Source organism: Hippopotamus amphibius, chromosome 14 (assembly GCF_030028045.1).
Source record: "Hippopotamus amphibius kiboko isolate mHipAmp2 chromosome 14, mHipAmp2.hap2, whole genome shotgun sequence".
Classification (NCBI taxonomy): domain Eukaryota; kingdom Metazoa; phylum Chordata; class Mammalia; order Artiodactyla; family Hippopotamidae; genus Hippopotamus; species Hippopotamus amphibius.
In genome coordinates, this window is record NC_080199.1 from 75,846,005 (window position 1) to 75,990,183 (window position 144,179).

The following is a 144,179-nucleotide window of genomic DNA, read 5'->3' on the forward strand; positions in this document are numbered from 1 at the left end:
TGCAGGGGCGAGGATGCAGATCCGAGGCTGGGGGGCTGGTGGCTGGGATCTGAGCGCTGAGCCCATGCTAGCTCGGCGGGGTAAGTTGTCAGTGGATACGCTCCCAGTCAAAACGTGAGATGTATGGGTGAGCCGTGAACAGAGAAACATTATCCCGTTGAAAGCTTGGATTACCAAACAAGAAAGAGGACCGAAAAGCAAACGAAGACTGCAACTGAAGAAGGCAAAGGGGGACTCAAGAGTCAGAAGGTTCTGAAACGGGAAGTGCTTGCCAAGAGAACAAGGAAGTCGAACTTCTGAGGGGTTCACTCCCCAAACAGAAAACCGGATGGATATTTAATCAAATAAACCACAGAGTTATCAAGGTTCCCACATTTACATTAATCTGTTAATGGTGGCAATAGACAACTCACTCATGCGATTATAGTCATAAAGACCAAATATATTCTCAGACGTCAACATAGCACAATCCAGCTTCTAATTGTTTTTGTTTGGAAATCCATGTTTACAGGATTTTCAATATTTTAGTATCTTGGCGGGAGCTCTGAACCGGTTAGGGTGACCCCGTAACTTCTGGTTTATCTCGAAGCGCAAAGTGCTTGCCTTTCCTCCTGACCACCGGCTGCAGTGCTCCGTCCCGTTGAAAACACAGTTACGTGTCAGCAGCGCTGGCCTCCTGCATCCCTCCTCGGCCATGCTCCTGCTGCTGAGGTGTGGATTTGACTGCAGAGCTGGCTGTTGCTTTTAAATTCCCTATCTTTAATTGGTCGTCTCGTGTTACTTGGCTAATTGAGGTATACAGAAGTAACTAGCGTTCTTTTTATAGCAAGTCCTTTGAATGGTTATCAAAACGCAGTCACATAATACAGAGGCTTAGAAGTACACTTAGGGGGCGGGGCATCGTTCAGCCTTTAGGGTTATCATTTCCTTTTTCGTTCAGAAATATGTTACTGCCCTTATCAGATCCATTAGGATTGGGAACTAAGAAGCGAATTCACTCCACCAGTTTGGGCTGAAGTAATCACGTGTGTAGGGACTCCCAGGTTTTTTCTGATCCCGGCCTGCAAGGAAGTGACAGGCTCGTTGTGTAAGGCGAGGATTTCAGAAGCCACAGGGCAGACACCAGGCCATTTCTTCTGGGGGGATTTGTGGGCATCATTTCTGCATGTGAATCAGCCCATAAGAGTGGGCTTATGAAACATAATTCCAGAAGGATAAAGACTTACATAAAGGCAAGACCTTAACGCATTTAGAAATAGGAAAAGATCTCTTGTTAATCTCTGTGTAAAAAAGAAGTCCTTCAACCAGACAGAGAGCTCTAATTGGAAAGATTGATACATCTTACTACATTAACATTAAGAACTTCCGTTCATCAGCCGACCAACAAGAAAGTGCAGAAATAGTCTGCAAACTGGGAGAATATACTTACAAACACATGTAGCTGACAAAGAAAGTAGTATCTGGGTTACTCCTATAAAAACAAACAGAAAAAGACAAACAACCGATGGAAAAATTGTCCCGACACATGAAAACAGGTATTTCACAGGGAGCAGAAGCACAAATGGTGAGTAAACATAGAAAAAGTAGCTCAACGTCATTAGTAATTAAGGAAATGCAAATAGAGACTACAATGACATACCACAGGAAACCCGCTAAATTGGCTAAAACTAAATCTTATAATCACAAGTCTCAAAGATCAGTAGAAACTTACACACTGCTGGCGGGATGATAAATATACACAACTGCTTGGACACAATTTGATACCACCTTGCTAGCTGAATGTTCACATTCCCCAGTAACTCAGCAATTCTACTAGTAGGTACCCTACAGCTGCTTCTGCACATGCGTATAAGGAGACATCCATGAGGACATTCACAGCAAGATGCAAACGGTATTTCTATCTTCTTTCCTGCAAGCATTGAATAGATGCAAAGTCTGCCTCTCTGGATGAAGTCACCTAGAATTTTAGTTATATGAATAACTCCTTCAGGAAGTGCTTAAAAATGAACAAAGAAGATTTTCTTAGAACTACTCATTCCTTTTTTATTCTGGATAATTTTAACCTATCATCACATTGGCAAGTCACCTCTAATAAAACATAAACTGAAAATAGATTTTTCCCTCATTCTCTAGACTATTTAAATCTTGTTCTTCTTTGCTATTGTCTAGTTCCAAAAGGAGCCGCTTAGTGTGAAATTTGTGGGATGGATGCTACTCAGAGTTTAATGTCATTATGTAGTAACCCAGTGAAAATCCATCAGGAAAAATGTAGATATTTCTAGAAGATGCTAAAAACTGTTTGAAAAATGAAGAAGCCATAGACATCATGTCTCTAAAAATGGAACATTCAATCATAGAGTTGGAGATTGAATAAATGAATGGATGATTGAATGAATGGTTGATTCAAAATGCATCACTAATGAATTGGAAATAATCAACTATGTCACTTGCTCCTAAAAGCATTCCTCTAAGGAACTATTAGCATCATATGGCAGACTTTTAAAGAATGATACCCAAGCCCGGGTACGTTGAATCAGAATCTCTAGGAGAGGGGCTTAGAGGCTAGTATTTCTTAAAAGCCCCCTGGGTGAGTCTAAACTGTAACAGGTTGTGAACCACAGAGCAATAGCCTTGTATGACCTAAAAAGTGAGATCCAAAGACAACTTCACCTGGACAGTTGTTATAATTCAGAATCTTTAACCCCACCAGGAGCTGCTGAATCCGTCTTCAGTTTAGCAAAGCCCCTAGATGACGTGTAACAGTACGAAAGTTTGAGAAGCTCTGGGGAGTTGGAATTGCCTTCCATCCGCATACCATTCTGCTACATCTTGGATCGGGAGGTTGGAGACAGGTCTTTCTCTTTAAGATTCTTGTTTCCACTTTAACCTGAAAATTAGTGTGTGTGTGGGGGGGGGGGGGCGTGGGTGAAATGGGTGAAAGTGGTCAGAAGGTACAAACTTCCAGTTATAAAGTAAATAAGTCCTGGGACTTCCCTGGAGATCCAGTGGTTGACTCCATGCTTCCACTGCAGGGGGCACGGATTTGATCCCTGGTTGGGAAACAAAGATCCGGCATGCCGTGACATGGCCACAAAAAATCAATCATCAATCAATCAATCAATCAATCCATCTTGGGATGTACTATAGCGACTATAATTAATAATACTGTATTGTATACCTGCAAGTTGCTAACAGAGTAGATCTTAAAAGTTCTCATACATGAGGAGCCCCACATAGCTGAGGGTTACACTCTGTTTCAACTTCGAAATGAATGGAACTGTGTGTTCCCTGACAGAAATATCCTTCCTAGGCCACAAGCCCAAGGTCAAACAGGAAGCAAATCTTCTTTTGGTGGTTATTTGGTGTCACAGTGGGAAGGGCCGCTCCTACCCCCACCCCTTGGTCCCCAGACCATTGCAGTCTGGTTATGGGAGCGGTGGCACCAAACGCTGGCCTCTGGTTTGGGTACTAGGCAAGTGCCCACCTTGCAGGGTGTTGCCTCCCAGCTGTCACCATATCTGTCTTCTGCAGGCCACTCTATTAAGCAATCTTTTCCTAGGGAATGCAGCATGTGATAAAGCCAGTGAATTCCGTGGTCAAGATCCCACTGGCAAACGACACCCTCTGAAAATGCATCTCCTGTTGGGGGGAGACGCTGAGTTGCAACACCGTGGTGAAGATAAGACATTCTCTAAGTCAAGAATGCTGGTGCTGGCAGAAGTCGGGGGGCAGGGAAGGCAAATCCGTGATTGGAGCAAAGGTCTGTCTCTCTGAGGCTGGTTCTGGCCCCTCCCTGACGGAAGGAGTCTCCGGGTGGTCCCCTTGGGGCACGATGCCATTTCAGAGTCTCTGTGTTGGTCAGCCGCCGCAGGCCGATTGGACGCTCGCCCCTCACGAGCCAGGCCAGCCTTGGTGACAGAGAGTGTGCTACTGGCCTGTGCACAGCTTCCACCCCCACCTCATGTGTCCTTCGCTCACGGACTGTGGAGCAGGGGCCACCTGACATGAGGTTTCCAGACCTGCAGAGCTTGGTCTCAATGTATCATCCACACTTTACAACGATGCTGCGGGGCATGTCCTGGGCGTGAGGGGCAGTTTACATCACGGAGTCCTTTGTGACCCAGGGTCAAATGCCCAGTCTCTGTGGGGCTCTCAAACTGTCCAGGGGCTGCTTTTCAACTGAAAAACTAGTTATCAGCAGTTGCCTTTACGTGGGTCTTACGGGGCCTTGCCAGGGACCCCCACAGCCTCAGATTCTCCCACGCCACTGCGTGTGCTGCTTGTAAGGCAGCCTGCATTTGTGTCAGAACCTTCCACGCCCTTTGCCCACTCAAAACTGGTAGCCTTGTAAGATACCCAGTAATTAGGTCAGAGAGGCACGCAGACAAATATGGTGTAGGCTGCCTCTAAACTCACTGAGTGTTGTGTCTCCTATGCGGTATGGGGGTGAGCTGCAGCAGCTGTCTCTCCCTTGTAGAAGGAGACATACCAGCAGGCCTCAGACCCCTGGGCCCCCAGAACCGTCGGTGGTGTCACAGCCCCGGGACTTAATCTCCCAACTCCTTCAAGTTGCCTGTTTCGCCAGTGCCCCTAAGGCGCGTCCTGCCGCCTGCTCCCCGAATCCAATTAGCATAATGCCATCCGTGTAACGGACCCGTGTCATGGTCTGTAGACTATCAAGACAAACAAGCTCCCTCCAGATGATATCATGGCAGCAGGATTTGATCTAGCTCTGAGGCAGGACAGTTAAGATACAGTGCTGTCCTTGACACACGGAGGCACACTACTTTTATTTATTTATTTGTTTTTGCTGCTAGTGAACGCATTTTCCAGGTAATTAGGTGCATACAAGGTGCCAACCCACAGCAGCCCTGCTGAGAGAAAGCCAGGGTAATCAACATGCTGACCAGTCCCCAAGCTCCTGCTGGTGCCTCCAAGTGCCCAGTCCAGCTGAAAGCCAGTCCTACAGGTCAGCCCGTGGGACATGAGGCAGAGCGGAGAAGGTGGAGATTGGCTCAGAGGTGCAGATGGAAACCAGTCACCACGCTGGAATGTGACATAGCGCACACCTGGTGAACGAATGAATGATTGGCTCCTGCTCCAGTGATAAGGGAGGGGTCCTTTCTCCGGAATAGAATTCAGGAGTCACGTCACCGGGCAGGGAGATCTCTGGATCAAACGGACTAAAGTTAGACTGCCAGGACGGGGTGTACATTCTGACTAGTTAACATGCAGTGGAGTCAGATCACGTACACCAGTGGGTGCAGGACCTGAGATTTTGAAAATTTTAGCGTCCTCTGGTGATTCAGCACTGTTTCAACAGTCTCCTCAATGAGGTTGAATTTTATCACAACTTAATTCCTCCCACTTTCAGCTCAAGTTGGGGCACCTTCTTCTGTTTGGAGATTATTGGGAGGTACCGGGGTATTAAAAAGATATTGGCACTCTATGGGTGAACCTTGAGGACATGATGCTAAGTGACGTAAGCCAGTCACAAAAAAGACAAATACTGCCTGATTGCAATGAGATGAGGTGCCTAGGGTAGTCAGATCCATAGAGACAGAAAGTAGACTGGTGGTTGCCATGGGTTAGGGGGAGGGAAGAGGGAAATTATTATTTAATGGGCGCAGAGTTTCGGTTTTGCAGGATGAAACGAGCTCTGGAGATGGAGAGAGGTAAGAGCTGCACAAGAATATGAATGTACTTAATGCCACTGACCTGTACACTTAAGAATGGTTAAGATGTTGAATTGTATGTTATGTGTCTTTTACCACAGTTTTAAACATTGGGGGAGAAAAGACATTGGCACCTGCTGTAAAAAAGCATACTTTAGAGATGCCTCAACGGATTAAAATCCCAGTGTGACCACTTACTAGCTGTGTGGCCTTGGACAAGTTGCTTAACCACTCAGAGCCTCAATTTCCTTACTTCTAAACTGGCATCAATAACACCTGTCTCCCTGGGTTACTGAGAGAATCAGGGAGATGATATGCAGTAGCATTTCCAGCAGAAGCCCTCTATAGACACTGATTCCCTTTGTCCTTTGAAGCAAAGACACAGGAAAGGAACTGTCTTAGGACAGGTGGGCAGCTTGTTCAGGCCCATCCTGCCCCATGAGGCACAGGGACACATATAGACCCTTTACGTGCTGGCCACCCTCGCCTACAGGGATTACACGTTTTCACAAGCTGCTCCTTCAGGCTGGAATGCAGTTCCTTCCTCCTTTCTGTTCTGGCCACACCCATCCTTAAGCCCACATAAAACTTGATCATCCTTCAGATCTCAGCTTAGACACCCTTTCCTTTGAGAGCCTTTTCTCCCCTGGTCAGGGAATCCCTCCTGTCACACTGTGCTAACGCCATGAGTTGTCTGTTCAGCTACTCAAGATCATAAACACCACAAGAAAAGGGAGTGTGTCTGTCTTCTTCCCAGTTGTAAGCCCAGAGCCAAGCAGACCTCAGGGAAATGGGAAAGGATATAGGAAAACAGTGGGAAGACATGGGGGCCTTAAGAACAAGGAATCACCACTTCCAAAACAAGACATTTTGGAAAATTTATAGAAGGCAGAAAGTGGATAGAAAGTGGACCATAGTGGAACACAAGGATAACCCCAGGCCACCACGGAAGGAGTGGCAGAGCCCTGGAGAAATTCCAGGACTTGGAGTCAGCAAGTGGGGAGAGAAGGAGTGATGACTTGAAGGGCCCGCTGTGCACTGGCTCCGTCAGTTAGTCCCTCCGCCTCCAAGAAATATCCGGAACAGCACCCCTTGCTGGAGCTGCAGCCCTGGGGGTCCTGACTCTGATAACATAAAGCTGTGTCTGAGGAGATGCCACGGGGAAGGTGTGGGGGCAGCAGGTTGAGGCAGAGCAGGAGCTGAGCCTCCGGACCCCCACACGGAGCCCCCAGCAAGGGGCTCCTCTCTCCGAGGGGCTCCTTGTTTGTTCCAGCAATTCTGAGCCTGCCTGTGAAGAGGATGCACCCTGACTTCTTTACACAGACTTCTTACCCGCCCCCCCCCACCCCCCCCATTCTGGTGGGAGTGGAGGGTGGGAGTGGGATGGGGGAGAGGCCGTTCAGGTAAATGGGTGAATACATACTTGCAAAGGAAACACATGTCAGTTGCCTGTAAAAATCAATGTATCCATCATTTCCAAGCCAAGCCTTGTCAATCAAAGATGGTAAGACATTTAAAAGCAACTAATGCTGTGAAAGACCAATTTGAACAAGTAGAACACATCTTTTCAGAGAGTGGGAGACATGAAACAAACTTAAAAAAGAACTTTCTAATCTAAGCTCCAAAAGATGGACTATTTATCTATTGAAAAAAAGAATAGGAACAGATGGCCATGGAAAAAGAGCCCTGAGAAAATTCAAAATTCTCAAAAATTAAAAACATGATTGCTAAAATGAAAACTCAAAAGTAGAAGGTCTGAATGGAGTAAAATATCAAACAGTGATCCAGAAGATAGGGACAGAGAGATATCCCAAAACATGGAGCAAAAATGAGGGAAAGTTAAGAAACATAGAGGATTCAATATCTATTTAATAGGAGTTTCAGAAGGAGAGATTAGTAAGTGAAAGGAAAGTGTTTAAGGAAATAACTGAAGATAATTTCCCTGAACTGAAGAAAAACTCAAGTGTTCAGATGGAAAAAGTCAACCAGTACCAGAGACAAGGAATTAAACACACACACACACACACACACACACACACTCTTAGGTGTGTTCTGATCAAGGCTCAGAATGCCAAGTTTAAAAAGAAAACCCCTAAATTTTGCAGAGAGGAAAGAAAAGAAGTTTCTCATAGGAAATAAGGAATAAATTAGAATCAGAAATATCTAAAGTGACATCATTTGTGAAAACACAGGGGAGCAATGACCCCCAAACTTAAAACTATATCCAATCAAACAAGCAAATGTGAGGATAAAATTAAAACGTTAAGCCTTCACAGAGTTTACCTCTACATATTCCCTTTCTGAAAAAACTAATCAAGGATGTGCTCCTCCCAAACTGAGAAGGAATCCAAGAAAGAGGGTGGTATGAATCTCAGAAGCCTGGGAACCAGCCCAGGAAATCATTGAAAAGAACCACTGGGGGTCATATATGTAACAGGCCTGGAAATCTGTCAGTTCAGATTAAAACAGGAAGTGAAAAGACTCCAGGAAGACATCTTTAAGAAGCAAGTAGATTTCATTACACACATTGAATATTTAGGAACCTGGAAATTCTTTTTTTTTAATTTTTTTTTTTATTTTATAAATTTATTTATTTTATTGGCTATGTTGGGTCTTTTTTGCTGTGCGCAGGTTTTCTTTTTAGTTGCCGTGAGTGGGGGCTACTCTTCGTTGTGGTGCACAGGCTCTAGGCGTGTGGGCTTCAGTAGTTGCAGCACATGGGCTCAATAGTTGTGGTGCACAGGCTTAGTTGCTCCGCGGCACGTGGGATCTTCCCGGAGCAGGGCTTGAACCCGTGTCCCCTGCATTAGCAGGGGGATTCTCAACCACTGCGCCACCTAGGAAGCCCGGAATCTGGAAATTCTTAATGATAAAGTGAAAATCTTCCAATAATACTTAGAAACACACACACACACACACACACACACACACACACACACACACACGTGAAAGGAAACTAGAAACTGGGGAAAACAAATGCTGTACAAGATAGTCATGACCCGAACAGGAAGCTAACTAAAATGTGATTTTGAGCTATACCGAGAATTTAGAAAAGTCTTTAACAATGACACAGGTGTCATGAGACTGTACTTTTCCTTTTCTTTCTTCTTTTTTTTAATAAATAATTTATTTATTGGCTGCATTGGGTCTTCATTGCTGCGCTGAGGCTTTTCTCCAGTAGCGAGCGGGGCCTACTGTTCCCTGCAATGCACCGGCTTCTCTTGTTGCGGAGCACGGGCTCTAGGTACATGGGCTTCAGTAGTTGTGGCTCGCAGGCTCCGTAGTTGTGGTGCACGGGCTCAGTTGCTCCTTGGCATGTGGGATCCTCCCAGACCAGGGATTAAACCTGTGTCCGCTGCATTGGCAGGCAGATTCTTAACCACTGTGCCAACTATTTTCCTTTTCTATGGGTTCAATCACATTACTTGCTTTGCAGTGAACCTCTATACAAAGCCCAAAGACTTAATTAGAGTTATAGGACAGAATGAAGATGTAAGAGCGACGGCAAACTTGGACAGAAATAGGGAAGGGGAGAGAAGGAGAAAGGCCTGCAGATCCATCATGACCTCATCTCACAGGGTGGCCGCACCTGGCAGAGCTCAGGAGCTCTCCGAGGGAAACCCCATCCCCCTGCGGAGTGGAATCTAGAGAAGGGAGAGGGAAAGGAGGGGAGGAGGTTGTGCGCGCCAGCCCCTGGCTTCAGCAGTGACTGTGGCTTTGGTCTTCAGTCTCAGGTAGGATTTTTGGCCTCATCATCATAGCAGCCAGATTCTCAGCCACCACTGCCTGTTCTGAGACCCACAGCCCAGGTCCCACTAGGCTCTTACCCCTTCTTTTCTCTTTCTTGCCTTCATAAGTAATTGTCTCATTTGTGAGCCATTTTCTTTTTTATTTTCTCTGTGTATATTTCATTTGGCATTACTTGATGTTTGCAGAGGATGAAATGCACCTTGTGTACCATCTTGACTGGAAAGCCATTGTCCTACTATTATAATTTTTAAAATGATATCTTAAAACATGGAAAATGCATTCATCTCTCCTTGCAGGGCCTATTCTGCAATATGCTGACATTGTGTAGTTATTACTTTTTATGCGCACACATAACCAGAACTTATCTTTTAGATCAACACAGTATCCTTTTTCTGAACTCGGAAACATAGTTATTCCACGAGGGAAACTGAGGCACGGGAAAGGAAACCTTTGCTGTTCAGGTGGCTCACCTGCCCTCTACCTGTGCCCCACCCCTCCTGCCCCCAACCCTGCCTGCAGGGAGGAGCATATGCAAACATCTCAGTGTTCAGGGAGGTCCTGCGGTGAGTAACAGCCAGCACATTTCTCCTGACAGGTCCTGACAGGTCAGCCAGCACATTTCTCCTGACAGGTCACCCTAAGTCACTCTGCTTCTACCCTTCTCTCCAGTCTCAGTGGAGATGAACGGCTGGCCCTCCTCTCTTTCCTCCTCTGCTCCCCTCTCCTCTGGGGCAGAGTCCTTTGTGTAGCAGGAGATCATTATTTAGTCACCCTCCAGCCATATCTTTCCCTGGATGACTCAGGACCCTTCCTTAACGGTCTGTCCTAGGTCTTATCGTTCGGGGCAGTTAGTCATCTGGTGGCGTTTCTTTGATACCCTCCCTGAGCGTTTTTCCTCTCTAAGCGCCGAGGTCAGAATGGGTTGGATACTCTTCTGGTAAGCATTTCCAGGAGGGCTGAGACCATAATCCTTTTCGTAATTCTAAGGATTAAAACATAAAACACAGCGAAGCAAACCACTGACAACTGTGCCCTCACAAATAGAAAAGCAAATACATGCAGTTGGGAGGTTGCGCTCCCTCCTTTTAAATATCATCATTACGTTTCTTGCTCTGGGCCCGCTTGTTACCTGCTAGGCTCTTTTCCTCCCCAGTGTCCACTCTCTCCTGTGTACTCAGACCCCCAGTTATTGGTTGGACACATGACCATTCAGACTAGAGATTCTTTCCTAGGCTCCCTCCTAGCTTGATGGGACTCTGAGACCAAGTCCTGACCCGCGGAATGTTAATGGACGTGTTGGATGCAACTACCGACAAATGTTTTGAAAGGGTAAGGCAGGCCCTGTTGCCCCCTTTTTGCTTCTTGCTGCCTGGGAAAGGAGATCAGGTGGTAGGGATCAAATACCTCCAGGGGCCAGGCAGCAGCTCTCTGTGGAGGGAGAGCAGTGCAACAAAAGCCCCCATCCAGATACTCGCGGACCGATTAGAGCAGCCCTGGGCTGCCTACCTTCTGGCTTATTTAGTGTGTGAGAGAAATTAACTTCCATTTTCCTAAACTGCTGGTGTGTACGTGTGTGTGTGTGTGTGTGCATGTGTTGCGGTGGGGAGAGGGTATTTATTTATTTCATGCAGCTAAACCCGATTCCGTGGCCCTTAGAATGTGTTTATATATGTTTTGTTGTGTTTTGTTTTGTTTTACTTGCAGAGGATGGTACAGAGAATATGCAGCTGTTGTGTGTTTCTCTCCTCTGTGTATGAATAGCTCAAGTGTACCAAATGCTTACTCTATGCAGGTATTTGGTATGGCTTATTTCATTTAATCCTGACATAAACCTCGAATGCTATTCTTATTTTCACTTTAAATGAGAGTCCACTGACACCCAGAGGTTAAATAACCACGCTTAAGGTCACACAGTTGGTAAACAGCAGATGCGAGATTTGCATCCGGCAGCCTGGCCCCAGAGCCCAGACTCCTGGTATTCCATATGAATGTTGATTCTGTTCCCCAAGGACCTACGGAAAAGGTGTTCATAAGAGCTACCATTCATTGAGTCCCTGCTCCATGCAGGCACTGTGCTGGGACAGAAAGCAAATTCTAGAAAGGCTGGACGGAACTGGGCATCGGGGAAGCAGAGCGGGTGAGGCAGCTAGGGGCTCAGATTGTGTGTGTTTCCAAATTCAGAGCGCTTTTCAGCTGTGCTGCGTACTGCAATTTTCCTCTCTTTCCACTGATATATTTTGAAATTGTGATTGATAGATGCATTCTTTTTGAGGCTCAGTAATTAAGGATTTTTTTCTTGTACTTTTGTCTGAGTTATTCTCTTAAATTGCTTCATCTGGACTTTCCCTTTGTTTTATGTTGAGAATATTGATATCATAAAAATCTTTTTCATCACATGCTTATATTAATTCTTGAAAGTAGTTACGCTGAGGTACATCCTGTCTTACTGACTCACATACAAACTCATTATGAGACAAAAGAATATAAAGTGTAATAAAAATACAGTAATTTATCAGCTACTGACCTGGAGATATTATACATGACTTAAGCTACAAATAAAGTCAAATGAAAGATTCTTCAGTGTCACTTTCATAAACTAAAAGACTAAGATTAAAAAATCATCCCCTTTTAGACTAACAACCTTTGGAAAATTCAATACTCAGTATGGTTGATAAACTGTTGATTGATGACACATGAAAATAACTGTTCTTATTTACTCTCCTTTAGCTATTCTTGAAGAGGAGAAAACTCTCCATTTCCACTTTGAACACTTAGTAAGGTGAACTTTCAATCCAAATTAAACTATCCTTCCCTGTGAAATTCTTTCATAAATTTTTATGCTCCTTTCTGCCTCTTGAATAATCAACCTCGCCATCTTTTTAATCGAGAATTATAGATGAAAGCATAACTCAGAGCCGAGTACAGATGCTACACATTGCAACTTTGAACCAATATTGCAAATTAGATTCTCTGAGCCATTTTGTTTTTCATGTCGATGCACTATAATGGCACAAATAATATCACTTGCAGGATGTAAGAACTACTTTTCATAGGAAAATTGGTCATGGGGCTTTGAACTACCCAGCTAGTTCTTGAATATGGAAGCAGTATAGTTTCTGTGGTACCATGCAGTACTGTAAGAAGAAATGGTGAAGCATAAAAACAACTTAAAAAGAGACAAATCCATAGTTTTGATCACTATTAAAAAATAAAATAAAAATTCTCTACTGCAAAAATGTGGCATTCAAAAAAAAGCAGACTACAAATTTGTAAAAATAAATACTTAAGACAAAAATATAGAGTTCACAGAAATACTTTTAAAAAACCATAGGACACTGACAGAAGCATGGACAAAGACTTCAGATACATAATTCATGAAAGAAGAGAAACCAATAGCTAATAAACATAAGGAAAGTTATTCTTGAAAACAAAGAGATGCAAATTTAAATGCATAGTGATTTTAAATATATTAACAAATATTTTAAAATAATGCACTGTTGGAGTGGACAGCCTTGCTTTGTTCCTGATCTTAGGGGGAAAGCATTTGGTCTGAAACCATTAACTGTGATGCTAGTTGTACATTTTTCAGATGCTCTTTTTTTTTTTTTTAATTGAAGTTTACTTGATTTACTATGTTGTGCCAATCTCTGCTGTACAGCAAAGTGACTCGGTTATACACACATATACATTCTTTTTTTATATTCTTTTCCATTATGGTTTATCACAGGATACTGAATATATTTCCCTGGGCTATACAGTAGGACCTTATTGTTTATCCATTCTAAATGTTATAGTTTGCATCTACCAATCCCCAAATCCCAGTCCATCCCTCAGATGCTCTTTTTAAAAAAAATTTTTTTTTAAATTTTTTGTTGGATTATAGTTGCTTTACAATATTGTGTTAGTTTCTACTGTACCTCAGATGCTCTTGATTGGGTTGAGAAAGCTTCTTTCTACTCCCAAATTCCCTTTTGTTCTCTGTTTTGACAACAATGTTGCAGGTTGGCAATGGTGAAAGACAGACCCAGGGACACAGGGTCCTCTGCTGTGGGAGTGGAGGTTTGCACCCTCTCTAGAAATGAAGTTAACAATATGTATCAAATATTTTGTGCCTCATTTTATGTCAGTGCTTTTGTGTCTATGCACCTGACCTAAGAAAGTCATCTGATATATAGTTGAAGATTTATTTACAAAGATATTCATTGGAATATTATTCATAACAGTGACAAATTGAAACTAACATAAGGTCAAACATAAAAGAGGATAACATGCAACCATTCAATTTCAATTTACAGAGGCTTTTCAGCGCCATGGGGAAATGCTTATAAGTAAGGGAAAGCTGCAATAAAGATCAGATCTGGCCCAGGGAACTTGGTTTCAGGGTCAAGGTGGTGAGATGAAAAGATCTGAAGTGACAGGGCTCTGAAATCCTGATCAGGGACACGGTATGGGGACCAGAGGTCAAATGAAGACTCAAAGTAGGGTCACAAGACCATAACTGTGTGTTTAGTGGGGGAAGAGGTAGAACACAAGGTAAGGAAGAAGAAACAGAGCGTTATCAGTGAGGAAACAGGCGGAACAGGGAGGAGACAAAGACCCACACTGCCACAAGGGTCATACGGAAAGCTCCCTGGTAAGTGCACCCATCCTCAGCTCCAGGGTGAGACGCAGCAGGCCAGGGCAGACGCTTTCCAAACTGCAGACAAAAAAGACTGGAAGGAAATACACCAAATTGTTGACAGTGATTTTGTCTGAATGGTGGATTATGGTGATTCTAATTTCTTTCTTCACCCTGTTACATGTTTTCAAACTTTTATAATGACATAGAAGTATTTTTAAGAATTTCTGACCATAGAAAATCAGCTTTTTAATTCCCTGTGCCAAGTTCAGAAACAAAATAACTAAAAGATGGCAAGACTTCAGGGTACATCCTCTTAATCGCCAGGTCAATTCCCTGGGGAAACAGGGAGAAGAAATTTTCTTTGATGTGCTTTGGTTATAGGATTGAGAATTTCACAGGCCATTTAATAATAGACCCAGGAGGAAAGGTATTTAGGGTTTCCGGGGTTGACCTAATCCTAAAGAGATCTGGTGCCGTGGTTACTGTCTTCTTCTGTTGAAACTATGTCCACGGAACAGACGATTTTGCCGTTTTCACGTCTGTTGATTTGTTTTTATTTTCATATCTGAATGGGAGCAATCTCTCTGGGGATGTTTTCCTAGAGTTAGCATTATAATGACCGAAAATGACTATCGGTGGTGCTTGATGTAAAAGTTAGGGAGCAAGAATGGTCGAGGAAAGTTTCCACGACAGAGTTGACTGATCCTGGCCCCGTATTGACGTGAACAGTTTATAACGTGGTGCGTGCCCAGGTGTGTACTCATCCGTGGCTTTACCGTAATATTCCGAATTATCTTCAAACGAGTTAAACATACTGTCCCACAGATACTCTGGCAGGATGGAAAGAAGACATTACGAGAAGCAGCCCTGGCCTGGAAGTGTGTCGTTCTCCCAATCCTACCCCCACAGGATGCGTTTACCCAGCATCTGTTCCTTGCCTCTTCCCTTCTCCTTCCTTCAGAACTTAAATGTATTATCTTCTGGTTCTGAAGATCAGAAGTCTGACGTGGGTCTCGCTGGGCTAAACTCAAGGTCCAGAGAGAGCTGCATTCCTTTCTGGACATTCCAGGAAGGGGTCCATTTCCTTGCCTTTATCCAGCTTTGAGGGGCCACCCATATTCCTTGGCTTGTGCCAGCTCCCGCCATCTTCAAAGCCAGCATCTGGCATCTCCCAGACCCTGCTTTCAGCAACACGTCTTGCTTCTTCCCTTCCGACCAAATGCTTGCTTTGATCAAGGTGGCCTTCATCCCTCAGACAGCCTTGGGCCTCAAGGGGAGCTGACCCCCAGTCCAGCTCTGGGGGTGAGCCTGCTTAGTCAAAGCAAATCCCATACCTATACCCCTGCCAGGGACCTGTTCAGAAACTAACATACGTCCACTTCCTCCACTTGAATGTGAACTCCATGAGAATGTGGATGGTCATCTGCTTTGCCAGGAACCGGGAACAGGGCTGGGCGCATAGCTCTCACTTAAATGAACTCACATTTTCCATTCCTCTTAGCAAACTTTAACGGATCACCTACTTTATGCCTGGGACTCTTCTGAGTGCTGCGGATGAAAAGGTATATAAGATGCAAAGAATCTAGCAGGGGAGACAGACAATTCCCTAACATGCGCCGTGGTAGACCCCGTCAAGGAGCTACCCGGTGAAGGCTGAGCGGGCACTGCCTGCAGGAGGCGGGCAAGGCTTCCCTGCAGTTCCAACATCCACCGGATGGTAGAGGGTGAGTGGAGATTTGCCAGATGAAGAATTGGGGCAGATGCAGTGACCACATAACGTGTTGCCCAAACCAGGACACTTTGGAGAGTGAAAGGAAGGCTATGAATAATTACACTGAACAACAGGTATAAACAGAGACTGCTTGGGGCAAACCAGGCCACATGCTCCTTCTTGGCAGAAGGAGCAACGTGGGCGGAGGCAGAGGTGGCAGAAGCCCGTGAGGAGAGGGAGACAGAGCGTTGGGATAAAGACTGGCGGGTGGGGGAGGGGCCGGGGCTGGCGTGACGGGTGGGGGGCCAATGTGAGGGATCTATTCTGGCAAGCAAAGAACTTCAACTTGGTCCTCCGGCACTGGGGACCTGTGGAGCTTCTCGGCCGGAGGGCACCAAGACCAGATCTGCATCTGGGGACAACGGCTCTGGCTGTCACAGGGAGAAAGGCCTGGAGGGACACAGACTAGAGGAGGGAGACCAGACGGAAGGCTGGTGCAGTGGCTCGTTAGGGGATGGTGGGCCCTGACCTCTAGCAGGATGGGAGGGCAGGTTCCGAAGCAAACACAGACACTAGGTGTCCTGCGGTGGAACTGACGGAGGGGCAGAGGAGGGAAAGCAGAAATGGGTGATGCTCAAGTTCCCAGCCTCAGTGACTGGTGGCTCTGCTGGTGACAACAGAGAATGACCTCAGCTGCTTGGCAGACCCCGGGAGTCCTCGGGGAGCAGGTACAGGAAGCTGAACCTCACAGGGTCCGGTGCCCAGGCAAGCAGGCAATCCAAACGCTGAGTCACTCGATCCAAAGGGTCAACACAGGTGGAAAAGAGGGCGTGAAGGGGACGCGCGGGGACCAGGGAAGCCGTGAAGGAGAAGCGCTGAAGCAGACGGGCAGCGGGGCAGGGACCGAGGCCTGGCTTCCTGCCAAGTCATAGCGTGCCTGGTGCCTTTGTAGCCTCTGCATCTCGGTCATGACCAGGAGCGGAGCTGGGATCCCCGGGCAGGTCCCTGGGAGCACTGAGAAGACACACCTAAGGGTGGGGAGGCACACTTGGTGCCAGGAGAGGCGACTCTGTAGGCAAGTCAATGTAACAGAAGTAGTCTGTGCTCTGGGGCCCAGAGGGCAAAGGAACACAGTATAAACGAACACATTGGCACTGTTTGTCTATAGTTCCTTGGTGAGTTTTTTTAAATGATTATTTTTTTATTGTAGTAAATTATAAAATAGGTAGGGCTTCCCTGGTGGCGCAGTGATTAAGAATCTGCCTGCCAGTGTAGGGGACACGGATTCAAGCCTTGGTCTGGGAAGATCCCACATGTTGCAGAGCAATTAGGCCTGTGCGCCACAACTGCTGAGCCTGCGCTCTAGAGCCTGCAAGCCACAACTACTGAGCCCACGTGCTGCAACTACTGAAGCCTGCACACCTAGAGCCTGTGCTCCACAACAAGAGAAGCCCACACACCGTAATGAAGAGTAGCCCTTGCTCTCTTTTTTTTTTTGATAATTTTTTTTTAAATTTATTTATTTATTATTTTTTGGGGGTACACCAAGTTCAATCATCTGTTTTTATACACATATCCCCGTATTCCCTCCCTCCCTCAACTCCCCCCCCACGCTCCCTTGAGTCCCCCCCATCCTCCCCCTCCCAGTCCTCTAAGGCATCTTCCATCCTCGAGTTGAACTCCCTTTGTTATACAACAACTTCCAAATGGCTTTCTATTTTATAGTTGGTAGTATGTATATGTCTGTGCTACTCTCTCGCTTCGTCTCAGCTTCCCCTTCACCCCCCGCCCCCTCGCAAACCTCGAGTGCCCCTGCTCTCAATTAGAAAAAAGCCTGTGCGCAGCAATGAAGACCCAATGCAGCCAAATAATAATAATAATAATAAAATAAATCTTAAAAAATATAGGTGAAATGTACCATTTTAACCACTTTTAAGTGTACCATTCAATGGCACTAAGTACATTCCCACTGCTGTGCAACCATCCCCGCCAGCTACACCCAAACCCTTTCCATCGTCCTCAACAGAGACTCTGCCCGTTAAACACTACCCCTCTGTTGCCCCTCCTCCCAGCCCCTGGCCCCATTCTCCTTTTTGTCTCTAGGAATTTGACTATTTTAGGTACGTCATGTGCGTGAAATTATACTGTATTTGTCCTTCTGTGACTGGTTTATTTCACTTAGCATAGTGTCTTCAAGGCTCATCCACATTGTAGCAGGTGTCAGAATTTTGTTCCTTTTTCAGGCTGAGTAATATTCCATTATGTGTATTTGCCATAGTTTTTCTATCCATTCCTCCATCGATGGATACGTGGGTTGTTTCCACATCTGGCTATTGTGAATTCATCACTCTTTGAATCAAGCAACCACACGCTGTTCTGACCAAATCAATCATCTTATTGAGGAGAAAAGGGGAAAGAATCCGGGAGAAGAGCCGGGCACTCTCTCATCTCACCCACCGGGGGACAGCTGTGGTTCTCAGTCCTTATGTGCAGCATCTCATTTAATCTCCCCGACAACCTGATGAAGCAGACGTCTTCCCTTCGCATAACGAAGAAACTGAGCTTAGAAGGTGAAGAGCTTGTTCAGGATCACAAACTGGACATCCTGTGGGGTGGAGGGGAGGGACTCAAGCCAGGCGACATCCTAATTCTTCACTTGAAACCCGTTAGTGTTTCAGAAGTCGACCATGGCTTTATAAAATTTGTTTTTCCGTTATTTATTATTTTCGTTGTCTATTTCCTATTTCTTAGTAATGATCGACAATGGAACCCTTAAAATTAAAAGCTCCTTGCTGCTTATAGGCAGCAAAGACAAGGAAGCAGTGGCTCTGGGGACACTGCGCGCCCAGGTTGTCAAGAGGAGCAGCCCTGGGCTTGAGCCTTGGAAAGATGTGCATGCATTCTCCTATTACCTGGAAGACCTATTAAAAGAAATTCTGGTATCATCTGTCATTTGTGTATCCTCAAGTTTTGTGCCAGAAAGCAGATATATCTGCTCCTATGAGTAACTGTTGTTAAAACGAAAAAAAAAAGTACAATTTCTACCATGCTTAGTAGAATTGACCAGAGGGAATTGGGAAAGGCTAAAGGAAAAAATAAAAAGCCTTACGAAAACATCCAGAAAAGGTTAAGATGCAAAAGTGCCTGGGAGGATGAGCACTCTTCCTGTGCTGAGGAAAAGCCCAGGACTGTTCTGTGGACAGGTGTTGGGCAGGAGGTCCTGTGATGGTGGTCACGTGATCATGGACTACAGGATCACGTGAGGAACTGTGATCGCTCCATCTCTTTTCTGTTTGGGCCTTGAGGATGGAGCACCAGGAACATGAGATCAGAGAGAATTTTCTGGGCTCATCTCCTTTCTTCCTGTCTCCCATTTCCTCCACAACCTCTTCCTTTTGACAGAGCAGGAGAAACACCCATGGCTAGCCCTCCTGAAGCAGGCAAACAAAAGCTTGCCCTTCTGTAAAGAGACTGTTATCTTACTTAACTTGCAGAGTCTGAGCCCGTGTAGGCAGAAGAGCGCCAACAGAGTCCTAAGGAAGGAAGTGTCAGAGTTCAAGTGTGTGTTCTATTTAGGTAGAGACAGACCAGAATTGAACTAGGCTTGCACTAAGTTACTTAAAAAAATTGTTTTTCTTTAGTTTAGATTGTGCCTAGTAATTTAAAAATAGTCACATAACTGTCTTTTAAGTTAAAAAATTCATTTTACTTAATTTTTGAAATAGTTATACATTTGCATGTTTCCAAACTCAAAAAGCATAAAAGGTATGCCGTGAAAATTCTCTCTTCCATCTTCTTCCTCAATTCACCCATTCCTACTTCCGCAATGCTGGGAAATCACCATGAGCAGTTTCTTGTATGTTTGACAGGAGTTTCTATACGCTAAATATATTTTGGGATTTTTGCTTCTGTTTAAAATTGCTATGCTTGGCTGTTTTAACGAGTACATTTTAAAAAGACGAAGTGGGAGCCATGCCTGTGTTTCTCCAGTGATGACAGAGCTTTCACGTCTCAGGAAACCCCCAGGGGGGTATGCTGCCCCTAACTAGGTGCCCTAGGCAGGCTCCTCAAGGTCAAGTGCCCAGGAGGCCCGGTGGGTGGGAAGATGCAGAAATGGAAGTAAAACCACAAGTTAGAGCCAAACTTTTGTATTACAAACTCCAAGTATATGGTGAAACTCTGGTAAATCGTAGAGAAGAACCACCCTGACCTTTGTGAGAAGTAGGTCACAGGGAGCGGACAGGATGAGGTAAGAAGGTTTTTCATCGGAAAAAACCTAAAGGCACAATGATGAAAATCAGAGTTACGACAGAGGAAGTTAGATGTATGTGCTTGAGATTTTTCTGGAGTCCAGAAAGCACATTTTCTTTTCCTTTCCTTTTTTCTTTTCTTTTTTCTTTTTTTTCCCCCTGATGAACTTTCTTACAAGAGCTGAGCAAATGCTGAATTGAAAATGGGAAACTCCAGACTGAAGAGAGTCAGAGAAGCATTAGAGTATCTGCGAGTGCTTTAGGAGACCTCACATGCATCGCGTTGATTAGTCAAGATAAAACAGCTCTACGTACCAGGATTCTTCTGTTTTTATTTGCTCTGGAGGTGGACATACTGAAAGCGTAGGTGTTTATCAGTGTCTGTTCATCCACTAACATTTATTTATTGAGCACATACTGTTCTTTCTCAGGCCTTGGGGATACAGCTCAGAAATAGACCGGGTTCCAGTTCTCGCGAGCTTACACTGGAAGAGGGGATCTGGTGGCATCAGGGCAGGCCTCCTGGAGGAGGTGACCATGTGAAAGGAGAGAGACTGTTCCAGGGAGGAGGAGCGGCCAGTATGGATGCTCAGAGGTGGCATGCAGCTTGTTGGTGCTTGAGGAATAGGACAGAGGCAAGTGTTGCTTAAAAGATGTAATTATGTTACTCTTTGAGATTTTCCAGCTTTTCCCTTTGGATCAGGTGACCCTACTCTGTAGTAAGTGGTAGTATTTTGGATGACCCAAAGAAGAAACAATCACTTTCTTCTCTGAACCCTTATGATATTATAAATCACACCATTGGTACTTATCTGACTTAAAGTGGTTTGTGTACACGTCTTCTCTCCCAAGTAGATGGCATGCTTTTTGAAAGGACAACCTTCTTCTTAAGTGTCCATAAGCCCTTACAAGTTGGAGGTACTCAACAGATACGTACTGACTAAAGAAAGCAATTTAGATGCACACTGCTGAGTAATTGCGGGCCCACAACGGATCATGTTTGTATCCAGGGTTGTCACGTTATGGCTCTGTCTTTCTCTCTTCTCCCCTTTGCACAGAAGAAAGGGGTGGCTGATGGAAGCATTTGAAAAGGTATCCCCTTCTCAAGTATCCCCTTCAGAAGTTCTCAGCAACTTCTGCGTTTTTCCTAAACAGCTGGGATGCATCCCAGCATCCTCTCCAGTCTCCTGTAGTCAGGTTCTGCTTCATGAGGAGCTAAGTACCGAACAAAAGATTCTGGTTAACCTCCGTGCTCACTGGAAGTCAAGGCTTTCTCCCCAGGTACGGACCTGTTAGTTTGATGTCTCCTTGAGATTCTCTGCCATGTTTAGTCTCAACAAATTCCAGGGCGGGGAATCCAAGTAGAGATTATAAAGAACGAGGACAGGTTTTAATGTAGGCCGATTCTACCACTCGGTACTGATGGGTATGACGGTTAAGTTTCCAGATACCATAACCCTTGCTGGTGTCACCGTGGATCAGACTGTCCCCTTAATATTCCACACTCAGCACCACAAACTCCACGAAACACTCAGTGCTGCAGTCTTAGACATACCTCTGGCTCCTATGGGTCCGTGCATGTGACTTTCCCTCTGCCCCCCTCCCCACTGTCCATCCTATTCTTTCTGATTGTGAAGCTGTCCTCAGCTTGTCCCTCCTGCAGGCAGAGCTAGTCTCAACCCCCTTGGAGCTGACTGCACTTGGTTCTTCATTCTCCCAGCTCATTTCCCATAAAACTCATCTGTCTACCCCAATGGACTGTGTGTTTCCTGAGGGCACAGACTTCTTTTAGTCGTCAGCAGATGACCAATAAATATCTGTTTTAATGAATGAACTCATCTTTCAATTTTAAATAGACTATAAAGGGGCTGTGCCTTTGGCCCTCTATTTGAAAACCTAGATGTAAGTAACAACGGAGTTTTAGATTTATTAGCTATATGCCATGCTGCCCAGCAGATCAGAGTCATATATCCATAGGGCATATGCTTTGACTCTACTCGTTTGAATTAGAAATCAGCCTTGAAAAGTAAGTCACTAATTTGTTGATTCAAACCAACAAAAGAACATCATTGCTTTGATTAACATCCACCTCTGGACAGCCAGATGATGTTAATTAATGCCACCGCGAAGGTTTGTTCATTCACCTGTCAGTGACCAGGGCAGAGAAGGGGAGAGGCCCTGGGTTTTCAAGTCAGAGCGTCTGGGTGTGGCTCCTGGCCCTGTGCTAGCTGCGCAGCGCTGTGGTGAACATGGTAAACCGAGCACAAAAGGATCCAGTTCCAAGGGCCCTGCGAGGTTACGTTAGAAAATGCAACCAAAGTACTCATCATGCGACTGGCACACAGCCGAGGCTTGTTACATCGGAGGGAGTAAGCTGGCAGCCCGAGGGCTGAACTTGCCTCTCCTGACGTTTAAAGTGTTGACGCTGAAAGTCCACTCAAAGCTCTCCAGTCTCCGCTGAGTGCCAGGCACTTTTCTAACCGTGTCTCCATGTTTTTTATCCTTGTCACACCCCCCTGGGGTAGGCATAATCATTATCCTTATTTTCCAGATGAGGGAAGGGAGACAAAGAAATACGTATCTGAGTTTATTTTGTAGCTAAAGCCTGGTCCCAAAGGAGTGAGTGCCTCTCAACCTCCTCCTATTAGAATCAAAAGGAGGCACTTTGACATGAGCTGAGTATACAAGTGTGGCCTCTGGAGCCAGGTTAAAACCCTGGTTCCATTGCTTGTTACCTGTGCACCCTTGGGAAAGTTATCTCTGTGCCTCCATTTCCTCATCTAGAAAATGGGGATGATAATAGCACCTACTCCACTGGGTTGTTATCGGGATTTGAGAAAATGTTCGGTGCACGGCTAAGTCCTTGACAAGCACTGCCTGTCACTATGGAGGTCTTACATGCCTCTCCACGCCCTCCCCATGACATCCTTCCTCGCCCCATCACGGTGGGCAGCATTTCACTCATTGATGTCAGCTGCTGCAAAACCAAATGCCTTTGGGGAAAAGAGAAGTGGCAGGAATATATGAAAGTGACACGCGGTTAATGGGAGACAGGAAGAGAGCAGGAAACATGAAGTGGCTTGCGACGAACTGGACGGTAAAGGATTGTGTTAAATTATTCAAATGAAACCATTTAAGAACATCGTGCTGACCAAATGGATTAAGCTTGGCCCTGGTTCATCTACCTGCTTGGTCCCTGAAGTTATCTGGGTATGATTTGTAGCTGATACACTCAGGAAGGCCCGAAAGAGGTCGGGTTGGTATACACAAACTCATCTTTCCCTACGTACAATGAAGCTCTTTGTGAAGTTGATACGGCAACAGGTAAAAACCGTATTCGAAGCCCAGATGATCCCTTTCAAGCTCTGGGGACACAAGTGTGACATTTCAGCTCTATCTTACCTTCAACTGCATTACATATGGAAAAACAAACCAAAAACCCACCCCAGTGCAGCGTGTAGCACATGGAAGACTCTCCCTTTACGTTTGTGCCTTTCCAGTCAACCTCAACGCTACGGAGACGAGGCACTGGGGGGTTTGCTATTGGGGTCTGTGATATCACCTGTGAATTTACTTTTTAAGTTTTTTAAATTTCTTAATCTTTTGGCCGCACCATGCGGCATGGAGGATCTTAGTTCCCCAACCAGGGATCAAACTTGTGTCCCCTGCATTAGAAGTGTGGAGTTTTTTTTTTTTTTAATTTTTTTAAAATTTTTATTTATTTATTATTTTTTTGGGGGTACACCAAGTTCAATCATCTGTTTTCATATCCCCGTATTCCCTCCCTCCCTCGACTCCCCCCCCACTATCCCTCGAGTCCCCCCCACCCTTCCTGTCCCACTCCCCTAAGGCATGTTCCATCCTCGAGTTGAACTCCCTTTGTTATACAGCAACTTCCCACTGGCTATCTATTTTACCGTTGGTAGTATATATATGTTTGTGCTACTCTCTCACTTCATCTCAGCTTCCCCTTCACCCCCCGCCCCCCCAAACCTCGAGTTCTCCAGTCCATTCTCTGCATCTGCGTCCTTGTTCTTGTCTTGTCACTGAGTTCATCAGTACCATTTTTAGATTCTGTATATATGAGTTAGCATGCAATATTTGTCTTTCTCTTTCTGACTTACTTCACTCTGTATGACAGACTCTAGGTCTATCCACCTCATGACATATAGCTCCATCTCATTCCTTTTTATAGCTGAGTAATATTCCATTGTATATATGTGCCACATCTTCTTTATCCATTCATTTGTTGATGGGCGTTTCGGTTGCTTCCATGTCCTGGCTATTGTAAATAGTGCTGCAATAAACATGATGGTACATGTTTCTTTTGGGATTATGGTTTTCTTTGGGTATCTGCCCAGGAGTGGGATTACTGGATCATATGGTAGTTCTATTTGTAGTTTTTTAAGGAACCTCCAAATTGTTTTCCATAGTGGCTGTACCAACGTACATTCCCACCAACAGTGCAGGAGAGTTCCCTTTTCTCCAGAAGTGTGGAGTTTTAACCACTGGACCGCCAGGGAAGTCCCTCATCTGTGAATTTAGATGGTTATAACATCAACTAAACACAACCCCAGATAAGTCTACCAGAAATCCATTTAGAAAAGCCCCTGTTCTTATGTACAATTAACGTATAAAGCTGGTGGCCTCTGTTCCATGAACAAGGATATATCTCGGTGGGCAGTGTGGATGGAGATGGGGCTCAAGTTCTGGCTCATTAGATCTGTTCGATGGGACAGAATGACACTAGACTTTTTTTTTCTCCAAATAGATGAGACACTGGTAGGAGGCCCAGGCGCGCCATGGAAGTCTCAGCTGGATGGGACATAGCAAGAAACAGCTCAGGTGGGCGATACTTCCAGGTCCATGCGGGGAAACGGGGAGGTGAGCACCCCAGCTACCTGAATGTGTGGTTCTGGCACATTCTAGCACGGCCTTGGGTATCAGGGCAAAGAGGGAGCAGATGCCTGGAGCAGCAGGCCAGCTACTAGGAGACTTGGCTATATTCTGTTTGCATTTTTTTCCCCAAGCAAGCTTATAATGGAAATCACTATGGAAACAGCTTGCATGTACCAGAAATCTATTTTTCACCTAAATTTTGTTTGAATGTTTTGTTTTTTGAATGTTTTGAACCAAAGAGGTAAGGCATATCTGATATTAGAGATTTGTCTGTGTTTCTGCCTCACTGAAATGGGGAAACCCAAAAACGCATCCCATCACTGCAGTTCTTCAATTGTGAAAAATCACAAGCTCTCTAACACAATAACTTATGAAGTTTTTCTACTAACTTGAACTTCTTTCTCAGATAAGAAGAAATGAAGCCGAGCTGTTAGACACGAAGAACAGGGTGCAATGGTGCATTTTATCAAAGCAGAAAATATGAATTATTCCCCTACCCTAATAACACTGCTTCACTACTTCTCACAAGACTTTTTTCTCACTTGTGCGTCATCTTGTCCCTGGGAACGTCATCATCGCTGCTGGGTTAAGATCTTCTCTATTTTGCAGCTCAACTTTCAGAGCAAGTATATTCAGATACTATATTTATAACCAAATTCTAAATGTATGGCCAAAAAGCAGGCGGGAAAGCAGCTTTGACCGCTTCCCCATAACTTACCTTTCTTAATTCAAAGAGCTAAATATATATAGTTTCCTCCTTGCCTCTTTCACTTTTGTTTAATTAATTTACCTTTTGCTAAAGAACGGTGTTTTGACCCAGGTTATTCACCCAATGTATGTAAAAAGAGACAAACCACCTTACGTTTTAGGTGCTTGGGACTTTGGATGGCCCGGGCTATTTTAACCGTACAAAGGCAGGCTTCCTCCCACCGCACCCGGAATGATCGCGATCGCCCCCTCAGTTTGCTGTCTGGGCCGTGGGGGCGAGCTCGCCCCTCGCCCTGGGCGGAACCTGCTGGTCAGCCCCTTCCAGGATGGACACCGGTCGCCCCCGGAGCCCCTCTCGCCCCTCTCCGGCGCGATGGCTCTAGGACCGCGGGGACCGCGGGAGGGAGGCGGTGCCCGTCCGAGCCCCGCCCCGGCTGAGCGCGGGGGTGGAGCCGGTGAGGGAGTTCCCCGAGGAGCGCGCTCCGGGGCCGGGGAGGTGTCCGCGGGGAGTGGGCGGGGCCGGCGCGGGGAGTGGGCGGGGCCGCGCGGCCGGGTGACGGGGCGGGGCGCACAGCGAGGGGCGCGCGGCGTGGGCGGGGAGTGGGCGGGGCGGGGCGGGGCGGGGCGCGCGGCGGCGGGCGGGGACGGGGGACGGGGGCGGGGGACGGGGTGGGACGGGAGACAGGACGGGGCGGGGCGGGGCGGGGCGCCGCCGGGCCGCGCAGCTGCCGGGCCGGCCGGGCATTAGGGCCTCGGCGGAGCCCGCTCCCCAGCGCGCTGGGCGGGGTGTGCGGCGGGCGGCTTCGCGGGCAGGCGCGGGCCCCGAGGCAGCGGCTGCGCCCTGCGCCGGGGAGGAGCCGGGGGCGGGCTGGCGGCCGGCAGGCGGGGGCCGGGGCCCGCGGCGGGGAGTGCCGGAGCGCCGGCGGCGACGACGGCAGCGGCGGCGGCCGAGCAGGCTCGGAGCGTGGGTCCGCGGCGGCTCGGCGTCGGCCCGCGGGCCGCGGTGCGCGCGGGCGGCCCGGCTGCCCCCCTCCCCCGCCCGCCGCCGCCGTGATTGGGTGGAAGATGGCGCTGGGCGGATGGAAATCCTCATGACAGTCTCCAAATTCGCCTCCATCTGTACCATGGTAGGTGCGGCCGGGGGGCGGCCGGGGCCCCGCGGGCGGCCCTCGTCCCCGCCCTCGCCGCCTGCGGGGCCTAGCGCGGGGCGCGGCCGGGCGGGGGCGGTTGGACGGCGGGGCGCGGGCGGCGGGCGGGCGCGCGAGGGCGGCCGGCGGGGGTGGCGAGGCGCCGGGCGGAGGGCGCGCGAGCCGGGGCGCAGGCCCGGCCGGCGTCGGAGGGGGAAGGACGCGAGTGGCGGCCGCGTTTCCGTCCGGCGGCGGGCGGGGAGGGTCCCCGGCGGCGGGCGACGGGCGGGCAGGGGGCACGGAAGTCGGCGCAGGTCTCCTCCCCGCGCGTCTGGCGAGGCCGCGTCCCCCGCCGGTGCCGAGGGGAAGGGGGTGTGTGTGTGCGGGTGGAAACTTTAGACAACTGCCGTCGAGATCCCCCCCACCCGCCGTTCCCCTCCTGCGGGAGGGGCGCGCTCTCCCGCCGCGCGTCCGGCGGGCGGCCCCGTCCCCGGGGGCCCGCGTCGGCCCGAGCCCAGCTTCGGCGCTCCTGCCGTCCGTTCCCGGGGGCTCGCCGGGCGCCTCCGTGTGTGCGGCCTGCAGGGTGTGTGCGCGCGGACTGGCGGCAGGGGCGGCCGTCTGTGTTTCCCTGGGGCTCGTAAGTCGACTTTGAGGGAAAAGTGCTAATGCCTGTGGAAAAGTCCCGAGTTGAGCAAAACGTGGGTGCGTTTAAGTCTTGGTGTTTTTAGCGCTCGGCCAGAAAGACCGGTTTTCCGCACGACGGGGCGAATTCGTTTCCTCAGCTCCTTAGGACTTCACATCTAGCGACCTTAATTATGAGCCGTCCCAGAAAAAAGTTATTCTCCACCACGTGGGCCTGGCAACGATGTTATTAAAGACGTCTGGAATCTTTCCTTCTGTGTTCTGGCTCTTGTGAGGCGTGTGGGAGATCCCCCCCAGCAGCCTTCCATTTAAGGGTGGTACCTTTCACAGATCTCTCTGTAGGGAGCGGTGAACCGGATGGGAAAATGCTTTAGAAGCAGATTCTGTACTGCACGCTGAGGAACAGCATAAAAAATGGCTGAAATCAAGTGGGATTAAAATCTACAGTATTAAAGACACCGCACTGAAGAATGAATCATGAAGAATCCATTTCCTCAAATGGACGTTTGTTTTCCTCGCACAGTTCACATTTTAGGAAAGCACTGATGTTCATGGGACTGCATTAGAAGGATTTCCAAGGGTCAGGTAGATGACTTATTTTTAGATATCCCGGTTATTGTTTTATTCTGTTTCAAAAGGAATGTGATAATTAAGTCTTTGAAAGTGATAATCTTGCCAGATTGCTGAGCTACACAGGTTGTCAGGTCAGGGTTCACTGTCAAAGTCTAGAGTTTCTTGAGTGATGTGTTACTCTTTACTGACTGTTCATCCACTCAAGTATGTCGGGTATACATGTAGCACCTACTACGTGTGCTGAGTCCTGGGGACACAGCAGTGGTCAAGACTCTGCTTTCATGGTGTCTACATTCCAGTTACGGGAGACAATGTTCGCATAAACATGTTAATATACGCTCTAATCAGATTGAGAAAATGAGGCAGAGAGATTTGCCAAGTCAAACACTGAGTGTGTGGGATTTTGATCTCAAGAATTTTAGGCTCCAGAAGTCTCTCTAGGGCTTCCGCTCAGGTGCATTAATTGCATATGGTGTGTGTGTATTGTTGGCAGATACAGAAACATCAGTGCCCGGCCAAATGAGCTTGTTCCAAAAGTGGTGTTAAAATTGGGTGTGTCCATGTTCATATTTGAATGCATTCTTATGCGCCCGCAAGATAGTACAAAACATCTCAAAGTAGCCTGCAGTCTTATTCCTTAGAGAGAACTTCAGTCTGTCTTCTGAGATATTACAAAATTGGCAATCAAGAAAAGCAAAGATATTTACCTCTATGCTTTTGTAGATTTCTGGTACATTCGTAGCTGTCTCTCAAGCAGGTAGCCTTACTTGAATAATCTTACCCCTGTCCACCACCACCCTCCATCCCCCTCATATAATTTCACAGCATTTTTGTAACCTCAATAGGACTTACCATAGTTGGTGTGTTGTAAATTTTTCTCTTCTCTCCTTGTTAGATTGTGAAGGCCTTAAGCAGAAGGACCGTGATTTGTTTCTGCAATCTGGTGGAGTACCTTCTGCATACAGTAGACGTCTCCGCAGGTCCTTCATTTCTCCTGCCGATGTCTCAGGGGAGAGAGTTTGGTTAAACGTGTGAGATTGGGCTTGTGCGTGGCATAGGGTGGTGCAGAGGAGAGGGGCTGGGCCTACGGAGAATGATCTCTCAGAGAATCAGAGCTGTGAAAATGTTTATAATGAGTTGACATTTTATTCTATAAATAATAAAGTTGACACAGTCTTTTCACATGTCAACATGAGGTACCTAGGCAAATCAGCAATACCTTAATTGGGTTAAGTAACTGTTAAAAGTGAATCTCTTCTGATGTGTCTTATTCTGGATCACCCTTGTTCTGCTGACACTGGAACATTAGTTAAGTTTGTTTCTCTTAAGTGAGTGTTACAGCCTGACCCAGCCAGTGATTGTTTAGGTTGCAATGAATCAATTTGCAGGGTACCTCTAGAAATGTCTCTTGTTGTTTGTCCATGAGATAATTTCAGTATCACATGGTGCTTGTTTTGCCACTGAAGTAGTTTCAGGCTTCAGGGCCTGGCACAGAATAGCAACCTAATATTTAATATTATACTTCATAATTGTGAAATAATGGGAAGAGTGACCAAATACGTGTAGAGGGACGGCCTGTGTTTTTAAATTGAAGTGGAAGTTGTGGAGCAGCCTGTGGTGGCCAGGACTAGAACGTGGCCACATGGGTCCGGGCTGTTGGGAAGCACAGCGCTGGGGGCTCCAAGGATGTGAGATGCAGCCTCTCTTCCTGCTTGGGCTGTAGGAGTCCTGGCTGGGAAGGGGGTGTGGGAAGGGGCTGGATAAAGGAGAAGTGGTTGCAGGGGAAGCTGGTAGGTCATGGGGTGCCCTGGCACCTTGCCCACGCCTAGTCACTGGGGGTCAGCTAGATCCCCTAGAACATGGTGTCAGTGAGGCCAGGGCCACAAGTCCGCTGCTCGATGGATGTGACAGATTTGCTTCGAAAAAGCCTGTGCCCAGCACAGCACCCTGTGCATGGGAGACTTTAAACTGACTGTACTTATTGCGAGAAAGTCACTGGTGAGGCTGGCTATTTATCTTTTCTTATTGTTTGAGTCTCACTGAGGTCACTCACGAAGAGTCAAATGTGTATGTGGTCAGTGCAGTTTATCACTCCAGAGAGGGGAGGAAGGAAAACCTCAAAGCCTTGTGGTGCCTTGTTCATGGGGGTGGGGGGTAGGCGCTTCATGTAGTCTGAATAGTATATTAAATAATAATATTCCTTGTTCCTTCTCAAGAAGTAGGGTGGATGTATTCTTTTATTAGTGAAATGTTTAGTTTTTATTAATATTTTAGTAGTAAAAAGTGTTTCTGTGATGGGAACATTCAAAGTGAGTTGCCATTGGTTTACGAATTTTGCTGTTTTTAATGTTAACTTAGGAGGGATGAAAACTTTAAAAAATAAGGAGGATTCTGTTGTGTAAATAGTTGGATAAGGAGTGTTTGAATGTGTGTTTGAGGACCTTAGTGAAGCGATTGTTTAGAATAAGTTTTATTCAAGCCTGCTGATCTTTTGAATTTGGCTAAAATACATATTGGACATTAAAAATTATACATTCTCATTATAGAAAATTTGGAAAATATTCTATAAAAAAGAGTTTGGAAACTCTTAAGGCAGCAGAAAAGAAAATAACTTACTTTACCTCCCAGAATTGTCTTGTCTTTTTAAAAAAACTTATACCCTAGGTAAAATTTCACATTTCAGTTTTCCCCATGAATTATTGGCACTTACCATAAATAAAGGTAAGACCATTGGGATTTGAAACTTTTCATACTCTTAAAAAGTATGGTTTTAAATACCGTATTCAATTGTGTGGAACATATGTAGAGACTCTAGTCTCATATCATTTGGCTTTGCTTACCTCTTGGTGGTTTTCTCCTTCCACCTCCGCCTAATCTTTTTATAATACATCTCAAAGTAGGTTAACTATTTACCCTCCTACACGACCCCTGTGGCCAGTTCAGCCAGACTTTATCGCAGCATATCTAGTTGTCTTCCTTGGTTCTGGGCTTCTGACCAAAGACTGAGTCCACTTCCATTTTCTTACAAGTTCTTTATTCCTGCCTTTAAAGTCAGATTTATTGAAGTTATCCTGAAACTTGTACTGTCTCATGAAAGATTATTTAAGCATTTGTTTAGTTAGCATTAATTCCTTTCCAGAAACCTTCCTTTTTTAATTTAGATAATCTGATCTTGTTTTGATTTCTCTTACAGTAGCTCAATTCCAGAAACTTAATATAGTATTTTATAATGTATCCTACCTCATGATATATTAAAAAGAGCAGTTGGACCAGAAGGAAATTTCTAGTCCAGATTTTGACATTTAGATCTGTGCATATGGGAAAGTCTCTTAAAACTTTCAGAGTTGCTTTTTCTCATCTGTAAAATAAAGGGGTTGGACTAGACACATAAATATTCCTTCTCTGTTTGTTTCCTTCTAGATCTAAAACTCCATATTCTCTGATCCTTTCAGAGTTTATAAATGATTGTTGGTATCATTTTGGGAATGCTAATCATGTTTAATTAATTAATTATTTTCTTTTACGTTTTTGATCCCCTTCACTCATTTCTCTCCATTCCCCCACCTGCACCACCTCTGGCAACCACCAGTTCTCTGTATCTATGAGCTTTTTTCTTTTTTTTTTTAAAGATTCATGTATAGGTGAGATATTTGTCTTTGTCTGACTTATTTCACTTGGCATAATACCCGTAATATTCATCCATGTTGTTGAAAATGGCAAGGTTTTAGTCTTTTTTTATGGCTGATATTCCATTGTATACATATACCACATCTTTAGCCACTCATCCATTCGTGGACATTTAGGTTGTTTCCATATCTTGGCTGTTGTCAATAGTGCTGTGAACATAGACATGCAGTCACCTTTTTTAAATAGTGTTTTTGTTTTATGTGATAAATATCCAGAAGAGGAGTTGCTGGATCATATAGCAATTTTATTTTTAATTCTTTGAGGAACCTCCATATTGTTTTCCATAGTTGGTGCACCAACTTATATTCCCACCAGCAGTGCACAGCAGTCCCCTTTTCTCCATATCCTCGCCAACACTTGTTATTTCTTGTCTTTTTGACACATTCTAAAAGATGTTAGCTGATATCTCATTGTGGCATTGATTTGTATTTCCCTGATGATTAATGAGGTAGAGCATCTTTTCATATAACTGTTGGCCGTATGCATGTCTTCTTTCGGAAAAGGTCTATTCAGACCTTCTGTCCATTTTTTAGTCGGATTGGTTTTTTGCTGTTGAGTTGTATGAGTTCTTTTATGTATTTTGGATATTAGTCCCTTGTCAGATATATGATTTGCAGTAATTTCTCCCATTCAGTAGGTTGCATCTGATCATGTTTTAGGTAATATAAGGAGAATGGAATTAGATATAGTTAAATATGAGTCATACCTAGTTTCCTAGTTTATTTTTTTTGTTTTGGTTTTGTTTTGTGTTTTGGTTTTTTTTTTTTTTTTGCTACGCCGCTGGACTTGTGGGATCTTAGTTCCCTGACCAGGGATCAAACCCTCGCCCCCTGCAGTGGAAGCCCAGAGTCCTAGCCACTGGACCACCAGGGAAGTCCCCCTAGTTTTGTTTGTTTGTTTTTTAAATGTTATAGAATTTATGGAAAATTACGGTCCAAAGCAATTATATTTCTTCCTTCAGAAGCATTTAGTGGAGGTTAGTGATATCACCATTTTATTCATTAACAGGCTCATCCACATAGTATTTACTTATTTTTGACATTTGTAAAATTTTCCAATTCCATTTTTAAAAAAAGGTTTGAATTGGTGCCCTTTTTGAGATTCCACATTTATTTTCATGGGTGTGAGTGTGACCTTGAAGAAGTTACTTCTCTGTGCCACCATTTTCTTATCTGTAAAATGGGGGTGAAATAATGTCCACTTCATAGGTTTACAGAATAGTACCTGGCCCAGCGTTAATCATCTGTACTGGTTGTAATTATTATTACCTTTGTAAAGTGATTTGCTCCCCTCCATGAGGTAAGGACTCATTGGCAATACTAATTAATATCAGCTCAGCAAATACTAGTAACCAAAATTGAAAAATTTTAAGTAAAATGCAGTTTAGTTCATTTTCATCCTAAGAAACATTAGTTTATTAATAGTATCTGCCTCTGAGAAATCACGCATTTATTTTGAAGTTAAAGTGGGTTAGATAATATTACGAACTAAGAATGTAGATTGTCTTTTTTCCCTTTTTTGAGTAGTTTGTGGAAAGATTTTATTCCTTTTGTCTGGTAATAAAAAATGTTCTAATTTGTGACATTCTGAAACATGTTTTAGAAGTTTAGATAAGTTGGGAATATTACTTTCAGAAGAAAAGTCTTATTTTTTATGCTAAAAAAAAGCACTCCAGCTTTTTGTCATTGTTAGAATGAAGTATGTGTTTTAAAGTCAGCTTCAGGCCTTATTTCCTTTCAGATTTTCCTGTTCTTTCCTGGGGCCATATTGCTGCACTTGATTCCCTCATGCCCCAGCCTACCCTGGAATGACATCTCTTGTTGGCCTGCGGTGCACTTATGCAGCCTGCTTTTAGAAGAGGATTATTTAAATATCTGTAAAATACTTTCAGGTGTTGGCAGAAAAAGGTAAATGTTAGATATTAGGAGGCGTTGTGGGCTGCTCAGTTACAAATTCAGTCAGAGAACCAGTGTTGTTGAAAATACCTACATGTAAGACTTCATCAGTTTAAAACCTTGTGCACAGAATTTGTATTAGAAGGAGAGAGTTAATGTACGTAATTTGTTTTGGAACAAAAACTATGGAGTCTTTACTTTCACAAAAATACTCAGTGGAGAAGAATTTTGTGATGCTGTAATGTGAAGTACACGATATTTAATCTAGAATGTGATTGCGTGAGGTGCCGTGGGTCCTCATAATCCTGTGTGTTCTGCTGCTTCAAGAGAAGGATCATTAGCTTTTCCTAAGAACTGTGTGGTGTCTACAGAACGATGTCTAAGCTTGCTTAGAATCTCCTTCTGTAGTAATCCATACGTCTAAAGCTGCATGCCAGTAAAGATTTATTTCCAACTTAAAACAAGAAGTGGATGTTTTTCCAGTGATAACTGACAGGTGTGCTTATTGAAATGCTTCATAGGTGCCGGAACCAGTCATGCATTTCCTACCTGTGAATAGAGGTTTAATCATGGTGTATTTTAATAGAGTTAGAATATGGTTGCCTTTGCTTTTATTTTAGTGCTTTTTATTTCAGTGACCTAAGTAAGCCTCTGCCTGATGGTAAGTATATAAGTGCTTTTCATGGAAGAAGGGGTGGATTTATTATTTTTAAGCTGATAGTGACATGTTCTTTTCTTTTTTTTGTAAAGAGTGCCTTTCTTCATAAGTACTTTCAGGAAGTATTCATGGAGACTTGCATTCTGTCAGAGTGTACGCAGGTACTGAGAATACAAAGACGACTGTGATAAGCCCTGGTCTTACAGAGCTTCCCATTCAGTGTGTGCCAGATGGGTTATAGTCCTGCAGAGAAAGAAATCCTCTTGGCCCCTGGGCAGCCAGGAGGTGTCTGAATTGAGCAGAACCCCTTGACCAGTCACATCCAGGTGAGAACAGTCTTACCTGTGTGTTCTTGTGGGCTCCACACTTAGTATTGTCTGTGTGCGCCATGGTGAGAAAAAGGTGGGGAAGGAGGATAGGTAGACACGTAAACACATGGTGAATAAGTGGTGATCAGCATGTGAAAGAGGAAGTGGTTATTTCTCACTGGGAGAGAGACAAGAACTTTGGGAAGAAGCTTCACAGAAGAGATCTGAACTTTGTGAAATGAAGTCATTTGTTATGTGGACAGGAAGAGGGGATTCCAGGGGTGAGCAGAGGTGCAGACTTGTGGCATCATGTGCTCCTTTTAGGTTCTGGAGATGGTTTATGTGGAAGGAAGGGGTCTTGGGAGGAATGAGGCTGGAGAGGAGGAAGGGGCTACTGCGTCTCACTGAATTACCATCAAAATCTGTATGTAGCCTGAGAAAGTGTAAGTTCAGAGAGAAGTTGGGATAAAGAAACAATGGAGTTGGTTAAAGTGTGTTGGTAAATTTTATTACGTCAGTTGTTAAAAAGTTGTATTAAAAAATGGTGATGACAGTAACAAGATAGGGTGGGGTAGAAGGGCCTATTTAGTGGGTAGTTAACACCTGTTAAAAGTCTTGTCCCCTCAAAAAAACCAAAAAAAAACCCAGTATTAGAAAATTCAAAGTTTTATATGCATGGTAAAAATTAAGGCTAAATACATACCCACACAAGAAATGAGTTTTCTTGCTTCCAGACCAACTGAAATTTAAACTTTATCACTCAAATTCTGAGGGCAGGAAAATAAGAAAAATAAGATTCAAAAAAAAAAAAAAAACAAAACAAAAACCCAAACCCTCAGAACACCAAAGTAAAATGGAATAAGCTCAATTTCATTAATTGCAATAAATCTAAATGGATTAAATTTATCTGTATTACAGGGAAGGAACTATTAGATTATGTAAAAAACAAAAGATTGCTTAGCAGCAAACCTTCCTAAAACAAAAGGCCAGTGTATATAACAATAACACAATACTGTCGTCACCTCTAAGAACTTAACGGTATAGATTGCTTTTCTAGAGATTTCAAAGTCATTTAGTCCTTTTCTTTGTTAGTCTTATACTCTGTGACATCTGTCATCTTGAAGATCCTTTTAGACCTAGGAAAGCTCAGGAAATATCAGGCACACTTTGCCAGATTACAGAAACAAGCTTCAAGTCTTCCCCACATCGACTATGGTTGAGGTCCAGATTTCTTCACTCCCAAATCCGTGATGATATCTACAAACCAATATGTTGCAGCTCTCATGGTTGAGATAAAATGGTTTTTCCTTCCTTTTTAAACAAGAATTTGGGGATTTTTTTTGTCCCTAACTTCTGTGTGTGTGTAGCTTTGAGTCCCATTTCACTTACTAATTATTTGTATTTGGATGGACCACTTACCATGAAATGAAATAATTTCCCCATTAGATCAAATGAGAAGATGCATGTGAAGTGAGATGATTGATGTGAAGGTCCTTTGTACTGTTAGCATAAAATCATCATTTGATCATTATTCATAAGAGAGGATGGGGCACATTCAGGTGCCATGGGCTGTGGGAGTGGCAGCAGGGCTCTCAAGGCACCTTTGACAAAGTTGAAGTCATTTCAGAGTTTGAAAATGAGCATTTTAATGATTCCGGTCTTGAGCTGCTCAGCTAACTGAGCAGTTTTAGATTACTCTTTTAAAAAAATCTTTGTAATGTGTTAGGAATTTATGGTTCATAGAGTTTTTTGTGTTTGTTTTGTTGTTTTTTTCTAGTAAGGTACCTATGGGCTTGGTTCTCTTACTAGCATGCAGTTCTTTGCCAGATTATCTGTGCTCTGAGGGAGCGGTTTACTTGTGATGCCAGCTAACTTCCTGTAATTTCCTTCTAGTAACATTTTTTTTAAGGTCTAAAATTATAGTGACTAAATTCTGTTAATTTCTATAGTATTTGGTCTGTGTGGGTCTTTCAGGGATCCCTGGAAAGAGAACTTTTGTAATTCTTTCAAATTAGGATCGTAGAAAGAGCCCATCTGGGCACAAATAAAGTAAGTGGTGGAGTAAGTCCTGGGGGCAAGGAGAGAAGAAAATAAAAGCCTTCTGTTCTGTGGAATGGAAAATATGTTTATAATGTGAGGTTCTGTAGACAAAAATATTGATTCTGCTTTGGACCTCAGTCTGAAAAGCTGTCCACTGTAATTCTGAAGAAGTTATCTTTTTTCCTAGAATATTGTTCCACAGTTTTTTTGTTTTCCCTGATGTTGGGAAGATTCCCTGGTGTTTAATCTGTTTCAGTAGGTGCTTGTGTGCAGGATGACTAAGATGGTGCCTTGGGGGTAGCAGTTGGTCCTTCGAAGTTTGCAAGATGTGTTTTGAAACAATAGAGGAAGGGTGTTCTTGTTTCTACAAAACAGGATATAATGTTTAGAAGGTTCCAGACTTTGGCCTTGAATGATGAAGCTTTGGTTCATCTAGGAGCAGATGAGGAATGGAAATCAAGGGTTTTCGATGTTTGTTATTTGATGGACTTAAGAATGTAGTGCCGGTGATTTCCTCAGACTGATGGACTCAGGGTTATTTAAAGGTGAACAGAAGTTGGAACAATTTCGAAATGTCAAAAGCTCAAAACTAGATATAGTTGATTAAAAACAAAACCCCAAATACTGTGCTTTGATTCTGCTGGGCAAATTTATTATTTTTGTTGTCATTATTTGCATGTGTTTCTTTAAAAAGACAGTTCACTTTTTTTTTTTAAGCTAGTTTCTATACCTTACTAGTTAGTTTCATTTGTTGTCACTGCCTATTTTAAATTTAAGAAGGCTTACATCTCCCTCAGAGGGAACGCAGCTCACCCCCAGGATGGTTCCCCCGCCTGGTTAAGCAGGTGTCTGGCCTGTGCTGGTCAGCTCAGCAGGAGGAACGTGGGGGAAGCCCCTCCCAGCTTCTGGTGGGTTTCCCCTGTGAAAAGCCAGCCTTGGCGTGGTGACCATGCTTGCAAATCTGCATCCTCGTTTTCTTGTTTGAAGACATTTATAGGTTGCCCTTTTCAACTGAAAAGATACAAGTGCACTCTTTCACCTTTTTTGTCTCTCTGTTCGTGCTTTGCTTTATTACTTTTGTCCTTTTGGGGCTGCGCGGCTGCCTTGCCCTGCCTGTCTCGTGTCCTGTCGCCTCTCTCCCTTGGTTGCAGTGTCTCACCCCAGATGTCACCATCTCTCCTTTCCACTTCTGGGACCATGCTGTGGTTATTGGACCAGCTCAGTGTTCTGTTAGTGACGCCCGGGGAGCCCCGGCAGACTTGGTGAAGTGGGAGCTGACCTCTGTAGTCTTCAGCTCCCCGGGGATCGTGTCCGGAGGTCTGGCACTCAGTGGCTCTTCGTGGTGCTGGGGCTGGGTATTTTGCAAACTGATTTAACAAACTTGATGATAAACCGAGGCTGCATCTATAACAAGAGGTAGGATGTGTGGTCCATTTCTGGCTGGCCTGGAGCTGACGAGCTCTCTGTGAACGTGGCGTGGTGCTGTGACAGGGACAAGGCTGGGCTGAACAGGCATGGCCCAGCGGAGAAATGAAATTTAATGATAGAATATTTGTAAAACCTTCAGAATTGTATTCCTGGTAGACATGGAGTGGTTGGTAAATGTTATCTTTATTTTTTTAAAAAGCTGTCAATTGTATATTTTTATTGAATTTAAATGCTAGACAAATGTATTCAGAACGTATTGTGTCTCTCCATCCATTTATTCTTAATACCACAGAACTCCCGCTTTACCTGCTATCCTACAGGAAATTTTTGCTAATAGACCTACTTTTATCTTATCTTCCTCTGTCTTTTTTACAAACAACGTATGTTTAATCTGACTCTGAACTATAATGACGTGGTCACTTTTAGAAATGGGATGGTAGGTGTGCCTTTGAGGTTGAATGAATTGTTTTGAACTATCAAAATGAGGATTTTTGGAAGTGAAATAAACCACTCAGGTTTAGCTGTATGCATTGTTAAAAAATATTATGACATTTGATTTCCTTGCAAACAGTAGTTTCTTTTAATTCTTCATTTTTAAAATGTCAAAAAACATTATTTTCAAAAGTACAAAGGGAGGGAATACGGGGATATGTGTATAAAAACAGATGATTGAACCTGGTGTAACCCCCCCCCCCAAAAAAAAAAAAAAGTACAAAATTGTGTGAAGTAAGAAAGCCTATGTCCTGCACACAGAAGGAGGGGCAGCCCTTTCCAAGAGTTAATGACTTGTAAGAGTGTGTGTGTGGGGGGTGGGGGGGGCAGGACGTTACCTGAGCATACACAGACATACAGTATTGTGTGTCATCACCCCCCCCAATAGAATATGCAGATTTATTTGCAACTTGCTCTTTTCATTTAATGTATTGCGTATAATGGACATTTTTCTTTGTCATTATGTTGCTTCATTCTAGGTCAAAACCGTGCTCATTTTAATTCTCCATCATCTTCAGTGTCAATCATATTAGAAAGGTTGGATTATATAAAACTGTGCATTTTTATTTTCTTTAACATCAGTTGTATTAGTTTCCTAGGGCTGCCAAAACCAAAAAACCCCAAACTGTGTGGCTTAAAATAACAGAGTTTTACTGTCTCACAGCTCTGGAGACCAGAGTCCAAAATCAGTGGGGGTGGGAGTGGGGGTGGTGCACAGTTGGTTCCTTTGGAGGCTGTGGGGAGGGTGCTGGCTGCCTCTCTCCCGGCTTTGGGTGGTCTCCCGGCAGGCTTTGGTGTGCGGGCACATCACTCCCGCTCTGCTTTCATCCTCACATGACGTCCTCCACTGTGTCTCTGTTTCTTCACCTTGTCTTCCCTCTGTCCATGTCTGTGTCTGTGTCCACATGTCCCCATTTTACAAGGACACCAGTCATTGGATTAGGGTCACCCTGATGACCTTTAACTTGATTACCCTTGTAAAGACCCTTTCCAAATAAGGTTCGTATTCTGAGGTACTGGGGGTTAGGACTTTCAGATGTCTTTGCTGGGGGACAGGACTCATCCCAGTACTACAGTGGAGCAGTGAGGTCTGTGTTTACAGCCAGTATCAGTGAGTGTTCAATAAGTAGGTTGTGTACTAGACACTAGAATTGCATTTAAGTTTCAGTCTTTGTCCTAAAGGACTTGCAGTCCTCTATATATGTATATATTTTCATATAATAATGAAAGTAAAATGTTACATTAGAAAATACTCAATGCAAAAGGAAGCAATAAAGGGGGAATAGAGGGGAAAAAAGACAGGAGTCAGGGAAAAATTTATAAAATTATAAATTTTACCATATATATCTTAGCTTGTCAGAATCACCTTTAGATTTCTGCTGGCTTAATTCCAGTGATATATAGGAATGCTATTCCTCTGTGTTCATTCCCTTTCTCCCCTTTTGTGGCTTTATTTTTATATGTATTACATCTGTCAGTGTTATAAACACAGCAATACTTTGTCACAGTTAGTACTTTACCCTCTATTTGCTAAGCCCATTACAGACTGCTCCCAGCCTCCCGTTTTGTGCTGTTATTGGTATATGTATGATGTAAATTACATTTATGTATATTATAGGCCCAGTAATACTTTATATATTGTACATACATACTATGTTATGCAGTTGCTTTTTAAATCAGTTAAGAGAAGAATGAAAAAAATGTGTTTATGGTGTTCTTTGTAGTGAAACAGTTACTGTCACGGGTCCTCTTTTCTCATTCACATGGACTACAATTACTGTGTGAGGTCATGTGCTTTCAGCCTGAACAGCCTCCATTAGTATTTCTTGTAAGTCATGTCTGCTAGTAAAAAATTGCCAGCCTTGTTCTGTGTTGTTTTGGTTTTTTTTTGGGGGGGCTGGGAAAGTCTTTGTTTCACATTTGGCTTTAACGCTTTGCCAGAGTTAGCATGCTTGGGCGACAGTTTTTTTCTTTGAGCACTTTGAGTATGTTACCCACTGCCTTCTTGCTGCCTTGTTTCTGCTGAGAAGTCAGCTGTCAGTATTATTGGCGTCCCTTCTAAGTGACTTATCCTTTTTCTCTTGCTGCTTTCAAGTTTTCCCCTCGACTTTCAGCAGTTTTACTATCATGTGCCTGTTTATGGGTCTCTTTATGACCTATATATTCTTAAATCCTGGTTTATGTTAAATGCCTGTACCTTCCAGTTGGAAGTTTGTTATTTTGGGGGGGGGGGTGCATTTCAGGTATAGTATATCAACTTTGTAGGTCAGAATGATTAGGTTAACTCAGAATCGTTATGTCTCAACCAAGAATATATTACTGTGGTTAAATATTGCAAACATTCTCACAGAAGGCATTCATAAGAAAATTGGAACCAAACTGAAGTGAAATGATAGCATGAGTTCCTTTCCTGAGTTATATATTGTTGTGCCTGTAGTTTAGCTTCACTGTATATTTATTCTACAGATAAACTCGCTCAGTGTTAGTTCTTTGAAAAGGCATTGATTATGAGGATGTCCAGCTGCATGTTTATCGGATGGTGTATTAGCTCTCTAGAGCTTCTGTAACAAGAGCTGCAAACTAGGTGGCTTAGAACAAGGGACATTTATTGTCTTACATAAGTTGTGGAGGCCGGAAGTCCAAATTTGAGGTCTCAGCAGTGTTGTGCACCTCTGAAGGTGCTAGAGAAAGATGTGTTCCAGGCCTCTCCGAGCCTCACTTGGAAGTGTTAAGCCTCAGGTGTGCCCTGGTTTGTTGATGGCCACTTTTTCCTGTGTCCCTTCACATCATCTTCCCTCTGTGTGTCTGTGTCTAAATTTCCTCTTTTTATAAGGACACCAGTCATATTGGATTAGGGCTCACCTTAATGACCTCATTGTAACTTGATTACTTCTGTAAAGACCCAGTTTCTAAATAAGGTCACAATCCCAGCTACTGGGAGTTAAGATTTCCATGTGTCTTTTTTTTTTTTTTTTTTTTTTTTGGCACACTGGCTTAGTTGCTCTGTGGCATGTGGGATCTTCCTGCAGCAGGGATCGAACCCATGTCCTCCTCATTGGCAGGCAGATTCCCAACCACTGCCCCACCTAGGAAGCCCCATGTATCTTTTTTTGGGGGGGAGGATGGGGGAGTTCAGTTCATAACAGGTGGCTTAAAGCAGTATTGCCATCTTAAATTCTTTCAGAAATAAGATAGGGACTCAGGGAACTGTAGTTTTTTTAAGGGGAGTAGCATTTGGGTATCTTTTAAACTAACTAGTTTAACTATCTCTAATCTCACATATGAGCCAGGATTGGAGCTCTGTATTGGCGGAATTTATACTTAATTTTGCATTAAACTAATAATTGCTGACATTTTCTGGAAGTGGATGTGTCAATAGTTAGCTGACTACTTGATTTTATTTTCCTCTTTGTGACTGCTTAATCCACTACTTTCTACCCAGCCTCCCACACCCAATCTTTCACAGCTTGTGTAATGTTTTCTTTTAGTCATATGGACACTTAATAAGAACTTTTACTGTTTTACTGATTATAAAAGGAATAAATGGACAGCAATGTGTGAAGAAACTAAAAGTCACCTATAACCCATTAATCAATTACTAGTATTTGATAACATGTTTTTGTATGTTCTCTTGGTCTTTTCCATATATGGCAAACATGATTTTTTTTTTTTAATTTTTTGTTTTTTTGTTTGGCAAACATGATTTTTAAAATGTGATTTGTATTATTAAATATTCTTTTACTGTCCTGTGGGTGATTGAGTTAATTATTAATGCTGGCGTTCTCAAATCAGACATTTTAATATATTTGCTCATATCTTTCTATTCTATGACCTCTTGGAAACCAAGACATACTTATTTCTGTTGTTTCTCATTTTCTCTATTGACAACAAAAGTGTGGTGTTACAGGTTTATAGAGTTTTGCGTTAAAAAAAGGACCTTATGACAACTAGCGCTTTACAGTGACAGGTAGTACAGGGGAACTAAATCTGAGATGCTGATGTTTCACAGTGATAGCAGATTCTAAATGAACTCCTCCAACACAGTGATTTAGTTTGAAGTTGTGTGGGAGCTAGTTTATGTTATTATTAATTTGTCCTTCCTCCTGAAAAGCCATCAAACTGGAATGGCAAGCATTGGAGGAAAGTGGTTATGCAGGAAGTCTTCAACTAACAGGCAGATTTCCAAAGGTCTTTTTTAAAGTCAGTTGATCCCTGCTTATTATTGGTTCTCCCATAGAAACAGTGTATAAATTCAGTTCCTTAGCCAAGTGGACAGAGTGGGTTTTAGCCCCACTGTTTCTCTGGTTCAGCAACACTGAGGCACATGGTTCACACAGAAGGGCTACTGTTGCCACATGGAAAAGTGGGGCTCAGAATTTCATGTCTTTTGCCACCTGTCATTCTTCAAGAAGGAGACTCCCTGGGAAATGTCTTACATTTCTGTAGTTGCTCGAGGCAAACCTGACCTCTGTGATGAAGAATGGGAGCTCTGTGCCTGACACAGACCCGCGTTCACGTTTCCCCTCTGCCATTTGTTATAACTGGGGGCATATTACCTGAAACCCTTCAGTTTATTTTGTGTATAAAATGGTCCACAAATAATATGTCTAACAATTGGGTGTTGCTTATCTACCGTGTGCTCGACATTATTCTAAGCCCTTTGCTTATATGAGTTCATTTAGTTTCCACAGTAGCTCTGTGAGGTTGAAACTGTGTCTTTTACCCATAAGAAAGCTGAGGCACAAATAGCTTAAGGAGTTTTCCCATGTCATGTAGAGCTGGGATTCAGATCCTGCGAGTCTGGATCCAGAGTCTTGGCTTATAACTGTCGTACTCAACTGCCTGTCCAAAAATACTGCTCTGAGGTTACCAAGAGGAGTAAATAAGGTATTATGTCAGGGGTCTGGTTCAGTAAATATTAGTGCCTTTCTTCAACTCTCTAGGTGTCTGCGAGGAACTGACTGTGTCCTCAATCACAAATTATGAATTCCCTGTATCAGCAAAGTAAATTTTAATAACATAGTAGTACTCTTGATTTGTCTACATATTACCTTCTTACTGCAGGTGGAGATCTCCTGTCAAAATTCAGGCAGTTTCAGGGTGAGTGGAAAGGGGGAGGGATGGACACGGGGGAGGGTCTGCTCAGCACCACCATTGCTGCAGGTCAGGGATTGTCAGAGGCTGGGAATCCTGACGCGTCGGCACCCCCCACCCCGGGGTGCAGGGCCTTCTCTTTGTAATTTTGCATTATACTCAGCTCTTAATTTAGGTGCTAGTGACAAAAATTAACCTTTAGATTAAAAGCTACACACATATTTGATGAAGGAATTGAATTCTAAGGGATGACTACATAGGCAGACCCTGATGGATCATCTGAAAGTCAGGGCTTACTTCCACCCTACAAGTCCATTTTCTCACCCGTGAAAAGCCAGGGCAGTTTTCTAATGGCATCTGCTATGGAGAACGTATTCCAGTTGCCCCGTTGTTTTAAAAATGCCTTCTGTGGTCTTCCTTTTTTTCAAACGACAAGTCTGATCAAGGTTCATGCTTTCAGTTTGGTGTTTATGTCTCTGTAGTCTTTTAAGTCTAGAACAGTCTCTCAAGTTCTTTCCTTTCTCTATGACACTGACTTTTTGAAGAGATGAGACATGGCTGTCTCATATCATGACCCTTCCTGGATTTGTCCGTATATTTCCGTGCGGTCTCTTACTTCGCTCCTCTATCCTGTGTGTTTCTTATAGAGATTAGATCTGAAGGCTTGATTAGACTGAAGGTAAACATTTTTTGACATGAGTGATTTGTAAGTGTTATTATACATACTTTGTGTTGCACCCTGTCGCATGGGATGTGATGGCAGTTGTGTCACTATTAGTGATGCTGAGTTTAGCCCCTCGAAAGTGGAGACCACCAGATCTCTTCCTGAGAAGTGAAGTATTTCACTGCAGCTACCAAGTAATTGGAGGAATTTGGCACTGCCGGTATCCTGTTCCCCAGTATACCCACCGATGATTAGGGCAGTTTCAATTATTTCGTTAGGTTTTGCAAAATGGTGGTTTTCTAATTCTGTTATTCCTTGCATGTTTATATATAGGCATTCCTCTATAAAGAATTTTCTCTCATTGGCTGGAGTTGAGGTATAGCTCTTTCTAAAAAGGCAGAGTAAGTGTTTAAGATTCAGTGATCAGTTTTTAGAATGAGGAATCAGTATGACACTCCCCACCAGTGCTTTGAATGAGGTATTCTTCCTTTATTATTCTTTTACTTTCTTTTGTTCTTTCGAGTAGTATGATGGATTCTTACTTGAATGTTTTATAATCAGGTACAGTTGGTTTGATAGTTGCAGTCATTCTTTGTTTGTTTTTGTTTGTTTTTTTAATAGCTATTAAGTGATAACATTTATTTATTTATTTTTGGAACCTTTATTGAGATACAGTTAACATACAATAAACTGCATATATTTAGAGCATACAATTTGGTATCCCAGTCTCCCAATTCATTCCCCTCCAACTCTCCCCGCTTTCCCCACTTGATGTCCATATGTTTGTTCTCTACATCTGTGTCTCTGTTTCCGCCTTGCAAACCGGTTGATTTGTACCATTTTTCTATAGTCCACATATATGTGTTAATATATGGTATTTGTTTTTCTCTTTCTGACGTCACTCTGTATGACAGTCTCTAGGTCCATCCATGTCTCTAAGAATGTTCCAGTTTCATTGCTTTTTACAGCTGAGTAATATTCCATTGTATATATGTACCACATCTTCTTTATCCATTCATCTGTTGATGGACATTTAGGTTGCTTCCATGTCCTGGTTGTTGTAAATAGTGCTGCAGTGAACATTGGAGTGCATGTGTCTTTGAATTATGGTGTTCTCTGAGTATATGCCCAGCAGTGGGATTGCTGGCTCATGGTAGTTTTATTTTTAGTTTTGCAAGGAACCTCCATACTGTTCTCCATAGTGGCTGTATCAATTTACATTCCCACCAACAGTGCAAGAGCGTTCCCATTTCTCCACATCCTCTCCAGCATTTACTGTTTGCAGATTTTATGATGATTCCCATTCTAACCGGTGTGAGGTGATACCTCATTGTGGTTTTGATTTGCATTTCTCTAATAATTAGTGATGTTGAGCAGCTTTTCATGTGCCTCTTGACCATCCGTATGTGTCCTTTGGAGAACTGCCTATTTAGGTCTTCTGCCCATTTTTTGATTGGGTTGCTTGTTTTTTTGATATTGAGCTGGATGAACTGTTTATATATTTTGGAGATTAGTCCTTTGTCTGTTGATTCATTTGCAAATATTTTCTTCCATTCTAAGGGTTGTCTTTTCGTCTTGCTTATAGTTTCCTTTGCTGTGCAGAAGCTTTGAAGTTTCATTAGGTCGCACTTATTTATTTTTGTTTTTATTTCCATTACTCTAGGGGGTGGGTCAAAAAAGATCTTGCTGTGATTTACGTCGAAGAGTGTTCTTCGTATGTTTTCCTCCAGGAGTTTTATAGTGACTGGCCTTACATTTAGGTCTCTAATCCATTTTGAGTTTATTTTTGTGTATGGTGTTATGGAGTGTTCTAATCTCATTCTTTTCCATGTAGCTGTTCAGTTTTCCCAGCACCACTTATTGAAGAGGCTGTCTTTTCTCCATTGTATATCCCTGGCTCCTTTGTCATAGATTAGTTGACCATAGTTTATCTCTGGGCTTTCTATCCTGTTCCATTGATCTGTATTTTTGTGCCAGTACCATACTGTCTTGATCACTGTAGCCTTGTCGTATAGCCTGAAGTCAGGAAGGCTGATTCCACCAACTCAGTCTTTCCTTCTCAAGATTGCTTTGGCTATTCAGGGTCTTTTGTGTTTCCATACAAATCATAAAATTTCTTGTTCTAGTTCTGTGAAAAATGCCATTGGTAATTTGATTGGGATTGCATTGAATCTGTAAATTGCCTTGGGTAGTATAGTCATTTTCACAATGTTGATTCTTCCAGTCCAAGAACATGGTATGTCCCTCCATCTGTTTTTGTCGTCTTTGATTTCTTTCATTCTGAGTACAGGTCTTTTACCTCCTTGGTTAGGTTTATTCCTAGGTATTTTATTCTTTTTGTTGCAATGGTGAATGGGATTGTTTCCTTAATTTCTCTTTCGCACCTTCCATTGTTAGTGTATAGAAATACAAGAGATTTCTGTGTGTTAATTTTGTATCCTGCAACTTTACCGAATTCATTGATTAGCTCAAGCAGTTTTCTGGTGGCATCTTTAGGATTTTCTATGTATAATATCATGTCATCTGTGAAGGGTGACAGTTTTACTTCTTCTTTTCCAATTTGGATTCCTTTTATTTCTTTTTCATCTCTGATTGCTGTGGCGAGGACTTCCAAAACTGTGTTGAATAGTAGTGGCGAGAGTGGACATCCTTGTCTTGTTCCTGATCTCAGAGGGAATGCTTTCGGTTTTTCAGCATTGAGAATGATGTTTGCTGTGGGTTTGTCATATATGGCCTTTATTATGCTGAGGTAGGTTCCCTCTATGCCTACCTTCTGGAGAGTTTTTATCATAAATGGATGTTGAATTTTGTCAAAAGCTTTTTCTGCATCTCTTGAGATGCTCATGTGGTTTTTATCCTTCAGTTTATTAATATGGTGTATCACATTGATTGATTTGCGTATATTAAAGAATCCTTGCATTCCAGGGATAAACCCCACTTGATCATAGTGTATGATCCTTTTCATGTGTTGTTGGATTCTGTTGGCTAGTATTTTGTTGAGGATTTTGCATCTAAATTCATCAGTGATATTGGTCTGTAAAAAAATTTTCTTTTTTTGTAGTATCTTTGTCTGGTTTTGGTATCAGGGTGATGGTGGCCTCATAAAATGAGTTTGGGAGTGTTCCTTCCTCTGCAATGTTTTGGAAGAGCTTGAGAAGAATGGGTGTTAGCTCTTCTCTAAATGTTTGATAAAATTCACCTGTAAATCCATCTGGTCCTGGACTTTTGTTTGTTGGGAGATTTTTAATCAGTTTCAATTTCATTACTTGTGATTGGACTGTTCATATTTTCTAGTTCTTCCTGATTCAGTCTTGGAAGGTTATACCTTTCTAAGAATCTGTCCATTTCATCCAAGTTGTCCATTTTATTGTCATATAGTTACTTGTAGTAGTCTCTTATGGTGCTTTTTATTTCTGTGGTGTCTGTTGTAACTTCTGTATCCTTTCTAATTTTATTGATTTGAGTCCTCTCCCTCTTTTTCTTGATGAGTCTTACTAGGGGTTTATCAATTTTATTTATCTTCTCAAAGAACCAGCTTTTAGTTTTATTGATTTTTGCTATTGTTTTCTTTGTTTCTATTTCATTTATTTCTGCTCTGATCTTTATGATTTCTCTCCGTCTACTAACCTTGGGTTTTATTTGCTCTTCTTTCTCTCATTTCTTTAGGTGTAAGGTTAGATTGTTTATTTGAGATATTTCTTGTTTGTTGAGGTAGGATTGTATTACTATAAACTTCCCTCTTAGAACTGCCTTTGCTGCATCCCATAGGTTTTGGATCGTTGTGTTTTCATTGTCATTTGTCTCTAGGTATTTTTTTATTTTCTCTTTGATTTCTTCAGTGATCTGTTGGTTATTTAGTAGCATATTGTTTAGCCTCCATGTGTTTGTGTTTTTTACAGTTTTTTTCCAGTAGTTGATTTCTAATCTCATAGCATTGTGGTCAGAAAAGATGCTTGACATGATTTCAATTTTCTTGAATTTACCAAGGCTTGATTTATGACCCAAAATGTGATCTATCCTGGAGAATGTTCCATGTGCACTTGAGAAGAAGGTGTAATCTGCTGTTTTTGGATGTAATGTCCAATAGATATCTATTAAATCAAGCTGATGTATTGTGTCATTTAAAGCTTGTGTTTCCGTATTAATTTTCTGTGTGGATGCTCTGTCCATTGGTGTAAGTGGAGTGTTAAAAGTCCCCCACTATTATTGTGTTACTGTCAGTTTCCTCTTTCATAGTTGTTAGCATTTGCCTTATGTATTGAGGTGCTCCTATATTGGGTGCATAGATATGTATAATTGTTATCTCCTCTTCTTGGATTGATCCCTTGATCTTTATGTAGTGTCCTTTCTTGTCTCTTGTAACTTTTTTTATATTAAAGTCTATTTTATCTGATATGAGTATTGCTACTCCAGCTTTCTTTTGATTTTCATTTGCATGGAATATCTTTTTCCATCCCCTCACTTTCAGTCTGTATGTGTCCCTAGGTCTAAAGTGAGTCTCTTGTAGACAGCATATATGTGGATCTTGTTTTTGTATCCATTCAGCCAGTCTGTGTCTTTTGGTTGTGGCATGTAGTCCATTTACATTCAAGATAATTATCAATATGTATGTTCCTATTACCATTTTCTTGTTTTGTTTATGTTTTTGTAGGTCGTTTTCTTCTTTATGTTTCCCACTTAGAGAAATTCCTTTAGCATTTGTTGTAGGGCTGGTTTGGTGGTGCTGAATTCTCTTAGCTGTTGCTTGTCTGTAAAGCTTTTGATTTCTCCCTTGAATCTGAATGAGATCCTTGCTGGGTAGAGTATTCTTGGCTGTAGGTTCTTCCCTTTCATCACTTGAAATATATCATGCCACTCCCTTCTGGCTTGCAGAGTTTCTGCTGAGAAATCAGCTGTTAACCTTATGGGAGTTCCCTTGTTTGTTATTTGTCGTTTTTCCCTTGTTGCTTTTAATAACTTTTCTCTGTCTTTCATGTTTGTCAGTTTGACTACTATATGTCTTGGTGTGTTTCTCCTTGGGTTTTCCTGCCTGGGACTCTCTGCTTCCTGGACTTGGGTAGCTATTTCCTTTCCCATGTTAGGGAAGTTTTCAACTGTAATCTCTTCCAAGATTTTCTCAGGTCCTTTCTCTCTCTCTTCTCCTTCTGGGACCCCTATAATGTGGATGTTGGTGCATTTAACATTGTCCCAGAGGTCTCTTAAGCTGTCTTCAGTTCTTTTCATTCTTTTTTCTTTATTCTTTTCTGCATCACTGATGATCACCATTCTGTCTTCCAGGTCACTTATTCGCCCTTCTGCCTCAGTGAATCTGCTATTGGTTCCTTCTAGTGTATTTTTCATTTCCGTTATTGTGTTGCATATCTCTGTTTGTTTGTTCTTTAATTCTTCTAGGTCTTTGGTAAACTTTTCAATCTTTGCATCCAGTGTTTTTTCAAAGTCCTGAATCATCTTCACCATCATTATTGTGAATTCTTTTTCTGTAAGGGTGCCTGTCTCCTCTTCATTTAGTTGTTTTTCTGGAGTTTTATCCTGTCCCTTCATCTGGTACAAAGTCCTCTGCTTTTTCATTTTCTCTATCTTTCTGTGGCCGTGGTTTTCAGTTCCACAGAAGGAAATACTGCTGACACTGCTTGATTCTGCTGTCTGCCCTCTTGTGGAGGAAGCTGTCTAGGAGGTTCGTGCAGTGCTTCCTGATGGGAGGGACTGATGGTGGGTAGGGCTGGGTGGGTGGAGCTCAGTAAGACTTTAATCTGATTTGGTGGGCAGAGCTCAGTAAAACTTTAATCTGCTTGTCTGCCAGCAGGGTAGGGCTGTGTACCCACCTTGTTGGCTGTTTGGCCTGAGGCTACCTAGCAGTGGAGCTTACAGGCTCTTTGGTGGGGCTAATGGTGAACTCTGGGAGGGCTCAAACCAATGAGCACTTCCCAGAACCCCTGCCGCCAGTGCCCCTGTCTCCTCCGTGAGCCACAGCTGCCCCCAACCTCTGCAGAGAACCCTCCAACACCAGCAGGTAGGTCTGGTTCAGTCTCCTATGGGGTCACTGCTCCTTCCCCCTGGGTCCTGGGGAGCACACTTTTTTGTGTGCCCTCCAAGAGTGGAGTCTCCATTTCTCCCAGTCCTGTGGAGGTCCTGCAGTCAAATCCCACTGGCTTTCAAAGTCTGATTCCCTGGGGATTCCTCCTCCTGTTGCTGGCCTCGCAGGTTGGGAAGCCTGACATGGGGCTCAGAACCCTCACTTTAGTAGGTGGACTTCTGTGGTATAACTGTTCTCCAGCTTGTGAGTCACCCACCCAGCATTTATGGGATTTGATTTTAACGTGATTTCACCCCTCCTACCGTCTCATTGTAGCTTCTCGTTTGTCTCTGGATGTGGGGTGTCTTTTTTTGGTGAGTTCCAGTGTCTTTCTGTCGATGGTTGTTGAGCAGTTAGTTGTAATTCCAGTGCTCTTGCAAGAGGGAGTGAGCGCACGTCCTCCTACTCTGCCATCTTGATCCTCTCCACAGTCATTCTTTTTGATGCTCAGATTATTCTAGATTGTGCCAGTGAGAGCCCCTCACTGGCTGCTACTATGAATTTTTGACATAATTTTGAATTTACAGAAAAGTTGCAACAATAATACAAGGAACTCCCAGATACCCTCTACTCAGATTCACTGATTGTTTACATTTTGCTACATTTGCTTGGCAGATGTGCAGTGTCTGAAGGCATGTGTGGTTTTCTCTGAACCATTTGAGGATAAGTTGGAGAATCCGTCATGCCCCTTGGCTCAAGTTCTTCAGTGTGCACTTCCCAAGAGCAGTGATGTTCTCATTCATAAGCATAGAATCTTTAAAAGTCAACACTTATATGTAGTCTGTTTTCAGATTTAGTCAGTTGTCCTGATAATGTCCAATATGAAATTGAAGCTTGTCATGCAATATATTTAATTTTCTTTTTTAGTGTCTTTTGGTGATTGTTCCTTGGCCTATCTTTGTCATTGACTTTGATGTTTTTGAGGAGCACAGGCCAGTTTGTATGCTGTTCCTCAGTTTGGGTTTGACTGATAATTCCCTTATGATTAGATTGAAGTGATGCGTTTTTTAGCAGGAGTACCACAAAAGCCATGTGTCCTGTTCAGGAGGCACGTGGTGATGCTTATTTGTTCTAATATTGGTGATGTTAGCTTTGATCATTTGTTTATGGTTTAAGTTTCTCCACTGTCAAGTTACTGTGTTTTACTTCATAATTAATATTTGGGGAGATACTAAGTAAATCTGCTGCTCATCAAATGTCACTTGTCAGCTCTAGGCCTGTCATTCCTATATATGTTAGTTGACATTCTACTGCAATGAAGAGGTTTCCCTCTCTTCCACTTATTTATTCATGTATTTATTTATAGCAGGATGGACTTTATTTCATTCAGTAGGTAATGATCCGTTATCAGTGTTACTAGTTTTGATGCTCACAATGTCTCTGACTTGGCAGTGGATTTCAGACTGGCTCTTCTTTCCCTTTGTCACATCTTCATCATTCTTTGAACACTTTCTAACATTCTGGCATAAAGTGATTTAGGTTCATCGTGTACTTTTCTTTCCCTGTCCCTGCGATCAGTCATTTCTCTAGAGTGTCTTGGTTCCTTTTGGTGGAGAATGGTATTTAGAAACCAAGATGTGGGCTCTAGGTGTGCTCATTGCTCCTGGAATGTCATGGTTTGGGGCTCTTTTAGTGAACATGGCAAGGACATTATAGTTTTAAATAGTTCACATTAGTATTTTCAAATCAAGTTTAACATTAGAGTTTTTTCCCACCTTAGCATCTTTGAATCTTAACGTCTTCCTTTTTAATTGGAATAGCCACAGAAGGCTTTAGCGAAATTCTTGTGTGGTATTTTGAAGTTCTATAATAATCTGTAGTTTCAGTATGTTGTTTTGGCTGAATAGTCATTGTCAGCTGACTTGGAAATAGTTGTGAAATCTTTCAATCTCTTGTTAGAGCAAATAAACATGCAATTAAAAATTTTAATTTCAAGTTAAGATCTTTTAAAATGAGTTTGTTATATCTAGGTATTGCTTTATTTACGTATGAAGAAAGAATAGCATTAGTCAAATTTACCATCTTATAAGGATTCAAAGTGCTGATTTCAGTTTTGTTATCTGTAAAATTAGGATAATATCTAAAAGAGTTGTTTTGAAGATAAAATAGATTATATGCTCATTGGTCCATTATAGATACTTAATAAATGGTACCTATTATTATTTTTATTATATTATTATTGTACCTTATATTACCTATGGGGACATACTAAGCATTAAAAATTACTTGTTTGGTTAATATACCTTGTTGATGTAGATCTAAGATTTCATAATCTAAAACTTTTGATTCCTGTGTCTTTTCATAACTATACTGATTTGCTTAACATGTAAGTGTAAACCTCAATGAGTTTTCAGATTAAATACATCTGTGTAACGGCTCCAAAATTAAGAAACAACATTATCAGCACTTCTGAGGCACCATCACGTTCCGTCCCAGTTGCTACCCACCACCTTCTCTTTCATGGGACAGTGCAGGCATTTTTCTGTTTTTTTCTCTACTATGCCCTACCAAAAACATAATGTATACATTAAAAGAACTACTCGGTTTTTGATATTAGATTAGCAGTTGTATTAGATGAGAAACTTTAAGTGGACTTTGTAGGTAGCTTTTTATGTTGCATATTGTGATTTTTAATGAAAGTACGCTAGTCATATATTTTGCAAGTAGGAAGTGAGCTTTTAATTTGTATTTTACCTTATTATAGGGTAATTAGTAGAATCTTTTTTTTTCCATTTTATTTATTTATTATTATTTTTTTGGGTACACCAAGTTCAGTCATCTGTTTTTATACACATATCCCCGTATTCCCTCCCTCCCTCGACTCCCCCCCACCCTCCCCGTCCCAGTCCTCTAAGACATCATCCATCCTCGAGTTGATCTCCGTTTGTTATACAGCAACTTCCCACTGGCTATCTATTTTACAGTTGGTGGTATATATATGTCTATGCTACTCTCTCACTTCGTCTCAGCTTCCCCTTCACCCCCGCCCCCCCAGACCTCGAGTTCTCCAGTCCATTCTCTGCATCTGCGTCCTTGTTCTTGTCACTGAGTTCATCAGTACCATTTTTAGATTCCGTATATATGAGTTAGCATACAATATTTGTCTTTCTCTTTCTGACTTACTTCACTCTGTATGACAGACTCTAGGTCTATCCACCTCATGGCATATAGCTCCATCTCATTCCTTTTTATAGCTGAGTAATATTCCATTGTATATATATGCCACATCTTCTGTATCCATTCATTTGTTGATGGGCATTTAGGTTGCTTCCATGTCCTGGCTATTGTAAATAGTGCTGCAATGAACATTATGGTACATGTTTCTTTTGGGATTATGGTTTTCTCTGGGTATATGCCCAGTAGTGGGATTACTGGATCATATGGTAGTTCTATTTGTAGTTTTTTAAGGAACCTTCAAACCATTTTCCATAGTGGCTGTACCAACTTACATTCCCACCAACAGTGCAGGAGAGTTCCCTTTTCTCCACACCCTCTCCAATATTTGTTGTGTCCAGATTTTGTGATGATGGCCATTCTGATCAGTGTGAGGTGATACCTCATTGTGGCTTTGACTTGCATTTCTCTGATGATTAGTGATATTGAACATCTTTTCATGTGTTTGTTGGCCATCTATATGTCTTCTTTGGAGAAATGTCTATTTAGGTCTTCTGCCCATTTGTGGATTGGGTTATTTGCTTTTTTGGTATTAAGCTGCATGAGCTGCTTGTATATTTTGGAGGTTAATCCTTTGTCCGTTGTTTCATAGGCAACTATTTTTTCCCATTCTGAGGGTTGCCTTCTAGTCTGTTTTATGGTTTCTTTCGCTGTGCGAAAGCTTTTAAGTTTCATGAGGTCCCATTTGTTTATTCTTGATTTTATTTCCATGATTCCAGGAGGTGGGTCAAAAAGGATCTTGCTTTGATGTATGTCATAGAGTGTTCTGCCTATGTTTTCCTCTAGGAGTTTTTTGTAGTGTCTGGCCTTACATGTAGGTCTTTAATCCATTTGGAGTTTATTTTTGTGTATGGTGTTAGGAAGTGTTCTAATTTCATTCTTTGACATGTTGCTATCCAATTTTCCCAGCACCACTTATTGAAGAGACTGTCTTTTTTCCATTGTATATTCGTACCTCCTTTGTCAAAGATAAGGTGCCCATATGTGTTTGGGCTTACTTCTGAGTTCTCTATTCTATTCCATTGATCTTCCTTTCTGTTTAGTAGAATCTTTTTGAGGGACAATAACATTAGAATATCTTTTTTGCTGTCACTTGTTTATTAATAGTCTGTGAACAACAGAGGCAGAACTTCAGTTTCCTTTTCTGTAGGGATAAGTTGGCTTTGTATACACTCTCGTTAGCATAGTACCTAGTACACATAAGCCATATGAGAAATTGTTTTTAAATTAAATACATGAATCAGTAGAGGCAAGTACTTGTGTGTGACCTCACCTGAATTTATTTGTATCCAACCACATAAAATAATTTAAGGTGGGCCTTGCATTTATGGAATTGCTGTAGGAAAGCTCTGTCTTCCTAAAGGAGTTTCAGACATTAAATTTACCTAAGAACAGCTATTGAATTTCATTTTAAAAAGTATTTATTTACTTGGCTGCTCTGGGTCTTAGTTGCAGCACGTGGGGTCTTTGCAGCGTGTGGGACCTTTTTTTTTGTTTTTAAGTTGCGGCATGTGGAATCTTTGGTTGTGGCATGCAAACTCTTAGTTGCAGCATGTGGGATCTGGTTCCCTGACCAGGAATGGAACCCAGGCCCCCTACATTGGGGAGTGTGGTGTCTTAGCCACTGGACTGCCAGGGAAATCCCCAAGAGTGACTATTTTAGAAACAACTATTTTAGAAACAGTTTTATATTTGTGTGTAGTGTAAGCTGTAGGAAATTTATTACAGTTGTAGGAATATAGAGTATATCAGCATTGTAGAAACGAATCATACTCTATTCAGATGTGAACTAAGGCAAGCGCTATGAAATGTGTCTGCGTCTCAAATATTATATTTTGATCTATATGGTAAACTTATTTGCCAAAGAAATCATCAGTCTGGGGAAAGTCCAGCAAAATATTAACAGTTAATAGAGGTGTGTAGTGTGTTCAGTAGGAGCAGACTGAAGAGAATAGGGTGATTGTGCTTGGAAAGATGGTGATTAATGGACAGAATGTGAATACAAGGCTGTGGGATCACTTATAGTCTCACCTGGGGCCCTTTGGGGCTGAAAGGTATGCCTTGACTCCTGGGCACACTGTCTCAGGCAGGGTGGGGTGTCTTTGTCCTACTACAGAGTGACAGAGTGACAGAGTTCTAGAATCAGTATTGCTTTTTTTTAAAAAATTTTATTATTAATTAATTGATTTATTTATTGGCTGTGTGGGGTCTTCATTGCTGCACACGGGCTTTCTCTAGTTGCAGCGAGCGGGATCTACTCTTTGTTGTGGTGCACAGGCTTCTTTATTGTGGTGGCTTCTCTTGTTGCGGAGCACGGGGTTTAGGTGTACGGGCTTTAGTAGTTGTGACACATGGGCTTCCGTAGTTGTGGCTCGAGGGCTCTAGAGCGGAGGCTCAGTAGTTGTGGTGCACGGGCTTAGTTGCTCTGCGGCATATGGGATCTTCCCGGACCAGGGATTGAACACGTGTCTCCTGCATTGGCAGGTGGATTCTTAACCACTGCGCCACCAGGGAAGCCCTATTCTGTCTCTTGAGTTTAAAGAAATACTGATTCAGGACTGATTCACACCACAACAAAGACTAGCCCCAGCTCTCCACAACTAGAGAAAGCCCATGTGCAGCAATGAAGACCCAACACAGCCAATAAATAAATAAATAAATAAATAAATAAATAAATTTTAAAAAGAGAAACAGAATAATAGCACAACTAAAGGGGCAAACACTACACAAAATGTGGCAAATGTAGAGCTTTGGAACTGAAAATAATCACAAATTGCGCAGCTTAAACCAACACACATCATATAACAGGTCCACTGCTAGTTGAGGCTCCAGTGAGAACTGAGGTCTGGCCAGCACACTGATTACAGCCTCGCAGGGGGCACGGCTGAGTGAGGGCCCTGACTTCTCACTTTTTGTTGGCTGGAGGCCACCCTCAGTGCTGAGGGATTGCCTACACTTCCTGGCCACGCGGCCCTCTCCCCCACGCGGCCCTCTCCTCTATGTCTCTGCCATGGGCCCCCTCAGCCCGGGGCAGGCCCTCTCACAGCACGGCAGCTTGCTCCTTCAAAGTCAGTTAGTGAGTCAGAGTGCAAGCCTGGGAGCCATGCAGAGTCTTCCACAGCCACACAGTTGTCATCCTGTGACCTTTGTCATATTTTGTTGGCTAGAAGCAAGTCACTGCCCTGCCGACAGTTGAGGGGAACCCTGTAATCTGTCCACCACAATGATGCATTCACAGCAGCTTGTCGGTGAGAAGTCTCAGTCTGACAGAGGTTTAATTCTCGCCCCGTGTGGTAAACATCTTCCTTGTGATTGTATTATGTGAAGGGGCCACCTCGTCCTGAACTAATCTGTTATCTGTATCACTTATTGGCAGTCATGTTTTGCATTTTGTTTTAACCAAGCGTAGTCTTTTTATTATAGAAAAGCAAACATCTATAAGGTGGACACAGTATCACGTGCTGCTGTGCACCTGTCCACTGGCTATGGCCCAGAGCATCTCTTGACCATCCTGTGTCTTCTCCCTTCCCACCTACTGTAAACCTCCTGAATTATTTTGAGGCAAATCCCAGGTATTGTTTTATTGTTGAAATATTGTGTGTTGTAACCTTTTGTGTTGGATCCTGGTGCTCTTCTGTCCCAGCGGTCCCCAACCTTTTTGGCACCAGGGACCAGTTTCATCATGGAAGACAAGTTTTCCATGGATGGGGCGGGGGGGGGGGTTCAGGCGGTGATGGGCAGCAGCAGATGAAGCTTCGCTCACTCCCCCACTGTCCCCTCCGGCTATGTGGCCCAGTTCCTAACAGGCCGAGGCCCAGTACCGGCCCGGGGCTGAGGACCCCTGTTCTACATTGTGTGCTCCCTGAGGATATGGACCATCTAGTCTGTATCTTGCTTTGTCTTAGTGGTGCCTAGTGGGTAGGCAGCTGCACACATGTGCAGAGTCATTTCAGAGTCCCCTGGCAGTGGGGGGCTCGCCCGCTCTTCCCAGTTGCTTTTCATGTGGACTCGTGCTGGGGAGACAGGCCTCCGATAACATAACTCCACACTAACTCAGGCCTCTGTTGGGAAGGATTCTAGATGGAATTCTGCCTGAATTCTAGACGGAAGGACCCTGTGAACACAGCTTGTGTGTTCCGGGTGGGGCATCTCCCCAGCTTGGCAGTGAAGGAAGCATGTTTCCTTTGCCCCCTCCCCAGCTTGCTCCTGGCTGCACATGTTGGTATATGGTTGTATCCTACATAGAAAACTGCAGATATCTTAGGATTTGTATATGTCATAGACTCAGTATTTGTTTGAACGTGTAAATGTTCAGGGATGCAGCTGATACATACAGTAAAGGGTTACCTATATTTAATTTATAACTTTTGTTAAACATAGAGATTTGAGATAAGAAAATAAATTGTGAAAGTTTTCGTTCATTTTATGATGTAGTTTTATTCACCTTGGATTGTTCGTAGATATCTTTAGCAGCAGCGTTTTGTTCTTCATGTTTTTGTGATGTCCCGCACAGTTGGTAAGAGCACGCCATCTCTACTTTCGCTTAAGTGCATCCCTACGTCCAGCACTTTTACATTTGTCTTAATGGCATTGGTGGATACCGGGGCTTGGAATGGCATTTCTATTCGTATGATACTGACCGCTGGTTTTTGTTTGCTTGTTTGCTAATATCCCCACATGACATATCACTGATTGCTGACCTAGTCTGTCCTTTATAAAAGTGATTTAAAGGCTCCTTTGTTATACCATCCATCTCGGACTATAACGAGATCATATCTGTAGCATAATTCATGCATGTGTTCAAGTTCCTTCTTCTCTAAAGGAATTAGAATGATCATTTATTGGGGTTGTTTCAGGCTTCCTCGGATAACCCTTCGTTCCTCAAAATGAAGTAATTGTGAGAGTATTTTCTGATAATAGGAGGGACTCTAGGGGACCTGGATGGAAAGAAAGTCCCTCTTCTCTGAGATTCGGGAGAGGGCGCGCTGTGTGTGTGGGCAGGTGATGTGTGCATTCTCACCCCGGGCTCACTGGACTCCCACTGTTCCCTCCTCTTGGATTGAGTAGGGGAGACCTGTTCTCCCCTTTCCCTCTGTCAGTTTCAGAGTAAAACAGAAGATGAGTCTAGATGGTAAACCAAATGTGATAAATAAATTTTAGAAATTGAATTGTTTTTGGTCAAAATGGTGCCCGGTACGTTGCTTCCAAGTTCTGTCCTGTGGGTCTTTAGCAACCCTATGAGGAGAGCTTCTTTAGTCCTTTTCGTTTGAGTGTGGGGACACATTTCAATCATATGTATGACTAATGAAATTTTTTTTTTATAAATTAGAACAAATTTGAAACTTTCTGAAGTAGTTAATTGATCTGTAAATTTCTTTTATGTTTCTATGTGTAATATTTAAGAGAACATTGTTAGAAATTATTGCTGGAAACAGTGGTCTGAATGAGACGGCCTTTGGTATGGGCTGCAAGTTTCTGCTGAGATTGGTTTCACACCAGAGGGACTCCTTCCATTACTGTAGATGTTTATTAGCAAAGCTTTTTATGTGATTTAGATAATATTTATATTCTGGGGAGAGTAGACTACTTGAAGTAATATTATGCTTGTTAAAATAAAAACTCTTTTTTATAAGAAATCTGTCATAAAGGACCCTGAGCCCAGTCTGAGCACACGCACGTCCACTTCTTCAGCAATGTCTGTGGGAATAACAGAAAGATGTGTCTGCATGCTTGTGGTGGGTGGCTGTTTGTGTTCAGTTTATTAAACTACAGTAGAGCTAGAGGGTCAGTGGTGCTGCTCATGGGCCAGATCTTTTTGAGGAATTCTTAGAGGATTGAGGAGTAGTGACAGGAAAGAAAAGCACCAATAAACAGAACGATTGACTGTCATCTTCCCAAGAGAGTCCGTGTGGAAGCTTGAATTTGGAACCTGCAGTTCATGGCTGGCGTGTGGCTGTGATGCCGTCGCCATGGTAATGGCTAGAGCAGCAGGTTTGGAAGAGCTGCCTCAGGGAAGCCTTCTCTCTTCTGTTCACACGGAGTAGCTGGCATGTGGAGTCGAGCCCGAGACGTGGTCTTTGTGGAAAGTAGGTGACCTTCTCTCTGGGGGCGGGTAGGCTATTAGGGCTCGAGTGGAGAGGGCAGGGACTGGTGCATAGTGGGCGGGCGTCCCTGCAGACTGGGGCTGGGATGCGGCCACCCTCAGCCACGCCCCCGGTACCCCGGCCTTCCTGCTCCGCCAAGCGCCTTCCTTAGAACTTGGAACCAGTGCTGGCAGGGCAAATGGGGAGGAAGCTCAGCCAGAGATACCCATGCTGGCCATCTTTCATTCGCAAGTCCGAACAGCTAAGCATTTCCAGACACTTAAGAGGAAGTGAGAGCTTGAAAGAGAATAAGAAACGTGAAAGATTCTCCTTTAAGTGTCAGGAGTTTAATGACCAAGGGCACATTTATGTTCCTCCGCTTTTTTCTTTTTCTTTTTGGCTTTCCTGTACTGCCTTTTGTTTCAGTGATGATGTTTTCTTTGTTTTTGGTAGTTACCTGTGAAGTGTCTCATGTACGTAGTAACCTTTCCTTACATCGCAGTTATTCAGCATCTGTCTCCCTGTCTGCTTCTGGGTCATGCCCCTGAGAGATGTTAGTGCCCTGTGAGCAGCTGTCCATGAAGCTCTAGTGTTTTGAGTGCCATGTGGCTGATCTAATTATGATTCCAGAAGCAAATGGAAGGGTTGCGGTCTCTGCGTAGGTAAACAAGTGATTGGGGTGTGGAGGGAGGAGGGAGGGAGGGAGGAGAGGTAACTTTGGTTTCATGATGGGAATTTACGTACTTTATGGAATTCGTTAATCTAGCTAGAGATTTAAATATAGAATTACTAGATTCCCTAAAGCAATATTATATCCAGTATTTCATAACAAAAATTAGGAGGTGATGTGTGGAAGGCGAGTTGGGGGAGTGTGTGTGCCAGTTTCTCATTTGCAGAGCAGATTTAAAGCTGTTGACGAGACATCTGTAATTTACAGCTGTGATAATAACTGCTGTAGAGCTGAAACCAAGCCATTTGCAGCCGGTGCCTCTGGGGAAAGGAACTGAAGGGAGGGAGTGGCAAATAACACTTACGTTTTACTCTTTACCCTCCACAGTTTGCATTGTTTTCAGTGTGTGAACCTGCAGTGTTTATTAAATAAAATGTTACACGAGACACACAGAGGGATCCAATGCTTGTTCTAGTATTTATTACGGCTGTCCAGAGAGAGCTAACTTCAGACTTCTGGAGAAATTAAAGAGCTGTGTGTTTTCTTCTACCTACATAGTAGCTTCAAAAACAAAGTACAAGTGAAGTACTTCACTGTCTTCTATTGGAATTTTCCGTTGTGTTGATCCGTTGGGTAAAACGATCACTTAGGAGAATTCGAGTGACTGATGCTCCTAATACCTTTACAAAATGAAGTTTCACCCTCATTGTGTGATTTCCACACCTGGTGAGCTCGGCAGAGTAGGTGTTTCCCTGTATTGAAGGGTGAGGAGACCAAGCCGGAAACAGTGATTGTCTGTGGCTCGTGAGGTTTTGCCGAGCTTGGGCTCAAACTCTGTGCCCGATTCTGGGCCCCTGCTGGTCCTGCTGCCTCTGCACAGGATCTTTATAACATCACGAAACTCAGGCTCCCATACTGATTTATCCCTGCATTCTGAAAGTTATATATTCTAGTTTTATTTAAAATAAGTAAATCTGTGTTTATTTTTTTAAACATTTTTATTTATCTCCACCCCACCCCCCGCACTGTGGGGCCTGTGGGATCTTAGTTCCCTGACCAGGGATTGAACCTGTGTCCCCTGCAGTTGGAAGTGCGGAGTCCTAACCACTGGACCACCAGGGAAGTCCCTGTGTTTCTTTTAAAAGATGAATTTTATTGCAGTTGTTAAGAAGTGCCACACGTGAACACTGGGTGTTGTTCAGCCTCTTGCTATTTCAACAGCTGGACAACACTTACTCTGTACCCTGCTGAACGAATCTTTTCTCAGACAGATGCCTTGCAGAATTTTCCCGATATCTTTGTTTTGCACTGTTGTAGCTTGCTGAATCAACGTGGTGGAGTATAGATGTTGTTTGCTTCAATGATTAACTTATCGTTGGGGCTTGTGACACTAAACAAGCAACATTTGGCCTTATTTGATCCCTGCAGTTATGTTTTTTACCCAAGAAATTATGGATTTCAGCAAGTGACTTGCTCTCCTGGAAAATGATGGTGGGGAAGGAAGCATATTTATTCATTCCTGTGTGGGGATCCCAGTGTAACATCCTTGACCCTTGATCACCTGATCTTGTTCTTTTTTTCTTAAAATCGTGGTCAAATGTATATAACATAAAATTTGCCATTTTAACTAATTTTACATGTAGATTTTGGTAACATTAATTGCATTCATCATGTTGTGCAACCATCACCACTCTCTAATTCCAAAACTTTTTCATCACCCCAACCAGAAGCTCTATAACCATTCAGTAAAACTCCCCATTCCTCCCTGTCTGCAGACTTCACTGTCCTCTAATCTACTTTCTGTTTTCTGTGAATTTACCTATTGTAGGTATCTCATGTAAGTGGAATCATACACTATGTGTCCTCTTGTATCCATAATGTTTTCAGAGTTCATCCATGTTGTAGCATGAATCAGTACTTCATTTCTTTTTATGGCTGAATAAGAGTCCATTATATTAGTCCACATTTTGTTTATTCCTCTCTCGATGAACATTTGGAGTTGTTTCTGCCTTTTGGCTGTCGTGATGAATGCTGCTGTGAACATTGACATACAGGTGTCTCACTTCCTGTGTTCAGATCTTTTGGATATATGCCTAGGATCGACATTGTTGAGCCGTATTTACTTTCTGAAGGAACCACCAAATTTCTCCACATCCTCACCAACACTTATTATTTTCTATTTTTGTCCTTGATTCTAGCCATCCTGATGGGCGTGAAGTGGTACCTTGTGCTTTTGATTTGCATTTCCCTAAAGAGTAGTGATACTGACTGAGCATCTTTAAATGTACTTATTTGCCATTTGTATATCATCTTTGGAGAAATGTCAGCTCAAGTCATTTGTCCATTTTGGGGGCTGTTTTTTTGTTCTCGAGCTATAGGAGTTCTTTATGCTGGGTATTTATCCCACTTGGTCGTGGTCAGTAATCCTTTCAGTATGTTGCTGAATTTGGGTTGCCAGTGCTTTGTTGGGGTTTTGCATCTATACTCATAAGGAATACGGTTTACAGTGTCTTAGTCTGGCTTCAGAATCTGGGTAATGCTGGTTTCATAAAATGAGTTAGAAAGTGTTTTCAATTTTTTGGAAGAGTTTTACAACCCTTGGTTGTAAGTGTTCTGAAATAGTTGGTGCTGAGGATGTTTCAGCTGAACGTGTGAGTGGAGGGGCTGACCTGGGGAACTTCCTGCTCTGTCCTTTCTGTGACGTCATTGCACTTTGGCTGATGTTTTGGACAGGACTCCACACGCTGCCAACTGCAATCAGTTCCTTTCAGTATTTGACAAAACTATTTAAGTTTGATGATAATTTTAGTTTTTATTACGGTTAGCCTCTGGAATCGGGAGTATGAACTCTGTTGTTATAGTAACAGTCATTAAGTCAGTCAATAATTTACATAGTTTTGATTTCACTTCAACTTAATAATACCTTGTAGCTGTTTGGTGATTTTCCTTGCAGGGATGTGAGGGACTTTACAGCTAATCATTTTACTGTCACATAGGATTTGGGGAAAATAAAGGTGTTCTTTTTTTTCCTAAGTGCAAACACTGCCCCACGTTTCCTGGTTAAGCACCATTGAACTGGTCCATCACCCAAGTCAGGTGTCTAAGGGCCAGCCTGGTGCCAGTCCAGGGCCCCTTGTTTTTTATAGAGCTGAAACATTTGATAACATAGAATATAAAAACTGTCAAGAATGTGGTAGAAAGGGCTTAAAATATTGAAACATTTCTGTAATTTTTTTGGCCAAGCAGGTGACTCTCTGCATTTTGAAAGCCATGCAGAGATGCCGTGAAAACCAAACTTTACCACTTTTTTGGTCGCAGGTAAGGTGCCAGTGGTGGAGTTCAGATATGGTTGTGTTTTAAATGCTTAACTGTCCATGAAAGTGTTTTGTGAATTTTTTGGAAAAGTTTCTTGGCAATGGGAGAAGAGTAGGATTTGTGAAATTCATGTACCCACCCAAATCGTTAAGTATGTTTGGTCATACTGGAGAATTTTCTTTTTGATGTTATTGTTAAGCTAAGCGTGAGATTGTTAAGCTAAGTGTGAAGGCATTACAGAGTAATTCTTGCAAAATAAGCCCAGTATCACTGCTGTTACAATGACACTGAAGAATTAACGAGATTTTCCTGTAATTCATTGTCTCGTGATCACGTGCAGGTCACAGCGTGGGTAAATTTAAAATTTCAGTCTTTGGCCAGTGATTAATCATAGAATTGAGTTTTCACAATAGCTTAGATGAGGAATTTTACATATGTAATATATGCTCCTGTGGTGGCAGTTGAAGGAGAAAGTAAGTTACTGTAATTTCTTCCGGGAAGAATTCTGTTCTTGAAAACTATAAACACTCGTCAGAAGTCTTGCCTAATGGCTTGAAGATTTGGGGGTGGTCAGGCAGGTGGGAGGGAGGATGAGATGTACACACGGACGTGTGCATACCTACCGCAGGGAAATGAATTTGTACAGCTTCCCCTTCTTTGAGGAACTCGCGCAGATGGCTCTCAGAGGACCTGTCTCGGGTCCTGCCTCCTGCACTGGCCATGGGGACCCCCCTTCCTGCGCTGCTGCGTGCTGCTGGGCGCGCAGCCTGTCTCGCCAGGGTGGCTCTGCCCGTGTGGCCGCTGCTTCCCAGAAGCACTTGCAGCCCCCTGTGACCTGCTGCGGCAGGGTCGTGCCACGTTAGGTCCCTGCCAATCCGAGGATCCTTTGTCCTTCTGTGGAGCCTGTTTTAACTCTGGTGGCAGAGGTATAGGTGGAGGAGGCCACTGTCGAGGGCCTACAGTTGTTAGAATGACTGCAAATGGGTGTGGGACCCCCAGATCCTTCCTCGGTTCTTTGAGGGGTTCATCCCAAGGTGGGAGTAAGGAGGGGAGAGGAACCGCGTGTTCAGTGCCTTCTGTGCAGGCTTTGCTCTGAACATTTTCGGTCCATTTTGCAGAAGCAGGCCGTGGTGGGGGTGTTGTTGCCCTGTGTTGGAGATTAGGAAATTGGAGTTCAGGGTGAAATATCTTGCCCTAAATTTACACCTTGAATGTGACTCTGTGTTGCTGCTAACTGTTTTAGAATTGAAACTTTTTAGGTTTCGCTAGCCTTGCTGGTGAGGAAAGTGAGCAGTGATCTGTGGAAGGTGACACTGGTTAGCAGGGCACGTGTTAGAACCAGGCCAGGAAGGCAGGCCTCCTGGTTCACGGGTGTGCTCAGTGCTGCGCAGCCTGGGCAGGAGGGAACGTGCCCACACGTGCATCAGGGCACGTGCAAAGTGCTGATGAAAATGCCGCTGAAGGAAAATTCAAGGCTTGGTTCTGGTTCCACCCGTTGCTGAAGCCTTCCCCAGATTCCCCAGATTCTCCAGTTCTCAGCGTCTTTCTTGCCCCGACATCTTGTAGCTCACACTGAGTTGTAGCAGCGCAGTTTGGTATCTGTTCTCTCCCTTATAACTTTAGATTTATTTTTTAAATAATTTTCTACTTGGCATCATGAAAAACTAATTTTTATTCACTGTGTACTTCCCAATTGGATTATGACTGTGGCAGTTTTTCTTTACCCTATTAAATGTACATCAACACTTTTGTGAAGAACAACTTTACAGTTAGACCTAATATATGCGTTCTTGAATATTGGAAAAAAAGTTTCACAAACCATTGTTTACTCTTCGTAGGGAGAGGTCCTGTGATCTGTTCTGTTTTACTGAAAAAGAAAACGGTGGTTGTGGTCCAGTGAATTGACCTCACCTCCCACGAATAGGGGTGACAGATTGAAAATCACAGTCTACAGCTTTTTGCACAGGGCTGGGCAGAAGTACTCAGATGCTTCCTGAGGTTCGTCTTTTCTGAAGGACTGCTGCTTGGAGATGATTTGTATGATGCCTGAAACTGAGGGTATGTAAGTGGTTTGCTTTTTCATTAAAATGTTTGTTGTCTTTGGTTTAGTTTCAGGGCTACAGCTTCTTCCAGGAGAGCAGGCATGGATTTTCAGCCTGCTCTTTCTTCTCCGATTTCTTGTTTAGGAGACAGAAACTTGTTTCTCATATCTTCTTACTTTGGATTCACCCTTTCACTGCGTGTATTCACTTCCTCCTTGTTGTGTTCACATCCTCACATCTGTTCTTCCTGTACCTCCAGAACTGCTCTTGGTTTGCTAAGGTCACTTGCTACTTTGATCTTCAGGAAGCCTTTCCTGCCTGTTTTGGCAGTTCGCCTTTGGGTACTGACCTGATCTGACCCTCTTCAGTACTAAACTTGGAATGATAAACGCTGAATTCTAAGATATAACTTGAAATACAAAAGTGGGGAAAATGTATTTTCTCATATTTGTGTGAAATACAAATTATCTACTACAAAGAACTGTATGTAATGTAAAGAAGGAAGTGCCGGCCTTCCATTATCTGTGAGTTCCGCATCTGAGGATTGAAAATATTTGGGAAAAAAATTCCAGACAGTTCCAAAAAGTAAAACTTGAATTTGCTGTGTGCTGGCAACTATTTACATAGCATTTACATTGCATTAGGTATTATAAGTACTTGAGAGATGACAAAGTGTACGGGAGGATCTGCATAGGTTACATGCAAGTACTTTACCATTTTACATAAGGAACTTGAGCATCCTTGGATTTTGGTATCTGTGGAGGTCCTTGGAACCAGTTCCCCACAGATGCTGAGAGACAACTGTATCCTTTTTTTTTTTAAGCTCTTTATTGGAATAAATTGCTTTACACTGTTGTGCCAGTTTTTGCTGTGAAACAAAGTGAATCAGCTGGATGTATTTATACATATATCCCCATATCCTCTCCCTCCCACGACTCCTTCCCACCCTCCCTATCCCAGCCCTCTAAGTCATCACCCATCATCAGGTGGATCTCCCTGTGTTATGCAGCAGCTTCCCACTAGCTATCTATTTTACATTTGGTAGTGTGTATGTGTCAGTGCTACCCTCTCACTTGGGACGACTGTATTCTTGATAAGTACATTTTCTAATTGGAGATGTTCATCTTTCACGTTTTTATTATTTTTTTCTTGTTAAAATGTGTTAAGTTCCCTGTTTTCTTTTTTTTAATTATTTATTTAATTTGTTTATTGGCTGCGTTGGGTCTTCATTGCTGCACACAGACTTTCTCTAGTTGTGGTGAGCAGGGGCTATTCTTCATTGCAGTAGCTTCTTGTTGCGGAGTGCAGCTCTAGGTGCATGGGTTTCAGTAGTTGTGGCACATGGGCTCAACACTTGTGACGCATGGGCTTAGTTGCTCCAAGGCATGTGGGATCTTCCCGGACCAGGGCTCAAACGTGTGTCCTCTGCATTGGCAGGTGGATTCTTAACCACTGTGCCACCTTGAAGGTCCCTAAGTTCCCTATTTTCTTAAACAGTGTATATATACTGAACATAATTAGCTTTTCAAAATGATATATCTTCACAGATACCATTTTTTACCATAGTCTAATTTTAGATTGTGGAAGAGATTTCCTTAACTTACTTTCTTAAAAACATTCCTGGGTATCAGTTTGCTTATGTGTAATTGTTTCTTTCTCATAATGGCAGATGCAGGGCAGTCAGATGTGTGTTTTCCACGGTTGACGGTGTAAACATTATTTAATCAGAAGCAGCTGTCTCCCAAGTGATTTTCTTTTTTCCTACTTGCAGATGGTATCTTCAAAACATAGGTATCCTTATCAGTAAATAAAGGGTATTCTTATAGCTTCAACTTACTCTTCTTTCACTTGGGTGGTTATTTTTGGTGTGATTCAGCTTTCTAAGAATCATACTAGGCAGGTTCAAGGAGGCACTTTCTCCATGGCCTGCAAAGGCTTACATGAGATGACTATTTCTGAGGGTGTGATACTGTACTAACTTTCATCCAGAACTTTGTTAGTGTCTGACCTTTAATAGACTGTGCAACATTTTATCCTTCATGTTTTAATAAGATTGGAAGAGCCAGTAGATTCACACGGCGTAAGAAATGTGGGGATGAAGGTACTGTAGAGAGCAAGGTCTTACATATGAGATAACCCGGGTTCCAAGAGAGAAGCGTTTTGTAAGGTATTACAGCTAGTTAGTGGCATGGCCACAACTAGACTCAAGCCTGTAGCTTTGCTAGTTGAGTGCTATTTTTAGTGTACCCTGGTCTCTCTCATTAGCTCCATAATGACTCCATTTTTCCATGAAATTTTTTCCATAAAACAACACTTCCTATTTTAAATAAAACTTTAGTTTCAATTAGTAGCATTATGTTGACAGGCATATGGATTTAAACATCCAATGTTAACCTTGTTTCTCAAGCACAGCCATTGAAGGGTTTTTTTTCCTGATTTTATGTATTTTATTAAACTTTCTTTTCTTTTTCTTTCTTTCTTTGTTTCTTTCATTTTTTGAGAACAGTTTTAGTTTCCCAGCACAATTGAGGGGGAAGTATAGAGATTCCCCATATACCTCTTGCCCACACATGCACAGCTTCCCCCTGGTCAACAGCCCCCTCCAGAGTGGCACACTTGTCACAATTGATGAACCTGTGTTGACACATCATATCCCCTAAAGTTCATAGTTTACATTACAGTTTACCCTTGGTGTACATTCTGTGGGTTTGAACAAATGTTTAATGACATGCATTCATCATTATAGTATCATACAGAGTATTTTCAACGCCCTAAAAATCCTCTCAGCTCTGCCTCATCATCCCTCCTTCTCCCTAAATCCCCGTCAACCACTGTGTTTGGTTTTTTTTTTTTTTTTTTTCTGAGCTGTCTCCATAGTTGCTGCTGAGTTTTTACTTTCAGTTATTATAATTTTTGTATTTAGAAGTTTTTATTGGTTCTTTAAGAAAAATCAGCTTAGGTTTTGAATTCTTGTCTTTGTTCTTATAATCAAGGTTTTGCTATTTGCATTTGTGAAGCGTTTGTTTTATATCATGTCTGAATTAGTTCTGATGTTTAATATCTTGAGTCTAATTCTGCAGTCTGTCCTTCTGCTAGCTTCTACCCATGGTGCTTTGTTTTTTTTGTTTTTCTGTGTATGTGTGATTTTTGATTGTGAACTCAAATCTCTTGGAGTTTTACGTGTGTGAATTCTTTGTGGGTGGATTGAATTTGTCTTCCAGAGTGAGTTTGTAATTCCGCTGGTTGCTAGTTGTGGGGTCAAGAGGGCACTGTTAACTCAGGACCTCTTTGAATTACATTGCATGATTTTGTGTGTTTGTAAGATTGTATAGCATCTGTGAATTTGAGTTACAGGCTTTAATTAGGGACAACTTGTGGGTATGACTGCTGGGGAGATATTTATCATCTCCTCCACCCCCATGCCAAGGACAAGTCAGGCAGGTTTCTTTGCCATCTCCTTCTGTGGTGCAGGGTTATTTCTTGTTCCTCCTTAGCTGAAGACACAGCCCTCCTGGTCTCATTGTCGTGCTGGGGTCTTCTGCTGGCCTCCCTGTCTTGGGTGGGCCCGAAGCTTCAGCAGTGGTTCCCCTGCTGTATTCCATCTGATGTCAGAGTCGGGTGTGCAGGTTGCTAGTGTTGGCAGGTACCCTCCACGTGAATCTGTTTTTGACATTTGCTTATCTCCCAGTGTTCTCCCATGGCTTGTTTCTTTTGTTTGTTTTGGTTTGGTTTTGGTTTCTGCAGATTCCTTATTTTCTCACCAGCTCAGTAAATTATTATTGTTTTAATTAAAAAATTCATTCACCTTTCGGTTGTTTTCATCAGCAGGGTCATGAATATCTAATTACTTCTTCTGGATCACGTTGTAGTAATAGGTACTGGGTCTAAAATAATCTTATGTAAGTTATAAAAATGGAGACAGAACAGTCAGAATGTTTTCTTCCTCTGTGCATGTTGTGTTCTCAGACAAAACAAATGAATCCACATCCCCACAGAAGCTTTAGAGCAGAAATCCCTGAGAACGCCAGCATTTCTTCCCTTTATCCTGGTAGAGAATCGTGATTTCATAAAACATTGTTAATTGCAGTAGGCTCATATTTCTCCGGTGTGGGGAATGGAAGGCTGTTTAGAGCCATTACTGTTGGATGTTGACTTGTTCTAGACTCAAGTTAAATCTTGGGGTGCTTGACTGACCATTATTTGACATGATAGGGTTTGTCAGCCTTCAACAAAATCTTCGAGGGATGATATTTGAGAACTCTTGTAAACATACTAAAAATTGTGTAGCAAGTTTTCGGCTTGGTGGTGGTTTTTTACCAGTTTTGTCTAACTAGTGTTGAAAACACTTTTGAATTAAAAAAAACACTCATCAGAAACTGGATTGCTTTGTCTACACTTTGCCTTTGTAGTTAGCATTTGGCTAGAGGTAGGTCATTTCTGCAAGAAAGTCTTGAATTCCTGCCATGAGAACCCCCTCCTGCACACTCGCAGAACCCGCTGCGCCACGCCGTAGTGCTGTGCTCAGGTATAGTCTCCCATGCGGGACCTTGATTTAGAACTATCATCAAGTAAATTCCGTTCTCTGTGCTTTCCATTTCAATCTGCTGCCCTTACTCTTATCTACAACCTTAATCCCTCCCATTGTTGCCTGGCATGTGTTGGTTGGCTTGGAATTCCCTGGAGTCTGATGTTAATATAGTAATGTCCTCAGAAGTGTTGTTAAAAGTGACTAGAAATGATAGAACGTTAAGTTAGAAGAGACTTTAGAAATTACTTGATCTTTAGCTGTGAAAACCTAAGTTTGTATAGAGGCTTACTTGAAAACCCAACAGATAAGCTTAGAGCTGGGGGTTTAGAAAACTGCGGAGGAGACTGGCCCTTTTTATTTTGCAAATAAAAACTCTTAAGTTCCCAGAAGGGTTAAATGACAGTGGTCTGAGTTTCCACTTTATTGCACTTAACCTTCTGCTGGTTATTGGGTTTTGGGGAGTAGAGTGGGGGTTCTTCCAGGGGCCGCGTTGTGGAGTTGGCCAGGTTGAGATGATCAATTTTTTTTTTTAAATAAAGCTTTCTCATTTTCTTCTTCTGATTTTTGTATCCTTCTCTTGTTATTTCTTAGCTGTTGCATGGAGCAGATCATATTTATTAATGTTACTGGCCAGTGAGAGTGGCTTTTCCCCCCTGAAATTGAAGGGAAGGGAGAGAAGAGAAGCAGTGTTCATGGACATGGCTCAGGGGCAAGGCGTGACCAGATGCTTTCACAGAAGCTTCTGCTCTGTTCATTTGTAGCCACTCGGTAGAGTAGTCCCCTCTTGGAGTTAGGAACCTGAGGCACAGAGAGACTAAGAACTTGAACCCTAGTCCAGACTGCCCCGAGGCCAGGATAGGGGAAGGGCTTTCTGAGCAGTGCCTGGAAGCACGTGGGGAACTGGTCCGACATCGGGGTGGTCGGAGCCCGTGGGGTGTGGCATGCGATTGGTGTTACTTGTGAGAAAGCTCACATGGTCTTCTGTTCTTACTTCATCCTGAGGGCCAGAAATGCTTCCCCAGGTATGTGTGCTGGCATTTCATTGTCCCAAGTGGGTGGATACATGAAGTTGTATTTGGATAATAGCACGTTTTCATGTCTTTTTTTGCGGGAAAAGGGTTATACTCATTTGAATACACTAGTATCCATTTAAATTCTTATATCTGGCTTAGTGATTGTGACAAGACTTGAGCTGGTGGGGGTGGAGAGTGGGCTTGTGGCCTTCCCACAGAGGCGGTTCTGTTCATTGCATCTTGAAGTTGCCGTAATGATTGAATTTCATTTGTTGTAAAACAATTCATGGATAGCCAAATTTAGAACTAAATAGTATTTGTGAACTAGTGACTGTATCAGGGTTTTATATAAAGCCGAATAGTAATTCCTAAATTAAAATAAATACACCATCACATATAAATACAAGTGCCGGATGGCTGGAGGGCGTTAGAGGAAATGTCTTCTTTTTGTAGAACTTGACCACCAGCCCGCCCGGTCCCTTTCATCAGTACTTATTTTCAGGCCCGGCCTGTCAGGAAGTTGAGGAGTTGTTGTCTGACAAAAGCCTGAGCTTCCCAGGCTCAGAAACAGCAGGGGCGGGCTGTGGGCACCAGGATCTGTTGGCCGCGGCCGTGCCCTTGGGGGGCACGGTGTGAGTGTCATCTCGTGCGCGGCTCCGCGAGGTGATGTTCGGCTGTCCCGTGAGTAGTATCAGTTGTATTTGTCTGGCACTCTGTTTCCTTGGGAACTTTCAAATAAACTTATGCAGAGTTACTGTGTTTTCAGAATCGCCCTTACTTCCCCTTCGGACTACGCCTCGAGTCCATTTGCTGTTATGTGCTGGTGCTCAGGGCCTTTGTTCCCCTCACCCCGCGTCCCTGTTCCTTCAGGGACCTCAGATGCACAGAATTGAGTTGGCCGTATTCCTGAGACCATGACACACAGTTACAGTCTGAGCAAGGCCCCTCTTTTGTTGGGTTTCATTTTATTTTTTCTTTCTTGTCCTTCACCCCCAATTCCACGTCCTGGCCCTCTTCCAGCCCCACTCAGGTGTTTCATGCACATTCTTCCAGCCCGTTTGCCATGTGCTGTTTTATATGTATGTGGGGGTGGTCTGTGTGGATCTCATTTTTACTTTGTTTACTTAATATTATGTTTTTGAGAAATATCCATGTTTTTATACGTAAATCTAGTTCATTTATTGTGACAGCTGCATAGTATGCTGTCATTTTATAGACCATCTGGATTGCAGTCAGGTGTGCAGTCATCAGTGATATTTCAGCAAACGTTCTTGTCACCTTTAATTCTAATGATGTGAGAATTTTTCAAATATATACCTCTGAAGAAGCGTTAGGTCACTGAATATATGCGTATTTAATTTCACAAAATTTCAGCTCTCTGAGATGGCTGCTCTGAGATTACACTCCTTCCTGTTAGACCACACGATACAGCAAGGGCTTTCAGCCATTACGTAGAAGGAGGAACAGGAGTTAATATAATTCCTTTTTTTAAAAAATTTATTTATTTATTTATTTATCGTCTGTGTTGCTGCACACGGGCTTTCTCTAGTTTTGGCAAGCAGGGGCTACTCTTCATTGTGGTGCATGGGCTCCTCATTGTGGTGGCTTCTCTTGTGGAGCACGGGCTCTAGGTGCACGGGCTTCAGTAGTTGCAGCACACGAGCTCAATAGTTGTAGCACATGGGCTTAGTTGCTCTGCGGCATGTGGAATCTTCCCGGGGCAGAGATGGAACCCGTGTCCCCTGCATTGGCAGGCAGATTCTTACCCACCGCGCCACCAGGGAAGTCCTCCTGTAACTCCTCGATCCAAGCTTTGGTTCCATGAGCGCGTTCCTGCGGACTGGTCGCTAGTGATGACATCGAAAGCTTTTACTCTTCACTTTTGTCCTCTATTCTCTTTCCACAGTGTTAGGTGGTTGTGGAGAACAAGGAAGTTATTTTAAGGGTTTCTCTGTAACGTGTGTGTAATCGTGACAGTCTTGGGAAGATACTGTAAATGCTGAGATTCCTGTTTTTCATTTTACAGGGCGCCAATGCCTCGGCATTAGAGAAAGAGATTGGTCCAGAGCAATTTCCGGTCAATGAGCACTATTTTGGATTAGTCAATGTAAGTATCCGCTGATACGTAGACTGGAGAATTATGCTTGGAAGTAGTCTTAAGAATGATGAATGCAGTTCATAATTTATTAAAGGAAGTTTGTTCCTTGGTATCAGTAGACTTAATGCCAAGAAACTTGACATGGAATTTCAAAATTATCTCTAATGGAAGGGAAATAACATTGCCTGAAGTCTTAAGAGTCTTGAAACAGTTTCTAACTTATCAGCCTGATTTTTTTCCAATTTTGTGTCAGAATTTTCTCATAACCAGTATTTCGTATGGCCTAGGCCAAATGATCTCTTGATTCCTTGAGAATTATTTACGTGTCTGAGTGGCCCAAATGTACAGATATAAATATAGTTTTGTAAATGCTCCCATGTGTCTATAGAGTTTTTGTCACTTTGCTTTCGGTATTGTCCCAGGGGTATAGATTTAAAAGTGTAAAATGTAAGGAAAAAACAAAGCCCTGTCTTTGTGGAGGTAATTCTTGTAATTATATGTTATCAAAACTTTGGAAGAACTTTCTTCAGAATTTTTAACTCTTTCCTGAATCATCAGAAAACACCACAGATCTTTGTTATACAGCTGTCATGGTAGTGTATGTATTCTGCTGTACTGTTAGGTGGATCTGTGGTGACTGTTTGAAAATATATGTCTTGGTGATGATACAGGTAAGAAGTAAGTTATATTGAACAGGTTGGTGTGTCACTGAGTGCTAGCATGTCTTATGCAACTTGAGGAGGGCAGTTCCAGCGGTATGTGGGTGGCCTCTTGCTTGGGGACCCTTCTCTGTCTGTGCTGGGCATAAGCTAGTGACGCAGAATTAGCAGTGTCCACCCTCCTGTGTCTCTCCTCCCTGGAGGAGACCACTCATTAGTCCTTTGGCTATTTTTTCTGGAATGTATCCTTACAACTTAAGGTACTTATACTCCCATTTCAAAAAAAAGAATCTACTGACTTCCTGTTTTGGCAGATAAGAAACTTACTCTCTTTTCTCACCATCCGTGCCCAACTTCACTTGCCCCCCTTCTCCCAGTGCGGAATTAATCATTGCTTTGTTTTTCCGTGTCCTTAATTTTCACTTATTCTTCCCAAAATCTTCAGCAAAACTAAAGAAAGCCAAAAAGACCTTCTCAGTATCAGTTTCCACCAAGCCGTGTGGGTCAGGTACCCTCTCCTTTTCCTGTGGACCACCCCCCCCCCCCCGGCCCTGTGCTGTCACCCTGCACATTCCCTGCACTTGTCTCCTTTCCTTCATCCCAACTTCTTTCTGGGTTTTTCCTCCCTTGCTTTGTGGAACACATTCTGTGGTTGCTTGTTCAGGAGGTGTGCGTGGGTACAGACTTTGAGATTGGGTGATTTCAGAGTGTTTTGGTTATTGTTAGAGCCTTCCTTCAGAATTTCTCAGGGCTTACTCTGCTGCTTTCTGGCTTCTGCTGATGCTGAGAGGTCGGATGCGTCCTGGTTCTTGATCTCTTACGTCCATGGCTTTTTTTCCCCTTTAAAAAGTTTTTGGGAAGCCTTAAGGATGTGCTCTATCCGCAGCGTTCTGAAGTCTCATCCTCTGTCTTGATGGGGAACCTGTTGCTGTGCTGAGGGTTTATGGACCCAATCAGCCTGATGATTTATTTCCCTCAGTTCTAAAACATTCTGGTATTGGGATAATTTTCTTCCTATTATTGTAATTTCTGTTTTGTCTTTTTTTTGATATTGTTAGTTGCATATTGAAACACTTAGACTGATTGTTTATTTTTCTTATTTTTTCTCCCATTTTTGACCATCTGCCTTATTCTACGTTTTAGACTCTATCTTCAACTTTTTTGTCCAGCTCGTAGCATTTTTTATTTCTTAGAATGTTACTTTTATTTTTTTAACCTTGTTTCACGGAGGCAATATTTTCTGTTCCTTTTCTCAGGATGTTATTTATAGTTTTTGTTGTTGCTGAGGTTTTCTTATGCTTACTGGATTGTTTCTGAGACCTCTGAGTTTATTTTCCCACCACTTCTAGACTTTAGCATCTTTACTATCGGATGCTCTCCTCATTTTTTTCATCTGTAAGGGTGCAATTCTGAAAGGATGGCTAGGGCTTTTTGTGTTATGGTTCGGGCTGACCTTCCACCCTAGAGTGACCCTTGGTGAATGCCCCTCCCTCCCGTGGCCCCCACCCCATTTCAGTAGCTAGGGCCCTTTCTCTGGGGCTGTTTATTTTCTGCCGGGAGGCCTCCTCCAGTGTCTGTCTGGGGGAGCTTGATTCAGGGTTTCCTTTAGCCCCGTTTCCTGAGCGGTGCCTCGCTGCCCTCCTCAAGGGTTCTCGACCCAGAGTCTCCTGTTCATCTTCTGTGGAGGCTAAACCTGCAGTTGAAGGAAGAGTTAAATGCCTGGAGGTCTAAATGGTCCTTTTAAGGCCTTATAACCAGACTTGTGTTTTTAGAGGCTCCCCACCCCCCACAGAAGAAGTCTCTGACCCTTTAGAGGTGCGTTCGTTGTTTCCCATTTGTGTCTTAGAGATGTTTGGGCTACTTTTCCTCCACCTGCCTTCTGTTTTCTGTGAGTTCGCTGACATCTCTAGTCTGTTGTCGTCTTTGGCCTTTTGAGTGTTTGCCTAATCTATTCTTTTACTGTCATTTTATTGGGGTTTCATGGGGAGGAGAGTTAAATGAATATACTTAATATACTTATTGAGAAGTCTGGCCGCTACTTCTGATACCTGGAATGCCCGCACTTACAATGCAGAGCTGTCTAGTGATCAGAAGCCTCATTTCGCTTCTGGGAGTGGCAGACCCCAGTTCTCCCATCTCGTTGCCCATTCCCTGCTGCTGCCACCCGTATCGCTCAGACGCCAGAGCTCATCTGTGCCTTAAATTGTAGAAGAGTCGTGCCCGTTGTTAGGGTCCCAGAAGAACCCGTTTTCCTTAGAGCAGCAGTATTTTCTGTATTGAAGGCTGTTTTCCCTTTACCTTCTCCAGCATAAACTGTTCAGTCTCTCCATTTTGTGTCTAACTTTTTTGCAGATAACCTCAAAACAAGTAAAAGAACATACTTGCTAAAGCAATATGAGTCTTAAAGCTCTATAATATTTTTTCTGATGTTTTTAATATGATACCAGTATCCAAATACCAGTGTTATGTGTAAAAAAAAAAAAAGTTTCTAAGAAGGTGTCATTTTTATTACTTCACGTGCATCAGTCTAAATTCAAGAGGTAGAGTTTGTGTTTCTCCCTGAAGCTGAGTAACCGAGATTCAGTAAAACCAGGGAAAGCAGGAATTTCTGACACAGTTTCTGATCTCTGTGCCTGATTGAATATTGTAATGAAGGACTGAGATTCCTGAGGTGGCCAGGGCTCCAGCTGTGAAAGGGGGATGAACGCCTTGAATTATCTGCAGAAATGAGTGGGTGGTCAGAGCGGATGCGGTTGGGACTGGGGTGGCCGTGGGCGTCCTCTGTGGCCTGTGTCCTCAGGCCAGGTGCAGCTGCGTTCTGCACCTCTAACCGGTTTTCATGTGCCCTGTTTTCAGCTCTTAAGTTGCCATCACCCTTCTCTCTTGCTTCCTTCCCCCTGTTCTATTTGTAGAGTTATCACACTATTCATAGGGTCCCTTAAAAATTAAGGTTGGAGCTTTGAGGGGTCGGGAGATGGCTTAGTTAATTCAGGGGTAAATGTTTTAACGATTTCCTCGTGTCCCTATGCCTGTCTGCCAAGTAGTTAGCGTTGTACATAACGTGGATGCAGCTGCTTTAAGGAACTTGATGGTTAATCTTTCCTAACAATTGGATTCTCTTAAACGAGGCACGTGTATTTTCTTCTCATCAGTCTGTTCTTAGCGAAGTGTGCATTTCCAGGTTCATTTTAATTGCTCTTACCAACAGCTAGTACTGAAAAGAGTTCCTATTAGATCTGCCTGATTGGATCGCTTTTTGCGACCAGTAAGTGGTAGAATTACTCAATAGCACTTGCTTTGGGGAAATAGTACATGTATTTGGGCAAGTAGAAAATTACCTTTTTTTTTTAATGGAGAAAAGAAGAAAAAAACCACACACACGCACAGCTTAATTAACCTACCAGAAAATTGAAACAGAGTGATTAATTACTGTTCACTTTGTTAATAACAATATTTTCCGTTATCTTCAGTTGTAGATATTTTTGTCTTGGAGGAATATTTTCACAGATGACAGCCTTTATGGCAGTTCATGCTTAATGATGACTCTGATGTCTGGCACTATGATTTGCATGATACACAGAGTGGGGGTTTCCTATCGGGTTCGCTCTTGTGGGCACGGTAGAATTTCTCATGTTACAGGATGTCAAGAGAGGAGTGATGCTGGTGTGGCCGGAGGTGCAAAAACCATCTTGAGGAGGCAGAGGAGCTTTTGGAGGCTTTCTCTTGCTGTACAATATCCCACGTACACGTCGGCTATTTATGTATAGTCAGCTAAATTCTTTGAAAACAAATTGTTTTAATCTGATAAACCAGAGTGCCTTTTTCCTTTATATCTTGTAGCTCATGAGTACTTATTTTAGTAAAGTTGATAGTGGAGAGTGATTTACACTAGTAGTGTCTCTTTCCTGCTTTTTGTGCAGTCTTTCCATTTTTAATAGCCTTTTAAAAATCACTTTATTATATGATTTTATTTTAATTTTCTAACACAGTAGGCTCCCAAACACAAGTAGGTTGGGCTTAGTAAATCTTTTTGTGAGGCTAGACCATCTTATAAAAGGCTTTTAAACCTGAATTGCTGGTAGTCATTAGTTGGAACTCTGAATCCATGGAGCAGGGGCCATTATGGAGGAGAGAGAGAAATAAAAATGAACCTTTCCATTTGTAGGCTGTGAAGTTGATTAGACTGATGTCTCTTGGTTCTGTTTTCCTTTGCACTGATTTCATTCTCCTTTAGTGTCTCCACCTGATGGCCATAGGCTGCTCAAGGCTTATATCATCAGAGATCCCAGACCGTCCATATCAGGCCTGACCACAGAACTCTGGCCAGGTTGGCTCCAGTGCCCAGCCTTGTTGCAGGGTCTACAGAAGGGCTTGTGGCTGACAGCCATACACAGTTTGCACAGAGAAGTCAGTCCCGTGAGGAAGCCTGGGGCAGGGGAGCAAGGGAGCGGGGAGGAACGGATATCCCCGAGAATCTGGACTAGGTCTACCCAGCTGCAGAGAGGAGGCGGGTTGGGGGCACCTGGGGTCTGGAGTTACATAAAACAGGGCCACCTAAAGAAAAATTGTGGTCAGAGGAAGAGGGCCTTCCTTTAGAAGGGGATGCATTGGGGGTTCAGGTCTTAGCCCCCCGTTTTAAAGTTCCCCATCAACCTTTAGCCTAATGCTTTAGGTGTCCAGGGATAATTGTTACCCAATCCATTATGTACAACAATTTCTTCTGAATTTATTAGCCAGAATATTCTCTAAACAATAACTTTAATGCCCCCTGAAATATGGTTTTTATGAGAAAAGTCGGGGTAAAACTTTCATGCTTTCTTTTTTTATATTCTTATTTACAACTTCCACTGGAGACTAATAAACCACATAGATTTTTGTGTAGTTGATATACTTTTGAATCCATTGCAATAATTCTTTTTGATGAAAGTTGGCTCTTGAAGCCACACAAAGAAGTATTCCAGGCTAGTCTTGTACATTGTACATTTCCTGTCCCATATATTGTATGACCACATCTGTAAGTCATCCTAGTTCTTTTCTGTGGGGAAAGGGATTTTAGAGGCCACAGTCTGGGTGCAGGGGAAACTTACTGCTGTGGAGGCCTTTTCAGTGGCTAAAACCTGAGAATGCAAACACACACACACACACACTCCCCCACCTCCACCCCACCCCCACACACACTTTAAGATTTACAGAGAGGCATGAGTTTATACTGCTATTTCTAATTTCACTTTAACTTGAAAGGGCTTTCACTCTGATTTTTACTGTTGTATCTTTTTTCCTTTACTTAAAACATTTGATTGCTGGGGTTATTAACACAATGCCTTCCTTGCTGTGTCCTGCAGTATATCTGTAGTGGTTTCAAAATAGCAATGTCAGTGGGTTCATTCTGATGTGAGTACTGAGTGCTGTTTTAAGACTTCTTTTTTCTTTTTGTTCTTATGTAGTTCGGTAGGCATGGATGGTAAAAATCCTGTGTTTTAAAGTCATATGAAGTCATTCTTTTCTTTATGTAGTTCTACCACCAACTTGATACACATTTAGGTTTGATTTATTTCTATTTATTTTCAATTTTAGGAATTTATTTTTTCTTTTTTGTTTTAATTTAGTTTTTAAAAATATGGGTACAAAGTAAACTTTTTGTAACCATGTACGTGCACAGCAGTCTCACTTTCATTGCTTTCTACTCTTTTCCCTCTTTCTCTATAAATAACCATTTTTTATTAGCTTTTAATTTATCCTTCCTAGTTTTAAAATATAAGCAAACACGTGCCTGTGTTTATGGACGTAGTGGGAGAGTGCCCGTTCTTCAGCGCCCTTCTCCACTCAGCTGTCACAGTTACCGTGTGCGGCCCCCACCCCGGGGTGGCTCTCTGAGAGTGGTCCGTGGTCCTTGTTCCTTGTTCCCTCCGCAGCTCCTCACTGATGGGCTTCTAGGTGTTTTATTAGCCGGCTTTGGGAGTCAGCGTCTATTAATGGGAAGGAAAAAGGAAGGCAGAAAGTATTTATCAAACTCTGTGTTATTTTCTCTGTAAAGTAGGACGACTTCCTCCCCTGTTATTAAAGAGGAGGAAACTGAAGCCGAGTGAGCTGTAGTCACCTGCTCCAGGCCACACAGCCGGTGAGAGGTGGGGCCGCAGTTCAGGATTCAACTCTGGAGCTAAGTCCAGGTCCTTCTAATGGATTGAGAATGACGTGACCTGGCGTTTCAGCATTTCAGGGGTTGTTAGGCTGTCATGTTGATGACTTTTTCATCTAATATTCCAGAGTATCTTGTTTTTTGCTCGTTTATTTTTTGGATGGCACTGAAGAACCTGATAGTAAACCTCACTTTTATGTTTGTTTGGTTTTTTTTAGAATTCTTGAGAGTTATATTTTTAACTGTACAGTATAAAAAAATGCTTTGTATACAACCGATACTATAGCAACGGGAATTGAAAAAGAAAGAAATTCTCCAGAATCCTAAACCTTAACTAATCTCACTGTTCAAACCGTGTAGTTCAGTTTTCATAAAGGCCAAATTTATTGCACGCATTTGTCTTCAGTTTTAACCCGAGACGGATGCCAAGAGCATCCGTTTAATGTTAAAATGGGAAATTTGCAGTCAGGACAATTGTTTCTACTCTCAGATACCTTTTCTTTTGTGAGGATCATCAGTTCCCTCTTCTCTCTCTCTTCTCTCAACTATGGACATGGAATTCTTTCTCTGAAAAATGTGTTGCCCCAAATTTAACAAAAATGTTTTTTTTTGTGCTAGTTTGGGAATACCTGCTACTGCAATTCAGTTCTTCAAGCACTTTATTTTTGTCGTCCGTTTCGGGAAAAAGTTCTCGCGTACAAGAGTCAACCTAGGAAGAAGGAGAGCCTTCTTACGTGCTTAGCAGACCTCTTCCACAGCATCGCTACCCAGAAGAAGAAGGTGGGAGTCATACCTCCTAAGAAGTTCATAACAAGATTACGGAAAGAAAATGGTAATTCTTCTACCTCTTAACGTATTGCTTACGTAGCAGGAAGGTCGGGTACAGCAAGCATCGCCTGGGCGCCTTTATGCCTGATGATGTGTTAGGCGCTGAAAAGCTAAAGGTGGTGTTCCTGTCTCTGAGGCAGCACCAGTTTAGTGAGGAGACAGCCACGTAGTGGGTACTGTGAGGTGTGACTGCTGTTGGAAGTATGTTGTACAGAGGTCAAATTCCATATGCCAGGAAATGAGAAATCATAATTTCTCTTTTTTTCTTGCTTGGCTTTTCTATCAAGAAAAGTTGTGGGGTTTTTTCTTTTCTTTTCTTTTCTTTTCTTTTTTTTCCTTTTTTCTTTTTTTTTTCACTTGTTCATTTGTTGTTTTTGTAATGTTTTCATATATGTCAGCTCATTTGATTCCTACGGTAACCTGATGAGAGAGCATGTTACTTCCCCCATTTTAGTCATGAAAAAAACAGAAGCCAAGAGACTTGCCAGGAGTCCCACCCCAGCGAAAGGAAAGACCCAGCACAATAAATTAAACTTTCTGGCTTAGGGTCAGTGGTTTTCACCCCACCTCCTGCCCCCTTCCCTTTTAAAAATGGTCACTGATTGTGTCCCACTTCCCTTTTCTTTCTTAAAATATTTTTCATTTAATTTTCATAGCAAGCCCATAAGTTAGACATTACTTCCTCACTTTATGTGATGTCACTGGCTCTTCAGAGATGTTAAGGTCACCTGTCGGGCCCCACAGTTCTCCCTGACATCTGAACCCAGCGTGTTCTGTCCATTGTGGTGTGTGTGCTACCCCAGAAAGTTCAGATGGATTTGAGAAACACGTAGACTTCTGTTTGTCTGTTTGTTTGGATGTAGGCATTTCAATCATTGTGGAAATAAAATTGAGTGAGATTTTTAGTTTGATTTATTATCTGTCAAATATAATGATGTCCACAGAAATATGATTTGAGAAGTCTTTAAGGTTGGTTATTAAATGCACCATTGGGGAGGGCTGCCCTTAAGTCAGTTGCCACTGTTCATTACCACATGAATTAAGATAAGCATGGGTCATATCTAGTTTCCTAAAACACATGAAGAGGCTGAAATAACATGGCTGTAGGTTATTACTCTTGAATCTGATACCCATGTTAAAGATTTTGCTCATTTTCTCCATATACAAATATAGATCAAATATACAAATATAGTTGATTAATTGCTCACAAAAACACATCTTTTTTGTGTTTCCCCAATTAAAGCTAAACCTACTTACTTTCTTGAATTACAGATGTGTATAGCATCTTCCGTTTGTAAGAAAGCCAAGTACAACTCTGTTAGAATGTGGACTGAGTGACTCAAGTCTTCTCAGAGAGTCTTTTTGTCTGTATTGGTAGGAAACTTAAAAATTTTTGTCCTGGTGGAAGACTCTCTTACAGTTGACCCTTGAACAGCATGGGTTTAAACTGCGCAGGTCCATTAATACGACAGTTTTTTCCAACAGTGAATACTGCAGCACTGCATCATCTGTGGCGGCTCCAGTCCTCAGAGGCAGGACCAGGTCCCGAGGAACCACATGTACAGGGGGCCAGCTATGAGTTATACATGGATTTTCAGCTGTGTAGAGGGTCCCCTCTCCTGTGATATTTGAACATGCCATCCTTTTGCAGTGATTTCGTTAGTATTTTTTAAATGTTCAGCATCGGAAACATGAAACTTACACAGAGTGCACATTATTTTCCTTTTCATGTAATAGTACATTTTTTCTTGACCTTGTTTAATAATAATATATTGCATCTGTTCTGTCTTATAAATACCACAGACTGGGTGGCTTAAATAATAAACATTTGTTTATCACAGTCTAGAGGTTGGACAGTCCAAGGTTAAGGTGCTGGCAGATTCACTGCGTGTAAAGGCTCTCTTCCTGGTGTGCAGACGGCCACCTTCTCCCTGTGACCTCTCATGATAGAGAGGGAGAAGCAAGCTCTCTCGAGTCTCTTATAAGAGCAGTCCTTTCAGCCCCTAAGACCTAAACGACCTCCCAAGGGCCCTATCTCCAAATAGCATCACGTTGGGGCTTAGGGTTTCAGCATGTGAATTTGGAGAGTGGCAGGTGCGTGCAGACCATAACATCTTTACGTGAACAATGATTTTTAAATTTAGATCGACTCTCCTGCTGAACACAGTGTTCATGTTACTGTGTTTTGAAAGTTCTATGTGGTTCAATACCTGCAGCTTTATATGTTTGGTTATTGAAGCTGCGATATCTTTCCAGTGTTTATTATTATTAGTTTAAAAAATACTTTATTTATTTATTTTGGCTGCACTGGGTCTTGGTTGTGGTGTGTGGATCTTAGTTGCGGCATGTATGTGGGATCTAGTTCCCTGACCAGGGATTGAATCTGGCCCCCTGCATTGGGAGCACAGAGTCTTAGCCACTGGACCACCAGGGAAGTCAGTGTTTTTTGAATTTTTTGTGTGTTTAGGTAGAGTCAATTGATAACACAACAGACTTCTTAATTACTTTGTTGAGTGAAATTGATTCCAGAATGAATATATCAAACCCATCTTTTCATAAGCTTTGTTTCACTTTTCTGTAATTCAGAAATAATATTTAATAGAAAGACATGTTTATTACTTGATGTTGCTGGCTTTTGTAAATATGTTTTGATTTTCGGCTTTTGATTTTTTTTCCCCCGCTAATTACTGTAGAGGAGAGCATACAAATCAGAAAAGATTTAATAGGTTATCTATTGCATAAGTCTCCTGAGATTTTATTGATTGGTTTGTTTTAAATCTCTGGGAAGTATGTTGCCTATTTCAGTATCTCCACTAACTTTCACTGTTGGATTGTTCCTAAATCAGTCTCCTTCCATGTTGTGTTAAAAACTTACATTCTATATTCCCAATAGGTATTCACTCTTTATTGTTTTAACCACTATGCATTATATTACTAATCATTTAGCTATCCCTTGGAAAGAATTTATTTTAATTTCAGTAATGAATTTTTGTTTTTAAAATTTTAATTTATGTTGCCTAATGAAAGCAGAAGATGCTATAGCACCATGCACCTACACGCAGTGTGAGAACACTTGCTCCGTACACGTGGTGTCTTTGATAACAGGGAATATCTGTACGCATTAGCCATTACCTGTTTCATCCCTGCTGTGTGCGGCCCTGTGCAGGAACTGGCGATAATGGGAGGAGACAGACCTCTGCCCTTGGGGCTGGCGTTCTGTCGGGGAAGACAGACAGACAGTTACATAAGGTCACGTGCCATTGCTACAAAGAGAGGTGAGCAGGGTGAGGTGGTGGAGGATGAGGGCATTGATCAGTGACGTGAGAGCAGAGATTTGAAGTGAGAGACAAGGCATTCGAAGATCCGAAGCAGAGCTGTTCCACGCAGGTGGACAGAAAGTGCAGTTACCCTGAGCGCTTGAAGGACAGCAGGAAAATCCCCGTGGCCGGAGCACAGGGAGATGAAGATCAAGTCAGAGGGAAAGAAAGGCGGGCAGCTCGGGGTGTTGTGAAAGCCGCGGGGGCCCGGAGGGCTCTGCTCTGCGTCAGAAGGTCCAGTGGGAAGGGCGGCCCACGGGCAGCGCAAGGAGCAGCAGGGCGCCTGGCCGGGAGGTCCTGCGGTGGTGGAGCTAGGAAGCAAGGTCCTGTTGATAACGGTGGACTTGCTGTTGGCCCTCCCTTGTTTAGAAGACCCAACACCCATGTTGGTGAGCTAACTTACTGAGCAGCTGACGCCGCTGGATCATCTAAGGCGGGCTTGGGTCAGACCAGCTGGCGCGTGGCAAGGTGCGTCATTCACCTTGCTGTCTGGGAGTGTTCTTCTCATGTCATCTGGGCTGTTTCAGCCCCTGTTATCTACTCATTCGTTCCTTCATTCATTCGCTCAAGAAATGTCGAGCACGTCCAGTATGTGGCTGGCGCTGCTCTGGGTGTGGGGACACAGCAGTCACAGTAGTAGGAAGGGGCCGGGTCTCAGGAGCCTGCGCGCCCACAGCGGCGTCTCAGGTGCTGTGCAGAGACGCAGTTACAAAAACATAAATCCATATTCAAGTACTGGTTTTTTCTCACGTGAGCAGATCATAGTTGTTCACAAATAACAGCTGTTAGATTTTAGTATTAATTTCTCATATTCATTCATCTTTCTCCAGAAGAGCATGAAAGATATTTCTGTAATGAGAAGCTGTAGCTATTTCTGAAATTATGAAGGAAACAACTTACTTTTAGGCAGCGATTGAGTTTTCCTCATTTTCTTTCTGCGTTGACATTGCAGTTGTATCAGGACTTCGACAGCTTATGCGTTTATTTAATGTTGCACTTGTCTGTCTCCCGCTAGACCGCCAGCTCCTCTGCGTCGGGGGCCCTTTGTTTCACGCACCTTTGCAGTCCCTGCACTTAAGCCAGTTCCCGGCAGGTTGTTCGCCGCTGTTTACGGAGTGTTTGTTGGATAAGTGAAGAATTGGGTGAATTTGTTTAATTTGCAAAAGCAAGTTTGAAATCCACCTTTGCCGTTATGCTGCTCTGCAGAGAAGAAGGCCACCCATCAGAAAACCAAGAGTTTAGAAATTAAATACATTAATAGAGTTTTCAGGAATTGTCATGAGGCCATGTAAGCCAATGGCATCCCAGTGTTCCTGTGGTCTTGGTTGATGGTTAAAACTATAATGACTGCTCTTCGCTTAGGCTCTTGAGGATCCTGATGTGTTCAGTTTACTTTCTTTATAGAAAGTGGGCTGCAAATTATTTTAAATACTTTAACAACCAAATAGAGCATTTTCTGAGTTACTTTCCATCTCATTTCCAGAGCATTCAAGTCAGTTGAGGTATTTTTGTGACTATGAAGTCATTGTTCTGTGTTAAAAGAACATCCAAAAAAAGATGTTTCAGCTTTTTAAAAAATAAAAACATTTGCATATTTCTGCTTTCCCAAAGAAGTATTTATTTTGAAAAACGTACATATATACTGAAATAATTTAAGAGGGAAGAGTGAGTCTGGCTTGTGGCATTAAGTCCACTGTGGTGAGTACTCATCCCGCACCTCAGCCAGGCCCTTAGTAATGTTTGTCAAGTCCTTTTCCTGATCCTCCCCCATCCTCCCTCTCTCTAGTTGCTCCATGGCTTCCCCAGTTTGAGTCCACTTTGCTCGAGACACCTGATCAGTGCTGGCATAATCTCCTTGCAGTCCTCATCTTAGGGGGCCTCCTGAGGTTGGCGATTCTAGAGTTGTGGCCTGGGGAGGGGCACGTGAGAGGTGGAAGCTCTTGATTTTTGAGGGGTTCCATTCACTTAAAGGAGCTGCCTAGACACGGAGCAGGTTAGGGCAGGAGTCGGGTGGACGGAAAAACCATGAATCAGGCCATCAGAGGGGGACGGGAGGTTAGCAGATACCTGCAGAAGGGTGAGGGTTGAGGGGAGGATGGCCGGATCTTACGAGCTTTCTTGATTGAGGGCACGTTTTTATGTGCAGGTGAACGTGTAGTGGCTTAGGGGTGGCAGCAGGGAGCTAGAAGATGCCAAAGGTTGAAGAAATGGGGAGTTTAGAGCAGAAAGCAGCTCCTAGAAGGAACAGCAAAAGGGCTTGGGAAAGAAAAAAATCCCACAGATGAGGAAGGAAATAAGGTATAAGAGCAGTGGAGACTAGGAGACTGGGGTTGAAGGGTGGGGTCGTGTCCTCAGGGATGGAGGTGATAGCCTTGAGAGGCGAGGGGAAAGGTCGTTGACCTCAGTTATCTCAACTTTGGCATCAACTAGTCCATCGGTGGCACCATCGGAGGGCTTCGAGCATGACTTTGCTTGATCTCAGAGTTGGAGACGATGGCCAGAGCTGTCTCACAGTATGGGTGGAGTGCAGTGACTTCCGCCGGAGTGGGGCTGAGGAGTGGTGTCAGATGCTTCGAATCCACTGTCCCTCGTGAGTAAAACCCAGAAGACACGCGGTACACCAACTTAAAGAGCGGTTAAAGGTTAAGTTCTCATGGGCTAATGCAGGAACTCTTAGGACTCAGGGCTTTTATTGTTCTTAAAAATAACATACGGAGTTTGTTTATGGCTAATCAAACCCCTCAGGACAAACTTACAGCCGAGAAACTCAGTGCAGCTCCAGCTGCATTCCTGAGCATCACGTGTTTGCCTGACATGCCTGTGATCAGAGGCAGAACCACAGGGTGGATCTGGACAGTCTTGCTCTAGCAGCTGCACCTGAAATGCAACGCCTTTCAAAGGTCTTTTTGACACCAAGATTGAAATCACTGTTTCCTTTTAATATTCATGAAAATGAATATTTTCACTTGTTCCCATTTTATCTTTGCAATAACCTTGCAGAGGAAGATGGTATTCCATTTTACAGATGGGAAAATCGAGACTTTTTTGGTTACCTTGGGGTTGAATGTTTTTCATGTGTTTTATTTAAACGTTTGAACTCTGTTTCTATAAATTGTTGATTTCAAGTCCTTTGCTGACTTTGTATTTTCTTTTGTGTTAATATAAATTCTTTATATGTTGAAAATGTTAATAACTTTCAGGTGTCACTGTTTTTAACTTCTTAAATGATTTCTAATGCGTAGAACTTAGTTTTATGCAGTCATATCTGTAGCTCTTCTAAAATGTAAATTTTTAATTCCTTTTATCTTAGGAAGGCTTGCCCTAAATTTTCTTCTCAATTTCTATTCTATCATTTTAAAAAATGTAAACTGTAAACTTCCTGGCACTTATTAAATGTGCACGGAGGCTCTGAAGGTGAGGCTTCCTGGCTGGGTGGTCGTCTCTGGGCCGTGGGCGCCTCGTGTGGCAGGTGGCCCTGGCTGCCTACGTGCGGCTGGGTGGGGCCGGACGCCTGGCTTGAATCCTGGCCCTGCCTCTTCCCGGCAGTGACTTTACTGCTTGATCCCATTTCCTCACTTGTGAAGTACAGTTCTTAGCTGTGTCACAGGGTTGTTAGGAAGATGACATGAGACCCTGCCCCTGAAGTCCTTCCCCTTCGGGCTTGGTGCGTGATGCGAGCACACGTTAAGCGCTTCATGTTGGCAACTCTCCCATTTCGATGACGTTTACTCATTCATGTAACTACAGGGAACAGTCCACGGAATTGCAGACCTCACGTTTGGAAGGGGCCTTAGCCTCTGCATTAAATAGCTCGTGATGCCTTTGTTCCCTAAACCCGACTGCACAGCACAGTCACCTGGAGGAGCTTTGAAATGTGCAGGTTTCAGGCCTCACCTCTGACTTACTGAGCGTCTCTAGCATGTTATGGCCCAGTGATTTATGTTAGCAACTTCCTCTGTGGCTCTTACGCATCTGCCGTGGCACTGCCAAGAGGTCCAGCTTTTGCTTTAAAACTTGCCATGTTGTAATGTTTGTAGAGTAATAGATTAAACGAGCTAATAAAAGCAGTTATCTCCTCAGTACCTTATGCATGAGGGCAGGTTTTGCTGTTTTCTCATTGATCAGTTAGTTTTTTTTTTAAAGATTCTCATTCATCATAACTTTATTTTCCCCAAATTCAGTCATAATTTTTATATGTGAAAGATACCTATTTCTTGTACATTACTAACAGTTCCAAACATTTTACTTAGTCCTAATAGAATACTAGGTATTCTTTTTTCAATTTAGTTTTTTAATAAAGTTATTAATTCTGAAATAATTGTTCTTATTTTTAGAGCTTTTTGACAACTACATGCAGCAAGATGCCCATGAATTCTTAAATTACCTACTAAATACAATTGCTGATATTTTACAAGAAGAGAGAAAGCAAGAAAAACAAAATGGTCGTTTGCCCAACGGTAATATTGACAGTGAAAATAACAACAGCACACCAGACCCAACGTGGGTTCATGAGATTTTTCAGGGAACATTAACTAATGAAACCAGATGTCTTACTTGTGAAACTGTAAGTATATCATAAAATTTTGTATAGAGCAAATCTAATCCATTGTGTTAAATGTTCTTTGAGGATGGGTATGAGAGGTGACCTTGAAAGTTGTGGCCTTATGAGTGTGTCCGTGACTGTGGCGATGTGCCTCTCAGCACTCTGCTTGCTACCAGTGAGCACTGAGTGGCAGAGAAGTACCTGCTGCAGTTTGAACTATGTGAGTGTGTTTCAGTACAGGAGACTGTAGAGCCATGTTCTGGAAATTATGTCTTAATTGAGCTCGGAAGAAACCTACAGGTCAGGGAAGTATATTAATTTGTTGTTCCTTTTCCTACAATTATGTTTATTGTTTATGGTTGGAATAAAAACTGAAGCCTACTGTGTGCACTCAAAGAGGGAAGCTACACACTTGCTGGTAGTTTGTAAGGATGAGCAGTAGGTAAGTCTCTTGGAAGTGATGTGCACATAGGGTCGGACAGCCCAGCACTCCTGTTAAATTCTTACCTTGTTCTCACTTGATGAGTGAAAGGTCAGACTCTTCCTTAGGCGTCCTTTGTCTTGCCAGGCGAGCCAGTGATGTCCTTTACAGCACCTCCCCTCAGCACGAGAGTTTAGGGGTTCGCATCGCGTGTGGTCACCACGTTTTCTTTAGCCTCCTTCCATCTAGAACATTTCCATGTTCTTTTCTTCTGTGATGTTTACATTTCTAAAGAGTATGCCCCCTGCCCCTTTTTAATCTAACATACCTTGTGTCCAGTTTGTCTGGCGTTTCCTTCTAATTGTTGCAGGTTGTACATTCTTGGCTGGAACAATTCATAGTTAATGTGTCCTCCTAAGGATATCACATCTAGGCACACAGTTCCATCTGCCCCTCGCTGGTGAAATTAATTTTGATCTCCTGTTCACGATGTTGTTCAGTTTCTCCACTTCAGAATGACTTTTTTTAATGCCCTGGTAACTAGTGGGCAGACTACGGCAGACACAGATATCTTATTCCTCATCAAAATCCCCCCCAAGACTTAGCATTCACAGATGATTTTTGTCCAGTCCAGTCCTTTTCTTCTTTTTTAATAGAATCACAATTTTATTCATTTTTATTTATTTTATTTTTTATTTATTGGCTGCATTGGGTCTTCGTTGCTGTGGATGGGCTTTCTGTAGTTGCGGAGATTGGAGATCGGGGGCTGCTCTTCACTGCAATGCACGGGCTTCTCATTGCAGTGGCTTCTCTTGTTGCACAGCACGGGCTTTAGGCGCATGGGCTCAGTAGTTGTGGCACGAGGGCTCTAGAGCGCAGGCTCAGTAGTTGTGGTGCACGGGCTTAGTTGCTCCATGACGTGTGGGATCTTCCTGGAGCAGGGATTGAACCCGTGTCCCCTACGTTGGCAGGAGGATTATTAACCACTGCACCACCAGGGAAGCCCTGCCCAGTCCAATCTTTACTGTGATGGTTGTACGACTGGTTTTTGATAGCAGAGGAGAATAGCGAGGTTGACTGGAAAAAGAGAGTCCACAGGCAAGAAAAGTAAGGAAAGTGCTTTATGGATGTTGGAAAGAATAACATTGTCTACTCGGTTAACTGAATCAGATAAACTTATACTGGCAGAGACTAATAAGGAACTGTCTTTTTTTTTTTTTTTTTTTTTTAATAGACTTAAGAAAAATTGAGTGGAAAGTACAGAGAGTTCCCAAATTACCTCCCTCCCCACTCCCCCCTAATAGTAACATCCTTGGCATTAGTGAGATATATTTGTTGCAGTTGGTGGGCCAATTTCAATACATTATCACAGGGTTCATTCTTGGTGTTGACGAATGTATAATGGTGCGATCTCAGTAGTTTCACTGCTCTGAAAGTTCCTGCTTCCCTTCTCCCCTGCCCCTGGCAGCCACTCATCATCGTTTTACTGCCTCCATAGTTTTGCCTTTTCCAGATGCCATGTGGTTAGAATCACAGAGTATGCAGCCTTTTCAGACTGGCTTTTTTCTCGTAGCAGGATGTATTTAAGGTTCCTGCATGTCTCTTCACAGCTTCATAGCTCATTTCTTTTTATTGCTGAATTACGTTTTATTGTCTGGATGTACCAGAGAGTTTATCCATTCACCTGCTGAAGGACATTGAGGTTGCTCCCAGGTCTTGATAATTGTGAATAACGCTGTTATAAACGTGCACGTGTAGGTTTTCATGTGGGCATAACTTTTCAGCTCCTTTGGTTTGTGCAGTACTAAGGTGCGCCATGGCTGGATCGTGTGTAGAGTAAGGAGAGTATGTTTAGCTTTGGAAGGACCTGCCGGGGTGGCTGCGCCATTACACGTTCTCACCAACTGTGGGAGTTCCTGGTGCTCCACGTCCTTGTCGGCACGTGTTGTTGTCAGACACTGACGTCACCTCCTTGCGCGTGGGAGAAGTGACAGCGAGAGTTGTGTCCTGCTCCATCCAGTTCAAATGAATAAATAGCAACTCCATTTTTATAAGATGATTTATTTATAATTCAAACAGAACATTGTTCAGTTTGGGGGGGAATAAAAGAAGGCTATAAATGAAGACTGTAGTTTGGTATTTGGGGCTAAATTTTTTTCTTAAATGATAAAACAATACAGATATCATGTCCTTTGCCAAACATTCTCATTCAGTCTTGGCCGATATTTTTTAAGAATTAGTGTATATGGTATGGTTTTTTTTTATGTTTTACAGTATTATCAAGATTAGGGGAAGTAATGGAATTTCACATTACACTAGCCTTTGCCAGTAAGAAAATCAGTCACAGGTGCACTTTGGTGTGTTACACCTACATGTAATGAAGGTTACTGACTCGGTGTCCTTTTGGATAACTTGGATAACACAAATCAGTAGTTTTCTTTTGAACTTGGGGGAAAAGAATTCTTTATACACTTAATTATACTTAATAATACTGATAATAGAGTGGATTTAATTCTGTCATTTTGGACCAGTGATTTACTGATATTTAAAGAAATCAAAGGTATTTCCCTGTTTTTACAGATAAGCAGCAAAGATGAAGATTTTTTAGACCTTTCAGTTGACGTGGAACAGAATACATCAATTACCCACTGCTTAAGGTAAGTGTAGACTTGTTTATTTTGACATTTAATGGCTATCTTTGGTTTGGAATATTTTTAAATGAATACATAATTTTCTGGTAGAGACAAAATTAATTTATTTTGTATTTTACACAGGGGTTTTAGCAACACAGAAACTCTATGCAGTGAATACAAATATTACTGTGAAGAATGTCGCAGCAAACAGGAAGCACACAAGCGGTAATTTAGTGTTTTTGAGATTTATAGTGATTCTTGGGCAGTGGATGTTGTAGACGGGCTTTTCTGGCTGAAAGTAATCTGTGGCAATTTGCAGTGAGTAAACATTCTTCATTTTATCACCAACAGTTAAGACTCATACTAGATAAACAATGTTCAACTCTGTACCCTCAGGTGATTTTCTACATTTAGTGATTATTTTAGTAATCATAAACCAATACAGTTAAAATATTTTGCTTTGAAGCTTTCCTGATTGTGTAAACTTTTTCTTGGTGAGGAGGGATGAGGGGGAAGTACTTTCCTCACCCCCACCCTAGTTTCCACTGTTCCTACGCAGGATTTTGTGCCTTCTCTCAGTATGTTATTATAAAGACTGGTTCCTTTGGTAACAAGAGATTGAATCATCAGCATCCTGATTATTTTACTTTTTATTTTGAAACAATCTCAAACTTAGAAAAGTTGCATGAACAATACCAAGAATATTTTTTTACCCTAACCCATGTGAGAGTGAGTTCCTGATATGATGTCCCACAATCCTGGATGCTTGGTAGCTGCTTCCTACCAGCGAGGAAGATTCCTGTGTCCCGTATCCATCCACGTCAGGAAGGTAACACTGATGTGTTACTGTTGTCGTACACCTTATTTTAGTATCACCAGATGTCCCAATAACGTCCTTTATAGAAAAAAGGATCCAGTCCAGAATCACACACTGCGTTTAGTGTTTGTGTCTCTTTTAGTCTTTTTTACATTTGGAGCAGTTCCTTAGTCTTTTGGCTTTCATTAGCTTGACACTTGAAAGTTACAGATTAGTTATTTTATAGAATGTCCTTCTTTGGGTTTGTCTCATGTTTTCGTATGATTAGGCTCAGGAGTCACGCGGAAGTGATGCTGTGTTCTTCTTGTTGTGTTCTTTTATATGGCACACGACTGTGATGTATGTCGTGTTGGGGTCCCCAAGACTACTCCTGGCTTTGGCGCTTCAGTGGGAGGACTCGCGGGACTCAGCATGTGTGGTCGTGCTCACAGCTGAGATTTATTGCAGGGGAAGGGGACAAGTACAGTCAACAAAGGGGAAGCTAGGCCAGCTTCCAGGAGTCCTGTCCCCATGCAGTCACACAGATGTACTTAATTCCTCCAGCATCCAATGTGAGAACGTCGGAGAAATGTTTTCTCCCAGGGAAGCTCATCACAGGCTCGGTGCCTGAGATATTTATTGGAAGCCAGTCATGTAGGCATCCTCTGTCTGGCATGTGCCCAAATTCCAGACTCCTGGAAGGAAAGCAGGTGTTCAGCATAAACTTTATTACTTTCACAGACAGTTCAGGCACATCGAGACATGCTTATCAGATAGGGAACAGTGGGGACACCCCCAAATCAGGTTCCCAGATGCTAAGCCAGGACCATCGTGCACCCGGCCTTTCTGAGGACGGCCTGAGGCCTGCTCTGGGGCCCTGTTCTGCACATCCCGTGACTTGACTAAGGTTCTGTCTCCCAGCGTTCTTCACTGTTAAGCTGTGCTCTTCCCCAGTTGTAATTCCTATATATTTTGTGTGGAGATATTTTGAGATTGGGAACATCTCCATTTCTCATGAAACTTTCCATTTTCCATCTTCGGAATCTCGGTGAGGACCCAGGGTTCCTGTTTGGTCCCGTGGGCTGTGATTGTCTTCTTTATTTTCACGGTCAGAGCACCCCGATTCGGCCAGCAGGAGCCCTTCCTGCCACCTCCCATGTCGTTTGACCTGTCCCAGCGTTCTCCAGCCCCTCTCTGCTCTCTGGTGTAACCAGATGTCCAGGCTCACTCTGTACTGTCCTTGTCCCCTTGCTGGTACCAGCCGTTTCTCGAAGGAGCTCCGGATCCTTTTAGGGGGAGGATAATGTTTAAAACCCAGGGCCGTGGTGCAGGTGTGCTCATTGCTGTTGCAGTGTCACCGTTCCTGGGCCCCCTTAGTGAATAGAGCTGAGGACGTGTGGGCACGTGTGGACATACGTACACACGTTTACATCTGTGCTAACTTACCTGTTACTTTATCTGTATCGAAAAACCACAAATTCACAACAGCGCCTCCCATTTCAGCCAGCACCATAGGGTGCATTCTGGTTTTCTCCTTTTTCATATTTGTAAGCCCCTCCTCTGACAGTACAGATTGGCTCTCATTATCCTTATATATTTAATAATTTGGTCAGTGCCCCTGTAGGTAGCCAGGCTTATCACCCCACCCCTGCCCCCCAGAAATAAATACTTATGTGGCCAATGATCTTCAACAAATGATGGTGGGAAAACTGGGTATCCACATGCAAAAGATTGAAGTTGGATCCTTACCTCATAACATCTATAAAAATTAACTCAAAATGGATTAAAGACCTAAACAAAACACCTGAAACTATAAAACTCTTAGAAGATGACATAGGGGAAAAGCCTTACGATGTTGAATGTGGCAGTGATTTCTTGAATATGACACTAAAAGCACAAGCAGCAAAAACAAGAACAGAAAAATGACTATATCAAACCTGGAAACTTAACATGCAACAAAGGAAGCAATGGAATGAAGTGGCGTGAATGGGAGAAGATGTTTGAAAATCAGGTATCTAATAAAGAGGTTAACATCCAGGATATCAAGAACTCACACAGCTCGGACTTCCTAGGTGGTGTAGTGGTTAAGGACCCGCCTGCCAATGCAGGGGACACGGGTTCAAGCCCTGCTCCAGGAAGATACCACATGCCACGGAGCAACTAAGCCCGTGTGCCACAACTATTGAGCCTGCACTCTAGACCCCATGCTCTACAGCAAAAGAAGCCACTGCAATGAGGAGCCTGTGCACCACAATGAAGAGTAGCCCCAGCTCTCAGCAACTAGAGAAAGCCCATGTGCAATAATGAAGACCCAACGCAGCCAATAAATAAATAAAATAAATTATAAAAAAAAACACAAAAAACTCACACAGCTCGACAGTAGAAACCAAATCACCAGATTAAAAAATGGGCAAAGAACTCGAATAAACATTTCTCCAAAGAAGACATACAAATGGCCAACAAGCATATGAAAAGATAACATAACTAATTATCAGGGAAATGCAAGTCAAAACCATAATAAGATACCACCTCATATTAGTTAGGATGACTACTTTCAAACAGAAGGAGAAAATAGCAAGCATTGAGGATGTGGGGAAAAGGGAACTATGCGTTATTGGTGGGAATGTAAAATGTAGCAGCCACTGTGGAAAACAGTGTGAAGATTCCTCAAAAATACTAAAAATAGAATTACCATATGATCCAGCATTCTGCTTCTAGGTGCATATCCAAAGGAATTGATGCAGGATTTTCTTTTTTCTTTTTTCTTTTTTTTGGCGCACGGGCTTTGTTGCTCCGCGGCATGTGGGATCTTCCTGGAGCAGGGATCGAACCCGTGTCCCCTGCATTGGCAGGCAGATTCTCAACCACTGCACCACCTAGGAAGCCCCGATGCAGCATTTTCAAAGAGATATGTGCACTCCCATGTTCATTGCTGAGTGTCCCATAAATGTTGTTTAGATCCATCATACCTTCCCTATTCCTACTGATTTTTTTTTGAGATTTATTTTATTATTTATTTATTTATTGGTTGCATTGGGTCTTTGTTGCTGCACACAGGCTTTCTCTAGTTGTGGCAACAGGAGCTACTCTTTGTTGCGGTGCACTGGTTTCTCACTGCAGTGGCTTCTCTTGTTGCGGAGCACGGGCTCTAGGCGCACGGGCTTCAGTAATTGCGGCGAGTAGACTTAGTAGTTGTGGCGCACGAGTTTAGTTGCTCTGAGGCATGTGGGATCTTCCTGGACCAGGGATCGAACCCGTGTCCCCTGCGTTGGCAGGCGGATTCTCAACCACTGGGCCACCAGGGGAAGCCCCCTGCTGATTTTGTTTGTTGGTGATAGAAGTCTGTTAAAGATGTCAGCTCTCTGCATTTATCTGTTTCTTTCTTTAATTGTCGAATGTGGAAGCTTTCGTATTTGGCGCGTGTACTTGAAGGTTGTCCCTCTTGATTCATGGCCCTCTTTGTTATGGAATGTCCTGCTTTATCTCTGGTAACACTCCTTGGCTTGGGTTCAACGTTGCCTGATGTTAGCATCAGCCAAAGCTTTGCTGACTTTGTTAATGTCTTTTTCCATCCTTCTCCCTTTTAAAAATAGTTTTAAATTATAATTAGATATTATCAAGAAAGGTAAATACCTCTTATGTTAGTGCAAAATGAACACATCTTATTGTTTTAAAGATGTAAAAGCAAGAAAATGTATATCATTAAGTTCATCCAAATTTTAATCATTGTGTAGCAGGTAAATGCCATTTAAAAAATCTAAATAGAAAATTAATTTATAAGTCAGTTTACAGAAGATAAAAATCAACGTCTGTTTCAAAAAGGAAAACTAAACTATAAAGGAAAAAGAAGTTCTCTGTCCTCCCAGTGTTTTCTTCAGCAGATTTGTCTTTTGTAGAAAACATTACTTTCCAAGACCACTGTTTTAACAAGAATGACAGAGATCAAGAGCTCTGTAAGGTAACCTTTCTCCACACACGTGTGAATGGAAGGAAAAGCAGAATCCCATCCGTCCTTTGGTGTCCTGGAGGAGCTGGTGTTTCAGGCAGGGAATCGGCTGCTTTGTTTGTCCTCTTACTGCACCATCTCCACGATGAGTTAGACTCAGCTTCTGTGTGTTCTTCAGTTCTTCCTGAGCCGTTTCAGGGTGAGACAAATTCTGTGAGATGGTCTTTCATCATCTTTAAAATGAGCCTCGACAGGTGTTTGTGTTCGACTTTATCCTGTCTCTCTTCACAAGCACTGGGTTGCCTTATGGTAGCTGACAGTTCCTCCTCTGGGAGGAGGCGCTGCCGGCAGGATCCGTGTTCCTCCCGTGTTGTCTGACGGGGCGTATTTTATCAGCTGGCGTTTGGACATGCTCTCTTTTCTCTGTTCCAGCTTTCCCCTCTCTGCTCTGGCTTCATTTCTGAAAGCACGTTTTTCCTCACCCGCAGAGGGTGTCTGTCTCCTCTTCCTAAGCCTGACTGACTGCATCTGACACACTGAGGCATCCTCATGGGTCTGCACCTCACTGGACATTTTCAAGGCATACTTTGTTTTTGTTGTTTTCAAAGAGTTTGTGGTTTGGAAGGAGTTTTAGCAACTCTACAGGAGTTTGAGTATCTGATGTTTGAGTTAGATTAGTGTGCATATAAATATATATCTTGACTTTTTTACTTTCCATAAGTATTTTCCCATGCCATTTAGAAACTTACCAACATTGTTTGAAGTTGTATAACATTCTGTTGTGTTTGTATTGTATTTCAGCCTTTCCTGTTGTTGAATAGCTAGGATTCTCCCACTTTTTCACAGTATAAAATAACTCTAGAACTGAATTCTTCCTAGAATTCTAGTATTTGAGACGATATGTTTAATTTCTAGAAATGGGATTATGGCAAAGGCCATATAGACTGTTAATTCGTATTGGTTGATTGCTTTCCAGGAATGATTAGGTTTTACATTTATTTCCGCTGTTTTTCAAAGGCCAGGCTAGTAAATATTTCTGGAATAATAAGCTGCCCCACCACATTTTAAGATCTGTAGAGTGCAGGTTTAGAATAATGCTATGAAGTTATTTTTTTCACTATATTAGAGGCAGTGCCTTAGTAAATTTCATTTTTTAATTATAAGAAGTGTTTTGCCTCACTGAACACACACAGAATTCTGTTCTGCACCGTTTGTCAAGTACCTGCCATGTGCTGGGTAGTGGAGAAATGTCATAAAAGAGATGGTTTCTGTGCATCCAGAGTCCAGACCCTAGAAGAAGAGAAAGACCCATTATCAACCAAATGTTTGCTAGTGTAGTGAACTGTGCACGTATAAAGTGAGTCTGTAAAGTGCCGATGGAGGGCTGAGGAGAACAGTTACTTATGCCAGAAGATCACACTGGTGCTGGTGAAATGGGGGAGCAGAGGCGTGTCAGGGAGAGGCGGCATGGACAGGTCTTCAGGGTTACTGAGGACCGGGAGGCCTGTGCTTACAGGTAAAAACTTCAGTCCTGTGTTTCCAGATTATTTTATTCCCTTTCCGGGATACATGCAGTCAGTGCTCTTAATAAGGACTTGTTTCTGGTCTCTGGAAAACGCCTTTAGTGGATGGTCTTTAATGCTTTTCTTACTGTCTCCTCTTCTCAGTCTGTTACTGGGTTAAAGAGCTGAATAGAACAAATGGATCTCAGCCTCCACTCACATCCAAAGATGTGAGTGGCTTTGAGGAACTGGTTTTTCGTCCACCAGGCACAGACATCAAGAGCCTTCAGCCTCAGCATAAGGGACTGTGTTTGAGAAGAGTTCTTAATAAAGGGCTGGGCCATCCCATCTCTCTGGGAGTGATTCCAAGTGCTGCGTCAGTGTATGTGGTTTGGTGCTGCTGGGGGCAGGGACCGTCTTCGGACTTTGAGAGTGTTGGTTTGCCAGTACAGCAGGTACGGGTAGAAATATGCAGAAGTGAGCAGTGCCAGGCTGGGAGGGCTGACCATCTAGCTGTTAACTGAATCATGACGTTTGAGAATTCTTTTAAGGACATGGTGACTGTCTTCTATGAAATTTTGTTTTCGTGTTTATTTTAACAGGATGAAAGTTAAAAAGCTGCCCATGATTCTGGCCCTACATCTGAAAAGGTTTAAATACATGGATCAACTTCATCGATATACAAAACTTTCTTACCGGGTAGTTTTTCCTTTAGAACTTCGTCTATTTAACACTTCAGGCGATGCAACCAATCCTGACAGAATGTACGACCTCGTAGCCGTCGTGGTTCACTGTGGAAGGTAACGGGCCGCGGGCCACGCTGGCAAGATGCTCGGTGGTGGGCAGTGCACGTGCAGGATGCTCCTGAACTGCTCGGATGTAGGCCTTTCAGAGGTTCTGTATCCCTCGGTGCTATAGGACTGAGATAAGTTTATTTCACAGGGGCTATTTCAGATACATTTTACCATTTCCTCCTTAAAACTTTTCTTTTTTTTTTTTTGGCACACGGGCTTAGTTGCTCCGCGGCATGTGGGATCTTCCTGGAGCTGGGATCGAACCTGTGACCTCTGCATTGGCAGGTGGATTCTCAACCACTGCGCCACCTAGGAAGCCCATCCTTAAAACTTTTATATATTAAAATAATACAGGGACTTCCCTGGAGGTCCAGTGGTTAAGACTCCGTGCTTCCACTGCAGAGGGCATGGGTTCAATTCCTGGTCTGGGAATAAAGATCCTAGATCCTATATGCTGCATGGTCACACACACAAAAAAAGTTAAGTTCTAAATGAATTTAAAAAATAAATAAAATAGTATGTTATTGTTCTTAGTGTTTAAATATTACTCTGAGAACTTTAAGTCCTGTTAGTTTTTCCTTTCCTTTTTTTTTTCCTGATTGTTGGTAAAAGATGATGCTGCTTAAAAAGATTTTACAAAATAATTACTTATGAGGTTAATTGGATATGTTCATCATGTTAATGATTGTGAAGAATACTTTCAAAAGGCTTTAGAGATAAGCCTTCTGATTTTACAAGTCTTTGTGTTTATTTCCAATTTAGTGTACTATCTCATCTATAGATCGTAATTTATAAAATAGCTCAAAAAATTTTCACACCACAAGAGCATCACATAATCAGCATTTATATTTGGAACATACAGTCTTCATTGACTATTTAGAATTTCCTATAATAATTGTATTTATTTTTATTTATTTATTTTTGGCCGCGCCGCTCGGCTTGTGGGATCTCAGTTCCCAGACCAGGGATTGAACCTGGGCCTTGGCAGTGAAAGCGCCAAGTCCTAACCACTGGACCACCAGGGAAGTCTGTCCTGTAATAATTTTAAGACAGGGTCCTCATCTTTTTCACTTGGCTGTCAGAAACTTGTACTTAACAGCATGTTGTACAGTTGATGGACAGCTCATTAGCTGTCCTACCCTCCCAGCTTTCTACTCAGAATGTGTCAGGACAGCTGGCGGGGAGTCCACTTCTGTCACAGTCTTTAATGGTCTGTGTCAGTCCATCTCCTGTCACTTATCCTCAGCAGTAATCTGTCTTTTCCATTTTGGAGCATTATGTTTCTGAAGTAAGAGTGATGACACCTGAACAGAGGAAAACGATATCAGATAACTTACAGAACCCTGGTGTAAAGATCAGACTGGAGGTTTATTTTAGCATTAAAGCTTTTTTGCTTTTTGTTTTTTTAAGTTTTGAGGTATTTTCCTCTGCAGTGAAAAAGTACTCTCTTTGTGTCATTTTGTCACCTAAGATATTCATCTCAACCTCGGGATCAAAGATCTGAGATGTAGGAAACTTAGAGGCAGCTTATTTTCATGTCTGAGGTTGCTTCTTTTAAAATAGTATTCACCTAAAGAATAATCTGTGTTGAAAATATTTCAGATCTGTAATATGATAATTGTGGTAGAATTATAATGTAATTAAAAAATTATACATAAACTTTTATGGTGAGTCATACTTCAACTGGGAGAGGTTAAAGCCCTTCGACATGTTCTTTATAAAGAATTTCTTTTATTTATTTGTTTATTTATTTGGCCACGCTGCCCGGCACGTGGGGGTGTTAGTTCCCTGACCAGAGGCTGAGCCCGGGCCCCCTGTAGTGGAAACGTGCAGTCTTAAGCACTGGATCGCCAGGGAAGTCCCTAAGAATTTCTTTTAAAAGAAATAATCCCACCTTTATTTTTACATTTTTCTAGATTTCTGTATTCCAGATTTGTTTAAAATGAGATGCAGAGGCAATTATAATTATTATAATGGTGCTAAGAGTTAAGTGCTTAAAGCTAGCACTGATGATACTAAAAATAAAAGTCACTTGTTTAAAGAAGTTTTTATGAAGTTTGAACTTGATTTCAGAACGATGGATTTGATATCTTTACTTTTTCAAGCATCATATGGAATCTTTCCTCAAGAAGAACTACTGCCAAGGGTTAAGACTCAGATATAATTCCACATGCATTGTTTTGTAGTTATATTCAGCATGTTCTGGCTGTGATCACCACTCCTTCCCCCCAAAAATGCTAGAAAATTTTATTTAAATCTTTCATGGAAGCAAATTTGAAAATTACTTCAAAAATATAAATTTTAAAAGGCAACAAAGAATTTTAATAGTATAGTTTTATATAAATAGTATACTATTTGTATCTCTCAAAGTAGAGCACTAATTATTTGATTTTAAAATTGAATGCCAGTTCAGATCAATGTAGCTTGATCTTTTCGGAGAAAGAATAGGTAAGGGATATTTTTATCTGTTTCAGTTTTTCTACTTTATAGAATATGAAATTTAGGGCATAGAAGAGTAATACTAATAAAAATAGTATTTTATTATTTAGTAATAATAAATTTTATTATTTTGTATAAAATTAACTTTTATTTCTCTTTGTTTCAGTGGTCCCAATCGAGGCCATTATATTGCAATAGTTAAGAGTCATGATTTTTGGTTGCTGTTTGATGACGACATTGTAGAAGTAAGTAGCTTCCTAATTTCGTGTTTTTCTTCAAAGTTGTGTGTGTATATTGCTCTTGACTTTTTCCTCCCAGCTTCTCGTTGTCTTGATATATAACAGGTCTTCAGATTATAGTCTAATTCCTGTTTCTTATGCCCTAACATCCAGTCCAATGCTGGAATGGTCAGCTAACTTTTTAAATGTTTAGAATAGAACAAGGGAAATCTTTCAACAATAGAGCTAATTTAAAGAAACAAAAACAAAAAACTTAAACACTATTAAAAAATAATTTGTTGAGCTGTAAGACACATACATAAAGTATGCAGGTTTTAAGCAACAACTTAAATTTTTACACGTGAATGCACACGTTGTGCACGCGTGTAACCGCCGTCTAGATCCGGATACAATGTATTTTCAACACCCGCACAAGCTCCCTCATTCCTCTTCCTGGTCAGCACTCACAGCTTTCCTCCCCTACCCACCACCCTCTGGAATCCACTGTTTTCGAACGTTATTATGTTTTTGTGACTAACTTTGCATATGTTGGAACATAAGTGGACTCATCCAGTGTGACTTGTTTTGTATCTGGCTTTTTTCACTCATCAGTATCTGTGCAACTCATTCTTGTTGCCTGCAATAGTAGTCCTTTTTTATTGCTGTCTAATTCTCCATTGTGTGAAGCTACCATGTTAGAAACGTGGCTTTTTGTCCATTGTTGACTATTGCAAGTAAAGCTGCCTTGATTATCCTTGTACAAGTCTTTTGCTGGACATACGCGCCCGTTTTTCTTGGGTACGTATTAGATTGGACCATATGGAATTGCCGTTTGCATAGGTCCCAAATGGTTGACACTTAGTGGTTTCCTGTAGTTGGGCCTGTACCCAGGAAGAGAATTGTTGGGTCCCACACAGGGTCACAGTATGTCAGCCTCAGAAGATGAGGCTAAACATTCTCCCCAGTGTCTGTGCCATGTTACATTCCTCCCAGCTGTGAGTGAGTTCCTTTTGTTCTGTGTTCTCACCAATACTTGACATCATCCGTCTTTTTAATTTAAGCCATTCTGATTGAGCAGAACTACTTTATGAATGAGAAAATGAAAGGCATTATTCTAAGAAAGGTTGGAGATTTTACTGGATTTAAGCAGCTCAAAGAGCTCTTTTTTACTGATGTTTATGTTTTGCCTTGCAGAAAATAGATGCACAAGCTATTGAAGAATTCTACGGGTTGACATCAGATATCTCAAAGAACTCTGAGTCTGGCTACATCCTTTTCTATCAGTCCCGGGACTGAGGGAGCCACGAGGAAGAGGGACTTTCCGCCTCATTTCTTCTGGGGTTATTTGGGAAAGGATCAAGCACCGATTTTACAAGAAAAGAGAAATGCAGGAAGCTCAGGGGGCAGTAGCACACTTTGCACACAATAAAGCAAAGACTGTGGATTAACACGCTCTTCCTATCATGGTAGTCGAGTGATTTGCTCAGGTATCATGCTGTCTGCGCAGTTCCATACAACGAGGCAGTGAAATCAGAGATACCAGCTCCTCTTGTAAAGCAGCCTTCCAGTAACTGACATGCATTTTCTCTTCCTTAATTGCACCAGTAATGATTGGACTCCTTGGGGGTGCAGTAGAGAGATCGGGAATCTGTGCGAGGTTGTCCTGGCGACTGCAGGAGGCGATGTTGAACATGCTGCATACGTTTGCCTGGTTGAACACGTCGAGAAAGAATACTGGGTGGTCTTTTCAAGCGTAAACCAGAAATACTTTTGGGCCCAACACTTGCAGTTGCCTTCCTGATGTAAAGAAGCTAACAGATACTAGAATCCAGTGTCAGGAAGACAAATACGTTTGCTTCTCTGAAGAAGCTTATAATAATATACAGTATATGTATATCTAGGGAACAATTGGTCAAAAGCGGCTTTTTGTTTCCCCAAGGGGAAAGACTGGCTTTGTAATTATAATTTTTTTCCTTATTTATTTTACTTAAAACTGGTAGAGTCTAAGTATTGTATGAAGTGCCCATGATTCTGTCAGTAAATTTGAGCATATTTTTATTAGTTTTTGTCAGTTTAACTAATCCTTTTGTTTGTTTCTATTTTTAAGGTGAATTTTAAACTCTATTTTAAATCATAAGTTACCTTGAGAAAAATTGCAATGAAAGGAGGTAAATATTCTTTTTCAGGAGGAACTGATATCTCTGGCTAAATTTGTCCTAGTTGTAAGTCAGTTATTTTATTCAGCTTTAATTTCAGTAAAGTAAAAAACTATCCAAAATTCCCTGTCCTTGTGGAATGATGTAAGAAATCCTGGTGCAGTGGTTGTGTGCTGGTCTTGAGAGTTCTTCAGTGCTCTGTTTCAGGTTGAGGCCACATTTGCAAAATTCATGTCATAGCAGTTACGTTATTTTCAAATGTTCTTTTTCCTGGAAAGAAGAGATCCATCCCAACCCCAGCGCCTTTGGAGCTAACAGACCCTGTGAAGATTACATTTTAATGAGGTCGACTGGAAGTGCTTTGAAAGCAAGTCCTTTTCTCCCCTTCTGCCTTTACAAATCTTACTTGGAAGAGTGTTCAGAAATTTAACTTTGTGTTTGTAAAGACTTCATTCTGTTGGGAGTGTCAAGAAGTAATGTGTGTGCTGTGAGATGTATGTAAACCGTTGCAGCTGACAGTTTTCCATGCATCAGTAAGTTGTCTGACAGTGGCCGAGTGTAACTTGCAGAGAATAATTGAATATATAGTGAAGGTAATAGCAATCAGGCCTTAGGTATTCTTTTACCCAAGTCTTTTCAGGCAGTAATCTTTTTTTTTGTTTTTAGTTGCTGTAATTTTCTAAACTTATTTTACTAATACTGTTGAGTCTGAAAAACAAGCAACAAAAAAGAATGTTTTTGTCTGCTGCTATTATTAACATTTATTATCTGTATCTTTTAGCTCAGGAAATGACTTCACCTATTCGTTCCATGAATAGATCTTTAACAGGGTCACTTAGCTCATTGGGCTGTTGAGACAGACGTGCTGGGAGAAAATGATGATGTGTTTTGACGGATTGCTTTTGAAGACACAGCTTCTAAAGCCTTACCTTGGCTGGAATGGTTTTGTACAAATTACACGGCCTGCCTGATCTACCAGCATGGCACAGAGAGTCATAACGAAGAACGGGGGCAGGGTCATAGCTGCGGAGGTGGGTGCATTTTTTTGTTTTGAGGGGTTCAGACGAATTGTCTTGAAACTTAAAGCTGAATTTCTGCAGCTTTCAGTGCGGAGACGGGGAGTAACATGACGCTGAACCAATTTTTAACTTGCGTTGGGCCACAGAATGTATGAGAAAGACAGATGAAGTCATTTGCATAAAGGTACAGCATTGGGATACTATGTTCTGTTTGTTTTTACATTTGCGTTTAAGAAAACATACAGTAAAAGCCAAGGTTAAATTTCCTATGAAGGCAAGTTCGAGCGTCTTTTTGAGTTCCATGGTAGTCGCACACTGTTCACATCTACACCCTTTTTAATAGGATGACTTGTCAGGGGAGGGGTGATGGTTCTCAATTTACTTTGTACTCAAAGTGCAGCTGCATCTGCGTAAAATGTTTTGAAGCTTCTCAGAAACGCAGTATACTTTAAAAACATGTAGGGTTAGGGTTGGGGGGAAATGCAGATGTCGTAAGTAAGAAAAGTGACCCAGATAGAAAGCGTTGTGAGGTTGTGTGTGGAGAGACTGATTGAAATGAGGGGCGGGTTTCAGTTGTAAATGTGGCTGATAGCTGTCTAACTGTGTACGTGTGTGTTGGGATGGCTGTCCCGTATTTTGTATATTGGAATAAAAATTTCTATAAATTATCGTAACTGAAAGTAAATATTCTGAATTAAGTCACTTCTAAATCACATGGCTTCTGTCTTGGTGGCTCTACCTTTAGAAGCTGGCTCGAGGACAGGAACCCTGAGACTCTAGGCAAAGGGAAGAGGGGGTGTGTAATATATGGGCCTCGTCACCTCTAACCATCCGTGTAGGGTTTTTTCTTTCCTTGATGGCAGTAGAAAGACCTCACTTCCATAACATACTACTCTTGATACTTTCTTTAAAGCGACTTTTCATTAAAGATTCTCTCATGAGGTATTTACCTGGGAGCTGGGAGGCTAAGGTGCTCAGGTCCTGGCTCTTCAGTGAATTTAACTGTGTGACCTTGGGCAAGTCACTTAACCTCTCTGTGCTTCAGTCTCCCTATCTTGTAAAATGGGAGTAATACCTACCTCACAGGGTTGTTGTGGGGATTAATTAGATATAATGTCTGTAAAGCATCTAAGGTTCTTGAAGAAGGCGCTATATAAATACAAAATAATATCTATTAAAGTTGGTTTATTTGTGCTTGTGGGGTCTTGTGTATTTTTTCCTGTTTTTTCCTAAGACGCATTTGCAAATGAAGTGTACATTTTGGACATTGTCTTACTGGTTTTGCTCAAAAGTGATTACTTTTGTTACCCAAAGAGATCTTCCCAGAACACATCCCGTGTAAAGAGCATTCCACACGTGCCTTCCTGTATTCAGCACGCACCTTGCATTTACATGTCTTCATTTAGTAGCACTGTCTTCCCCCAAATCCCAAGTCTAAGAGTTTAAATTTAGACTCATGGAATCTTAGCAAAAAATACCTTAACCGTCACTATTCCCAGCACCCCCCCTCCCTCCCAGGGTGGACGACGGCTCCTGTAAAATCAGCACATGAACTTGAAGGCCGGTCCACTGTTGAGTGACTTCAGTCGCTGTCTGTTTATCCTCAGCATTCTGGGGAACCGCGGCCTGGAGTCACTTGTTTGTTCACGGCTCTGAAGGAGCGTTCTCAGAGTAAACACAGGAGCGGGAGCCAGGCCGAGCGGGGACCCGAGACAGACATCGGTATCGTACTGAGTGAATGACATTGTCTGTCTTCAGGAGAGTTTTTCACGGACTGTTGAAAAGCCAAGACCTCCCCTCCCTTTTCCCAAGTTCCCCTTGTCATCCAGTGCCTGTAGATGTTATTTGAAAGCCTTTCCACCTCTCTTCATTGATCGGTTTTCTATAATAAGCTATTAACCATTTTAAAAACTTTCCAGACCTGCTGAAGTTACCAATCATTTTTGAGTGGAGCGTGTGATAGGCCCTATCCTCAGCATTTTACCTTTTTTTAAAGATCTTTATCTTGAAGACTGTGTCTACGAGGGAATGATATCCTTATTTTACAAAAGAGGAACCTAAGACTCTGCAAGGGCTAAGTGATTTTCCCAGTCACTCAACTGGAAGGTGTTAGTGAGTTATAACTTCACTGCCAAGCTCTTAACCCCTTGTTCCCTAAGGAAGGTTCTAAATTACTCTTAGGAATTCTCCCTCAAGCAGCCACTGTGGACCCCTGATTTCCAAGAAAACAAGCTTACACTATTCATCATATACCACTTATTATAACCCACCTTAATAATGGGTTCCTTTCTTAAATTTCCTCACCTGCTGTCAGTCATTTGCCCTATAATTATACTGATGTAAGACTTAATAAAAACTTTATACCTCCTAATCGTTTTCAAATAAAACTTTGAAGATCAAGAAAAATAGTCCCACTCTACTGATAAGTCCTTTCCAGATCTGGATAATTAGCAAAATCACTGGAGGAATTTGACTAATGTTCAGATTCCTGAGATCCATCTTGAAGATTTTGACTCACTGGAGGTGAGAGATCGCGTTCTCAGGGTCTCCCAGGTGATTCTTTCATCCAGGTTTGGGCCTCTGTTAGAACTCACCTGAAGTTCTAGATCATGTTTCTATAAGGCCAATCTGGAGTTGACCTGATGGGGGCTTTGTCAAAGGCCAAATTATCTAAGAAATGATCATGGGAAACTTAAGAGGGATGGAACTCTTGTCTTTACACACAGGGGTGCCTGAAGGGCTGCCATCTGGGGGGTGTTTTGCTTCTAGGGTTGAGTTGGGACAGAGTGGTGGGAAGAGCAGAGAGGCCTTTAAGTACAAGGGAAAGCTCTCTGTTCAGAATGAGAGAAGATAAGAAATGAAGTACTGGCTCGATGTGTTTGACCGTTGGCAGGTGGGGTTGCTAGACTGGCCCAGAGGTCGTGCTAGAGAAACAAGCTCCTTCCCAGATGAGGCAGCGGGGACGGAGTGCAGACAGGGAGCCGTGTATCCTAGGCCAGGGCTCCTATTAGCCCCACACAGACTGCCCTGTGTCTTGTAAAATAGCTGGGTGTAGAGTGCTATCATTTACCGCAGGGAGAATCTGTATTAGAGTGCACTGGTCGTTAGGGTGGGAAGCACCCCTTCACCTGTTGCCGTCTCGAGACGAGGTAGGTGGCAAGAGTCTCCAAGTTTCAGGTGGCAAAAGTTGAGTGCAAATTGCCTTCAGTTTGAGCAGGCAGGAGGGCCTTGGGTGAATCTACTCTGTGTAAAAAAAATGCACTCCACCATCTCTCAAAATACTGTCCTTTGGAGAACACTCAGGTTCTTTAGATTTCAGAACCTCCAAATTGTGGCCAACTTGATAGAAGACATTGAAAAGTGACCAAGGGTGATGGCTCAGCTTGTGTGATGGTGCGGCCCTCGCCCAGTAAATCCTGGGACGTGCACATCAGGTCACTGACAAGCTTTCCGAAGAAGAGACGTGTGATTTCACTGTATTTGGCCATGTCGTCACCAAGTCTCACCCACTGCAAGGCCCAGGAACAAGACAGTGATAGCATACGTCTCTGCACATTTTAGGGTGATAAAGGCAATAGTTGTGTTGTTTGTAACTTATTTACTGAAACTTTTCTTTGCTGGTAGCTTTTCCCTTCAGGAAGGAACCATTTTCCAAATGGTGTTTCTTTTAGGGTGCAAAAATGACTTTCTTGGCTGGGCTTTTACTGGCTAGTTCTTAATAACCTACAGCAGTGTTGTACTTACTTTAAGGAAAAATAGAAAGTGGTGCTAGGATGGTGAGGAAGGTAAACTTACATAATGCCCTGTCAGTGGATGAGATCATTAGATGGGATAATGGAAGCTTCAGAAAATATAACCTCGGGTAGCAGCTTACCTGTTTTCCCAGCATTACGTGTATTTATTGTCCTGAAACCCGTCTCAACTGTTGCACTCTGCCCAGCAGGTATACTTTTTAAATTCCTATTGCAAACAAAAAGTATGAGCAGTGTAGTATCTGGACTTCCATACGTCATATATGTCCTGTTTTACTGTGTATTAAGCTATTGATGAGAACTGGTTTGAAATTACATTAATTTGCTGAACGTAAAGTTACAAAGTGAGATAAAGCGTACGACCCTATCCCAAAGCAGGCAGGTAGGGGTGGGGAGATTTGTGCTTCCAGCAGGAAATCCTGGGCTGTGGTGTGGAGAGGGGTCTGGAGGGACCAGAGTGGGTGCGATGAAGCTTTGGGGTGACAGGACTTGGCCAGGGGCTGGCTGGGGTCGGAGCGAGGGGAGCAGCATGTCTAGGAGGACCCCTGGATTTGTCTAGCTGGCACCGATAGGGAGACAGAAGCCTTCTGCTGAGAACCCAGGAGGAGGATCAGGCTTGGGAGTTAGGTCATAGTACTCCACGGTATGGGTGTACCATGCTTTCTTTATAAGCATTTGCTTTTAATATACTCACATTGCCTGGCAGATTAGGGAGGCCAAGCCCTGATGGCCAGGGAATCACTGAAATTCAAATGCTCAGGATCTGTTAGCCTCCGTCCCACGTGCCACGGGGCAAAGCTTTAACATTAGAACTTGAGATTAAGTACAAAGTTGAAATGGCTCTTCTACTTCTGAGATAATTACTGTTTCCGGTCAACTCCCAGACTGTGTTACAAAGTCCACAGTGCATTTGAGGTACTTAATAACTGAGGATAGATTGGTAAGCTTAGCAGCCTCGTGGTGAAGAATGTTGGGTGTCTTTTGGGAGTTTTTACTGGAAATGAATTGTATCTATCGTTTGCTCTGGTATAAAAAATTTTCTTTCTTCTGTGGAAAGATGATGCATCTTAAGGACCCTGGGGAGGCTCCCAACGCAGAGGGTGCAAGTTCAGTCCCTGGTCAGGAAACTAAGATCCTGAATGCCGCGTGGCGTGGCCAAAATTCTTTAAAAAATTTCCCAAAGGCAGTTTTGTGAAGTGAATTTACTGCTAGACAGATGGAAGCCCAGTGTGGTGAATCTGATGGACTGCCCCTAGAGCCTGGTGCCGCTGTGTTAGGTGCAGGCATTGCAGTCCCGGAGGAGGTGGGTGGACTCCAGGGCAGCCCTGCAGTCCATCAGCTGTGTGATGGTTCACGGGTATTAGAGATGCTCCTGTTCTCTCCACGGGCAGTGGAGAGGTCTGTCAAGTTCCTCTTGACACAGGTCTCCTGGGGTCTTGCCCAGCACCGGTCTAGACCTGAACTGGTGATCACACCCATTGCCTGCACCTCTGTATGCTGAGCTAATCAGACACACACTACGTGCACAGCGAGTCAGTCCTTCAGCGTCTCAGGACCCGGTCCCATAGCCCGTAAGCCCACTTTCCTCATTTATAAAATGGCAAAAGCGATACTAGCTTGTAGGAATGTCATAAAGTGAATGAAGATACATGTAAGATACACCTGGTACAGTTCAGGGCGACGGTCCCTCAAAGTTGTCTAGAAACTTCCGTAGAAACCCAGCACTGATTTCTTAGATGTTGAATCGTTATTATGTGAAAGGCATCACATCAGTTGTTGCAGGGGATATAAAGATGGCTAAGACACCCTTTCTGTTCTCACGGAGCTTACAGTGTAGAAAATAAGCTCATACTTGAAGAAGAAAGACAAAATGTGAGAAAAACGTTTTTCGGGTGCAGAAGGAGGTGTTAGAGGAGCCTGATGTGGTTCAGGGCGCATCCCAGCCCTGCCCCAGACGTCCGCTGAGCGAACACCTGGGCTTCAATTCAGGTCCTCACCTGTGAAGCAGACATCACTGCGGATGCTGCCAAGGGGCCCGGAGGGTGGGGACCACGTCGCAAGCGCTCAGTCAGTGTAGCAACGGTCTGTTTACTCGGCCCATGTTATTGAGCGCCCGCTGTGTGCCAGTTTCCAGGAACAAAGTCGAGTGAGACTTTGTGCAGCTCAGTGAAGGAAACAGACTAATCAATAACTGATTGCAATGATACAGAGTGGAGAGCCCTGACGGGAACATAAGTAAGCTAATGTGGGAACACAGGGGAAGAGCATCTAAATCAGACAGGGGAGCCTCCCAGAGGAAACGCCACCTGAGCCGGGCTTTCAAGGAGAAGTGTGGGTTCTTTAGATGAAGGAAAGGGTAGAGAGGGCATGCCTTCAATTATGAAGAAGACGGTACGTGAGGAAGCGCTGTGGACAGAAGGCGTCACTCCTTGGCCAGTGCAGGTGTGGTGTGGCTGGAGCCAAGAGGCCAGGAAGGTAGGGCTCCAAATCAGAGAGCCTCAGTTATCAGCTAAAATGGAGAGAGGGACCCTCGGGAGGACTTCAAGCAGAGGACTGATTTCTCAGAGCCACGCTTGGGAAGGTCCTTTCAGTAGATTCCTCCTGCCTCCAAGAGGAAGACCAATGAGAAGACGGGGGAGCCTGGCCAAGGGGCTGGCTTTGGGGATGGGGTGGCGCTCGGGACCCAGACGCTGAGACAGAATCTTTAGGCCGTGATTGCCGTGTTGGGGTTCTTCCTGGCCCTCTTGCGGGCCATTTGCTCCCTCTCTTTACGCTCTGGGTGGGGGGGCAACCTCATCTACTCCGTGCCTCCAACTATCAGCCGATGCCAGTGACAGATCTTTACCTCTTGCCCAGGTACCTTGAGCTTCAGGCCCTTCTCTCCAGCTGTGACCTGGGCAGCTCCACCCAGACGTTACAGACCCCTCAAACCCAGCTCGCTCGACCCCCATCCTGCCTTCACCCACGTGCACAGGTCAGAGACTGGGGACCGTCCTCTACGCCTTTACGTCCATCCTGCCAATACATGCAGACCCCAGGTTCTCTCAGGACGACCCTCTAAAGCTCCTGAGCCCACTGACTTTGATATCTTTAGGCCATGGCCTTGATCCAGGCGGCCACCACCTCGTGCCTCCTAACTGGCCTTTCTGCCTCCAGTCCTGGCCTCTGTACTTCCGTTCTCCACAGTGAAATTTGAGGGCTCTTTTTAAAGCATGTACGCTTTCTGAATAAATGCTGGAAGAACTTGCCTAAAATGCACACACGACATGGGACCAAGCTGGTGCAGAACGAGGTCTTGTGGCTGATTCACTGGGAATCCTCAACAGCTGCTTTACTGCTGTGTCTTAAACAGAGCAAGTTTTTTTGCTGAGTGCAAATGTTTGAATATTCATTAGGTGGGGATTTTTTAAATGGCTTAAAATTTTTTACATCTGATTTCTGTGCACATCATAGACTATTTCCTGGAAGGAGTGAAGGGGGAAGTCAGCCAGCCAGCTACTTGTTCTAATGTCATTCCTTGGATAAAACCTCTTTGCCCCATTGATTTGAAGAAATGCCACCTCCATCAGGTCCTGAAATCCCATGTGAACTTGGAGCTCTTTGGGGCCCTCTCTCCGGCTTCCAGATCTGCCTGTCTAGTCCCAGGACCATGCTGTCGTAATCCCCGTGGTCCTCCACGTGTTAGCAGCACCTCATTGAAAGATAATACAAACAAGCACACAGGACTGTCTAGTGCTTTCCGTGTCTGACTATTTAATACAACTCAGAAAGTATATGGGCGCTGATCTTTTTTCACGGAACACTTCCGGAGTTCCAGGGAACACTGGCGTTCCCTACATTTGAGAAACACTGAACTTGTACATCTTACTTTAGAAAGGCCCAGCAGGCCTGAACTTGACCCTGGAGGAGGTCAGACTCACGTGGCTTTTACGGCACACCTGCCCCCGTCAGGCATCGTGCAGAAAACATTCAGGTGCCTTGTCTCGTTTAATCCCCACCTCAATCCTTTGGAGCAGGTGTCGTGCCCTCTGTTTTACTGGCAAGGGTGGGAGATTCAGGGACTGTGTTCGATGAATGTCTAATACCTACCGAGTGGTGGGCCAGGTGCTGGGGTGGAAGGATGCTTCTGCCCCACCCTGTCCTCAGTCACCCTGGACGGCCCGATGCACCCCCAGGAACGGGAGGGACAGGGGCGGCTTAGGGAGCATTCTGTGAGCAGGACTCGGGCTCATCCTACCCTCTCACGGCCCAATGTTTCTCTCCTGAGGGAGCTGGGAAAGCGGAGAGCCTCGCAGCGGGGGCGGGTTCCTGTTTTCCAGGTGAGAAAACAGAGACGCCGAGGGGTTAAGTCCACTGCTAACAAAGGGGCGAAGCTGCGATGTGGACTCAGGAGCTCCCGGGCTCGAGCTGGCAGCCCGCACAGAGGACCCCCTCACCCCATCCCCAGCTTTTCTGCCCCGGGGCTTCGAGCAGGTCGTGTCCTCTGTCCTCATCCCCAGCCTCCTTCAAGGCCTGCATGACACGCCAGCCTCCTCTCGAAGCCTCACGGATCCCTCAGCGGGATGTCACTGCCGAGCCGGGCAGCTGTGCCCTGGGGCTGGCCTGGCCACCAGATTTTAACCTCCCTGAGGGCCAGGGCCGCGGCCGGCTGTCCCCAGAGCAGGGGCTCAGCGCCCTGCAGGCAGGACGGATCTTCACTGAATGTATGGAGCTGACTGAAACCCAAGACCAAACCAAGACCCTCCACGGGGAGCACAGCTGAGCAGAGTCGTGATGTTTACATAATGCAATAACGCAATAGGGCCCCTGTCAACGTCCCGGGGACGTGCCCCTCCTGCCCCCATCCCCCTCATTTACTCAGCAAGTATTTATGAACCTCTCGCCGAAGCCCAGGGCTAAACATCAGCTTTATCCGTTGTCTCCATGGAACAATGTCTCAGGGTTCAGGCTGTGGATCCAGGGTTCGAGAGCATCAACGTGGAGAGGTTACCACACACGAAGCAAAGCAGCATGTCCAGACACACATCCATCCGTGCTGTGAGGAGGGTCCTCATGGACGCCAGCATCCCCCCAAACACTGTGCACAGTAACCCGGACTGCTGAAACCTCGTTCTCCAGTTGGTGAAAGGATATTACCCAGAGTTGCACGTAGGGCGGTGTTTGCACAACTCAGCCCAGCTCTCTGGTTTCCCAGCAACTTCTGGAACCAAGGGCCCGTGTGGCCAATCCACTGACGACTCAGGAACAGGGCCGGCAGCCGGGGGTGTGGAGGGACGGGGAGGCCTCTCCCCACACGTGCTTCTAGCCTAGTGCCGTGGACCCTTTACACCCCAGCCGGTGCTTCTGCAACAGAGCGATCCTTCATCTTGACATTTTATGCACTTAATTCCACTGTTCCACGCGGGAGTCTTGTCAGACTCAGGCAGTGAGTCTCCAGGATCAGGCTGGGGGTGAGTTGCATAGGGGAAATGATTGTTTTCTCAAGGATTAAAATAAACAGAGAGGATGAGTTATTACATAATCATGTCGGCCCCTTGATTAAAAATACAAATGTAATTCAGTTCAAAATGATCCTCTAGTTTGCTGTTCTACAAAATTAGATTACAGACATAAATGAGCTGGGTCTCTTACACACAAGCCATTTCCCTCACGACAACCATCCCTGGAGGAACAGCCTTCCCAGCTCAGATTTTCCGTGGATGGAACTTTGGCAAAACCATTACTCATCTTAATCATTAAAGGCTTAGAGGCAACATGGCAGAACGGGGAAGCCTGGACTTCGGAAGCAGATAAACCCGGGTTCTTTACTTGGCCCGCTGTGTGAGTTTCGGTCGAGTTACCCTTTCTGAATCTGTTTTCTCAGCTAAGAGATAAAATAAAACATTTAAAAATGAGGATAACAGTGTCTTCCTTACAGGGTTGTTTCCAGGTTTTCCGATACTGTATATAAAACTATATAGCATAGTGCTTGGCAAAGATTAGGCCCTCAGGATATGGTAACCAGTGCTATTACTCGTGTTTAGTAGAATCAGATCAAATGACTGTTCACATCAGTTCCAGAACCCAAGGGCTCTGTCTTCATCTTAGAAAGAGAAATACACTGTCAGTGGTTCTTGATTTCCACAGCTCATTAGAACCTCCTGGGAAATCCAAAGATTCTGCTTTTAACTGATCTGGGCTGAGTCCAGGTGTTCTTATTCCCTTTCTTTCAATTGAAGAATAGTTGACATACAATACTGTATGATTGCAGGTATACACAATAGTGATTTGAATTTATATACATGATGAGTTAATCACCATCCCCTACAAGGTTATGACAATATTATTGACTGTATTCTTATACTGTACATAACATCCCTGTGACATTTATTTTACAGGTGGAGGTCGGTCCCTCTTCATCCCCTTCATCTGTTTCACTCACTCCTCCCCCCCCCCCGCCCCAACACCCTCCTGCCTGGCAACCATCCATTTGTTCTCTGTATCTATGAGTCTTTTCCTGTCTTGTTACATTTGTTTTGTTTTTTAGATTTCACATATAAGTGAAATCATATGGTATTTGTCTTTCTCTGCCTGGCTTATTTCACTTAGCACAATACCCGCTAGGTCCATGCATGTTGTGGCAAATGGCAAGATTTCTTAGGGGTTCGTGTATCTTTTCCAATTAGTGTTTTCATTTTCTTCACATATGTACGCAGAAGTGGAATTGCTGGGTCGTATGGTAGTTCTACTTTTAATTTTTTGAGGAATATCCACAGGGGCTGCACCAATTTACATTCCCACTAAGAGTGCACGAGGGTTCCCTTTTCTCCACGTCCTCACCAACACGTGTTATTTCTTGTCTTGGAGAGTAACCATTCTGACAGCTGTAAGGTGATAGCTCCTTCTGGTTTGATGTGCATTTCCCTGATGATTGGTGATGTTGAGCATCTTTTCCTGTGTTTATTGGCCATTTGTACGTCTTCTTTGGAAAAATGTCTATTCAGGTCCTCTGCCCCCCCCCTTTTTTTTGAGACTTATGTAAATTAAATGAATTTATATAAATTAAAAAAACACACAGTTCTATATTTTACAAACCTACATACATATTTAAGGATCTACATCAAACGCATTAGTGTGTGTGCCCACTGGAGGAGAGACTTCTGGGGATGAAGAAATTAACAAAACCCTAGAGAAGGACACATCTTGACTGATGAGATTTCTCAATTCTCTGCGCTCAAATTATTTTAAAAAATAAACCTATAATCAACATGATTATACACGAGTAAAGTGTGGTATATACATATAACAGTGTATTATTCAGCCATAAAAAGAAATGGAATCCTGACACACGCTATCACATGAATGAACCTTGAAGGTAGAATGCTAAGTGAAGTGAGCCAGACACAAAAGGACAAATATTGTTTTATTCCACTTACATGAAACATCCAAAACAGGCAAATTCACACAGGAAGAAAGTAGATGAGAGGTTTCTAGGGGCTGCAAGGAAGATGAAGGGAGAGTTATTACTTAATGGTGATAGAGTTTCTGTTTGGAGTGATGAAAAAGTTTTGGAAACAGATAGTGGTGATGATCGCACAAACTTTTGAATGTAATTTTTTTTTTTAGAACTTTTATTGAGATACAGTTAACATACAATAAACTGCATATATTTAGAGCGTACAATTTGGTATCCCAACCTCTGCCCTTTTTTAATAGAATTGTTTATTCTTCTGATATTGAGTTGTGCGAGTTCTTTATGTATTCTGGACACTAGCCCCTTATCAAATATACCACCTGCACATATCTTCTCCTATTCAGTAGGCAGCCTTCCACTTTGTTGCTGGTTTCCTTCGCTGTGCAAAAGCTTTTTAGTTTGTTATAGTCCCAGTTGTTTATTTTTGCTTTTGTTGCCCTTGCCTGAAGAGACACATCCAAACACATATGGCTAAGACTGATGTCAAAGAGCCCGTGTTGCCTTCTAGGAATTCCGTGGTTCCATATGCTTTTAAACACGCACGTGATGCACTGTCAGGGCTGAGGACCCCGCTCTGCATCCTCCTCCACTGGGACGGGCTGACCAGGCATCAGGGGGCCTCACGGAGCTGCTTCCTCGGGGCCTGGCCTTCAGCCTCACAGGTTCACAACCATCCTGTCCGGACCCTTGAGGGGACTGATCTCAGAGAGACAGGAACATGGTGAGAGTGAAACGGAGGGGTCCGAATGTCGTCGTATTAATTCACGATGAAAAATATTCCTGCTAAACAGACCAAGGATGGGTGCTGGCCCGGACAGCGTATTTTCCCTCAAAGCAAACTCCTAAGGAAGCCGAGTGATGAGGAATGACTCAGAACGGAGGAAGGGGCCGCGTGGTCTGAAGGCCGCCTGGTGTGTGGTTTGAGATCCCGTGAGGGCTGTGGACTTCAGGCAGGCTGGAGGCACCTGCCCTCCTCCCCGGGTCCTTGGCCACCCGTGAGTGGGTCTGCACAGCATGTCCTGGGTTTGCTGCCAGAACACCTTTGCAGGTGACCATTATCAGGTCATTCAGAAATGGACTCCAGAATGGGAGTCAAAACAGCAGAGCTAGCTCACATCTGCGTCTAACAAAATGACTGGTCATTCCATCAGACAAAGGGAAGGTGTGGGCCATGGCTCTGGTTTGATGCAAGCAGGCGTCATAAACATACCTGTGGACGCCCCATAGGAAAGGATCTGGGCCTCAAACTCTGTCCTTCTCATCCCCAAGGAGGATTTGCAAACTGCCTTGAAAGCTGCAGCTAAAATTTTGCCGGAAGGATTATAAACATTTAACTTTGTTTTTGGAGCGCCTTACCAGTCCCACATCTAGACTGAGGTGGGGGATGTGGACCAGGGCCCACTTGTACACCTGAAGCCTATACATCTGAGAAGGAGGGGAAGGATAACATCCCATGACCAAAGCACATGTGATCCCGCCAGGCCGGGATCCCAGAAGGGGACATTAGGAAGAGGATGTCAGTCAGTGGCTGGGTGGGGAATGATGTGGGAGGAGACCCACAGCTGAGGCCACCGTTCCCCTTCAGCACGTGGGTGACAAACAGAAGAACAGGGTGACTGAGATGTCCGGGTTGTATAAAACAGTACCCAGGGAGGAAAGCAGGAGTGCAAAGTTAGGTTCACACTGGGTTCAGACATTTTTTTTTTTTTTTTTTTGGCTGTGCTGTGAGGCTTGTGAGATCTTAGTTCCCCGACCAGGGACTGAACCTGAGCCCTCAGCACTGAAAGCTCAGAGTCCTAACCACTGGACCACCAGGGAATTCTCCAGAAGTCTGTCTCTTCAAAGAGATTAATTTATTAGAATTGGAAGGATCACCAAAGCATTGAGAATGACTGTTCGGTCATTCTTACTAGAGAATGAGCACTAGGTTCAGTTTACTAACCAGTGATGCAGGATAACCATATGTATTGAAACCCAGCATTCGGTGTGCTCTGACGCTAACTTTAGTTCCCTCTCACGAAGGCGAGCTCCTTGGCCAGGAGGGGCAGAAGGAAGTTTCTTGCCTGGGCTGTGTTTGGATCTTTGCTACATTTAGCTGCCCTAATTTTGCTTTTCTGATTCTCTCCTGTGGGGCCCAGATGGGTTTCCATCAGAATAACTGCATGCTTGCGTCAAGGACTCTTCTTCGACAGAAGGAGTCCTATTTCCCGACCTCCTCTCACTGTCTCACTGGAGCAAGCTCGCTGGCAGGTGGCAGTGGACCTGGTGTCTCTCCAGCTCACCGGCACACCTTTGAGGGGAGCTGTGTTTGTTTCTAAACCAGCTGATGCCCACAGCGCATGTTATCATACTTAGGAAATGTGATTACACACGATGTCAGCCAATTAAATATTATGTATGTGGATATGATGAGTGTGAAAGGGAGACTTGCTTCTTTGAAAGTTAAGTGGAATGATTTGGAAAGATTCAATAAAGGTAACAAAGATTTGCTTTAAATTAAGTGTGGGGAGACTAGGGGAAAATAATTTAAGAACGGGAGGATTCTGTACTGAAATTCCTTTTCAACCATCTTTAAGACCTGCTGCCGCTTTAAAGAAATCAGAATCTGAAATTGTAGATGACACATTATAGGTGTGATTTATGCATAAAAAAAGGAAACAGCAAAAATCCCCAGTGAGGGCACCACTCAAGGAAAAGGCTTTGGCCCCAGGTCAAAATATTGGCAAATAAATGACCATATATGTGTTTTAAGGTAAAAAAAATGTTTAGAGTAAATTTTTAAATCACTGACATCCATTTAACACACACTTATTGAGTATCTACTATGTGTGGGTATCCTCAGCTCTGGGAATGCAGAAACGATGAAGACCCAGGAAATCCCCCCGGCTCAGAATGCACATCCTGGTGCAGGAGTCGGCCAGTAACAGGCGTGTAATACATACCTATGACGTCACGCGCCTCTGTGACCCCTGCAGGAAAGCTGACCCGGTGATGGGGTGAAGAGGCAGGGGCACGAAAGGCCTCTGTAATGAGGACACTGTAATGAGAGGCCTCTCTAGCGAGAGCAGAGAGGGAATCAGGTGGGGAGCGGCGTGGAGATCTAAGGGAGACTCCGGGGCAGAGGGACCAGTGGGGCAGAGCCCCAGGAGGGCCTGAGCTAGACATATGGAAGCGGCTCGGAGGAGTGGGTTGGAAGGCGAGCACTTAGGGGTGAGGGGAGACACGGGCAGGGCTAGGTCACCACCGGGGTGACTCTGGATCTTATCCAGAAAATGAGGGAAGCCACGTGGTGGGTGGGCTGGAGGTGGGGGTGAGGGGGAGCCTGGCCAAGTCTGATTTCTAATTTTAAAAGGCCGCTCTGCTGCTGTATGGAGAATTGAGATGCGGGGCAAAGGTGGAAGCAGGAAGCCACAAATGGGACAGACAGGGCCCGGGAAGAGATGCCAAGGAGGACCAGCAGGACGGACGTGAAGACCAGCGGGGAGCACAGGACGCCCAGGGGCGGCGGAGGCGAAAGGAGCAGGCGGGGGTGGGGGGGGCGGAGGGGGTGACCCCTACAAGTGACCTGGTGGACGCAGGAGGGAGGGAGGGGACGGGAGGGGTACAGGGAAGGGACGGCGATGCCGGGGTGGGCGCATCCCGGAGGGGTGGGGGTTGGGGTGGAGACACTGCGGACTTTGAGTGCATTAGAGCAGAGAAGGCAGGACTCGGTTCGCGGACGACGCGACGACGGCGAAGCCTGCTTTTCGTCCGTCTCCGCGGGGATGGGCGATGGGCGGCTGGTCTGGGCGGGGGGCGGGCGGGCGGCCGCTCTTGCCCATTTTTGGCAGCGCCGCCCGCGGGAGCTGCTCGCCCGAGGCTTACATGTCTCAGGCTTTAGGTAGACGCTCTGCGGGTGGAAAGCGTTTGGAAAACGCCTGTTTGGGGAATCTATTTTATATACAGATGTCAGCAACCTATTTTTTTTTTTTTTTTTTTTAAGTTCCTGGAAGCCTCAGGACCTGGCTGGGGGCCAGCGGGGACCGGAAAGTCCCCGCGTCAGGTCACCCTTGGGGACCAGGTATTTCTGCCCGAGGGATGGAAGGAGCACGGTTCAGAGATGTTAGCCCGCCGGCCTGACTGTGATACGCCGCCGTTTCCGCCTTTACCCCTCGGTACCGGCCTTTGGGAGCAGCCGAGGCCAACAGGTTGAAGATCCTAAATCTCTGAATTTTGCCCCAACACAGCCCTCCTTGCCCTTGATAAGCCCAAGACAGGGAGGTGAAGGCACACGTGTGCTTCTTATAACAACAAAGCTCCACGTGGGTCCTTACAAACTAGTGCAGCCGCTGTGAGGAATTCCTCTTTCCCGGGCTGGAGGGAGGCCAGGGCCCCGAACCCAAACGGGCTGAGTGCGCCTTGCCTCCCGGTCCACACCTGCCGCTTTCCTGGTGGGAAACTGGCATTCCTGCCTAGAAAGGGCTTTCCCATCTGAGAGAGGCCAGAGCCCGGGCCTTCATCCCAGGATGCGCTGCCTGCCTCGCTGGGCGGCCTAGGTGGGGAGGGGGCTGAGGATGGGAGCAGGAGCGCCGACCTGAAGGGAGCACAGAAGGAGAGGGCGGAGCACAGAAGGAGAGGGCGGAGCCTCTCTGGACAAGCCAGCTCCTGGGGCCTCTCCACCCAGCTTTTCTTAAGTTTTGAAAACATTGCTTTTACTGGTAAATAACAACGAGCATACCTAAAGTTGCATAAAAGTATAGGTACAGTTTAATAGCTGAAGCCTAGGAGCCCCCTGCCTGTATCTTCCTGGTCAGCCCCTGACCCCCTAGAGTGACCATTAACCTGACTGTGTGATCTGCATCTCTTTACTGCCCTTTATAGCGTGAGCACGCCTGTGTGTGTCTTGAACACTGTACTTTAGCTTCGTGTCTAGACTGTGTGGGAATGGATGAGGTCACGCTCTGTCCCTTGATCCTGCCCCTCTCCTCAGCTTTGTGCTGTGAGGTGCACCCACGCGTCTGTGTGCAGGCTGAGTCCGCGTCGGCGTCTCTCTCTCGGGTGAACACACCCCGGTTACTTCCTCATTTGCCTGTGGATGGCCGCTGGCCGCTGTACAGGGAATGAGTCACACGTGTAGTTTCTCTGCAGGCTGTACCGCGCATTGGAAGTTCTGGGTTTGCATGTCTGTAATTTTAAAGATGACGCCAAACTGTTTCTCAAAGAGCTATCTGCGTTGTCTACATCTATATCCTTGCTGACTTTCATCTGTCTGTAAATTATGAAAAGAATATGTCGAAATCAGCTCCCACGTTTGTAGATTTGTCTGTCAGTTTAGTTCAGTTGTATGTGTCTTTTTTGGTTCTATATTTAAATCTAGGTTATCAGATATACCAGATTGTTATATCTTCTTGGTAAATCAATCATACTCAAAATAATTTTGATTCAAATGCAAGGATGCTGGTACGAGCTTGGGCACTGCCAACAACGCTGAACTATCCCCAATGGGAAACTGTCCAGATGTTACTTTATCCCTACGAAGTGACCCTTGTCATCTCTGTGGATGCCTTTTGCTTTAAAGTTAATTGTGTAAGGATCCTGGGAAAAAGAGCCAGAGAGAGAGAAGTTGCTGGGTGAGCCCAGGAGGGCAGGAGAGGGTCAGGCTGCCCCCCTTGAGCCGCCTGGCCCTCGGGGCTCCGGGGAGTTGGGGGAACCTCAGTTCACCCCTCTTGGGGACTGGAAGGAGGCAGGGAGGGGGAGCAGAGCCTTGAGGACAGCACTTCCCATCGGAACGCCTGCTGGCTGGGGGGTCAGCTGTGCCCACAAGGTCCCTCCACGTGCTCACCCCATGGCTCTGAGATTCGGTCTCTAAGGCTCTTGTTTCTGTGCTGTGATGCGGTTATCAACAGGATTTTCAGAGGAGGAGATTTGAAATGCAAAGGCATTTGTGACAGTGGGGTGACTCAGGCTGTACCTCTGCTCCCGGTGACTCGGGAGCCGGGCCCGGGGTGGAGGGCGTTCCGGGGCTCGTAGGGCCTGTGACTATGCAGTGAACAGGAGCCTAGACCCCTTCGACTGAGATGCAGGCTCCTGGGGGGCCCCAAGAGGCAGAATGGACTATGGGATTTGGACTCAGCGGCAGGACTGGAATGCAACTGGCCTGGGCCAGTGGGTCATAGCTTCCATCCGTGTGCATGTCACTGTGGGCACGGCGGCTGAAGCAGGATTCTCATTCACCCTCTGGCTCGTCTTGGCCTCGTGTCACCTTAAAGCCGGTCAGTAGAGACCATGTGTGTCTGTACACATCACAAGTGGGGACCTTCCAGACCTGCCTGGCTTTCCACCTCACCAAGAAACATCCTACCTTCTTGGAGTGCTCCAGCCTGCAAATCAGTGGTCCCCTGGTCCCACAGTCACTGGAATTGTGCCCTTGTAGGTAGTAAGTTCTCTTAGTATGGGATCAACCAACACTGTCTTTTTGGGTGAGTTTCAGTGTTTTTAAACTTCATGTGTCTTAAACTGATATGGACCCTAAAACCCCAAAGGTGCTCCTTCAGTCAGGCCCTCTGTGCTTTGGTCTCAATGGCTGGGCATTCTTGTCTGTTCAGTAAACTCTGTTTGGGAAAGAAAGGGGTAAACATAGATTCTCCTGAAGATCTCCAGGCACAATTTCAAAATGACATCTTCACTCAAGGACCTAGACGCCCACCTGCTGTGCAGGCTGTGTCATTTTCTCGCTGACGGCATCACCGAGTGGTATGTGGAAGCCCGCGTGCCTCTCGTCTACACTTAGACATTAGTTAGCAGGTCAGCAGTGAGCTCCAGGCCTTATTCTCTGTCTTGAATTTATAGACAAAGTACCTTAGCTCCTCCAGGCTGATGTGAGGCACCAACACCCTGTTTTAGCTCTTCTGTGGATGGGCGGGACCAGTCTGCAGGGACCTGGATGGGTAGGGTGGGGACATGTGAGAAGGCAGGCCCAGGCCTGAGGGCTGCGGGAGAACGTTTGGACGGATGCTTATAAAATAGAAAAGAGCAGAAAAACAGGTTGTGAGAGCTCAGGGGCCAATTAAGCAGGACTTTTCATCTCGTTCCTTGTGTGTTTTCCCCAGGGATCTAGAACTAGTTTTTCCTCCACAGTCACAGGCATCATCGCCAGGGACACAGAGAGGAGATGCCGGCTCTTGCCTCCAGAGTGGTCACCCTGTGGTACCACCTTGGGTTGGGCTACAGCACTTCCTTCTTTTTAAGAGCTGTGGGAGCAGCGGCTCCAGCACGCATTCCTCTTCCCAAAGCACTTATGAAATGCTCTTCAGTGCAAGGCACTGACTGCCCGCAGCTCAGTTTTCACACTGCAAATGGCTGGTGAGTATTGGCCTTGGTCAGAGTGACATGGCTCCTCGGAGCTGGTGTACAGCTGAAATCCTTCCTTAACTTGGAAGCAACTCTAGGGATAAAAGCAAAATGACCCACCGCCCAGGGATGTCCCTGTCGGCTGGGGCTGCCCCTGAGTTCCTACGTCTGCCGCTGAAGGTGTCAGCATGTGTTTGTGGGGATAGCACCAAGGTGGCGTGGGAATGAGTGACTCGGTGTGGACAGAGCCGCCCTCCTTCCTCACCCCCTACCGGGCCCCCTAGCCCTTCCTCCCACATTCCAGTGTCCTGACTGTCCCCCAGGGTCACCTACCTGGCTTTCTGAGCACACCAGGGTCTCCCAGGCTGTCAGGTCACAGTGGACAGGCCTGAGGGAGGAAGTACCATGGGATTCAGGTCAATGGATGAAGCCCAGGCAGCAGGGAGGGTCTGAGGGAGATGCACTGACCTCCTCAAGGTTCAAACCTAACTCTGGTTTCTTCCTTCCAGGCCTGTGCGGGCCCCAGAAGGTGCAGGAAGTTAGCATTCGGGTTACCTCCTTCTGTGTGTTAGTTGGCAGTTAGTTCTGTGTTTGAAAGAGGAGCTGAAGTTTAGCTAAGCCCATGACGGGAGGGTTCAGGACACAGACGCGGCCTGTTCGTCGCAGGGCCTGGTGTACGGTTTTGTGGCCCAGGGGAGCCATGGGCTTGCACCTGTGGAGGCGTCTGTCCAGGAAGCCTGTCCACCTTAGTCCAGGCAGCTGATGGGACCGCCTGCGATCCAGGTGAGAAGAAAGCGCAGCTCAGGGCTGCCCGTGAAGGGCTGGGGACCTGCCCCGGGGGCAGAGCAGCCGGAGAACCGCCCTCAGGACTGGGTGGTGGGATCCTCTCTCCCGAAGGCACCCATGCAGGTGAGCTGAGTCAGGAGGCTCACACAAGGCGAGCCTTGGGGCCCTGTAGCCTGGTGGCTGAGTTACAGGCAAGCGGTGACATTTGACTCACATGATGCAAGACCTATTTTGCCAGAGAAATACAAAGTAGCAAGACAAAGCACAGACGTCAGTAACTATTATCATGTTTGCCTTGGAGATGTTTTATGTTTTGTTATAAAAACAAAATTCAACCCTTCAACCAGTAAACTTGAAGATCTGATTGGCTTTGTTCGGTGACTCACGAATTGGGCAGTCCCATCCAGGTGGGGGCTCGAGGGGGTTTTACAGGCAGAAGGGGAGTGGGGAAGGGAGGCTGTCAGCCAAAAAGAAACAATTATTGTTCCAGGCCAGGCCGACCTCTTTCGGGGGAAGGGGAGGCAGCAGTCATACCTCACTAGCCTTGATCAGGAAGTAGACTGGCTGTTTTAAAGGTGATGTTTCTGGGAGGCACTGAAACTGCTGTTGTCTTTGTTTGCTGCAAGGGTGGGGATGGGCTGCAGAATGGCTCCATCTGGGGCCTGTAATTTCTTTTTTAACAGTTTTCTCAGCCTGTGGCTCTGACATTTTGCAGAGTCGTCTCCCCTAAATGAACAGGGTGGGGCCCAGGGTGTGGCGTTTGGGCTTCCTTACCAGAGTGTTTTGTCACATCTAACTTCTGCTCCAAAGTTAATGAATTTCAGGCAAATTTTTTGCCACGGGCACATGGTAAATATTTGGATGACATTTTTATAGGCACCCCAAATACTTTAAATTATAAAGTTAGTGAAAGAGAAAATAATAGCACAGGAGTCATCTAAATCACTCCCAGGATTTCCAGTGTTTAAGGCCAGCCTGGCTCGGAGGGCACTGAACCCAGAGTTCCCACCGGAAATGGTGCCACGGTGGTGATATTCTATGTATAATAAAAATAAATATTTGGTTTTGCTCCAGGTTCCTGGCACAGGGCTTCTAGGACCCTTGGAATTTCCTGAGTGATAGCGGTGATTGGAACAGCTTTCATTATTCATAGCAAACCCCTTCTGACCTCATTCAAATTTATGTTAATGAGGTGACTGTGGGCAGATGGGGACTGGTTGCCAAAGGAACCAACCCTGTGCCCCAGGACCTCTGGGGAGGGAAGAGGGGCTGGAGATTGAGTTCAGTCACCAAAGGCCAGGGGATGTAATTGATCAGCCTTCGTAATGAAGCCTCCAGAAAAACCCAAACCCAAGGGCTTTGGAGAGCTTCCAGGTAGGGGAGCACCTGGAGGTCTGGGAGGGAGGCACCTGGCCCTCCCCAGGCCCCTTCCCACATACCTGGCCCTGTGTATCCCTTACATGTGGCTGCTCCTAAGTGAAGGCTTTATAATAAGCTGCTAATAGTAAGTAAACTGTTTCCCTGGGTTCTGTGAGCTGTTCTAGCAGATTATCAAACCTGACGAGGGGGTTGTGGGAACCCCCAGTTTGTAGCCAAGTTGGGCAGAAATTGTGGCTAACTTGGGGACCCACTCCGTGTGACTGGTATCTGAGGCTGGGGACAGTCTGGTGGGATGGAGCCCTTAGTCTGTGGGGTCTGGACTGACTCTGGGGGTGGGGGCGGGCCGGTGTCAGAACTGAGTTAGATTGTAGGGTACCTAGTCAGTGTTGCTTGGTGTGGAAAAACCCACACTTTGGTATCTGAAGTGTTTGGAGTACAGAAGCCAAGGTTTTTCTTTTGACCATGGTTAGCAGTATAAATACAAGTTATAGTTTTCTTGTCTTAGTAACTTTGAAACTGTGTGCTTCTTGATGAATTCTTACAATTTGCAAACATTTGAATCACTTCAAATGTTAGTAAACAAAGTGAGGCTTTAACAATATGTTGCATGACACCATTTCAACTTTGCATAAGTTGAATTCGTGGGAGATACATTCATTCATTGAACAAATCTTTTTGGAGTGTCTTCTGTGGCCCAGCCTCTTCTAGGGGTTGGAGCTTCAGCAGGGACAAAACCAAGTCCCCACCTCTGAGGACTTAATAGTCTTATGGGGGGACTGACAGTAAACAAACAATCGATATGATATGGAGGTCAGGTAAGGTAAGTTCAGTGAACAAAAGTAAAGCAGAGGAGCGGCTAAGAAAAGATGGAGGAAGAGGCGCCACTTCAGATAGGGTACCAGATGCTGGGGCGGCGGTGGTGGTGGGCAGAGGCAGCAGCAAGTAATCGGAGTGTCTTTGGTGACTTTTTTTTTTAATTTCCATTTTTTTAAGAACTTTTATTGAGATATAGTTGACATACAATAAACTGCATGCATTTAAAGTGTACAATTGGATAATTTTTTTCTTATTAGTAATGTATATATGGCAATCCCAATCTCCCACTTCATCCCACCCCAACCCTCCCCGCTTTCCCCACTTGGTGCCCATGTGTTTGTTCTCTACATCTGTGTCTCTATTTCTGCCTTGCAAACCGGTTGATTTGTACCATTTTTCTAGAGTCCACATATATGTGTTAATGTACGATATTTGTTTTTCTCTCTCTGACTCATTTCACTCTGTATGACAGTCTCTAGGTCCATCCCTGTCTCTACAAATGTCCCAACACACACGCATTAACTGTGTGTCTTTGGGCAAGCGATTTAATTAATCTTTCTGAGTCTGTCTGCTCATCTGTTGAACTGGGATGATACTAATACTTGGCTCCTAGGGTCGTGGTAAGTATAGAATGTGATCACGTACATCAGACCTTTACCTCTGAAAACAAGGTGGCTGTTAGTATTATAATTATGATCGCCAGGAATAGGAAGGTCTTTGAAAGGACTTACTACTGCCAAGGCACCGGCCTTGGGCAGAGCACAGAGGCTGCCTCTGCTGGGAAATGTCTAAACTGTAAACATGTCTGTGCACATTTAAACACACTAACTCTTCTGCCGACAAGCGCTGGTGAGGGCTGAGGGCAAGAGAGCTCAGCTCAGAGCCACATAAGACAGCGGAGAGTGGGTTTTTAGAGGACATGCTCACTATGAGTAGGTAACTTTAGGACAGAAATTGAATATGACTTGAGAATTCCTAGCCTGAAATAAAGGAATGTCATCCAGACACCACTAATGCCGTCTTCAGTATCTCCTGTGAGTGCTCTGTTGAGAGGAAGGAGCGTTTTGCAAGCTCCTATCAGCACCCTGGATTACCCTTGGTGTGTTGAGAGAGGTGTACAAGTGCACACACACACACCCCTCAAACACGTGCGGGCCACCAGGAACAGGCGCTTCGGGGCCTCCTTTCTCCTGGTGTTCTCCTTTTCTATTTTTTAAAAGTTTTTTTTTTAAACATCTATTTTTTCTAGTTGATGAAACCTATATTCAGGAGTGTTATAGGTGTTGATGAAATAAAGCATTTATTGATCAAAATCAATCAATCGATATACCGAAGAGAGAGTGGTGTTCAGAAGAAAGGACGTGTCTGTGTAAGTTTCCACTTGGAGTCAGTTTTGTTTATAACACTTGTGAATTTGTTCCAAAGCAAAGGATACGTTCGGGAAAAATTTGAGCATAACACGAATTCTGCGTTTGCGGATGAGCGTCAACCCGCACCCAGATGGACTGAGCAGAAGCAGGAATTCTCACGATGCGCACGTGCACACACAGGCGCGAGCACGCACGCACAGGCGCGAGCACGCACAATGCGCAACCCGCACAGCCTGTCCAAGCGCGCGCCTGCGCGCCCATATGCAAAACACGAGCCACGTGCGCGCACGCACGTGGGCGCCTCTGGCAGCGCCCGGCGCCGTCAGTCCACCACACCTACCGTCCCAAGAGCCTGTGCTTTGCTCTGCTTTCGCACAGGTGAGCTCTTCTATGTTAAATAAAAAAGAAGAAAGAAACAGTCGTTCCCCGCCCCCCATGTGTCCAGGGCTCCAGGTTCACGGCCTCAGTGGGCCCGTGCGGGGAAGGCATCGTCTGTGTGTGGACCCCTTCCCCGAAGTCCCCGAATCCTGCAGAAGCCACCCTTTCGGCGCCCTCCTGGCCGCCTCAGTGCCGGCAGGCCTTGCTGCAGTTTCCCAAGCACCGAGCGCCGATGAGCCGAAAACACATTGCCTGCAGGGATTCCCGAGTTAATTGTAAAAGAAGTCTGTAATATTGGATTCGATTTTCAACTTTGACAAAACGGATATTTACCATCAACGCTTGCCTCTGAGGACCTGCCTCTCGGAGGCGGAAACACATGCCTCTGGATGAAAGGCTGGGACGGTTGCTTCCCTTTGATAGTCGGTGTCAAGGAAGACCGAGGACAACGGGCTGCACCGTCCGTGGGTGTCACCCTGTCCACCCTCCAGGAGGACGCGCAGGCTGCAGCCCCGCCCCGCCCCCTCCACGGGCCCGCTTCAGGTCATTGCCAAGGTAAAGTGCCGTGCTCACTCTCCTGTTTTTGTGTCTATGAACCAGGTATGGTGTTCAGACGGCTGCCGTTTTCGCGAGGGTCCTGTCTGGTTTTGAACGTGACCCAGGTGACATTTGGAGTTGTTCCCCGGCCCCATTGACTCCCGTAAGCCCCGCGCTGTTTACTGAGCGGTGTGTGTCCAGCGGTGATTTTTAGGGACACGGATGTCACGTTGAAGCACAAGGGACTGGATTTGGCAATGGTTTGTCAGCTGCCCTACTTAGTGGTTACTTAGTAATCTCGCCACGTGGTGGGGGAGGGGCGGGGGGCGGGAGCCAGTGTTAGTATTTTGGGGAGCCTCACGTTTGTTTGTGAATTGACTGTTTATTATATCTTTTCCCAAGCATACACAAATGTTCTGTCTTCTTTAAATGTTGAGAATATCTACATAATGTAAGAGAGCCCTGGGACTGACAGAGTCAGAAAAGGCAGCAGGACAAGCAGCAAAAACCCCGTTGGGGGACTGCCCTGGTGGTCCAGTGGTTAGGACTCCGGGCTTCCACTGCAAGGGGCACGGGTTCAATCCCTGGTCGGGGAACTGAGGTCCCCGAATGGTGTGGCCAAATAGCAAAACCCAGCCAACCAAACAAAAAAAAACTCAGTTAGGGAAGTGGGACCCGGTGACAAAACCAACCTGAGACAATTGGAGAAAACACCCCCAGAGGGGTCTGTGATCTGGGCAGACTCTCGGGTCAGAGACATGAACTGGAAGGTATCCTGGGGCGGGGTGCGGCTGAGAGGACTTGGGTGGGGGGGAGGCAAGAGGTGGGAGTTACAAGCCAGAGAGAAACAGGTCCAAAGGCCTGAGTGTGAGGAGGTCACCGCACATCGTCTGTCAAGACTGGTGACTCATCTGGGGCTCCTGGTGTCCAGTGTCTGCCTCTGTCCATGATGCGTGGGCATCTGACCGTCTTAGAGCCGGTCAGCAGTTTGGAGCCTCCCAGCTGCAATCCCTGTCCATACAGCAGAGTGAGCGTGTTCACATTTGTGCCAAAGGCCCCAGTAAAAGCCACCAAATCCGTACCTGGAGGGGGCAGAGGGTGTGATGCCTTTTACAGGGCTTACTTAGGTAAGGTAATGCCAACCCCACCTCATTTATTTACTAGGGACCAGGTTGAAGGCTCAGAGAGGCTGCCGGAGGCAGAAAGGACAGGAAGAGCCCTGGGGGGTGGGATGGAGTGTTGTTAACCTGAACCTCACCCGGGTTTATCCTGGAGGAGGCTGACGGGAAAGGCTGGGAAGGGGTCCCCCCCAGCACAGCACACTCCCAGGAGCACGCCCACCCCGTGTTCAGCTGTCAGGGATTGGAGAGAAGCAGAGGAAAAATCCCTCCCCACTGCTCCAGCAAACTTCCTCACATTCCTCAGGGTCCGATCCCAGCCTGTGGCATTGCTTCCCGCTCTGGGCTGGGGGCTGCAGGCTGTCCCCTCGCCAGTTTGGAAGTGATGGAGGAAGCAGCCCCTCTCCTCCTCCATGGGGGCGAGGGGCGCTGGAAATCCTTCTTTCCCACGGACCACCTCCCTGCATTCTGCCCCATCACTCCCACCCCCTCAGAGGGAGACTGTGTCTGGAGCACCTCTGAGTGGTATCAACATAGATGGTCCAGCATCTCTAGAATATGTGGGTACTTGTCATCTATTGTTCTCAGCCACAGGGCCTCAGCTGAAACACCAGGAGAGTGACCGGTGTCTTTGGTTACACCCCTACACACGTGGATCTTCTGTGAAATCACTGCTCTCTTCCATTGGTCCCTCGTGTGTCCTGTGCCACAGCTACTGTGTTTTTATTACTAAGACCTTGTTGCATGTCTCGTTCTCCAGACATGTGGCATATCTGTGCCTGTGGGATATATTCTGAGGTCAAAAAGAACAGCAGAGAAATCTTAAGTTTCATTCAGTTTTATTATCTGTAGTAAGGTTGGTGTGGTAATTTTGAAACTAATGTACATTGGAGGATGAAATAAATAGGTAAACTTGTTGATGTAGTGAGTCAAGATTTTCAAGGTGAGAGAAAAGAAATACAAATATAAAATTAAAGTTAAGGAAAACACCTTTAGCTTTAATTTTGAGTTGGTAATATTGATACTAATTCATGATTTGAAAAAAAAAGTAGTTCCTAGTTCTGTCCACTGACAGGCCTGGAAACAATGACACAACAGTTGTAATGGGTACACTTAAGTCCAGACCTTGGTTTCTTAGAAATAGGTTGAAACCTGTGAAATTGCTGTTTTTCTATGTCTAATATTTTTTATATAAAATTTATTTATTTATTGGCTGCGTTGGGTCTTCGTTGCTGCACATGGGCTTTCTCTAGTTGCTGAGAGCTGGGGCTACTCTTCATTGTGTTACGTGGGCTCCTCATTGTGGTGGCTTCTCTTGTTGTGGAGCACAGGTTCTAGGCATGTGGGCTTCAGTAGCTGGGGCACATAGGCTCAATAGTTGTGGCTCACGGGCTCTAGACCACAGGCTCAATAGTTGTGGCGCACGGGCTTAGTTGCTCCACGGCGTGTGGGATCTTCCTGGGACAGGGATCGAACCTGTGTCCCCTGCATTGGCAGGCAGATTCTTAACCACTGTGCCACCTAGGAATTCCCTGTTTAACTTTTTAAGAAGCTTCCAGATGGTTTTCCAAATGAGAGTTCCAGTTGCTCCGTATCCTTGCTGCACTGGGTATACGCTCAGTCTTTTAAATTTTAGCCATCCTAATATGTGTAGTGGAATTTGTGGTTTTAATTTGCTTTTCTCATTATGACTAACCGTGTTGAACATGTTTCCACATGTTTATTTTCCATTCGTATATCTTTTGCCCATTTAAAAAATTTAGGTTGTTTTCTTATTCCTGAATTCTGAGAGGTTTTAAAAAATATATTCTATCTGCAACAACATGGATGGACCTTGAGGGCATTATGCTACGTGACATAAGTCAGACAGAGGAAGACAGATACTGTATGATCTCACTTATATGTGGAATCTCAAAAAACCAAACCCATAGTAGAAGAGATGAGGTTTATGGTTACCTGAGGTTGGGGGTGAGGGATGGGCAAGTGGTACGAAGGTGGTCGAAAGGTACAAACTTAAAGCTATGAGCTAAAGAAGTGTTGGGGATGCAGTGTACAGCAGGATGACTGCAGTTACTACTACTCTATGGTGTATTTGAAGGTCGCTAAAAGAATAGATCCTAAAAGTTCTCATCACAAGTAAAAATGTTTTTCTCTGCTTTTCCCCCTTGTATCTCCATGAGGTGGCAGATGTTAGCTAAATTTATTGTGGTAATCATTTCACGGTACACGTAAGTCAGGTCATTGTGCTGCACTTCTTAAACTTCTACACTGCTGTGTGTCAATTTTATCTCAAAACGGAAAGAAAGAACTGATTAAAATATGTATTCTAGATACAAGTTCCTTATCAGCTGTATGATTTTCAAATATTTATCCCAGTCTACGGCTGGTTTTATTTATTTTTTTGTTCTGTTAATAATGTTCTCAAAAAGCAGAGGTTTCAGTTTTGATGAAGTCACCTGTATTCCTTCTTCTTTTGTGGGTCATTTTTCCACAGAGTTGGAATGGATGTTGGATTTTGCCAAAAAATTTTTTGTATCTCTTGAGATGATCATGTGGTTCTTGTCCTCTATTATACTAATATGGTGAATTATACAGATTGCTTTCCTTGTGTTTAATTTTGCATTCATGGGGCAAATCCCATTAGGCCATGGTGCATTGTCCATTTACTATATTGTTGGATTCTACTTGTTAATGCTTTGTTTAAAAATCTGTATACTTGTTTGTAGCTTTCCTTTCTTGTAGTTTGTTTATTTTAGTATCAGATAATGGCGATCTCATATAGTGAGTTGGGAAATCTTTTCTTCAGTTTTCTGGGAAAGTTTATGTAACTGTGTATTATTTCTTCCTTAAATATTTGGTAAAAATTACCAACTTTACCACCAGAATTTACAACCTTTGGGCTTGTGGTTTTCTTTGTGGGAATATTTTAAAGTACTAATTCAACTTCTTTACTTTTTAATAGGTCTTTTCAGATTTTTTGTTCTTGAGTCAGTCTTGGTAATTTGTGTCTTCCTAGGGATTTTTCCATATTATTTCAGTTGTGTAGTTTGTTGCTGTGATATTGTGGTTTGTAATAAGAAGTATATATTTGGTTTTCATGGCTGGTTCTGGCACAGAACTCCTAAAACCCTTGGGATTTCCTTAGTGATGAGGGTGATAACGGTGTCTCTTGTTACGTTAATGAGGTAACCTTTAGAAAGTCACTAGGTGACCTAAGGATGGGGACTGGTTGCGGGAGGAACCAACCCCATGATTGAAGAGTTGGAAATGTCAGTGCCCCCCGTCCCCCACCTCAGGGGAGGGGAGAAGAGCTGGAGACTGAGCTCAGTCACCAATGGCCAATGGCCTAATCAGTCATGATTATATAATGAAGCCTCCATAAAACACCAAAGGGATGGGCTTCACAGAGCTTCCAGGTGAATGAAGATGTGGATTTGCTGGGGGAGTGGTGTACCTGGAGGAGGCAGGGAAGCTCTGGGACCCGTTCCCCACACCTTGCCCTGTGCATCTTTTCCCTCTGGCTGTTACTGAATTGTATCTTTTTATAATAAACCGGCCCTCTAGTAAGCAAAATGTTTCTCTGAGTTCTATGAGTGACTTTAGCAAATTGATCGTACCCAACAAGGGGTCCTGGGAACCAGTCAGTCTGAAGTACAGGTGACAACCTGGACTTGCGATTGGTTCCTGAAGTTGGGGGGAGGGGTGAGCAGCCTTGTAGGACTGAGCCCTTAACCTGTAGAATCTGATGCGATCTCCAGGGAGATAGTGTCAGACTTGAGTTGAACCCAGCTGATGTTGGAGAATTGCTTGGTGATATGGGGAAAAACACACACACTGGAATTGGCATTAAGTTATCCATAATGCTCTATTCCTATTTATCATCATTGATTTTCTGAAGAGTCTGTAGTGATGTTTCCTCTTTCATTCATGACATATAATTATGTCTCTTCTCCTTTTTTCATGGCTAGTCTAGCAAAAGGTTTATCAATCTTGTTACTTTTTCAAAGAACCAGCTTTGGTTGCTTGATTTTTTTTTCTTTTGTGTTTCTGTTTTCTGTTTCATTGGTTTGTTCTCTGATACTTATTGTTTCCTTCTATTTACTTTGGGCTTGATTTGTTTTTCTTTTACTAGTTTCTTTGGACAGATACTTAAAACACTGATTTTAGATATACTTTTTATAATACAGTTGACCCTTGAACAACACTGGTTTGAACTGTGCGGGTCCACTTACATGCGGATCTTTTTTCAATAAAAACCTACTATGGTTCTACACAATCGGAAGCTGGCTGAATCCATGGATTCAGATATGCGGGTGTAGAACCACAGATATGGAGGGCCAGCTCTAAAGCTGCACGTGAACTTTTGACTGCTTGTTGTACTTCTGGGTGAGTGAATATTCTGGCCCCTCCATCCCTCTCGAACTTCATTCCTTACCACAGCCCCCACTGCACCTTTACCCTCACAGAAAATTACTACATACTCATGTATAGCTGAATATACCATCTTGAGACAGCTTGAGATGAGGTGTGTCTGGTCCTCGGAACAGTGGCATCTCTTCCCCTCCATCCGAGTCTCTTTTTATGGCTACTGATTTAAAAGAGGGCAGAAGAGCTCCCTGTGGAAAAGAAACTGCATCTGAAACTGGGCTCCATACCGTTCAGGGGTGTGTTTAGAAATGAGGCTGGTACCAGGACGGGAGCACGGGCTGATGGGGTGGGTCACAGTGTGAAGAGGGGTGCGGAGGCATTCAAGAGGATTCAAGGGGTCTGTACAAGGCAGACGGGAAGGGGTGTCTTCAGGACAGGCTGGAGGGTGGCATGGAGACCTGCTCTGACCCAGCCCTAGGGTTAAGGTGTGTGCTGTGGGGAGAAGAAGACTGCAGTCTAAGCCGTGAAACTGTCCGCTAAGTCCCAAAACTTCCCGGCCACACACCTGATGAGGGAGCCGGTCTCACTGTCACTTCTCAGGGTCCGCCAGGCTGGTGGGTCGCACAACGTCTGTGGTCCATCAACAGAGATCTACAGCTTGGCGCAGTGGCAGCTGCGTGGCAGCGTTGGGCTCAAGGGCAGAGGTAGGTGGCGGCACCTGGTACTGCATGTGGGGAAACAGGAGACCGTCCGCTGGGGCTGCTAGAAGCAGATGCGAGCACGAGGGGACTTAGCGGTGGAGGCGGGCGCTAAGACCCATGGTTCCTTGGATCTGGATTCTGTGCCGCTGTTGTTTCCTACCCACTAGTGACTCTTTCTCTTCTTTTTTGCTAAAGAACACCGATTTTGTTTAGTCCAACGCTGTTAGCAGTATTCACTCAAGTTGGGTGCAGTCCTGGGGGATTAGGTGTGAGTTTGGGGTGTCACGGAACCCCATTTCCTTTGTCAGCAGTTGGTTCGTGAGTGGGTACATGAGCCACGTCTGGCCAGTGAAACACAGTGGGGGACCACCAAGGGGTGTGATGGTGAACTTTATATGCCAGCGTGGCGGGGCCATGGGGCGCCCAGATACTTAGTCAAGTATTATTCTGGGTGTGCAAGTGAGATTAACATTTGACTCAGTAGGCTGAGTAAAGCAGCTTGCCCTCCCTGACGTGGGCGGGCCTCGTCTAATCAGTCGAAGGTCTGAATGGGCCTGAAAGGCTGACTTGGCACCCTTTGAACTGGAACCTTGGCTCTTGCTGGGCTGAGAACCTGCTGGCCTTCTGACCAGAACTTACACCCCTGGCTCTCCCAGTTCTCAGACTTGGGCCAGAATCAGACCATCGGCTCCCCTGGGTCTCCAGCTTGACGACCCACCCTGCACGTCTTGGTACTTCTCAGCCTCCGTGATTGCATGAGCCAGTTCCTTAGAATGGATCTCTCTTTCCTCCCTCCATAAACAAGTAGATATATATGTGTAAATATATATGTATTCTGGGAGAGCTTTTTCTCCCTGATGAAAAGGAAGAGCCCTGTGAGGAGAAGCACCCTTTGCTCTTGGCTTTGATTCTGTTGTGGGAGGCTGGGCCGTCATCTAGAGCTGTCACAGTCATCTCTGGTTTTAAGAACATAAGATGAGGAGAGGTGTGCCGAAGAAGCAGGATAGAAAGACAGAGGCCTGACCCTTGGTGACATTCTGAGTCACTGGACCCATCGTGGAACAGCCTGGTCCAGGCATCTCCTTGCTACCACAAGTGTGGTCTGCAGCTCACACTGACCATATTATCCGTTATATCGGCCAATTATATTGTCAGTTATGTTCCACACTTCTAACGAGCTTGTGCAGAATCTCAGGTCCCACCCCAGGCCTTCTCATTTGAACCATTTAATGGTTTAAAATTCCGTGCCTTCATTTTAACAAGATCCCTGTGTGATCTGTGTTCATGCCGAAGTGTGGAAAGCCCTGGCTTGAGTGACTTTGATCTCGGTGCTATTTTTCTTGCACCTGAGCATGTCCGAATATAACTGACGGGACCTCATTCAGATCTGCAGACGCAAATTGGAGAATTTTGGCTTCTGTAGTTTTCTGACCATGCGGGGCCCCTTCTTTCTTGCTTGTTCCTTTGGACAGTCTGGTCTTTGTCGCTTGCTCCCACATTTTCACGTGGCTAACATATCTGCTTCAAGACTCAGCTAAGGCATCACCTCCTCCAGAAAGCCCACCTGGCTCCCCCCAGGTAGAATCTGGAGCACTTCCTGTAGTGGCTACTGTGTCCTGTTTTATTTGCATCTTATTTGGTTCTCCAGCTGGAACCTGCATGCCTTGAGGAAAACCTATTTTTACTCTTTGTACCCTGCGCGCCTTTCCACTGTCTGGCACTTGCTAGCAGCTGCAGAAGTGTCTCTGAAAGGCTGAGTGAATGGTGCTTTGGCGGCCTGCTCCCTGCTGCCGTGTCCTCCTCCACCAGGCTTCTGGGTATCCGAGGCGCACAGATGGGGCAGGAAGCCGGGATGGGATTAGGGAATGAGGAGGCCGGCTGGCCCAGCAGCTGTCTCTCCTGCCACCCCGCCCCCCGGCCCCCCAGAGAGCACACAGATCAGGAGCGGCTGCCGGGGCCCTCTCTCTCCCTCCTCCCCCCTCCACTCTCTCTTTCCCAGGGACAAATGTCACAAAACAACTGACAGCTGAGGAAGAAACATTTGGGCAAAGAGCAGACCCCACAAACCTGAGCTGGCGCTGGCAGTGCTCTGGTCCTGCCGCTGGACCGGGGCCAGTCTGCGGATGCCACCAAGCTGCCCAGGCTGCGGCTGTGGCGTGAAAAGCGGAGCGGGGGGAATAAAACCTCACAAGGGCGGGGATCACCATGGCCCTGCGCTGGTTACAGCGAGTGCCTCGTGCAGTTAATGGCGTTTTCTTATTAAGAAATAATCAGAGATGTGATACTTCTCCCTCGCTCGATGCAGTGTCATTTGTTTCTATGGACAGAGGCCTTCCGCAGAAGCAGCCTGGCTTTAATCTTGGGTCATGTTGCTGGGAGTGGGACCCCCTGGGGTGGATGCGGGGCTCCACTGGGAGGTGGAGGGGAGGAGGTGGAGCTGCGGTCCCCCAGGGGCCCGAGGCAGGGCCTTGGCCTCGTTGGCGGGTGCTGCTGTGTGTCTGGTGCCCGCACGTGTCAGGGCTGCTCGGCGAATCAGCTCCTGGGCTGAGTGGCCTCTCCAGCTGGTACCTGCCCGGCCCGACGTGCAGATGTGCTCGTTGGTCTGACTGCAGGCAGAGGAAAGTACCGAGGGCTCCGGGCGGGGACGCGTGCGGGTCTGTCCCCAGAGGGGTCCACGGGGAACAGTCCTTTGGGCATCAGTGGAAATGGCAAAGCCACGATTAATTGGTTTATTTTGCAGATGTTTGCGGGCGAGTCCCTGTCGCCGGGAGCTGGGTGGGCCCTCAGGATTCAGCTCTGGAGGACCTGTTCCTGCCCTCAGAGCACCCTGTCCAGCAGGGGAGACAGACGGACCGTCTGATGTAGAAAGTGCTGAGATAGAGGCAACCCCCAGGAGTGAGGGGAACGGAACCCAGACCGAGGGGTCAGAGGGCGTCCCAGAGGAGGGACACCTGAGCCTCTTCTTGGAAGGACAAGGCAGGAGGGGAGGAGACGGATGTCCCCTCAGTGCTGACTACCTGCCAGCACGGCACTGGCCACAGAGCCCCTGTCTCGTTCCCGTGCCCCTCCACGGGTGGGCCCCGAGGCTCGGAGAGGCTCCCCGGCTGACCCCAGGTCACAGGGATGCCGGGGAGGGCCCTCCAGGCTGCGTGAACCACATTCTCTCGTTTCTGTACTTGATGTTTGACGTCTTCCTTGCTTGACCAGAGAAGGACCGCCCTGGGGACCAGGGTCAGCAAAGCACTGGCCCAGAGCTCCCCTTCCATCGATACAACAGTAAAGACAGAGAAACAGAAATGTTTTTTCTTGCAATGAGAGCTCTTAGGATTTCCTCTCAGCGTTCACGTGTAACGTACAGCAGTGGTAATGATCACTGTCGTGTTGTGCATCACACCCCTACTTATCTTACGACTGGAAGTTTGTACCTTTTGACCGCCTTCATCCAACGTCCCCCCTCCCCCAGCCTCTGGTAACCACAAATCTGATCTGTTTTTCTGTGAGTTTGTTTGTTTGATTTTGAAATATAATGTACCTACAACACTATGTTAGTTCCTGGTGTATAATATAGTGATTTGATATTTCTGTATATTTCAAAGTGCTCACCACCCTAAGTCTAGTTACCATCTGTCACTGTACAAAGATGTTACATAATTAGTAACTGTGTTCCCCACACTATACATTTCAAACTGTGACTCATTTATTTTGTAACTGGAAGCTTGTACCTCTTAATCTCCCTCACCTATTTCTTTTCTCTCTGGGGAGGGGGGGGTCACCTCTGGTAGCTACTGTGTATTGTCTGTATCTGTGACTCTGTTTCTGTTTTGTTTGTCCGTTTGCTTTTAGATTCCACATATAAGTGATGTCATATAGTATTTGTCTTTCTCTGTGTGATGTAATTCACTTAGCACAATACCCTCTAGGTCCATCCTTGTTGTCACGAATGGCAAGACTTCATTCTTTTTTGTGGCTAAGTAATATTCCATTGCGTATGGGTATATATCTTCTTTATCCATTCATCTATTTGTGGACACTGAGGTTGCTTCCATATTTTGGCTTTTGTAAATAATGCTGCAGTGAACATAGGGGTGCATGTGTCTTTTCCAGTTACTGTTTTTGTTTTCTTATGATAAATACCCAGGAGTAGAATTGTTAGATCATAAGAGTAGGATTGCTAGATTGTATGATAGTTCCATTTTTAATTTTCTGAGGAATTGGAGGTAACTTTAAATTGGGTGGTTAGAGGAGGTCTCTCTGAGGATCTAATATTTAATCTGGGATTTAATAAGGAGGAATCAGTTATGCAAAATCTCAAGGCAGTGAAGCCCAGGTGGGGGAAACAGCTTGTGCAGATGCCCTAAGGTAGGAACAAGCTTGTATTGTTCAGGTAACTGGAAGAGGGTGGGTGTGACTGGAACAGAGAGACCAAAAGCGAGTGTGAAATGAGGCTGAAGAAGAAGTATGAGCTGGGTCTCACAGGCCTGGTAGAGCAGAGCAAGGACTTTACATGTCACCTTCGTAATGCAAGCTTAAACCTCTGCCCTTTTACCCTGACCAACCCTCAACTGTCCCCTGGACCATCATGCTCATCTTCTACCTGGTCTCCATCCTCCACCTTTGCCTCCCCTGATCCATTTTCCATGTAAGAACCAAAGTGATCTTTTGAAGAGGATGCAGGATTTTGGTGTTCTCAGCCTCTATTCCAAAATCCTCCTGCTGTACCTTTCTTTCCTTCAGGGGCTGGAAAGCTGAAGACCCCATTTCACAGATTCCGTGCAGCCAGGGTTCCAGAAATAGTTTAGGCTCTGCTTCCATCAGATGTGCTCGTTGATGATGTGAGATAGTGGGGAGTGAGGCAGGGAGAGAGGTGGCGCGGCACAAGCATTCACCTTGGCAGGGGTGGGTCTCCCAGGTGCAGTCTCTCGGGTGTGTTCTGGCAGGTGTGGTCTCCCAGGTGTGGTCTGGCAGGTGTGGGTCTCCCAGGTGTGGTCTGGCAGGTGTGGGTCTCCCAGGTGCGGTCTGGCAGGTGTGGGTCTCCCAGGTGTGGTCTGGCAGGTGTGGGTCTCCCAGGTGTGGTCTGGCAGGTGTGGGTCTCCCAGGTGCGGTCTGGCAGGTGTGGGTCTCCCAGGTGTGGGTCTCCCAGGTGTGGTCTGGCAGGTGCGGGTCTCCCAGGTGTGTTCTGGCAGATGTGGTCTCCCAGGTGTGGTCTGGCAGGTGTGGGTCTCCCAGGTGTGGTCTGGCAGGTGTGGGTCTCCCAGGTGCGGTCTGGCAGGTGTGGGTCTCCCAGGTGTGGTCTGACAGGTGTGGGTCTCCCACGTGTGTTCTGGCAGGTGTGGTCTCCCAGGTGTGGTCTGGCAGGTGCGGGTCTCCCAGGTGTGGTCTGGCAGGTACAGCGTGGCTCTGCAGCTGCAGTTGAAGCTGTGGCCTGTGGCTGCGGGACTGCTGCCTCCCCTTCCTGACTCCTCAGCTTCCCATGCAGTGAGCCCTGTAGTGATGCTCTGGTCCGCCTCCTCGAGGTCCAGTCCCCAGCCCGTTCAACAATCTATGAGCAGGTAATTCCCTATGTTAGATCCCTCTCTGCTTAAAAAACCGAACGTGGTTTCTGTCATCTTCTACTGAACGCTGAACAGGAAAGCCACCCCGACCCCATTGCACCCCTGCTTCCTGACCTGAGAATAAACCCCAACACCCTTTGTGCCTGGAAGGCCCCCCTGCACACCCTCCTCTCCTCCTCTCTTCTCCTGCCGAGTCCTCCTCCTCCTCGGTCAGGTTGCAGCTTTTTGTCACGTCCTCAGAGGAGCCTCTCTCTACGGCCACTACAAGGTGCCACAGCCTGGGTGGCTTAAACAGCAGAAATATGTTGTCTCAAGTCCTGGAGGCCAGAAGTCCGAAATCAGGGTAGCAGCAGGGCTGGTTCCTTCTGAGGCTGTGAGGGAGAATCCTGCAAGTCTCCCTCCTGGGCTTGTAGATGGCCTCTTTCTCCCTGTGTGTGTCTCTGTGTCCACGTTTCCCCTTCAATAAGCATAGCAGTCACATTGGATTAGTCACATTCCCCTCCTTCATGACCTCATCCTAACTGATTACCTCTGCAGTGACCCTGTTTCCAAAGTCCAGTTCCATTCTGTGGTACTGGGGGTTAGGACTTCCTCATAGACATTTGCGGGGAGCACATCTCAGCCCATAGGAGTCAGGTTCCCAATAATTACCTGTCATCAAACTGTGCCAGAAGCAGTCAGCACCATGTGACAGTACGGGTCACAGTGTGACAGTATGGGCGTGTGGCTCACTGGTGTCTGTCCCGCAGCCAGACCGTATCTCCATCGGTCAGGAAGATGCGTCTGCTTTGTTGGTTGCTGTATCCCCCCTGCTTAGCACGGTGCCTGATGCAGAGCAAGTGTGCAAAAAGTATCCACTGAATTGGTAGAGGAAGGAACGGATGAATAAATGATGATTGTTTCTAATAGCCAGTGAAAGACCCAGGAGGCCAGAGGCAGACTAGTGGCCAAATCCACCAAGTCACGGTTGTCTGTTACACAGCTATTACAGTTGTCTGTTGCAGAGATGTTGAAGTCTGTTTCTGAAGAATTTTTAACAATGTGGGGGAATGCTTATGATTTGTCATTGAATGACACAGTAGACTATAACTGTTTACGCAATTTCAATTATTTGAAAAAAAGAAGAGTTCAGTGCTAGGGTCTAGCACTGAACCTCACAAGTACTGAAAATCCTGATATAAACTCTGATCAAGTTTGTCGTGTTCCACACTAAATTTATTCAACTCCTGTTCCAGTGGCTCAGTGCCTTCATGTCAGGGCTAAGGAATGATTAGCATCTTTAAAAATTAGAATCCTATTAACCTATATTCTTTGGGGCATAAAAAATGAGGATATGAAAAAATAAATAGGGCCTCTGGGCTAAGATAATCTTATTTTCAGTCACCATTTTGCCATCAATAAAACCATATCCGATAGAATGTAAAATGATGGGTTTAAACTTCTTATTTTGCGTATTTGTTCTTTAAAATAAAAAAATGATGTTTTCTGATTTCAGAACTAATACATGGTCATTATCAAGAAGTTAAATATCAAAGTAAAGTAGAAACTTAAAGTATCCTAAAGTTCTGCTTCAATCAAAGCAATAACCATTAATTACATCTTGGTAATATTCTTCCAGAGTTTACGCTAAACACACACACATATATTAACACATATAAACGTTGTATAGAAATGAACCCACAGTACATGATGGTCTACAAATAGCTTTTTCAGTTAAAACATTTCTTGGCCGTTGCTTCAGGTCAGTTTCCATCACCTCTCTGGTTCTTCCTATCCCAGGAGGGTCTCAGACTCAAGCTTGGCAACTTAGGGACTGAGAAAAGTCACCAAGATACAGGAATGGACGGGTCATCTTCCCAAGGGCAGAAGGTCAGGGTCCAGATGCCTGATGCCTGGATTGGTTCACACCCTGTTGCTCATTGCTCTTCTTGGCCATGGAGACCAAGTTCGTGATCCACGTGTGCTGGCTGGTTGGATGAACCGTATGTGGAGTCCTTTTGGGTGGAAGCTGCTATGTAAGTAGCAAAAGAACAGAACCAGGGCTGTCCTCTGCTTACTGGAGTTAAAAGTCCCACCACCTTGTAGAATTCTCTAAAGCCTCCAAAGGTTAGTGGAGTTACTTCACCAGCATTCGGAGCTGTAATGGAGTGTGTGAAACTGTGAAATGGCTAAGAATACAGATTAAATATCTCTTAAGTCAGAGTTCCCCAACCCCCCGGGCCATGGACCAGTACCAGTGAGTGAGCGAGCAAAGCTTCATCTGTATCTACAGCTGCTCCCCATCACTCAGATCACCATCTGAGCTCCGCCTCCTGTCAGAGCAGCAGAGGCATTAGATTCTCATAGGACCGCGAGCCCTGCTGTGGACTGTGCACGCGAGGGGTCTAGGTTGTGTGCTCCTTACGAGAATCTAATGCCTGATGATCTGAGGGGGGGCTGACGCAGTGATGCTAGCACTGGGGAGCGACTGCAGTACAGATTATCGTTAGCAGAGAGGTCTGGCTGCACAGAGACCATAATAAATCAAGTGCTTGCAGATCCGTATCAAAACCCCATCAGTGAGTGGCAAGTGACAATGAAGCTGCATCTGGTGGCAGGCTTTAAGGCAGAATCTGACACTAATTTTAGTCCGCGTGTGACCCGCCCATTATTTTACTTACCGCTTCCGTCCTTGCCTGTTTCCTGCACTGCACACTTGTCTCAGTCGCAGTTTTGGTGAGCCCACAAGCTAGCCCTAGCCAAAATGAGTGAAAAACAAACATCGCTGGAGAGCTTCTTTGAAAAGGGGGAAAGACCCAATGATGAGATAGCAGAAGACTCTAAGACTGCCAACAAAAAGAAAGCTGCATTTCAAAGAGAATACCAAGCGTCCTGCTTAAGTTATGGGTTCATCACAACAGGTGATTCACATTCTCCAAGCCCGCTTTGTGTAATATGTGGTGACCGGCTCGCCAGTGAAGCCATGGAACCTTCAAAACTGCTTTGCCGCCTGGAGACCAAGCAGCCTGCATTAAAAGACAAGCCTTTGGGGTTCCTCGAAAGAAAAAAACACGAACGTGAAGAACAGACGCAATTCTTGGAGGCCACCAATTCATCAAATGTGTCTGCACTGAGAGCATCCTTCGTAGAGGCTAACCGCATTGCTAAAGCTAAGAGGCCCTTTACTGTGGGTGAAGAGTTGATCCTGCCTGCTGCTAAGGACATTCGTCATGAACTTTTAGGAGAGACTGCAGTTCAGCAGGTGGCACGTGTTCCTCTTTCGTTTAGCACCGTAACTAGACGAGCTGATGAAATAGCAGAGGATGTTGAGGCACAACTGTTAGAAAGGATTCATGAGTCTCTGTGGTACGCAGTCCAGGTTGACGGGTCTACCCAAGTTGACGACAAGGCAATGATGCTTGGTTTTGTGCGATATATTTTTCAGGAGGACGTGCGTGAGGATATGTTATGTGCACTTTTGATACCAGCCAACACCACGGCTGCAGAACTATTCAAGCCTTTGAATGATTACATGTCAGGGAAACTGAATTAGTCATTTTGTGTTGGTATATGCACTGATGGAGCCGCTGCCGTGACTGGATGGCTTTCTGGTTTCACTGCTCGGGTCAAAGAGGTCGGTTCTGAATGTGAGTCTATGCACTGTGTCATCCATAGAGAAGTGCTGGCTAGCTGGAAAATGTCGGGTGAATTTAACAACATTTTGCAGAATGTGATTAAAATTATCAGCCACATTAAAGTACATGCTGTTAACGCACGTCTGTTCGCACAGCTCTGTGAGGAGCTGGACGCAGAGCACACACGTCTTCTCTTACACACGGAAGGGAGGAGTCTTTCTGAAGGTAGATCACTGGCCAGAGTTTTTGAGTTACAGGAGCCGCTCCAGAGATTTCTTTTAGAAAAACAATCACTACTAGCAGCACATTTCAGTGACACAGAATGGGTGACAAAACTTGCTTCCTTGTGTGACATATTCAACCTGCTCAACGAACTCAACCTGTCACTTCAGGGGAGAAC

At 44.3% G+C, this 144,179-nt stretch overlaps 1 protein-coding gene and 1 non-coding gene across 4 annotated transcripts; one reads left to right on the forward strand and one right to left on the reverse strand.

Annotated features, from left to right (window-relative positions):
* Positions 1-26,502: 26,502 nt before the first annotated feature.
* On the forward strand, positions 26,503-105,819 carry USP12 (ubiquitin specific peptidase 12). 3 transcript variants are annotated; one of them, XM_057707344.1, is made up of 9 exons: positions 26,503-26,741; positions 73,147-73,227; positions 80,632-80,845; positions 88,493-88,722; positions 91,703-91,779; positions 91,897-91,980; positions 98,602-98,799; positions 101,399-101,477; positions 102,645-105,819. In XM_057707344.1, the coding sequence occupies exons 1-9, from the start codon at positions 26,694-26,696 to the stop codon at positions 102,744-102,746; spliced, it is 1,113 nt and encodes a 370-aa protein (XP_057563327.1). In that variant the 5' UTR covers positions 26,503-26,693; the 3' UTR covers positions 102,747-105,819. The 3 variants fall into 3 exon arrangements, with proteins under 3 accessions (XP_057563327.1, XP_057563329.1, XP_057563328.1); XM_057707345.1 differs by lacking the exon at positions 80,632-80,845 and having other exon boundaries at positions 26,705-26,741; XM_057707346.1 differs by lacking the exons at positions 73,147-73,227; positions 80,632-80,845.
* Positions 99,747-99,818, reverse strand: TRNAE-UUC (transfer RNA glutamic acid (anticodon UUC)). Its single transcript has one exon. It is a non-coding gene; the product is annotated as a tRNA-Glu (tRNA).
* Positions 105,820-144,179: the final 38,360 nt, after the last annotated feature.

Bases quoted from the DNA above. Each gene is read 5' to 3' on its own strand.
- USP12 (XM_057707344.1), top strand. From the start codon at position 26,694: ATGGAAATCCTCATGACAGTCTCCAAATTCGCCTCCATCTGTACCATG. The intron at 91,981-98,601 runs GTAATTTAGTGT...TTATTTTAACAG, and splicing joins AAACAGGAAGCACACAAGCG to GATGAAAGTTAAAAAGCTGC. The intron at 98,800-101,398 runs GTAACGGGCCGC...TCTTTGTTTCAG, and splicing joins GTCGTGGTTCACTGTGGAAG to TGGTCCCAATCGAGGCCATT.